Below are 144,179 nucleotides of genomic sequence, written 5' to 3'. Positions count from 1 at the left end.
GGATTAGTTAAAGATTCCGGTTTACTAGGAACTTTTCCTTTCCCTCCAATCAACGCAGACCCTTCATTCGCAACCATTCATATGATTACTTCAGACACTATTATCTATGGTGATCCTTGGATTGTCCCATCTGAATCTGAAATAGACTCATTCGGCAATGCAATGCCTTTGAGTCCATATGAAATTGCTTATGAGGCCGTGCAGTCTTTTTCCGACTCAAGTTCAACACAATCCGACCAAATGAATGTGGTCCGTGAGGAATCACTTTTCACATCGACCTCAGAATGGATAACGTTTCCTGAAGTTGTGTCATCTGACGAACAACTTCGCGAAATCCTAAGTGTAGACGATCTACCATGGGAAGATCTTCATCATAGATCTTCGTTTTTACCTGAGGGTCATGACTTTGAAAATGATTTTTCATCAATTTTTACAGCTGAATATGTCAAGGACGCTCAGAATCCCATCAAACATCCTGATTCAGAGTTGAATTAGGGAAACATTTCCCAAACTATTGCCATTGACATTTCAGTCAAAACCGGAATTATTGAGAACATTCATATAGGTGCCTCGTGTACAGATGACGAAATTCAAACATACAAGGTCCTATTTCAAGAATTCTGCGACGTGTTTGCCTGGTCCTATGAGGAAATGCCAGGAATTGATCCCTCCATTGTTGTTCATGAAATCAAGACCTACCCGGACGCTAAACCCGTTCGGCAACGTCTGCGTCAGATACACCCTAGGAAAGCGGCTGCGATTAAAGCAGAAGTCGAGAAGCTGTTGAAAGCAGGTTTCATTTATCCGATCCCGTTAACGGATTGGGTATCGAATATTGTTCTGGTTAACAAGAAACAAGGAACAATAAGAATATGCATCGACTATAGGGATATAAATCGTGCTTGTCCAAAAGACAACTATCTTACGCCCTATATCGATCAAATAATTGATGATTGTGCCGGCAGTGAAATATTTTCCTTTATGGACGGTTTTTCCGGTTACAACCAAATCAATATTCTACCTGCCGATCAACCAAAAACGGCTTTCATTTGTCCCTGGGGGACATTTTCTTACTGCAAATTACCTTTTGGACTTAAGAACGCCGAAGCCACTTTCCAATGGGCAATGTCTTACGCGTTTCACGACATCAAGCACATTATGCAACCGTATCTCGATGATTTGCCTACTCATTCTTTACATCGAGCTGATCACCTTGTTCACTTACGCGCTATTTTTATGAGATGTCGGCATTATCGAATTCGGTTGAACCCACACAAATGTGTCTTTTGCATAGAAGTGGGACGATTGCTAGGATTTGTCGTTTCAAAAGCCGGTATCCACGTCGATCCCTCGAAGGTCGAAGTTATCATCAAATTGCCTCCTCCTTCGAGTTTGCGCCAACTCCAAAGTTTGCAAGGGAAAGAAAACTTTTTACGTCGATTCACTCCTAACTACGCCGAGGTTACAAAGGGTTTCACCCAGTTGTTGAAACAAAATGCACAATTCTCTTGGGATGAGATAGCTCAGAAATCTTTTGATGCACTTAAGCACGCGTTGACCCATGCACCGTTGCTGCATCCTCCCAACTACAACCAGGACTACTTTTTGTATCTCGCCGCCTCCCACTCCACCATTGGAATGGTCTTAGTTCAGGAAGATGAATTCAGAACGGAACATGTGATATATTATCTTAGTCGGACGTTAAATCCCACTGAGCTAAAATATTCGCATGTGGAGAAATTGGCCCTGGCAGCTGTTCAGGCTGTCCAGCGTTTTCGTCATTACATTCTTCTCCGTAAAACTACAGTAATTTCGGATTGCAACCCTATGATCTATATTTTGACTAAACAATTGCTAGGGGGAAAGTAATCCAAATGGATTGTTATCCTGCAGGAGTTCGACTTGGAGTTTGAAAAATCTAAGTCTAAGAAATCCTTAGTTTTTAAGGAATTGATGTGTGACTTCCCGCGTGCTGACACGGAAACTCTGGCAGAGGAACCCATTGCGGACGAATCTCTGTTTCTTATCAGCACTTTAGATCCGTGGTATGGGGATATAATCGTCTATCTCCAAACCCAATCCTTTCGGCCCGAAGCTTCAAAGTCGGAATGTCGGAAAATTCGATTCCAGTCCCAACAGTACAAAATTATTGGAGATACTCTTTATCGTTGTGGGGCGGACTTGGTTTTTCGTCGTTGCTTAACTCATGAAGAGGCAGAAAGGGTTTTGAATGACTGTCATTCTGGAGCATGTGGCGGTCATATGTCTGGGTATGCCACAGCTCAGAAGGTGTTGCGTGCTGGCTACTTCTGGCCGTCCATGTTTAAAGATTGTATCATTGCGGTCCGAAAATGCCACAACTGTCAAGTGTTTGATCGCAAGATGCGCACACAACCTGCTCCTCTCCACCCTATAATTACTGTTGGTCCTTTTGCTAAATGGGGTATCGATTTTATTACATGTAACCCTCACTCGGCCGGGGGGCATGCGTATATCATCCTTGCGGTTGATTATTTTACTAAGTGGGCCGAGGCGATGCCTACATTCGAGGCAGATGGCAAGACAGCTGCGATTTTCGTATTCAATCATATTATTGCTAGGTTTGGTGTCCCACAAGCGATAATCACTGACCATGGGCGCCATTTTCGAAACATTATGATGACAGAACTTACAAGCCAGCTTGGTTTACGCCATGATAGTTCTACTCCTTATTATCCCCAAGCAAACGGTTTGGTTGAATCCATCAACAAAGTTCTAGTTATCATGATCCGACGAATCATTGGTATTCATCAGTCAAATTGGCATAACATGTTATTTTCAGCGCTTTGGGCGTACCGAACCTCAGTGAAAACATCAACAGGGTTCACTCCTTTCCAACTAGTTTATGGTTTGGAAGCAGTGTTGCCCATTGAATGCGAAATCCCATCACTTCAAATGGCTATCGAATTACTCCCAGCTACTTCCGAAGAGGAGAAGCGTCTGTTATACTTAGCTAAATTAGATGAGACTCGACGTGATGCTGCTTTGGCAATCGAGACTCACGCAAAAAGAATGAAAGCGCAGTATGATCGTAACGTGACCCCTCGTAATTTTTCGGAAGGAGACCTAGTGCTATTATATGATCAAGCTAACGATAAGTTAGGTGCTGGAAAATTCGTTCCCATGTGGCATGGGCCCTACATTGTCAAGCGAAAGCTAGTAAAAGGGGCCTATGAGCTGGTAGATTTTGATGGGGACTCTTTGGGTAAGCCCAGAAACGGACTTTACCTAAAGAGGTATTATGCTTAAATGGTGGGTATGGAGATTCAGTTAGTTTAGTTAGGTTAATTTTTCTTTCTAGCTGGTGTGTTTTGTTAGTTTAGACAGTGTGCTTCGCTTAGAGAGTGTGTTTTTCGTCGTTATTCTGGCTTATCTTGGTTTTACTCTTGATATTGCAGATGTCGACGCCTCTCCAAACGTACATTGGATTTGCTGATGGTGCTTGTCATAGTACACGGAATATCTCTTCCGCAGCTTGGGTTATCTATTCGCCCTCTGACGAGTTAGTTTCTATGCATGGGGTGAGCCTCGGTCAAACAACAAACAACATTGCAGAATACAGTGCAGTGATTGAATTATTATCTGAATCTATTTCATTTGGGATTCGGAGTTTGATAGTGAGGTTAGATTCTGAACTCGTTGTATTACAGCTTAATAGATTCTATGCCATTAGAAATCCAGTGTTATTAAGATTGTTTTTGAGGGTGCGTCTCTTGGAACGTGAATTTGATTACATTGAATATCAGCATATTCCAAGGTCTTTAAATACATTAGCAGATGCAATGGCGTCTCGAATGTTAAATAGACATTTGTAACAATCATAAATGTAAATTTATAAACATTTCATCACACATGTTTAACAAAATAAGCCAGTAATAATGATATATATAAATAGGAGTGTGTCAAAAAATATACATCGTCTTCGATCATAGGTTGAAAAACACCTTATGATCAACAAAAATGATAAGTACAAAAAACCAAAAATGTCACATGTGTCTACAAAAGTGACTAGCCAATCACTGGTGGTGCTCTCTATATGAGACCACTGCCCGCGCTACCCTACACAGGAACCTCCTGAAAGGTCCTGGGACTGCGACCACATAGCGCTGAAGTCGGATAGGAATATCGTCTATAGTCGTCTCTGGTATGCCAGCCGTGAGACGCTCTAGGTCCTGTTCCAGCTCGGCTAAGGTCTCTGCGGCCGCATCCTGTGGGGCTGGTGCTGGTGCAACTGGTACTCTTCGCTCAAAAGCCCAGAGATTGGCCGGACGCCGTGGGCCTACATCTGCATTTTGAAAAAAAAATTGCTGTCAGTTTTGAGACGATATATAAAAAACAAAAAAAGTAGATAATTTAAAAAATTGTGAAAAATGAAGTACCTCTGTCGTCCCATTGTTCTCCCTGTGGAAGAACCATGTCTGGATCATTGCGAAAATCTACTCCGGCATAAGGAAAATCCTGAATCGCAAAGACCTGGCTCTCCAACCAGTGAAAGTAACCCGCAGGAAATCGGACAACTCCCGCTCCCTCATCAGGATGCCGGGCCATTACCGAAACCCATCGCGTCAACTTAGGCTCCCGAGGAAACCCAACTGGAACAGTAAGATGCTGGGGGATCAGCATTGGAACTCTCTCTAGGGCAAAGCTCACAACTAAAGGCCCATATCCAAAGGTCTTCAATTGTCCGTTCTTTGCCCTAGTCAGTTGGCCCTTCATATTGGCCAACACAGCATCGCACCAGTTGAAAATGGTGCCTTGGAAGCAATCTATAGCCATCCGCATTTGGGAACCAGTGGCTATGTACAAAGCGGCAGCACCGCAAAGTCTGGTAATTGTAAAGGCAATTACCATAAGTTCAGGTCGGGATATGTATTTGATTTCTATCCCCTTCTCCTGGTTTTGATTGTTGCACCACTCTAGCCGGAGACTAGCAAGGGATTGGCCACCCGGCCTAGTCCCGAATAGAGAGAGTTGCTCGCCCCTGTTAGGCAAGCGAGTGAGAAAATATATGTCGGAAGGCTCTATCTCGAGCTGGTGTTCTCCGATGTAGAAACATTGATCTTGAATGTTCCACCTTTCAACCAGCCACTCTAAGAATGGCACCTGGGCCCTCATGCCAGGTATGGCCCAATACTTGAACAGACCGCATGCCTTTAAAGCATCAATGGAAGGTTGATGACCTATTGCGGCCAAATCGACATCTTCGTGTTCTCTTTCATGCCAATCTAGCATGGTGGGCAATCTACACACCAAAAAACATTGATTAGAATTCATTAAATCAAATTTTGATGGTTAGGTTTTGAGTTTGGGTTTTGAAAATCCGCTTTGTGCGGAGTACGCACCCCGCGTTCAGAAAACAGACGTGGGTACGCAGCTGTTCTGAAGGTGGGCTGCGTACTCCGACCATTTTCCCATATACGAAAATGTCGGGGTACGCGGGTCACCCATGGGGCACCTGCGTCCCCCGAAAAGCAGACTCTAAAACCCCAAACCCTCCAAAAAATCAAACTAGAACTTAAAATGGAATTCTAAACAGATGAAATTGAAGATGAGGATGTTGTGAAATACCTGAAAGAGACGGCGCTTGATTCTGACAGTCGGATTCTCCGCAAAGTCCACGGGAAGTTTCTTGTCAAAAGCCCTTTTCTCACCCTCAACAGTAAAATGGTAAAAATGACATGGTAAAAAGTCTTTTTATAGGTTTTTTGGATAAATGAATGCTAAGTTTGTTTATTTTTCACCATGAAGGGATGTTTTTCAATGTATTTTTGCCCATCTTAAACAGGTATGAGTAATGTGTTGTTTTTGTGCAGGACAAAAGGACTTTAGGGTAAAATCATCATTTTTCACGAACCAAGACATCAGAGTCATCTTTTAAGCCCTTTTCTGACTCCTAAAACATGAAAAGATTGCCGAGCGTTTCTTTTACACTCGTTAAAACGGAATTAAAAGACGGTCCTCTTACAGCCCTTTTCTGACCGTAAAAACAAGAAAATATTGCCGGATTTTTGTCGTTTCAAATTCGATACTGGAAATAAAACGACATGCCTCTGATCGCTTTTTACTTTTCAGGTCAAAGGCATTAATCATGAAAGTACTCCTTGGTCGCAAGATCAAGCGGTTCTCTCAGGTATTATTTTATACTTTTTCGGGCTTGGGAGACACAAATTTACGAAAAAGTTCACCTTGGAGTCTTCTTTAGTTTTTTCAGACTCTCTAAAATTGAAAAACGCCGAGTTTCTCCTATACTGGACTCGTTAAAATTTCACAGTAAAGGACCTGTTCGATTACAAACAGGAACGGACCACTCCTTCTTAGGGTCCGAATCTAAACTAAGTTGGACTCATTCGAAGGATGAGCTTATAATCAAGCATATGTTATCCTCCTCAAGCTTGTAAAAAATAAAGAGGTACTTGCCAGAAATGGTGGGGGAAAAGAGAGAAGAATGAACCTATTTGTTATCCTTTGTTACAGAAGAACCGTATCACCACTCTTGAACACGACACTTTTCATTCACCTGGGTTGGGAAATCCTTTGCCTTAAAGCTGATAAAACCACTTTGAAAGTCTTCAACCGTTTTTGGGTATTAACTTTGGGTCAATCGTCACCAAGCCATCTGTCGTGTCGTTATGTGTTCAAGAGGTCTCTACAAATAAACCATTCATATGCAAAATACTTGTCATCCATTTGACCATCCCTGAGTGAGTCCTTACAGCAACATTTCTTCAACTTGAACAATGATTTCGTGTTGTGGGCTTGCCTGCAACGGGTCGCTTTCTATCGACATCAGCACATTATCTAGAAAGATGACTTAGAAATCGTCAGTACCTTGAAGTCTGCGTGCATCAATGGCAGGTTTCTCGCCTTTGACGACAGTTTACATCATTGACTTTCGATCAAAGGATTCCGTGACGTGTTCGACATCAACCCATTCATTCACATTTCATGGATTGTACTGGGTACTTTGAGAACCATTGACATCACTGGTGGTCTCTCTCACACTTGTTAACAGTTTACATCATCGACTGGTAATCAAGTGGTTTCTACCATGTTCGACATCAACTCATTTATTCGCATGGATAGAATCGTACCAATTCAGGAAGTAGAGATGAAGACCCTGGATCTAGTTTCCACCATCCAGGCTGCGAGGAGTTTTGTATTCATTATATAGTAGACTAACCATAAACAGATGGTTGCGTCCATACTGTGTCTACAAAAGTCTACGATTGTGATGTACTGCAAAATCATTCTTGTATCAGAGCAGTAGTTAAATTGTTAGTTAAAGTTTTCAATCTGAGTATGGGAATGCCTACCTCAGCGATGATATCATATTATATATGTATTTTGTGTTGAATATTTGCAGGTTCTGACCGGGCTCTCCGCAAGATACTCTTTGAAATGATAAAGTACTTCACCCTTCCTAGATCATATAAAACCCTAATCTACTACAGGCTTCGCACTTTAGGGGGCAATCTGTTACACTAAAAAATGTCACCATGACTATTTGCAGTTAGTATGGCTCCATCCACTGTCATACTATCCTCCTTGGCAAGTCTCATGCCTCTGCTCTTCATGTCAAACTTCAAGAAAGAGAGAAAAGTCATTTAAAGTCAATTATCTCTGGTACACAGTTTCTCTTAGCCTTACCTGCGTGTACGCAACCCAAGTTCACAATACCTGCGTACTTGTACGCTCTGTATGTAAAGGGGTGGGTGCGTACCCCTGTAAAGGTAAAAAGGTGCGAGTTTCATCTTAAAAAAGTTACTTGTGGTCATTTCTAGAGTTTTCTAGAAGCTTGTTTGACGTGTATGAAGCACCTCCAGATGGTTCATGTATCCCTACCAAAGAGGAACTTATCCCATCAAGAGGGGAGCTATCCCATCCAAAGAGGGGCTTATCCCATTGATGGTGGACCTGAATAACTTCCTCTAGAGCACTATAAATACAGGCATTGGGCCAAAGGGAGGGGAGGTTGAAAACTTAACATTCCTAAGGGTAGATGCTGCTGGAATTAGGACTTCCTTGTAGAAGCTTGTGAGGAGAGATTACCATCTTTTCTTGTTTCATTTGGAAGTGGGTGAGCTGATCAGAGTAAAGGAGAACTCTTGTGGACCCTGGCTAAAAGGAAGCAAACCATGAGGCTAACATGGAAGCAAAAAAGGAAGCAACAATGGAATCCAAACTAGAAGCACACCAAAATCAATCTTGGAAGCAAAACTTGGCATTACCTAAGAAGCAAAAAAAAAAATTAGGTAGCAAACCAAGAAGTAATAATGGAAGAAATTCTAGTTGCAAAACTTGGTGTTACCTGAGAAGCAAAAACAAAAGCAATTTGGGTAGCAAACAAAGAATTAGTTATGGAAGCAATATTGGAAGTCAAACTCGGTGTTACGTAAGAAGCAAAAACAAAAGCAATTCGAGTAGCAAACAAAGAAGTAATTATGGAAGCATTATTGGAAGCCAAACTTGGCGTTGCCTAAGAAGAAAAAATATAAGCAATTCAGGTAGAAAACAAAGAAGTAATAATGGAAGCAATATTAGAAGCCAAACTTGACGTTCCCGAAGAAGCAAACAAAGAAGCTATTTTGGTAGCAAACCAAGAAGCAATAATGGAAAAACTATTAGAAGCAACAAAATACACTGTAATGGAATTCATATTAGAAGCTAAAGAAGATGCCATAATGGAAGTAAAGCTAGACACAACAAGCGGTGCCATATAGGAAGCAAAACTTGATGTTACAAAGGACGTTCTGATGGAAGTAGAACTTGGCATTAATTAGGAAGCTAAAGAAAATCTAATTTCGATGACATACTAGAATCCAAACATGAAGCACAACTGGGAGAAAAGCTAGAAGTACAGATGAACGCAACAATGGAAGCAAGAATGGAAGAAACAATTTCAGGCGCTATTCCTCACACGATTCCAAGTGTTGTTCCCGACGCAAATCAAGGTGCCCATGTGAACATGCCATTTTTCGTCATATTTTATGATGCCTCTCGAAACCAATTCACACACTCGGAAACATTGGTTTCCAATGCTAATTGCTTGTTTTGTTGTAGTGGTTCTAGAGAGTATACAACTAAACCAAATGAATAAGGATCTAATTGGGACCTTGATCGGGCCAATACTCAATCGTTATAGGTAGGAACTTTTTCCTCTTGTCAAAAGGACCCTCTAGATTTTTTTTGGCTTGAACAAGTGGCTTTAGGATCCTCCTTTTTATTGAAACACTTTGGTGATTCACTAAGGATTCTCTTTTTTAACATGTAGCCATGTGATTGCCTCTCAATCCACAAAATATATATGGATTATGTAGTGTCACCAATTTTTGGATTGCCTTGCAGTGAGATCAAGAGAGATTTTGGAGCTTATGTTAACAAGGTCACAAGAGCAGGTTTATAATATTGGTGGACCCCGAAGGGTTTTGGGGAAGTTTTATGGGGACTAAATAGGATCAATTTCCATATTTCATCATTAGGATCGGTTTCGCACAATTCTATATTAGTTTCACAACATTCCAAAGATTTCCATAAAATAGAGTTATTAACAAGCATAATTTAATTAATTATGCATAAAGTGTTGTTTTAGGTTGATTACTTAGAGAAAGATCTTAGTGTAATAGCTCGTTGTAACTGGGACAAAAAGATCTACAAGACAAGATGATGAGAAGAGGCTTTGGGAGACCCATGCGATCATGGTGGTAGTTTAAGCATTTTATGGAGATATCAAAGACTTTAATTAGCAATAAAAAGTCACTTATTAAATAAAAGGATTTATCTAATGGGTAAATAAAAAGGGGAAAAGTCACTTGCGAAAAAGGGAGGAATATGCACTAAGTGACTTATCAATAATATAATAAAAAGAGATTTCTAGAAGATTGGAGAAGATATGGAAAAATCTTATAAAGGGGAGAGAAGGTCATTTATTAATTTTGGTTTATAATTTTTTTCCATGAAATTTGATTGGGACACAAGCGAAAGCTAGATCGAGGGTTTCAGATGAAGATCTCTAACTGGTTTTGGTGGACATCAATTTCCACCCCAGTTGGTTCTCTACAGATTTCAGTTGACTTCAAGTTCCACCCTAGTTGGCTTGTGGTAAAATCATACAGTTTTTCCATTTTTGCTTCAATTGCAAGTTATTGGGAGACATTTTTCAGTGGGACAAACTGGTTATTATTTCTAGAGTTGGAGATTGGATAGTTTCCCTAGTCATTTGCCGGAGCTGAAGAATTTCGGTAGATATCGAGTTTAGTTCTTTGATAGGCCAAACTTGTCTATTTTAGAGGTCGAGTTCCTATTGCATCTGCTGGAGATTATTTCCTTGTGTGACGAGTTGCTTCAAATTTAAGATTTATCTTAGGAGTGAATTAATATTGCAGTTACTAGAGTATTGTTGTGGCCAAATTTGTCAGTGTGAAGAGGTTGAATTTATTTGTTGGGAATGAGTTTAATTATTAGGATAAGTTTATTTGTTGGAGCCCAGTTTATTTACTGGGGCCAAATTTATCTGTTGGGTTCGAGTTTATTTATTTGGATGAGTTTATTTGTCGGAGACTAGTTTATTTTCTAGGGTCGAATCCATGTTTACTTGTTGGAGCCAATTTTATTGTTGAGGCTAAGTTTACTAGAGCCAAGTTATCTTGGCAGAGAAGCTGAATTGCATTTTCACGTGGAGGCCAAATTCATGATTCTAGGAGGACCGAGTTGCTGACTAAAGGAGTGTTGAATTTATCGAGTTATTTGCTGGAGTTTTATTACAGGTTCTTAGATTGATATTCTCTATGTAAATATCTTGATTAGATTAATACATGTTTGGTTATGCGTTTAATTTTTCTTCGGTAAGTGTTTATTTGTTTTGCATACAAAGTGTTCAAAGAAAAACTTGCACAGATAGTGTTTTTCAAAATTCCTAAAAGAAAATATTGAATATTTTTGCAAGTTGTACTAGCATATTTCAAATAAGGGATATTGTAGATTATAATACATACATTCCTCAACTTTATGGCCATTCTTACAACATGGAAATTTTTTTCCTTGCACACAACTCTTTGGTTTTCCATTGTGATTATAAGTTTACTTCCTTGTGTTGCACATTGTGTTGTCATTGATGTCAAAGTGGTTGCCTAAGCAAGCGGTAGTATCATTCATGAATCAAAAGAAGCATTATGGAAACTAAATCTCTTGCATACCCTCTTCAAGTGAAGTCAAAAGAGGTGTAAGTTTATTGAGGAAGCGACATGGTAGTTAGATCTCTTGCATACTCTCATTAGGTAAAGTCAAAAGAGGTGTAAATTTTATTGATTTTTTCACAAGGTTATGATTCTCTAATGAGTTTATGGATAACATGATTGGATAATCCTTGTTGAGAACTTTCCAATGGTATATCACACTCTGAAAAGATCCTCTTGGATGAGAAGTTACAACCATTTTAAAATCAACATTGGTTTAGGGCCTAAACTATACGGCAAAACCCATTGGCACCAAATTTGTAAAACAATGTGCATCTTTTGGGAAGATTCATAGTTCAATGGTTAAGTCAACGACAGATCACGTCAAACTTGTATGAAGTTTAACATGTGAAAGGTTGAGCATCTTTCTTAGATCCAATGGATATTATGCATGGTTGAAGAGTTTGAAGGGTAGATGGAATCAAAACTTAAATGAAGTTTAATCGAAGTCCTTGGCCTATCCCATAGTGACACGTGGTAGCTAGTAGTTGGATGACATGGTAGTGACATGTCCCCCTACACAATCAATGATGATGTGGCAACAAATTTGACTTGTCATAGTTTGGTTGGATGAGGTGATGTCGACAGGATGATGTGGCACCTCTAGGGACCTCCACGTGGGAGGTCCAAATGGTGGCTTTTGGTCGTACAAAAAATCAAAAATGGGTGACACATGGAACCTCTCATGGGTTGTTATATGGCAAGATTATGTCATGCTAACATCATCATGCAAGCAACCATGGAACCCTAGAATAGGGTCACATGGCATGATCACTTTTCCCAAGGAAATGGGTTGAGCACTAATTTCAACGTCACATGGTCATGGTCTCATGGTAAGCTAAGCCCCATATTTTAGGTTAACATCATGTTTGAATGAAGGCCGCGTTGAACGTTGGTCATCCCCGTGGTCAACTCTAAGGTCAACTATCGAAGGCTTGGGACCACAATAATGTGTGTATATATATCTATATCTATATATATATATATATATAGATATATATATATATATATATAGATATATATATATATATATATATATATATATATATATATATATATATATATATATATATCTATATATATATATATATATATATATATATATATATATATATATATATAGATATATATATATATATCTATATATATATATATATATATATCTATATATATATCTAGATATAGATATATATACACACATTATTGTGGTCCCAAGCCTTCGATAGTTGACCTTAGAGTTGACCACGGGGATAGATATATATATATATATATATATATATATATATTGGTGTTGAGACTCCAACTAAAAACACACATTCACATCAACGAGAGTTCTATGATCGAGAAATAGGTGAGGGTCTATAGTGGTGGCATGGTTGATCTGTTATGCGACTAATGTAGGGTTCGACCCTCTAGATGTTTGTATACACTATGTTGGTGAATGATTCTACAAAGGGGTCAATGCCCGTTTTTGTCTTGGGCGCAGCGACTCAAATATGGAAAATAAGTCTCCCCCACAAGTCATGACTCAATGTGCAGGTTGGTTGGTTATGTGGTATAGTTTGTTTAGTGCTAGTAGTGTGTTTATCTGACCAGACTTGGTCAATTTATTTATTTATTTTTACTAGGCGTTATTGGTATGTTTGTATACACTATGTTGGTGAATGATTCTACGAAGGGGTCGATGCCCGTTTTTGTCTTGGGCGCAGCGACTCAAATATGGAAAATAAGTCTCCCCCACAAGTCATGACTCAATGTGCAGGTTGGTTGGTTATGTGGTATAGTTTGTTTAGTGATAGTAGTGTGTTTATCTGACCAGACTTGGTCAATTTATTTATTTATTTTTACTAGGCGTTATTGGTATGCCAAATTTATCCATTCTATTAAAAAATTCATCATTTTGTAGAGCTCGTAAAGTGTTATTTTGTATAATGCACCCTGATTGTCATTCTGTAGAATGATAAGTTTTTATATAGTTTTATATAGTTCTATAGGTTTTTTGGAGGTTTCTGGGGTCATTTTAAGGCCAAATTGAATTATGGAAGAAGCATGTTAATCGAGGTTCATTGGTGAATAGTCCTGGAGGCAAGAAAAGTGTTGATGATGTATTTTTGATGTTCAGAATTGTTAGACAATTGGCATTGTCTGGATGGATTGTGGCATTTGGTATGTTGGCATTGATGCCAAACGAACTAGCATTAAGGCAGAGAGTTTGTAGCCATTTCTCAGGTAGCAGATGGGCTCAAAGTCTAAGTTGGACCCTTTCCACTAGAAAGTGATTTGAAAGAGATTTCCAATGGCGTGTTGAAGCCTACAAATGGCCTCGTGGATCATAAGTTATAGACTTTCGAAGTTAGTCCTAAGCAAGTTGTAATATCAAAGCAAGCTGGCAGATTAGGACTTCGTGAGGATAGAATATTGGAGGTCGAAATCCCTTATAATTCTTTTGATAAAAAGTTCTGATCCGATATTGGAAGTTGGAGCACATCGGGACCCGATATCGAAAGCTCAGAGAAGAGGACATATCGGAATATCAGAAGCTAGAGGCCATTGGAACTTCAGAGATTGGAGCACATTAGGTCCTAATATCAGAACCTCGGAAGGTCAAGGCCATCGCAACATCGAAGGTTGGAGCACATTAGGACCCAATATCAGAACCTCAGAAGGTTGAGGCCATCGAAATCTCACAAGTCCTTATAAATTATAATTCTTTGAAAGTTCTGAGGTTTGTGAAGCAGAAGAAATACAAAGGAAATTGTTAAAAAACCAAGAACCGATGGACCCTTTCTCTCTCCTCTAATTAGACGCATGGCAGTAGGTGATTGGACCTGAGGAGATGATGTAGTAGATGACGTCAGCATGACATGGCTATACAGTGGACACGTGGCAGTTTGATTTGGAATTTTCGGTGGCCTAATGGGGAAAATTAGGGTGACACATCTCACCACTAAGGAGGCACCACGTGGAGTGATGATGATGGCATGTCGTCATCTCAGAGGTCAACATATTAGAGGTTGGAGTTTTCGTAACTCCTGTCTATTGTTTTATAGAAAAATTTTGATTTGATAAAGGGGCTCGAATGTGTAATGACACTCGATCATGAGGACCCAAAGAACCAAAGGCGTAGAGGAGACCGAGCACCCAAGTTTTGTGTGATGCCATGTGGGAAATATTTTGAAGGTTGAAACTTTGAAACTCCTCTGTAAATTGTTTTGGAGAAAAGTTACGATGAAAGGGACTTCGATGCGTTGGCGCATGGTAAAGGGGACTAATTTATTGATTTAATTATTATTTGTTCCATTAATTAATGTTATAAATTAGATAATATTATTAATAAACTAGTCGTTTATTATAGTCGTTATAATATCTCTACATCGATCCCTATTTAAGCTATTTTCATGATTTGCATCTTCATCTTGTCCTGACAATGAACCACACTGGATGGTTCGAAACGTGTCGACAAAAAATTATCCTATGGGATTTCTACTGAAATTTGTTGTTCTTAAATAAACATGGATCACATAAGCTTGATTTCAGAAAGAACCAAGGGTGTAGAGCGAGGCTAACACCTAAGTGTTATGGAGAAGGTCAAAGGTGTAGAATTTCAAAACTCCAATTTAAATGAACTTTGAAGAAAGTTACGATGTAGGGAGCTCCAATGTATGTTGGCGTCTGGACATAAAAATCCCAAAAGAACCAAAGGTGAGCGCTATATAGAGGGAGATAGTCCCCCAACAGGAGCATAAAGGCCCTAGCACCTAAGCACTAAGCTGGTGGTCTCAGACAACGATCATATGAGAAAGAAAACGATAATGGGGCTATGAACTAAGGGGATAAAGGGATCAAAATTGTGTGATTTCATAACATTCTTTTAATATATTACGATGAGTTATGGCTCTGATACAACAGTGCAAAGTGTTAAAGGATGAATGGGTCGACATCTAGAGAGTAAATGAAAACCAAAGGAGTTGGTTTATGGAGTGAATGGCCATTGTCAAATATCATTGGGTCAAGGCAGCGAGGACCACGACATGCAAGAGTAGATAATGGAGTCTGTCTCAAGTAGAAGTAAGGGATCTCTGATCTTGTTTGCACGCTTCAATGAATTAAGGGAAGAACAGAGCCATGCTAGAGTACATTCTGAGCTCTGTGATCAATTTAAGAAGCATTGGGAGCCTTTCCAGAGTGCGTACGTGGAATGAGATTAAATTCTCAGCATGGAGGATCACATGGAGAGTTGGTGAAGTGCTCGGGATCCCATCCTCATGTTTAATACAACAACAGAACTCAAGCAGCAGACACAATAACAATATGGAGGTGTCATATAGAGGTACACTCAGGTAGTGTGGAAACAGGTAATAAAGACAACATTGAGTAGAGTGCAGGAGAGGAACAAAACCAGTGATTTCCATTGAGAAACTGTGGGGAAGACAACATTGTTGTATGTTCCTAATAGAGTAGAGAAAAGTGCATGAGATTTGTACAACTTGACCAAGTTGTTGGACTGAAGTAAAGCGTTGCAAATAGACCGTGGAATAAAAGGTCGAGAGCAAAGTATATGCAATAGTGAGAAGAGGATAGGGTGTTGCTATGTGAGGTCGAGAGGGCCTGTGGAACAGTAGAGGACCAAGAGCAGAAGTATATTTCTGCAATGAACTAGATTGGTATTTATCTATATATGTATTTGCCTCTGTTTTCAATTTGAAAATTGTATGAAAGGTAGAATAGTGGCTAGAGCAAGTGGTGGCCTGCATTCATAAGAGGTTAGTGCCTCTTGGTAAGTAGGTGCTTTCTATCTTAAGGGGGTTGATGCCTCTTGTGAGCGGGTGTTCACAATTAAACTGATGTAATTAAGTAGGTGCTTAATTTACATCACAACAACAAACAAATTGGTGATTTTCTCCCTTTGGTTTTCCACGTAAACATGTCGGTGTCAATATGTGTATGTTGTTCATGTGATGGATTGTATGTACATGTGAATGTCTTATCTTGTTGTTCATTTGTATTATGTATGAATCCTTTCATAAGTAACATACACTAGAGGAAAGAACTAAATACATATCCATAAAAAGTTTTAAGAACCTCACTATTACTGATTCAACCCCCCCTCTCAGTAATTCCTTATTTCAACACTTGGTATTAGAGCCAGGTTCCTTCAGGAACAATTTAACCACTAGAAGGTAGATCCATAAGGAATTATGTCTAGGCAAGAGAGTCAATATGATTACTCAAGCATGATACTAGCCTTTGATGGGACAAACTATGCCTTTTGGAAAGTTAGGATGGAAGCTTGTCTCATGTCCCTAGGAGTTGATGTTTAGAGAGTTGTACTAATAGATTATGATGTACCTGATGTCCCTCCCACTGATGCATATGGTAAAAAATTGTATGGAAATAATACTAAAGCTAAGTATTCCATTATCTTTGGCCTTAGTCAATCTGAACTCGTAAAGGTTATCCACTGTAAGTTTGCCAAGGAAGTGTGGGTGAAGCTCAATCAAAGTCATGAAGGAGATGACAAATTCTAGCAGGCCAAACTTCAAACTTTCAGAATGAGGTTTCCAAGTTTAAAAATGAGTGAAGAAGAAAGCATAGTAGAATGCTTCCTCAGAGTTTATTGAGTAACTAGTATGATTAGAGGACTTGGTGAAGAAGTCAAGGAAGATATGATTGTTCAAAAAGTATGAAGATCCTTACCCATGAGATTTAATGCCAAAGTCTCAACTATTGAAGAAATGGCTAATTTAAAGGATCTCAAGATGGACCAATTGCTTGGTATTCTCACAGCCTATGAGACGAGAGTAGGAAGATAGAATTATGAACCTAAGGAGGTAGCGTTAAAAGTATCCAAGAAGGTCAAGAAGAACAAAGATCATTAAGATTTCTCCAACTGTGAATCTGATTAGGAGTTGGCTCAATTTGCCAGGAAACTGAAGCGTGGCTCAGGAAAATATAAAGGGAAGTATCCCTTTAAATTCTTTGGTTGTTGGAGAGTTGGGCATTTCTCATCCAAGTGCCCTTACAAAGAAAGGATTGAAAAGGAAGATGATCATAAATTTAGGAACAAATCTCAGAAACATCAGAACAAGAAGTTCTATAAGAAAAAGGGGTTCTACTCCAAAGACGATAGTTCAACACCAGAGTCAGACAATGAAAACTCTTCATAAGATGATTCAGATAAGTACTTACTTATGACATTTGGAGCAGACTCTAAGAAACAAAATATAACTCATTTTGAAGAGGAAGAAGAAGAAGTAGGAATAGTGGACTTTGAAGGGGAACTCATTAGTGCTCTTGATGCGTAAATAAGGCCAGGAAAAAGAATAATGAGGTAGAAGAACAACTGCAATATGTTGAAGAAGGTATGCACAACTGAGACAATGAAGAACTTCTTTATAAAAAAGAAAAACTTGAAGAAGCCATTAAAAGAAAAGACAGTTTAGCCATTATACTAGAAGAAAAACAGGGAACATGTGAGAGACTAGAAGAAGAGAACACACATTTAAAACAAGAGTTGTTCAAGGTGCACAAGGAAACAATCACAAAAATATGCAAAGATTAAATTTTGTCCTTGAAAGTCAAATTAGAAGAGGCTAAGCAAAATGAAGAATTTCTTCATGATTTGATCCATGAATGGGAAGAAAATTGTCAGAGTCTCGAGGCTAAGGTCGTCTCCCTGAGAATAGATCTAGAGAGAGTGGATACTGAGAAAGGTCGAAATGAAAAATTTATAGAAGGCACAATAAAGCTAGATCAGATTCTAAACAATCAAAGGTATTCAGGGAACAAAACAAGTCTAGGATACTTAAGAACACAAGAATCTTCTATGGGAAAGATAAACTTCAGGTCCATAGGATTTGAGGAACCACAAATCTATGCAAAGAAGCTTCAAGAAAGAACCAATGAAGAAAAAAGGGCAACAAGGCAAAGAGGATATCATCACTAGAATAATAACTCCATCCACCCCAAGGAGCCACACCAACGAAGAATGAATGAATCAACGAAACAACAAAGGTACCTACATGCACAAACTCATAAGCCTTCCAACAATAGCTACACTTGTTTATTTTATGGTTATTTTTATAAGTGTCACATCTTTGGACATAAGACTGTTGATTGTAGAAGGATCAAATTTGAAAGAGGTGAAAATCCTAGATATAGTAACCATCATAATTTTAGATCTCAAAACTCTCTTCTTAAATATTGAAATGCCTTCACTCCCCTGTTAAGTGATGTTGAGTGTTTCAAATTTAATAATTTCGGGCACAGGGAAAGTGAGTGTAGAAGCAGGTTTAAGTACCTATCTATGTCCTAGAATATTCGACAACCAACTTCTCAAAAGGATAAGGATGATTGGAAACGAAAAACTGAAAATATCATGCAATGTGGACTTTCTATATTTGAACATAACCAAGAGAACAAATGGTATGTGGATAGTGGTTGTTCCAAGCATATGACTTGGGATAAGAACAAATTTCTATCGCTAAAAGAAAAAGATAGAGGGAACAATGTCACTTTCGGCAACAATGCCCCAATAAGATTTAAGGGTAAAGGCATAGTCAGTATGGATCAAAAGACGAAAGCTCAAAATGTATTGTACATGGAAGGTCTCAAGCACAACTTGCTCAGTGTAATCCAGATGTGTGATAATGGCTATGATGTGATATTTCGATCCAAGGACTGTGAGATCTGAAATGAGAAAGATGGAAGGCTAGTGGGAAAAGCAATCATAACTCACAACAATGTATATGTGTTTGATGACTCCAGAGTAATCTGTTATTTAAGAAAAATGAACGAAGCACGGTTGTGGCATAAGAGTCTTGGTCACATGAATTTTGACAATTTGATTATATTCAACAAGCTAGGAGCAGTGAGAGGTTTCCAAGACTATCAAGGCCTGATAATTCAATCTGCAAGTCATGTCAATTTGGTAAGAAAACTAGGAATCATTTAAAGTCAAAGGAGTTCTATGCATCTAGACCACTGGAGCTAATTCACAAAGATATTTGCGGCGCAACTAGAGCAAAAAGCCTAAGAGGAGAATGGTATTTTATGTTCCTCATTGATGATTTTACCAGGGCCACTTGGATCATGCTCTTAAAAGAAAAATCATAAGCATTTTAAAAAATTTAAAGCTCAAGTAGAAAATGAGAAAGATTTAAATATCAATTGCTTAAGATCAAACAAAGGAGGAAAATACATTTAAAGAGAGTTGGAAGAATTATATGAAGAGCACGGCATTAGGAGGCAATATTCTGTGGCTAGAACTCCACAACAAAATGGAGTAGTTGAGAGAAAGAATAGAACAATCTAGGAAATGGCAGGAGCTATGATGGATGAAGCAGATGTATTCCACATATTCTGGGAAGAAGCAACACAAGCAATAATGTACCTATCAAACATAACACAACTAAGGCCTAATAGCGATAAAACTCCTTATGAGTTATGGAAGGGAAGACTTGCATCAGTTAAACACTTCAAGGTGTTTGGAAGAAAATGTTTTATCAAAAGGAATGTTAAAATTCCCAGAAAGTTTGATTCACGTGCTGATGAGGGTATATTACTCAGGCACTCTGCTCGAAGTAAAGGTTACAAGTGTTACAACAAATGGACAAAGAGGGTTGAGGATTGAATTGATGTAGTATTAGATGAAATAGCTTCACAACTTGAATCCTCCAAAGGAAACATGAATTCAAATGGAGAAGAAAGTTCATACATTAGGCCCTCATATCAAGATGAATCAGATCCAGATAATGAAGACAAGGAAACGGGCACAACTCCAAGGCCCAAAACACCCTCCAAGTATGTACAAAAACAACATCTTGAGAGTCAAATTCTTGGAGAGCAGAGACTTGGTGTTCAAACCAGTAGGAAACTTGTTGGCAGTTCAAGTTGTGAAAACCTTGCTCTACTCTCTCAGATTGAGCCTAAAAATCTCAGCCAAGAAAGCGAGGACAAGTTTCGGGTGAGAGTTATGAATGAAGAACTTGATCAAATTAAGAAGAATGACACTTGGGATCTTATTCCAAAACCCAAAGAGAAAAATGTCATTGGAACAAACTGCGTTTTCAAAAACAAGCTAAAGGACTAGAGTCAAGTAATTAGGAACAAGGCTCCTTTGGTCTACAAAGGATATGCCCAAATAGAGGGGGTAGATTTCGAGGAAACCTTTGCATCAGTAGCGAGACTAGGAGTTATCATAATGTTTCTTTCCTTTTGCAGTCATAAAAATATCAAGGTATATCAAATGGATGTGAAGTCTACCTTTCTCAATGGAGATCTGGAAGAAGAGGTTTATATTGAGCAGCCAGAAGGATTCACGCTCACTGAAGATAAAGAGTTTGTGTGCAAACTGAAAAAGGCCTTATATGGACTCAAACAGGCTCCGAGAGCTTGGTATGCAAGACTGGATTGATACCTTCAGCAATAAGGCTTTAAGAAAGGTATTGTAGACAACAATTTATACATAAAGTCTGAAGGTGATCATCTATTAATTGTAGTAGTATATGTGGATGACATAATCTTTGGCAGCGACATGGAACAATTGGGACATCAATTCGTAAACTATATGCAAGTAGAGTTTGAGATGTCCATGATCAGAGAGTTGTCTTTCTTCTTGGGACTAAAAAATTTCTCAATCTCAAAATGGAGTGTTTATCTCCCAATCCAAGTGAGAAACTTTGAAGAAGTTTGGGCTAGAAGATCGCAAGCCAATTAGCACACCTATGGTTACAGGCTGCAAATTGTGCAAAGAAGATGAGACACCGTTGGTAAATCATAATGAATACATATCCATGATAGGAAGCTTGTTGTATCTCACAACTTTGCGACTAGACATCATGCAAGCGGTGGGTCTTCTGGCCAGATTTCAAGCTTTCCCTCATGAAAGTCATTTCATCGATGTCAAAAGGATTTTCAAATATCTTCAAGGGACAACGGATTATGGACTGGTATGCTAAAAGTAGAGAGTTTAAGTTGAAGGCCTACACTAATGTTGATTGGGCAGGCAGTATTGATGACAGGAAGAGCACCTCAGGTGCAACATTCTTTTTGGGAAATTGCTTAGTGTCATGGGTTAGCAAGAAACAAGCCTCCATTTCTTTATCATCTACTGAAGTAGAATATATTGCAGTTGCCACTTGTTTCTCGCAAATTCTATGGATGAAGCATACCTTAAGGATATTAAGGTAGATTTGACTGATCCTATTCCAACCATGTGTGATAATACAAGTGCTATCAATATATCTAAGAATCATGTATGCATTCTAAGACCAAGCACATCAATACCAAGTTCCATTTCTTAAGAGAAAAGGTTGCAACCAATGTTGTTAGACATGAATATGTGGCCACTAAAGACCAACTTGTGGATACATTTACTAAGCCACTAGTAAGAGATCCCTTTGAATATCTTAGGAAACAGATGGGAGTTGTAACTCCTCCTCCCAAATGACTCAACTATAATGTGTGTTGGAAACTACTCAACATATGAGATCAATTGAAGAGTAGGTTGCAGTGGTTTAGGGGGAGTATTCAAGGGCATCCTTTGCCATTGATGCCAAAGGGGGAGAAGATTACCATGGAGAAGAACAACAATGAAGAAGACCATTCTTGGTTTCAGGGGGAGCTTATGTTGTTGCCATCAATGCCAAAGGGGGAGATTGTTCAACATTTGGTATTGTTTGGATGGCTTGTGGCATTTGGTATGTTAGCACTGATGTCAACCAGACTAGCATTGAGGCAAAGAGTTTGCAGCCATTTATCAGGTAACAGATGGGTTCAACGCCTACATCAGACCCTCTCCATTAGAAAGTGCTCTGAAAGAGATTTCCAACGATGTGTTGAAGTCTCCAATGATGTGTTGAAGTCTACAAATGGCTTCGTGGATCAAACATTATTCACTGTTGAAGTTAGTCCTAAGCAAGTCATAATATCAGAGCAAGCTGGAAGATCATGACCTCGGGAGGATAAAATATCAGAGGTTAGAGTCCCTTATAATTCTTTTAAAAAAAGTTATGATCTGATATCGAAGTTCGAAGCACATCAGGACTCGATATTGGAACCTCAAAGTAGAGGGCATATTGGAATATTGGAAGCTGGAGGCCATCAGAACATCAAAGGTCAGAGCACATCGAGACCCTATATCGGAATCTTGGAAGGTCGAGGCCATGAGAACCTCAGAAACTCATAAATCCTTATAAATTGAAACCATTTGAAAGTGTCGAGGTTTACAAAGGAGAAGAAATACAAAGGAAACCATTGAAAAACCAAGAATCGATGGACCCTTTCTCTCTCCTCCAATTGGACACATGTGGCAACAGGTGATTGGCCCTGAGGAGTTGACATAATAGATGGCGTCAACATGACGTGGCTATATGGTGGACACGTGGTGGTTTGATTTGCCATTTTTGGTAGCCTAATGGGGCAAATCCGAGTGACACATGTCACCGCTAAGAAGGCGCCATGTGGAGTGATGACGACAGCATGACGTCATATTAGAGGTCGGCATATCTGAGGTTGGATTTTTCATAACTCCTATCTAATTGTTTTATAGAAAAGTTTTGATCCGATAAAGGGGCTCCAATGTGGAATGACACACGGTCGTGAGGACCCAAAGAACCAAGGGTGTAGAGAAGACCGAGCACCCAAGTGTTGTGTGATGCCATGTGGGAAGTATTTCAGAGGTTGAAACTTCAGAACTCCTCCGTAAATTATTTTGGAGAAAAGTTATGATGAAAGGGGCTCTGATGCATTAATGCATGGTCAAGGGGACTATAGAACGAAGGGTGTAGAGTGAGGCTAGCACCTAAGTGCTATGGAGAAGATCATAGGTAGAGGATTTCAGAACTCCGCTTTAAATGAAATTTCAAGAAATTTACGATGTAGGGAGCTCTGATGTATGTTGGTGCATGGATGTAGAAACCCAAAAATAACCAAGGTTGAGAGTTATACACAGGGAATAGTCCCCTGATAGGAGCAGAAAGGCCCTAAAACCTAAGCACTAAGCTGACGGTCTCAGGAAGATGTCATATGAGAAAGAAAACGATAAGGGGACTAAGCACTGAGGGGTTGAAAGCATCAGAATTGTGTGATTTCGTAATGTTCTTTTAATATAAATTACAATGAGTGATGGATATGATACAACTAGTACATAGTGTTAAAGGATGAATGGGTCGAAAACTAGAGAGTGAATGCAAATCAAAGGAGTTGGTTGATGCATGGAGTGAATGGCCACTGTCAAATATCGCTGGGTCAAGGCAATGAGGACCACGACATGCAGGAGTAGATAATGGAGTTTGTCTCAAGAAGAGGGGATCTCTGATCTTATTTGCACGCTTCAACAAATTAAGGGAAGAAAAAAAGCCATGCTGGAGTATATTCTGATCTCTATGATCAATTTAATAAGCATGGGGAACCTTTCCAGAGTGTGCAGGTGGACTCAGATTAAACTCTTAGCATGGAAGGCCACACAAAGATTTGGTGAAGTACTCAGGAGCCCATCCTCACGTTTAACACAACAACAAAACTCAAGCAACAAACACAAGAACAACATGGAGGTGTCATAAATAGGTACGCTCGGGTAGTGTGAAAACATGCAACAAAGACAAAAATTGAGTAGAGTGCAGCAGAGGAACAAAACTAGTGATTGCCATTGAGCAACTATGGGGAAGACAACAATGTTGTATGTGCTGAAGAGAGCATAACAGAGTGCATCAGAGTTGTGCAATTGGACCAAGTTATTGGATTGAAGTAGAGTGTTGCAGAGAGACTGTGGAATAGAAGACCGAGAGCAGAGTATATGCAGTAGTGAGAAGAGGATAGGGTGTTGCTATGTGAGGCCAAGAGAGTCTGTGGAATAGTAGAGGACCAAGAGCATAAGTATGTTTCTATAGTGAACCAAATTGGTATTTCTCTGTATATGTATTTGCCTCTGTTTTAGGTTTGAAAATTGTATGAAAGGTAGAGCAGTGGCTAGAGCAGGTGGTGGCCTGCATTCATAAGAGGTTGGTGCCTCTTGATAAGTAGGTGCTTGCTATATTAAGGGGGTCAATGCCTCCTTTGAGTGCGTGCTCATAATTAAATTGATGTAATTAAGTAGGTGCTTAATTTACATCGTAAAAACAAATAGATTGGTGGTTTTATCCCTTTGGGTTTCCACGTAAAAATATCGGTGTCAATATGTGTATACTGCTCATGGTGATGGATTATATGTACATGTGAATGTATTATCTTGTTGTTCATTTGTATTATGTATGAATGCTCTCATAAGTAATTGACAATAGAGTAAAGAACTAAAAACATATTCATAAAAAGTTTTAAGAACCTGGCAGTTTCATCAGCTTCTCTATTTTGGTGCCTTTTGACATGGAAGAACCTAACTTCATTTAACTGGAGAAGAAGTTGCTTAATTCTTTGAATGATCCCATCAATTTGTGAGGAGGTCAATTGATTTTTTGTTTTCAAAGTGCAAAGAGGGTTATTTGAGAGTCTCCTAGAATCATAATACATTACGAGTTTAAATTGCTTACGAGTTAAAAGTTGTGGTAGACTGCACCTTAACTAGAGGATTATGTTAGTTTTGCTTTGGGTCATATATAACCCCTCGACCTTGTCGCCCCTTCAATTAGTTTTTTAGATAAAGATTTTTTTTGGATGAGATCACATCAAATTTTTGGGGCCGATGTTTCGAACCCTCCATTGTGGTTCATCATCAGGGCAAAAGTGGAGTACCTGGTATAACATTAACAGTATATAGGCGGAGATGCTTAAGAAAAATCAAGGAAAAACAAATTGATCCATTAGAAAGTCAAAGAATAAAATAAGATAAAAAAAATCAGAGAAAAAAAAAAAAAAAATTAATACGTTATAAAGTCAAAGTAAAATAAATAAATAACTAAATTGATAATTTAAACGTTAAAAAAATCCTAATAAATCAAAATAAAATTAGAAAGTAAAAAATAGATATGAAAGGATAATACTACGGATTAAATATTAGAAAAAAGGAATAAACAAACATAAAAAGAAGTCAAGAAAAAATAAAATCAATAAATAATTCAAATTTAACTATATATATTAAAACAATCAAAATATAAATAAATCAAATAAATGAACTTCAACTATCGAAAAGAAAATATAATATAATATTAAACAAAGGAATCAAATTATTATAATGAAAAATCAAATAAAATAATAATCAAAGGAATTCTAATATAAAAATGGAAAATACCTTTATATATAAATAGAGATGGAAAAAGAAAAATACATAAATCAAATGAAAATCATAACAAAATCTAGGAAGGAAGAGCACGGATCGAGTTGCTGCTTATTTTCCAACCCTCATCCCTATTCATATTGTTACCATGCTTCTCAATTTCTATAGCCTCCCTAAACTTCCTATGATGGAAGTGATCAATCGTGGCAATAACCTGGGACTCCTCAATACATATGTGGTGTTTAGTGTTAAACAGATGCTCTGATAAGGCAGAAGAGCGAGATCTATTATGCCTAATGTTTGCCGCATGCTCTTGGATTCTTTGCTTTGATAGAACGACCTGTTTCTCCAATATAAGGCGTTCCACACGAGCAAGGAACTAAGTAAACACCTTTCATATCTTTAGGGTCAACATGGTCTTTGAATGACCTTAGGGAGCTTCAGATAGTGTTGAGAGGCTTAAAGGTAGCATGCACCTTATTCTTACTAAGAATGTGTGCGATCTTGTCAGTGGTTCCAAGAATGAAAGGAAGATGCACACAATTAGCAAAATCAGGGGGATCCTTTTTTGGCTTAGGTCCATGCTAGATTTTTGAAAATATCTGAGACCTAGGTGCCTACTATAGCCATTATTTTCAAAAACTTCAAGCAGATGGGATATTTCACTTTCAAAGTGACTCTCATTAGAAATCCTCAGAGCTCTGGTTGCTAGAGTGTTGAGAACACCAAATTTTTGAGGAGGATAGTGATGAGAACTTGCATGAAGGTATTGCTCAGTATGAGTTCTTTTATGATAAACTTGGTGAGCAAAGGAACCATCCCCTTTTTTAGAGATAAGCACATCAAGGAAGGGAAGACTACCATTGACCTCAGTCTCCATTGTAAACTTAATTAACTCAGATTGATTATTAAGATGAGAAAGGAAAGAATCGAGTAAGTCATGCCCATGAGGCCAATTGATGAAGGTATCATCAACAAATCTCTTCCAAATCTTTGGGCGAAGGGGGGCAGAGGCAAGGGCTTTAGTTTCAAAGTCTTCCATGAACAAGTTCGCGACAACAAGAGAGAGTGGAGAACCCATAACTACTCCACATGTTTGCTCATAGAATTCACCTTGGAAACTAAAGAAAGTAGAGGTAAGGCATAGACCGACCAACTTGGCAGTATTAGGATCAGTGACATGAATTATAACCTCCATAGCCTTATTAATGGGTATATTAGTATAGAGAGAGATGACGTCAAAGCTCACAAGAAAATCATCAGGGTCAATTTTACTACCCTTAAGTTCCTTAACAAAAGAAGCTGAGTCCTTAATGAAGGATTCAGTAAGGCCAACAAGGGGCCTAAGCTTTTGCGCTAAGAACTTAGCAAGAAGATAAGTGGGCCCTCCTATTGTATTGACAATAGGCCTGAGGGGAACCCCATTTTTGTGGATTTTGGGAAGCCCATAGATCCTGGGGTGATGGGGTTGCTAACGATAAGCTTATTTTTTAAGGGCCAAGGGATGTTATCAGATAATTGGAAACCAATAATTAATGTTATGAAATAAATTGTATTGATTTAATAACTTAATCTTATAAATAAGCATAATAGTCCTAATTATCACTTGAGACTTACATTTAGTATCATCCACACCCACTTAAATTTTTAATATGAATCTCCATATCAATAGATATTTCATCACATTACAACTTCCCACTAACCTAATCACACATAAAACTTAGAATGAAATATAATTATTAGACAAAATAATAATTAATCATTGCTCAAACATAACTATTAAGTAAAAATCTTAATATAATAGCATTTAAATTTAAAATGAATATTCAAAATATATATATATATATATATATATGATGTTATAAAAGAACATAAAACCCATGACACCACATGGAATTAATGTTAAAGAATTGCAAAATTAAATTTAACATAATGCTTCAAACATTATGACATTTTTTCTTTTATTTATTTATTTATTTTTTTACCGTGTGGTTCACGGGCCACCAGAGGTGGGCCGCTACGTCCACGTAGACAATCAGGGCAGCTCCACCCGAAGGGAACTGCCGGTCGGCCACATTCGGCCTAACCCCGAGTGCGTCGAGGAGATTTGACCCCATGACCTCCCAAATCCGGAGGACTATCAACGGGAACTCGACCATTTGAGCTATCCCTCGGGGCTTCTTCAAACATTATGACATAAATATACACAAAATAATATTTTTTATATGTAACAATTATAAATAACCAAATCTGTTTTAACTTTAGATTTACTAGATTTATATTTTAAGAAAAAGATTTGATCTTTCTAGGCATTTTGTAAATCCAGAATTAAAATAAATGTAGACTAATTTAACTTTTAAATAAGCCACGTTATAAAAAAATACCATAACATAACCAATATTATTATTATTATTATTTTAAAATAAAAAATTAAACATTACCACATCTCTACCATTCTTAACAATAATTTTAAAATTAAATAAATATGAAAAAAAATACAATACTTTATTAACATCTACTTAAACCACCCCTTACCTATGTAACAACCATAAATAATAATTAGAATAAATAAATAATAATAATGCTCAAACTCCTGCTTAAAATAATGATTAGAAAATAAAATGGTCCTATTAACATCAAACCATATAAATATTATTTTTGGAACCATAAAACAATTTAACCAAACATAGCATTACTCATCTAAAAGTTGATGTATTTTTTTTGAACCATAAAACAGTTCTATAAATCATACCATTAGTCATATAAAAGTTCATGTAAAATCCTGAAAAAACCTCGTACAGTATAACCAGGAAGAAACAAGAAACAAGGCTAAACTCCTCGGCCTTCAGGTTCAACAAGACAATGGGGCTTAGGGGTTTTAGGGTTCTCAGAAATTCTTCGCAGCTCGGTTATTCAAAATTGTTTCGATCGAGCCGTGGTGTTTCCTGTGTGGAGTCTTCACTGTTACCTTCAACTTCTTTCGAGCATGGAGAAACGTCCATTTACGGACCCCTTGGATTGTGCTCTGCGAAATACACTACAACAACAACGGTAAGCTGCATTGTAGCTCTTTCAAGTTTCAACACCTTCTGATAAGGGGGGTTCACCCTAACTGCAAAAAAAAAAAGTGTTTAGAGAAAGAAGAGGTATTGCTTTTCTTTTCTGTAGAGATTATGATTAAGAAGATAGAATCAACCAATGCAGTTTTGGAAGAAACTGAAAAAATTCTAGTGTGCTGTAGAAATCAATCATGATTTTCTCCTGCATTTCAGTCATTCAAAATCTTTTCTAGTGTGCTGTAGAAACCAATCAAGGCTTCCTCCGGCCTTTCAGTCATGCAAAACCATTCATATGACTCATGATTGGTGTGTTCTAGAAAATTTTTCCTTACAATTCCATCTCCCTGCATCTATTTTAGTTTTGGCCCTTCCAGATTTTCACAAAGAGGTCGAGTGTGATATCTCAGCTTTGTCTCTTAGCTGTATACTAAGTCAAGCAGGACATCTGGTAGCTCGTCAAAGTTACAAATTTAACAAAGCAAGAAAGAATATTGCTCTTAAACAATTCTATAATCTTCAGATCATTGGAAGCATTATCCAGTGCCTAGCGAGTGCATATTGAGTGTGATATCTCAGGTTTGTCTCTTAGCGTCATGCTAAGTCAAGCAGGACATCTGGTAGCTTATCAAAGCTATAAATTTAACAAAGCAAGAAAGAATATTGCTCTTATACAATTCTATAATCTTCAGATCATTGGAGGCATTATCCAGTGCCTAGAGAGTGCATATTGTACACAGATAGTCAAGCTCTGAAGTATATGCGGAGCTGCAAAGAAAAGACAAGTTAACTGCGGATTGTGCCAAACAGTGAATTTGCTAGCGAAACCTCACCTTTTTATTTATCAAGCACAAGACGGGAAAGGTTAATGTTTTGAAAGATGCATTGAGTGGATGAAGGATGCTACTGGATTTAATAACTTACGATGTATACCAGGATGATCCAAGCTTCGGGGATTGTTCGAACTTCGAAGGCAGCAAAAACCTACTTAGACGGTATGGCACATAACGATAACATTTGTTTGAATACAAGAAATGCATACCTTTGATTATATGGCTCATGAAAGATTTTTATTTCGTGGGAAGCAATATTGTGTTCTTAAGGGTTCCATCGGGGATAACTATAATACCCAACTTTTGGAGGAGAATTGTTAATACCAAGCATGGCTAAAGAGGTTGCCAAATATGTGGATAGCAGTCATTTAGCTAGTTGTCAAGTGGGAACAATGATTATACTGATCCTTGTCAGTCGCAGCTAACTAATGGCAAATTGCAACACATAAGAATAGATTTTGTGTTGGCACCACCTAGATCTCAAAGAGGTAATGACACTAGTGATTATACCTATTTTGGATAGTTTCTCCAAGGTGGTGCAATTTACTGTGAGTAACAAACGTAGAGATGCATCCGATATTGCAATAATTTTCTTCAAAGAAGTGGCTTAGTAGCAAATTGCAACACATAAGAATAGATTTTGTGTTGGCACCACCTAGATCTCAAAGAGGTAATGACACTAGTGATTATACCTATTTTGGATAGTTTCTCCAAGGTGGTGCAATTTACTGTGAGTAACAAACGTAGAGATGCATCCGATATTGCAATAATTTTCTTCAAAGAAGTGGCTCAGTAGCAGGGATCATTCCTCTCTATCATCTCTAGCAAAGACACAAAACTCTTGGCTTGTTTTTGGTGGATGTCGTGGAATATTAGGAGGTTTAATGAGATGTCGAGTCCAAGCTAGACCAAAACAATGGGACTTGATGCTTCCTTGGATGGAGTTTGTTCTTGATAATTTTCCAACTATAGCACACGATACTCACCATTCAATGTAATATATGGACAGCCTTTGAGAGGCGTAATAAAGTTGCAAACTATGTCTTTAGATGTTTTGAAACTCTTCATGCAGGTCAAAGACATTGAACTTTGAAGAGCATAATGAATCCTACAAGGATAGGGCTGATAGTTAGAGGAGACGAGCATTTTCAAATTGGAGATATGACAGTGGTTTATTTATGAAAAGATGAATCTAAAGACTGATAGCATAATTGAAAGACAAAGTAATCATACTTTGAAGGTGAAGAAAATCTCACCGTTGTTAAATCAGGAGGAAATTGGGCAACACTGCTTATGCGACAAATTTGGTAAAGGAGTTGATATCTCTCATATTTTCAATATTCTTGATGTTTATGATTACCGATATGAAAACATGCAATAGAGTAATGATATAGAGGTGGAACAAGAATTGATGTTGCTTAATTGCTTGCCCAAAAATACAACAATTAGTAACGTTGCACAAGTTTTCAGATTGCGGGAATGTTTCGAACATAAGTTTCTTGAATGACTAGAAGTTTTGCCCAAATTTGCAGGAAATGACAGGTTGTGAGTGACAATAATGTATATGTAAACAATTAAGAGAAGAAAAAAGTAAACTTAAAATTGCTTGAGGCTGGCATAAATGATAAACTAACTCTTTTAGCTTCTGATTTCATGCATTAAATTCATAAAAATATCCAATTCATTCTCATTTATAAAAATAAGGCCAAGTCAAAATGCATTTACACTTTCAAATTGAAATGTTTCCCACTTACACTTTGGACTTTAGAAGTGATGAAATAGAAAGTATAATGAAGTTATCCCTGACTCCTGTCTTTGGTACTATCAGGGTGACTGTAGTGAGCCAGTAATTTTTTTTGCCCTAATTGACCTTTCAATAAAAAATCCTGTATCGTATGCAACCAGATAATGACAGACTAAACAGATGCAATTAATAGTATTGTGATTATTGGCTCACAGTATAACTCTACAGTCTGTTAAATATCTTCGCAATGCCATAAATGCAACAACAACGCTAAAGAAATTGTCACTGTGTAATTAACCATTCACTATTAATAGTCCAAATCTAATCACAGATTACAACCAAGATATCTGTATTCCAACAAAGAACAAACAGTACATCAACGTATGGACTAGTGCCCATCGACAGATCACAATAGTTCAACAGAAAGAAAAAACTGAATTTGACCAGTGAATAACCTAATTTTAATAACCAACGCAATTATGTGAAAATCGACTCTGTGAGATGAATTCAGTATTCTTCAGAACACAGGCTTTAGGAGGTGATTCTAACCACAGAGATGCTTTCGCCTTTTCACAAGGAGGTATTCCTTTCATGGAGGGAACCGGTTCCCTGCCACAGTTAGACTTGTATTCTAATCAGCTCACATCAGCAACATGGAATCACTTCAAAATTTCGTTTTGTCACCGAACCTAAATATGGATCCCTGCTTGGCCACTGGGTCTGCGATCTAGAAGTGCCAGCCGCTTCAGAAATTTCGTAAGACCACAAGATTCACGAATTATGCTGGGATTGACCCTTGTTGGGCCTCAAAATCTTTTGATCTGGCTCAGGATAATACAATTCACCTCGGAACCTTCGTAAAACCTCAGAATTCGCCCGTACAAAATATTTCGCTCTGTCTCAGGAAGATAATTACAAATTTTCCTCCAACATTAGCTTAGTGAAGATCCATGCTTCTGTTCATGCTCAGTGAGATATTCGTCCATAATGTGGCATCCGACAATTATAAAAAGGTTGACGTCAACTACCAGAATTTACTCCCGACCTATTCTAGTTGAACTTCGCTCCGCTACAGGAAAACTATGCAAGGGCTTTCGATCTGAACCAGGTGATTAACCTCAGCCAAAACTTCGCTCTGTCCTAAATCAACTCAGAGAAAATTCGTCAGCCTTGGCCCCTAATGTGCTTCGAATGTCCTTATCTTAGATTCCTCTACAATTATCATTCATTGCTCCTTGTATAGAGAAAATCCCTGTGCCAGAACAAAATAAAAGGATGAAGATAAAAAGAGAATTTTATCAACTAGGGTTGAATCTTTCACCACCGAAATTGATAGGAGAAAAGGGGTCTTAAAACCTTCAAAGCCTTAGGCTAAAAAAACAGAGATAAATGATCCAATCCAATGATGATCCAAAATGAATATATCCCTCTCATATTTATAGATTTCCTAGAGGGGTCTTTCCTGTTGAGAAATCTAGGGGCAACAAGTGGAGGTGATTTCTCTTCCCTTAATAACTGCTTGTGATGCATATTTACTTTACTTGATTAACTTCTTCTTCCTTTATTATTATTAGTGTTTTCTATCATCAAACAACTACCAAATCATAAAGAACAATGAGACAATAGGACACGATATAGGTGACCAGCCAGGACCAAAACCTCTCGAACCGAGAGGAAAACCCACCAGAATCCTTCTCTTCTTATAGAACTTTCAATTGACGAATTCCAAGACCTATAACCCTTGACCAAGACCCTCCGAAACCAAGTCATCCTTCCTTCTTGACGAGGTTTCCTTACACAACTTCCAACAACAAACTTCGACCTTCCAGCAACTTCGACCTAGCAGCTTCACAGCGACGACCTTGATGCAGCTTTAGCAGTTTCGACCTAGCAACTTCACAACTTCGATCTAGAGGTAGCTTCACAACTTTGATCTTGTAGCTTCACAATTTTGACCTTGTAGTTTCACAACTTTGATCTTGCAACTTCACAATTTTGACCTTGTAGCTTCACAACTTTGATCTTGCAAGTTCATAATTTCGACCTTGCAGCTTCACAACTTTGATGCAGCTTCAGAATTTCGTCTAGCCCAGAAATAGTAGAAAGCCTAACGAAAGAGAGGCCCAAAAACTTTGATCTTGATATTCTTCTTTTTCTTCGCCCTTTTCCAGCTTCTATCTTGAGGAGATCGAACTTGCTTGAGTGAGTGTGCAAATGAGGTCGAATTCCTTCTTATTTATAGGCTTGTGAAGGGTACGAATTGCTATCTGTTGATTTGGGGTAGCATCGGATGTGCTCTAGCCATTAAAATTGGTGGAGAGGCTAAAGCACATGAGATCTCCAAGACCCAGAAATGGTTTGGGCAAATTCTAACCGGTTTGGGAGATATTAAAATAATTAATATTTTTAATGGAGTTCTTAAGTCTAAACTTAGGAAAAATAAAATATTAATGGGTATTAATATAAAACTGGGTTAGAAGGTTCCAAAAGTCATGGATCAAGCCAAATCTAATCTTAGCTGTTGATTAGAGATTTAATCTCGACCATTGAAGGACCAACGAGAAAAGTATAAGAGGAGGCTTGAGGGTTAGTTGGAGAATACACCAGAGTGATCAGTCATTCATTTTGCTAGAGCGGGGTTGCTAAGCAAAGTTGAATCAGTGATCAGCAACGAGGGGCAGTGAGTATAAGGCAAAGAGGTAGGGATAATACTGAGAGACCAACATAGAAGCGGAGAGAGCGAGAGCAATAGTTAGTCCAGGCTACGCAGAGCCCAGCAAAGGCAACGCAAAGCCTAGAGAGACTGCGTCATCCACGCAGAGGGCAGAGGGAGTGACGCAGAGGCTCCCGGAGGCTGCGCAATGCCTCAGAAGGTTGACGCAGAGGGTCTTGGGGTTGACGTAGGTCAGCAGGAGGCTGACGCAGTGGCCAGAAGGGCCAGCTTTGAGCTTCAGTTGTGTTGGAGAGGGTTTCGTGGGACAAGTTTTTTGAATACCTGTTTCCAGATATAGAGTTATTGCTGTCATATATTTTTCTCTGTCGGGTAAGTTGGTTTAGTCATCCAGGTGTACTCAGATAAGCTGCATAATAATATAACCCTTTGAATACCTGCGTCGATTTTCCCACATTGGGTTTTTCCGGGGACATTGGTCCAAAACAACGGTGTCACTCGTGTGCTTGTTTTCTTTCAGTTGATGATCTATAGATGTTGATGCTGTACTTGTGTTTATTTTCAGTATTTACATGGTAAATAACTTGTTAAGTAATTAAACAAGTAGGTGAAATAAACCAGATAGTACAGGAAGAATTTCCAACGGGTTAGACTTAAAAATTCTAACATGGTATTAGAGCGTGGTTGCAGATCACAGGAAAACTGAAGGCATTAGCTGAGTAGAGCATTTGCAGCAGATTCAGCTGTCCCGAGTGATAGAGCTGATCCTTGCAGAAGGCGGCAGAGGAAGGAGTGACGCAGAGGGACTGCGTCATCAGTCTGGGCCATAGAAAGGCCAGTGCAGAGGCTGAGGGAGGCAGAATCAGGCTCATGCAGAGGCCAGAAGGGCTGACGCAGTTGGCTGAGGGAGCTGATTTGCCGTGCCGGGATTGCATAGAGCCAAGTGGCTCAATCCTTCGGTTGCTGGGGCTTAGGAGGCTGTGGGTAGTTTGCGGAGCAAAGTTGGTGGGGCACTGTGGTCAGAATAGTACCTAACAAGGAAAGACCAAGGTGGAGGGAGTTGCTGTTGAGGCGGATTTCTAGCCAAGGAATCCGGATCAGTGTTGCAGTTGCACAGACGATCGGAGTGGGGCAACTTGATGTTGGCAGAAGGATTTCCAGAAGGGAAATCGAGACTCAGAGGGAGTCGAACCAAGAACTTCCAGACGGGAAGTAGAGAGACTCAGAGGAGTCGAAAGAAGAGCAGCGAGATGGCCGTGAATGGGCTGAGAGATCAGGATAGGCTGGATGGAGCGTCTAACTTTGTGGTCTGGAAGGCCAGGATCTTGTCCATTCTAGACAGACATTGCCTCAAGGGCTTCATCTCGAGAGTGATAGCTATCCCAGTTGACCCGGTAGCTAATGAAAGGTACGAGGAGGCAATGGCTAAGGCTAAGTGCATCATCCTTGATGGGGTCAAGGATCATGTGGTACCACATATTGTCAAGAAGGAAATGACAAAGGAGATGTGGGACGCCTTGAAGACATTGTACCAACATACTTCTGTGCAAAGGAAGATGCTCCTGGAGAATCAGCTAAGGGCATACTAGATGCATAAGGGAGAGTAGATAAATGTCTTCCTTTGTCGGTTGAAGGAGATTCGTGACCAACTAACTTCCATAGGGGCCACGCCGGATGAGGAATTGATGGTGAGGACTGCACTGAACGCAGCTTTCGAGGATTGGCAGGTATTTGTTCAAAGCATACTGGGCAGGACGAGTCTTCCAGATTGGGAAGAACTGTGGGCGGCTCTTCGTCAAGAAGAGATCAGATGGCTGACCAAGGCGGGGAGTAGCGACAAAGGGGTCAGAATCAAGGAGGAAGAAGAGGATGCGGCTCTAGCATTTGTGGGAAAGCAGGAGAAGAGGAAGAAGAAGGACCTCTCCAAGGTCAAGTGCTTCCATTGTGGGGAACTGGGTCATTTTGCGAACCAGTGTCCTAGGAAGAAGATTAAGGGAGAGGCTTTTGACTCGAAGGCAGTGCCAGCAAAAGCGGAGAAAGAAGTTGAGGAGGATGACAATTGTGCCATGAGTGTTCATGTGCCACTTGAGAAGATGTGGGGAGACATCGAGCTGTAGTCAGGAAGACTACAGGTGATGAGGAGCATGATCCTTGAGGTACCCAACCTCTTGGATTATACCTTAATACGGGAGCTCCGAAGAGGAGTAGTAGGACTGGTGGATGTCGGTAGAGAACGGGTCCCTGGACAGCGCGAGGCTAGTAGGTTGCAACAATGCGAGAGACACGGGAGTGTTGCACCAGTGCAGGATGGCACAGAGAGGTGTGCAACGGTGCGAGATGTAGGGAGTTGTTGCAATAGTGCAGAGGTTAGTAGAGGGGGCACTTGTTAGCGGTAGAGGGAGCTTCAGCATTGGGAGTGTTTCTAGCCTGACAGGGATGTCAGAAGGTGGGTGGATCAATTACTTACTTCTCAGTAACTGAGTTGCAGTGCAATAGCAGTATGCAGTAGCACGATGCAACATGATGAGAGGGGATGCAGTGCTGGGAGGATGGACCAACAACAACACAGATGCAGAAGGAGTTGTTGTACGGATGCAGCAGTGGTAGTGGCAGGGCCATGGGCAGCAGTACAAGATGCAACAGTGCAGAGGATGTTGGGCAGGGAGGCCTAGCATCAGCACAGGGATCGGTGCCGGATAATCAGGGTGATGCTCAGTGTGGAGTATTACTAGAGCACAGTCTTCGCTAAGAGGGAGTGTTGATTTGGGGTAGCATCAGATGTGCTCTAGCCATGAAAATTGGTGGAGAGGCTAAAGCACATGAGATCTCCAAGACCTAGAAATGGTTTGGGCAGATTCTAACCGGTTTGGTAGATATTAAATTTTTAAAATAATTAATATTTTTAATGGAGTTCCTAAGTCTAAACTTAGGAAAAATGAAATTTTAATGGGTATTAATATAAAACTGGGTTAGAAGGTTGCAAAAGTCTTGGATCAAACCAAATTTAATCTTAGCCGTTGATTAGAGATTTAATCTTGGCCGTTGATGGACCAACGAGAAAAGTGTAAGAGGAGGCTTGAGGGTCAGTTGGAGAATACATCCGAGTGATTAGTCATTCATTTTGCTAGAGTGGGGTTGCTAAGCAAAGTTGAATCAGTGATCAGTATCGAGGGGCAGTGAGTACGAGGCAGAGAGGTAGGGACAATACTGGGAGACCAGCACAGAAGCAAAGAGAGAGAGAGCAACAGTCAGTCTAGGCTACGTAGAGCCCAACAGAGGTAGCGTAGAGCCTAGAGAGACTGCGTCATCCACACAGAGGGTAGAGGGAGTGACGCAAAGGCTCCTAGAGGTTGCACAATGCCTTAGAAGGCTGACAGAGAGGGTCCTGGGGCTGACGTAGGTTAGCAGGAGGCTGACGCAATGGCCAGAAGGGCCAGCGCTGAGCTTCAGTTGTGCCGAAGAGGGTTTCGTGGTACAGGTTTTCTGAATACCTGTTTCTGGATATAGAGGTATTGCTGTCGTATATTTTTCTTTGTCGGGTGAGTCGGTTTAGGCACCCAAGTGTACTCAGATAAACTGCATAATAATATACCCCTCTGAATAGCTACATCGATTTTCCCACATTGGGTTTTTCCGGGGACATTGGTCCAAAATAACGGTGTCACTTGTGTGCTTGTTTTCTTTCAGTTGATGATCTGTAGATGTTGATACCGTACTTGTGTTTATTTTTAGTATTTACATGGTAAATAACTTGTTAAGTAATTAAACAAGTAGGTGAAATAAACTAGATAGTACAGGAAGAATTTCTAACGGGTTAGACTTAGAAATTCCAACACTATCTTGAGGCTGACTTGTTCCTTCATGTAGGCTGACTTGATCTTTGTGCCATGACAAGGTCTTGGAGGGTATTTTGACTCTATTTCATTCAATAAATTTTTCTTTACAATATGTAACATGCCCAAATGGGTCTTCAATACATGACAATGACTCAATTGATTTTATGACAAACCTAGAAGCACTCAATGGGTTCTTGACCTAAAAATAAATTTCCCTTGTGCATGAAACCCATGCCTGAAGTACACAAATAATAAATTTATTTTTCTCTTTTCATTAAATACATAAAATCATGATTACATATGCCATTATGAAGACCGAACCTAGTTACATATTTCAACACTCCCTCTTAACTAGGGAGATATTCATAATCCATACAAGGTACTTGGACATTCTCAATCTGAAGAATTCTCATAAGAAGAGTCGGATTGGTAACCCATATGTATAGCATCATATCATCTAGCATTGTCACATAGCAAGGCCTTGACTAACAACTCTATCTCTCCACAAGATCAGAGCACAATGCTAGCGAGACCATTGATTTATAGACATTCTCATCATTATCTCTCTTGGAACATACCCCACTCGGGTTCTCTCAAAGTATGTTCCACCAGGACTATTCTTATCTTGGATTCCTAGTCCTCAAAGAATATCGATCCTCTATGACTACTCTTATCTTGGATGCCCTACCACATCCTCAAAGATTATCGGATGTTGGATGCTTACCCAATCTTCCATTCTATCTTCCCAAGTGAAGACAAGAATGACATGTATATTTCTCCCTCTCATTTAGGGAGGATATGCCCATTCCAGTGAAGGAATGTACTCAAGCTCCATCTTAATCAGGGACTTGACCAAGCTCCCTCTTGACTAGGGACTTGCTTCCAAGTTCTTGTAGCTCCTTAGGTGGAGATCATGGGACAATCGACTGCTTGAAGAGCACCTCCTCTCGATGTCATGAACTTCTTTTTCTTTATTCAAGAGTCTTCATCCCTTTGGGACTTCTTCATAGGGCATCGACCATCCATCACTTTCATTCATGAATCATGTCAGTCATGTCATCCTTTCTTTCATTGGAAAGTCATCCATTACTCCATATCTGCCTTTTCTTCATACCTGGCTACCTTCTTCGCATCATGTTTCCTTCAGGATCCTTCATCCTACCACGTGAGTGTTAGTTGTAGATGACATCTACAACTCTTCCTTTGGTAGCCCTGCATTAGCCCATCCGATATTGTTCAAAAATAGAAAATGAACATTAAATCAAAAATACATTTGCGATGGTCTTTCATCATGACATCTCCTTGTTTGCATCAACATCCGACATATATATTGACACATCTCCAAAAAGATATACAATGTCAAGGGTCTCTTTATTTTTTAGACTTTTTCACGATCTTCATATCTTTCCGATGGAGATATCATAGTCAAATCTTCTAGTCCTTGGATGTTGATTGCCTTCTCCATAGTTGGATTTTTCGTGATCTCTTCCTTTCTTTATTCACACATTTCCTCCTAGGAACTTCCAATCATAGTTCCTTCAACTTTGTCAATGACCTCATATTTCATATGAGGACATATTATGTGATTTAATCTAGTCAATGTGTGAACCATGCCTTCATGCATCCTTTCATAGGAGGAGATCCTTTCCTTTGATCATGCTCTTGAGGTAGAGCACCCATTCTTGATATCTGCAACCATATGACATGATCAATTTTATCAAGTACAAGCATACATACCTCATCTCTTTCTTTTGGTCATCTAGACTTCCTTCGACAGCTTCCTTGATTGAAAGAACTTCAATCCCTTGACCCGTTTCACATATTTTGACATCATACTATCATCCCATGAATCCCATACAAGTTGCAATTCCCAATGAGACACTTGCTTCTTCTAGTAGGTGAACCTTCCAATGAAGATTCCTGTGAAAATTTGGATGCTCAGATTTCTACTGCAGCAACTAATTACATTTCTTCTATTTGCTAATTACAAAACAAAATTATTTACTGTTTACTACAGTAAACACCGAAACTAATACACTGTAGCCTTCAACATTTAAATAAAATGCAGAAACAAGAAATTGAACAAGAAAGAAATACACAACACATCTACACAGTTATTTTTGGACAAATGTCCCTAGAGAAACCCAGTGTGGGAAAACTAGTGCAGCAACTGAGGGTTTTATTATTATGCAGTAGTAATTTCTGAATACAATCTCTGGATGCCCTCCTGGCTATCCAGTACAGAGAATATCACTGACAGAGAGATAATTGAGATTACCTCACACTATCACTGGAGATCTGGTTGATCCAGGCACTGAATGAACAACCCTTGGCTGCCTCTGCACAGCCTTTGCACAGTCACTGCATTAGCCCAACGTCACAGTCTCTAGGGATTGCGTCACTCCTTATGCTGATCGATTTGCTACCCAGGAACTTCGATTTTCACCTCCTGGTCTCACACCTCGACTTCTGGCCTTTGAAATTGATTCCTCTAGCAAATTTTCGGAGCTTTGTGCTGCCTCTGCGTCAACCTCTTCTGGCTCTGTGCTGCCTCTCCCAGATCTCTCTTTGCCTCCTCTGTTAAGTATTCTTGGATCAGGGGAAATCTCCAACCAGAACTATCCCTGCCCCTCACTGCAAAATCTCACTTCAAATTTCTCACCGGCAGCTGCTATGCTCCAGAAATTCGATCTTCTGAACTTTACTCGATGTGTTCTACAAGTGCCCCTCAAACCTCTTCTTATATCTTTCTGTTGGACAACCAACGACCCAGATTAACTTCTAATCAATGGCTTAGATAATTTTGGCTTGATCTCCATTTTCTTCTAGAAGTTTCACCCACAATTTAAATTAATACCCATTATTTATTTTAATTTCCTAAGTTTAGACTTAGGGATCCATTAAAAATAATTAATTATTTTAATAAAATTGTCTCTGGGTGGAATTTCCCAAAACGAGTTATGGGTATTGGAGAATGCATGTGTATAAGTCTCCTTGCAAATTTTAAGACTTAGAACACATCCGATGCTACTAGAAATCAACACTCCCTCTTAGCAAGGAATGTGCTCTAGCAATGCATCCCGCTGAAGCATCACTCTGTTCTGTAACATCTCTTTCTGCGCTGTTGATGTCTGACATCCTGTCCACCAACTACTGTGCAAATGCTGCATCTGTACTGCTGCTGACGCCACTGTCAACATTGCATCCATACTACAACTCCCTTTCAATTCTGCATCTGTGCTGCTGCTGGCACTGCCACTGCTAGTACTGCATCTACACTGCAAGCTCTTCCAACTGTTGCTGCTGCTGCAGCAACAACGGAAAAGCATCCCAAATTACTGAACTTGTGTTCATTATGATGCATCTCGTTGCTGGAGTCTCGACTGCTGCTAGTCTCTATGTTGACCCTCAAAAGCCTCTGCGCTACTGTTCACTCTGCTCTGTGCCAACAGCACTGCTGTCAACTCTAGCTCTGCTTGCTCAGTCTTTGTTGCTCCTAGCCATTGCAACTGTCACTCCGGCACTCCTCTGCACCAACTGACACTGGTCCATCTTACTACTTCTGATTTGGGCTCCCATAGCAAGGAATTGATCCGGGAGGTGGACTCCTCAAGGATCTTGCCCAACTGCAGTTCTTTCGAACTACAATTCTAAATCAGCTCACTTCCCTCCTGGAGGAATCTCGATTGTCATGGCAAACTCCTCCTCGATCTTCGCGGGTGCAGCCTTCAGATCATGCTTCTCATCTTTTTCCTTCTTCTTGAGAGGACATTGTGTTGCGTAGTGACCAAATTCACCACACCTGAAGCATTTGATCTTTGAAAAATCTTTCTTCTTCTTCTGCTCCTCCTGTTGCCCCTTGGATGCAAGGGCTGCATTCTCTTCCTCCTCCTTGGGCTTTGACCCACTGCTGCTGCTTCCGTCAAGTTTACACTTGACCAAGTCTCTCTTCAGCTACTCTTGCTTAAGAGCTGCCCACATTCCATCCTAGTTTGGCAAAGTCGCCCTGCCTAGGATGCTCTGGACAAAAACTTGCCACTCCTCAGAAACTGAATTTAGGGCAAGTCTTACCATCTCGGAACCTTGAGGTGTTGACTCCACAGTTGCTAGCTCGTCTCGGGCCTCCTGAAGCTTAGTAAGGAACGGATTAATGCGTTCCCCCTTTAGCATTTGCATAGATCTCATCTTCGGCTCCAAGTACATCTTCCGCTGCTCAGAAGATCCCTGATATAGCGTCGACAAAGCATCCGACATCTCCTTGGCAATGTCTTTGCCAACGATGTGACAAACTATATGATCCTTCACTCCGTCGAGGATCATTCTCTTGGTCTTCGCCATTTCTCCCTTGTACTTCTTGAGCGGATCTGGATCCGTGGGCTCAGCTACCACGCTGTCGACGTAGATCTTGAGAAAATGCTCATCCAAAAGGCACAACATCCTTGCCTTCTAGATCACATAGTTGGATGCACCATCCAACCTATCCTGATCTCTCAATCCACTGGTTGCCATCTCTGCCAGCTGAAAAAGTCGAATGACCTCCTCTTTCTTGTTGTTGCTCAGCAAACGAGAATTCGAATTCCCTGGCTAGGAATTCTTTGAGGAAGGAATTCCCTCAAGTTTCTGTCTTCCTTCTGATGTCTTTCTGCCCAGCAACTGCCTACAGAAAACTGCGTCCCACCAAAAACCCCTCTTCACTGAAGCTAATGCAGCGTTGCTCCCTCTGCTGCTGACAGATTTCGATATGGAAATCATACCTCTTTGTCGACTCACTCAGAGAGAGATTTACCACGAAAATCTTGCCCTCCCGTCCTGAACTGCGCAATCCCTCTAGGGATTTGATTTGTTGCCTCTGCAGGAATTTCGAACTCCCTTCCTCCTTCAGTGCTGCGCTCTTCCAACGTTGCTCTCTTGTTTCACCTGCAGCTCTGATACCATGTGAAAATTTGAATGCCCTAATTTCTACTTCAACAATTGATTATGTTTCTTCTATTTGTTAATTACAAAACAAAATTATTTACTGTTTCCTACAGTAAACACCAAAACTAATACACTGTAGCCTTCACCATTTAAATAAAATGCGGAAACAAGAAACTGAACAAGAAAGAAATACACAACACATCTACACAGTTATTTTTGGACAAATGTCCCCGGAAAAACCCAGTGTGGGAAAACCGGTGCAACAGCTGAGGGTTTTATTATTATGCAGTAGTAATTTCTGAATACAATCTCTGGATGCCCTCCTGGCTATCCAGTACAGAGAATATCATTGACAGAGAGATAAGTGAGATTACCTCACACTATCATTGGAGATCTGATTGATCCAACCATTGAATGAACAACCCTTGGCTGCCTCTGCGTAGTCACTGCGTCAGCCCAACGTCATAGCCTTTAGGGACTGCGTCACCCCTTTTGCTGATCGATTTGCTGCCTAGGAACATTGATTTTCACCTCCCGGTCTCACACCCTGACTTCTATCCTGAAATCGATTCCTCTAGCAAATTTTTGGATCTCCTCAAGGCTTTGCGTTGCCTCTGCGTGGCCCTGTGCCAGCCTCTTCTGGCTCTGCACTGCCTCTCCCAGATCTCTCCCTGCCTCCTCTGCTGAGTATTCCTGGATCAGGAAAAATCTCCAACCGGAACTATCCTTGCCCCTCACTGCAAAAGCTCACTTCGAATTTCTCACTGGTAGCTGCTCTGCTTCAAAAATTTGATCTTCTAAACTTTACTCGATGTGTTCTCCAAGTGCCCCTCAAGCCTCTTCTTATATCTTTTTGTTGGACAACTAGCGGCCCAGATTAACTTCTAATCAATGGCTTAGATAATCTTTCCTTGATCTACGTCTTCTTCTAGAAGTTTCACCCACAATTTAGATTAATATCCATTAATTATTTTAATTTCCTAAGTTTAGACTTAGGGACCCATTAAAAAGTATTTAATTATTTTAATAGAACTGTCTCCGGGTGCAATTTCCCAAAACAATTTCTGGGTATTGGAGAATGCATGTGTCTATGCCTCCCTGCAATTTTGAGACTTAGAGCACATCTCATGCTATCAGAAATCAACAATTCCAATGGAGGAACTTGATCATCCTCATCTTGCAAATGCTCCTTTTGAATGATGTATGATGAGCTGTATACTAGATGACTTTCTTTTTCCCATAAGTACTACTTATGCTTCTAATGAGGTTACCAAGAGCTACATCCTTCTATAGGTGACTGCCATAGACTTCTATTTCAACTACCTTTCATGCTTCTTTTTAATGATGTTGCGAGCTCTTGCTTTCAATCGTATGCTTCTATGGTGCCATCTCCTACCATGATCCATCTTATCATGCTTCTAATGAGTCCTACCATGATAGTTATACTTAACAATAAAAAACTTGAAACAAAAACTTGAAAATAACTAGTTGAGGAAGACTAGCTCAATCATAGTAGAGATCTTTTACTTCCTCCTTCTTGAATTTCTTCTTTTCAGCTTCTTCCACTTCTTCAATGATATGGGCTTCTTCCCTTCCTCTTTTGTTGTTGTCCTTCTTGAGCTTTGGATAATCTCTCTTGTAGTGCCCATATTCATGACAACCATAACATTGAACTTTTGACATGTTCTTCTTCTTTTTCTGAGGACCAAGGTTCCCAAACTTCCCTTCTCTTCTAGCTATGACAGGAAATGCTTGAGCTTGCTCGCCTGATCCTACATCGATTTTTGCCGTCAGCCTGATTTCTTCGACTTTGCAGAATGACCATAGTTCATTGAATGGAGTAGCTTCTTTCTTCCTATAGTTGCTTGATGTGAAGTTCCCCCATTCCTCTGGTAGTGCATTGAGCACTATTGTAATCATTTCCTTGTCAGACATTATTTCTCCAAACCTTTGGAGTTGGTCTCTTATTTTTGACACCCTCATAAAGTATGAGGCTATTCCTTCTTCTTTTCATATCTTCATCTTGTAGAGCTTGTGATTTTTCTTTCGGCGGTTCCACAATTAAACCCTTCACATGACCAACGACTTCATTTTCTATGAGGATTAAATCTATCCTCTTCTTCCATGCAAGAAAGTTTGACGACCCAACCAATTTGTTGCTCACCTTGCAATATGAAGTCATTTTGACATATTCAAATATAGATATAAAAATACTTACTTGTCAAGTGAAGATACTCCTATATGATGAAGTCTTCAACTTGATGCCTTCTTGATTTTGATGATGATGTAGATAATAGAAGATGTCTTCTTGGTGAAGATGACTTTCCTTAAAAGTGATCCTTGGCTCAAAGGGAGATCACATTGATTCCTTGATGACGATGACAACGTTTTTCTTTGCTTTTCTTCTTTCAAGGCAACGCTAGTTAAACTTGTTTCACAACCTCAAATTTCGGCCCTTCTTCAGAATTTCGGTTTGTTGTATGTAATGTCCCCTCTCAATAATTTCTGCTAGAAGAGATCTACCATTTTTGCCATTTTGGAGCTAACACATTTTTGGATACCAACTTAGGGAAAGTGGGTCAAATATTAAAGTTGGTGGAATGTGGGGGGCACCCCTAAAGGAATACACACTTCTTGGGAGAAAAAATGCTTTTGTGAAGGGAGGTCAAAATATTTGGACGGACCCACAAGGAAAGGTAAGGCAACAATTATAAATAGAAGGTTGAGGGCAACAATTGACACCTTTGATAATTTGACATTTACACATTGTTGCTCAAGCTGTTCAGCTGAGTCACAAGTGCTGTTTAGCACCAAAGGCTTCCAAGGGGAAATCTCACCCTTCTTTCGATGGACTTCGAGTGCCACCTTAGGGAGGCAAATTTGCCACTACATTTGAAGGGAGACTTGTGGAATTTTGGGAGCACCTTTCATCCATTCCCCTTAGCTAATTCATGCTCCAGGGAGGATGTAGTGGAGGATCTCGTGCCACTTGTTTCAACTATTTCCCAGGGGTGTTTGCGGGGAGAAATTTAGTGTAGCTGCTCTAGGGGAAGACTAGGCCTTGTGGATAATTTGGGGGCTTGAGATTGTTGCCTTTGGGTAGGACATATTTCTCTTTTCAGGGTCTGCAGCGGAGGGATGCTGGATAAATTCGTGGGGTGTCGAGCTCAGCTCTTGAGTGCCAGAATTTGTGGTAGAATGCCTCTCCAACTATAGGGGAAATTTCTTAAAGCCCTTCATTAGTAGATTGAGGATGATTAAGGAGGATTTCAATAGATTTTATCACTGGGCGACGTAGTCTTCGTTTAGGAGGGTGTAGTGCCAAAATAGGGCAATTCCGTGAGGTTGGAATTAGCCAAATTCCTTTCTCGGTTTTTTCTGGGTTTTTGGTGGGGAGCTCAAGATTAATTTGGCGGAATTTTCTGAGCAATTTTGGAGGCTCAAATAGGGGTCTCTTTCCAGCTAGCAGTTGTTGGTAATTGGCACCATTTTGTGGGTTTTCCAGGTGGTTGGTCTGGGTCAGATTCCTTCCTGGGTTTGGTTGAGTATTTTTGGGAGAAGCTACAACTCCAGTTTCAGGCGATTCCAGGCATCATAGAGGGCCTTTCTCAGCATTTCTAGTGCAACAACAACTACCAATCTCTGGGACTACGCAAAAGGATATTGGGTCGAAGTTTCTACTCATTGGGGCATCTTTCTCACCTTGGGTTTGCTTCAACTTGCTTATGCAAAGCCCAGGTGCACTTGTTCCTTGCTATATGTACTCCTTGTAGTTCATAATTTAATAAAATGGCTGAGCTTATTTGCCAGTTTCTTGGTGTTTTGATGGGGTAGCCGATTTCTCTTACTTTGATAACTGCTTGTGATGTATATTTACTTTACTTGATTAACTTCTTCTTCCATTACTATTATTAGTGTTCTCTATCATCAAACAAATACCAAATCATAAAGAACAATGAGACAATGGGACACACGATATAGGCGATCAACCAGGGCCAAAACCTTTCCAACTGAGAGGAAAACCCACCAGAATATTTCTCTTCTTATAGAACTTTCAATTGACGAATTCCAAGACCTATGACACTTGACTAAGACCCTCAAAGACCAAGTCACCCTTCCTTCTTGATGAGGTTTCCTTACACAGCCTCGAGCAACAAACTTCGACCTTCCAGTAACTTCTCCAGCAACTTCGACCCCAGCAACAATTTCTGCAACTTCGACCTAGCAGCTTCGGCAACTTCAACCTAGCAGCTTCACAGCTTCGACCTTGATGCAACTTCAGCAGTTTCGACCTAGCAGCTTCACAGCGTTGATCTAGAGGCAGCTTCACAACTTCAATCTTGCAGCTTCACAATTTCGACCTTGCAGCTTCACAACTTGTCCTCCTATGGTGCTAAGAGCTCCTATCTTATCCAATTGTCCCCTACTTATACACTAATATCTCATACATATCCATGAGTCTCCTGTTTTCAATATCACATACACTGAGGAGAAAATAGTTTAGACAATTAATCTGCAAGATTGTGCTTTATCAGAAGTTGATTTATATTAGATGTTTTCTTGTAACTATAAACAAATGCATTTTGATACATCATACAATTATCTTGTAAAGCACATTCTTTTGTTCACTGTAACCTGGCTGTTGCAAGCTTGAATTGTTAATGCAGTGCAATTCCAAAAAACATTTTTTGTTTCAGCTATATGGCTCATTGTTTTGTGTCATTTGAATGTAGAATGGTATGTGGTCCTTGATTTCTGCTCGAGGACTTTGCTCATTTGCCCCAACACCGCAGACAGACCTTGTAATATCACCATCAGAGTTATTGGCAGCACAGGCATCATATGCTGCACAAAGGGTTCAAGGTAAAGTAATTATATCTTTGAATCTCTTTCCAGGCAAATCTTTATTTCAAAAATGTGGTCATATGTAGGATATTCAACTTTGGATCTATTTGCTAACTTTATAGTTGCTTTTCATGTGTATTATTTATTTATTAGTTTCCTTTAGCATTGGATACAATATAGTTGTATTATGACTTATTAACTCTAGGTTGCCTTTGGGGAGTTAACCATAGTTACACAGAAACTAGGCTAGGGTTAGGAGTCTTCGGACTATGGAGGAGCACTGTGTACTCAAACAACATCTGAATTGAATTAGAGAGTGATATTGTGGTGCTCTGATTTGGTGTGTAGTTGGAGCTAGTCCCATTCTTGAACATATTTTGAGTTGGCTTTCTCAATGTCATAACTGAAAAAGGGGTTTCTAGAGTTGACTTTGAAGTTTGTTTGGACATTATTTGTTTATTAGATGGTGTATGCTGTAGCTCAGCTTTGGTAGTACTGACAATCCTTCACCTAAATGGATTGAGAAGATGTGGAATTGAGATTTACAAATGAATTTCAAAATGCATGTTTTAAGGTCATTTCTAAAAGAAAACTGTACAGGAGGATCTAACCCGTGTCTTTGCTTTAACTTTTCTGACACCTGTTGCCAATGTTACTGAATGTGCCATTTTTATAAAAAAATGAAAAAAAAAATGAAAATGAAATTTTCATTTATTGTAATTGGCAAGATGCCTTCTTTTCTAAACATATCTTTGGTGTTTCTACTTTTAGATGTTTTATTTGTGTATTTTCTTCATAACTCTGGAATTTTTTGGAATTTGTTGCTTGTCTGCCTGTTGTTTCATTTGCGGTGTCCTAATGTGAGGGAATAGCAGGGCAATCATAACATGCCAAAGAGACTCCACAAGTCATCCCGGCATAACATGTGTTTTATTTTCTACTCACTCATTATTGAAAGCTTTTGGTGATAGCTATTCCTTTGTACCTGTTTTTCTGATTTTGGTCAGCAGTATGGTTTGAAGAATTAAACCTCATATGACATCACATGGTTACAGGATTAAAGGCTGCTAAATTGAGCCCATTTTAAAATTCTGATTATAGTAATCTCCCTCTACATTTTCAAACTTTAAGATGGTTAATGTAATTCAATGGCTACTGCTAAGAAATTCCGTTGAAACCAGTGACTCCTGCTCTTGAGCTGGCTTAATTTGACTACGTTCTATGATTACCTGGTAAGATCTTTTGAGGGTTGCTACCTTCTTGGGAAACAACTGTACAAAGTTACAAACATTATAATTATTATATAGCTAAGCTTTCTTAGAGAATATGTTAGTCTACGTTGTCTGACAGACTGAATATTTTCTTTTCAGCTGAAACATTCTATCTATCAATGATCAAGGATAGCACAAGAGTGAAAAACTGTCATGCATGGAAACATTAGGAGATACCAGCTTGAGAATTAAGACAATCTTGGAAATGGCATGACAAGATGTATATTTATACTGCACTAGCTTCTTTTAAATTGTGTGGAACAACTGTGGAAAACTTGAACTGATGAATGGATAAGTTCCAGTATTTTATTCTTAAATTACAAGGAAAACTCCTTCGAAAACAAAATCTCGTTGTAATATAAAAGCTGGGCCTGAGGCAACCAAACTAGACAGCCTGACGTACTTCTTTAATATTTTATCAATTAATATAAGATCAGATAATTTGTAGGCCAGTGGGACTAAGATAGTATATTCACCGCAAGTACAAAATGGAGTGCAAAAGCATCTCCTAGATCAATGCTAAAAACAGAAAAATATGTTATCTCAGAACACGCTAGAAACTAGAGGCTGAAAGTCTAGCTAGGGAGAATAAAATCAGGTGCAGGTACACTAAAAATGCTATATACTGGAAATCTCATTGCTGAAATGGCCAGGGCTAAGGGGGCTTGACCCAGTGATCCAAGGGGGAGCACAAGATTGAGGTAGCCTAGCTTTGCTAACATTTGAGGTCATGGGATAGAATCTTTTATAGAGGCCTGTTTACTCAGCTGAACTTAGGGAGTAGTGTGCTGGGTGGAGGGAGCTCAACTCTTGAACTGTGTAGAATTGGTTCATTTGGTGGTCTGCTGGTGTACATCTTGTAATTTGATACAATGTCCCCTCAAAGGTCATGAATGTAATTTTTTCAAGCCTAGGTGATTGCTGTCTTAATGTTCTATCATTAAATAACTCAAAAACAGAATTTATTTAACAGCAGAAAACTAAACTCTGAACATTCCATCAATCACAAAATAGCTGAAAAATGAACAGCAGAAGAAATAAAACATATAAACAGGGACTTTTCCTTCTAATCAGCTTTTTTTACTTTGATTTGATCAAAGCTTACAAGTTGAACTTTTCAGCCTGCTTTAAATCAGCAGCTGTATGGGCAATTAAATGACCCCAAACAGTACTGTATGGCTAGATCTGAGGGTGTATAGTCTGTGCATGAAGAAAGGACTGCTACAGCAGTGGTACTGCCTATATGACCTGCTGTACTTGATGGTCACTTCAGCAATTTGCTTTTTCTTATCCCTTTTCTCCTTTCCTTCTCTCTTTTCTCCTTTCCTTATTTCCTATTTCCTTCTATTTTCGCCCTTCTTCTTCTTCTTGAACGCACTCTGCACTCTGCACTCTGCCCTCTTCCAGCTTTCTTGCTGTCTTCTCATGTATGTGTTGACATCTCCTAACTTGTCCTATTATTTTTGGGAGAAGATAACCGATCTCCTCAATCCTAACCATTAATCTCCTCAATTCTAGCTGCCACTTGTTAACGCTCATATTTACTCCTTGCGAACTGGAGGGTTAAGAGACAGCTAATTTCATCAAGATAGTGTTCAGAGTCAGCTCTTGGAGTTTGCTTCCAGAGTCAGCTGTTAGTTTTCCTTCAAACCCAGGTCATATTTTAATGTCCAATAAAATACACCCAGAACAGAAATAAATAATTCCTTCAGATCTGAATTTTATGACATGAAAGACACTGGGTTCCTAACTTAGTATGCGCAGCAGAAATAAAACAATCACAAAAATGAGCACATAAAATTATTTGACACAGTTTTACTCTGGACACCCCAATGTGGGGAAAATCAGCAAAGTTTGGGCTTCTAGTCAGCTTGGAAATTTCAATTACAGTAAGTGTACACTTCAAAAAATTACAGTAGCAAAAATACTCCACAATTTCCCTGTCATGGCCTGCCTTGTGTGGCCTTTTCGAACCAGAAAATACTGCTGTACGACTTCAGGAAATACGGCCTGTACGGCCCAGCTATTTCAGCCTGTGCGGACCTGGTAATTTCAGCCTGTACAGACCTGAGAATTTTGGCCTGTATGGCCCAGATAAAGTTAGTCTGCTTGCTGTCCAAACTTGGCCTGTTTTCTTCCCTTCAAACTTGACCTTTTCGCTGTCTTCTCTTGCTGTCAGTTCAACCTCCTGTTTCTTAGCAAAAGCCCAGTCACTTGTGCCAAATCGATCTCTCTCCAACAATCTATTTCCTTCTTTATAATTTTCTGACCTAATCTCCAAAGTGATGGAGGGATGAGATTGCATCTCCATACTTGAGATCTATGGGCATGATATAATCTTCTGTTGACCTTTTTAATTTTATAAAAAAATTGCCAATAAAGTCAAAAAATTAAATGACTTTATGCCTAAGGTCCAGACTTACGAAATAATTAAAAAATTTCTGTGAGAGAACTGTTTGGTGATAACTGCATGTCATGGCACTTGATCAATGCAGAATCCCCTTCCAAGCTATAGTTTCAACACTCCCTCTTAGAGAGGAGGGTGTTCTGCACCAACCCCATCTTGTCTCTGAAGAATACAAAATTTCCCTTAATCAAAGCCTTGGTCAGGATGTTTGATACTGCAGCTTTTTTGTTCCTTTCTGCACACAATCTTGAATGAGCCTCGGCTGATCATGAAACACTGGGTTCTCTGAGCTTGATACAGCTCTGATTGTCACAGTGAATCAAAGTTGATTCCATCTCCTAATTAAATAATTACACAAGAAGCTTCCGAAGCCAAATTGCCTCACAAGATGACAAGTGGTAGCAGGGGGATGTGCCATGTGGAATTGACATGGAAGTGATGGATCATGGGGCAGTGATGTGGCACATGTGTCATCTCATCTCGGGGTGCCTTGGTGGATTGGAGTTGACTCAACCTCACTCCAGTTTAGTTTTGTGTGCATGACCTTGCATGAGGTTGCCTTGTTTAGCTATTATTAGTTAAGTGGAGAAAGTGCATGGCTCATGTCCACTTCACTCCACCATACTCTAAGTGCATGAGTAGTTGAACTTGAATGCATGGACCTTTCTCTCCACTTCACTCAAGGTGCATGGGAGAGTTTGACTTGGACTTGTTTGAGTTCATTCCACTCCTCATCGCTTTTAACATGGCACATGGGTTAGGTAGATGAGAACTTCTCCACTTCCACTTACTTCACCACAGGTTATTCCAGGCATATTGTGTGAGACTTGTGCCCTATTTTGGAGGAGGGGAATACCATAAAGAGAGGTTGAATGGCCATTTTTTGGCAGAGTTTTAGTGAGAGTAGTCAACAGAGTTTTTTTTCCACCATTTCTTTCTTTCTTCCTTGTTCTCTGTCTATACTCCGTGCTGGGCATTTTTTGTGATCTATCTTGTATCTTGTCTTTATGATGTAGCTAGTCTTTCGGCGAATACAAAGACAGAGTTTGACCATGTTTTTCTTTTAGCTTCTTGGCTCATGGACACAATATTTCATGTTCTTTTTTCTTTCATATTTTGTTGATTATTGATTAAAATTCTCATATTTATTTCTAATTAATCAACCATTTTTGTCCTTAGATTTTTGGGTGCATGCCACGGTCCCATATTATGCTATGATTTCTTGTGCTAATTTGTATATTTTTAGTTGATTTTCAGTGCATGATAAACTAGGGACACCACCTTGAGGTTGGAAAAGCACCAGTCCAATCGTGGAGGACTTTTGCTGGTGACAAGTTGGGCAAAATCTCCTGTGTTAACATTGGTTTCTCACCATAGGTTTTTGGAGTCATTTATCCTATAGTACAGATTTTTATGATAACAAATTGGTGTCGTTCCCAGGATTGTTGGCAATCCTTGGTTATTCTAATGATATCGGTGAGTTTTTGTTCAATTGCTGTATTTTATGTGTATTCACATGGCAACTCTATCTGATGTAGGATCAAAATCATTTTGGCTAACAAGAGGAAATCTCGACCATACACAAGGCATTGTTCTGGGTCTCATCAAACTTGAAAATGTATTCTAGAACACAAGGGTGGATCCCCACTTATTGACGTACATTGGAAATTCCACTGCAGAAAGATCATGATTGATCATAGATGTTAAATACATATAGTGGGTGCAGGACAAAGTTTTGGAGTTTCCTCATATTGAGAAGTGAGAAGATAAACTTGTTTCAGATTCATCAATACATATGATGAGATTCCTACTGCATTTCGACCAAGAAACGTTATGGTGGATTATGCTTTTGCTTTTGATCCAAAGTTTTGTACCCTATTTTGGAGTAAAAAACCAGCAAATTTAGAGTAGGCTTTCTTGTTTGCCCAACGAGAACAGGAATTCCTTGCGGCTGCCCAAAGATTGGATGGACTTCTTTCTGTTGTAGAAGAACATGATCACAAAAACCTTGCATCTTATCAAGTTTTCAGAGATAAAGAGGATGAAAATGACTCATGCTTGGATGATCATGAACCTAGAAGCAGAGTTTCATGAAGATGAAGTTGAAGAGCCAAGATTAGTAATGGTTTCCTTGGATTCTTCCATCAATGATGATAAAATACAACAAGAATAACAACAAATCAGCTATATAGAAATGGATCAACAAGAGACCTTGTCAGTGCCTATCCCCATAGTGGTTCGAGAACTGTCCAATCAGATAACTTTACAAAGAGACCAATCTTTAGTTGAACCAGAAGCTGATATTTCTCACAACCTGCCATTCATCTTGCATCAGATTTTATTTTTCAAGAAGATCCTTTGCTGGATCATTGCTTGGATATTAGGGTTAATCATGATCGAGTTGAACCAAGGATGATGGATGCATTTCAGCAGATAGGTTTGAAGAGTTTTGGTTCTTATATTTTCATGTTCAGTACCTTTGAAGTACCATGTTCCAAGTTTTGACTGACAAGCCTCCATCCATTTTTCTCGCAACAAGTACATCAAGACATCTTTTTGGCCTATGAGGTTTCATGATTTGTTGCACTGGAGGGTTGATTATGTTGATCATTCCCGTCTATTTGATCACTTGGTTGGATGGTTACATTGGTGATTCGAGTATGTTGATTGATCATCCTAGCTTTGGTAAATCTTCAATAAACAAGGGATAAACATACAAATGGGGTGAAATTTTCTAGGTTTTTATGGGTAGTTGTTATCCTTATGTCTGTTGTTATTTTGCATCATCCTTTTCAAATTCAGTATAGCTGTTTTTTATGTTTTAGGATAGCAAGTAATATGTTTTACTTCACATATTTCCATTCCCTTTTAGTTGACTTCACATTGTAGTTTTTGCAGTGTCAGTGTTTTTCCTTGCTATATATCAGCATATACTCTTGTTTCCCTGCATAATAAAGCAAAATAAAAGCTTCTTACGGGGCTTGTTTGTTATTTCCTTGCATGCACACATTATTAGTTTGCTGTCCATCATTAGTTTGATGAGTCAAACTCTGATTATTATGTCACCAAATTGTTTGATACTTTCTTGTGCTTATGTTTAGGTCAACCCTGAATGAGAATGTCGTATTTTCCATCTTGTGATAACTGATAATTGTGTCTGATAGGTGCATAGTGTTGAAGAGACAATAGGATGAGTGTTTAGTCAAATTATTGTTTTGTCTCTTAAGTTTGCATAGAGTCATTATCCTTAGTTAGTGAGCCTCTCATCCGACCTGGGGGATATGGCACCATTTCTTTTGCTTCTTGATTTCTGCTTTGTGTTGAGGGAAAGGCTTTTATCATTTTCTTCCTTTTTGAAGATCATCCCTCGTCAACTCCAACACATTATGTGAGGACTGATTTGGAAGCTCGAGCATGTTGATGGTTATTAGCCTCATTGGTTGTCGTCTTGCATTCACCAAGGTTGATCATGTTTGGGTCTTGGTTGAATGGGCTTTGTCAGTATTCGACTTCAGCACAAGCATTCACATTGGCAGGTTGTGCCTCTACCTTAGTGTGCATCAGCCTCATTGGTGGGTTCCTTTGCTTGGCAGGTGTTTTTCTCATTGACATTTGACTAGGTGCCCCTCTTCCATGTGTCAACGTTAGCACATTTTCCAATTGGAGAAGCATACATGATGGATGGATTGCAGGTAATAGCTGTATATGGGCATGTATGAGGTGTGCAGCTGGTCATTGATGTCAAAACAAGAGCAAGAGCATGTGTCAGGTAGATGAGAAGTTGCAGGTTAGAAACCCTAGCCCTAGGATTTGTTTTGGACGATGGACATACCTCGCTTTTGTTGGTGGTTTTGGAGCAGCAGATCAATCTGCTTGCCTCGGAGACCCTAACCATCAGATTCTACTCGTTGAGCTGATTCCGGTGGTATGTGGAGCGTCTCGTGGACCCTCTTGGTTTGTGAAATATCTTTGATCAAAGTCAAGTCCCCATTGTTGGGTCCAAAACCCCAAGGGTTGACAATGTTGTAACTAATGTGATGACGTGGGATCAAACGATGATGTGGCAACTTCATTGATGATATTTCAATATTGCATTCGTTAAATAGGGATGATCTTCATCAAACTTGGCAGACTGACTCAGAATAGTCACTGTCAGGTAGATGTGTCTTCCTGCCAGTGGAGGCGAGGCAAAAAGATCTAGAAAAAATTAACAAAGTAAAGAAAATAACCTACCTAAACCTTAAATCTGTTTTCCTAAAAGAATCCATTATATTTCTTATCTCATTTGACTTCCTTAAACTTACATTGGAATGTTTGGAATCTGGATTTTGGAGCTGAAGAAAACCTTGCCCAGCAACCTGCTGCTGGACCTGACTTTGAGATGATTTGGCATTGACTAAGAAAAATTCAGAGGGGAATCCCTTTGTTTATTGGAGTAGAGAAGTAAGGGTTCTACTTGCCTAGGTGCTAAGGCTAGAAGAGGAATCCACAAGACAGCTTCTCCTAGGGGCTAAGTTAACTTATGATTTAATCTCAACCCTTCGTCAAGATCTAATCTCAGCCATTGAAAGAGGAGGGGCTTGGATTGAAATTATAAGAGGAGATATAGTGAGTAAGTGGCCAGTCAGTGGAGCACAAGCAGTGTGTCAGATCAGCGAAGGAAGAGATTAGGGTTTCAGCAGATCACAGCGAACAAGAAGGAGATCGAGTTAGAGATGAGCTGCTCTTACAGCCTTAGCGCAGTGATTCCACTCGCAAGTGTGCACAGGAAGGGAGATATGCACATCCTATGGCTTGTACGTGTGCGCAGGAAGGGAGATCTGCACATCCTACGGCTTGTATGTGTGCGCAGGTAGGCAGATCTGTGCAGCTATTTGGCAGATCGAGTGTGCAGTAGGGACATCTATTTATATTTGAAGCAGATTAGTTGTTTCCTGTGGTGAAAGGGAAGTGTTTCCTTGCTGCAAATTTTCTGAAGATTACCCTTTTGTTGAAGATAATAAAAGACAGAAAGTTGCAGGTTTTCCCCGTAGTTTGGGTTTCCTGGGTATATCTTGTGTTCGATGTGTTGAATGTGTTTGTGTTCTGATTTATTTATTTCCGCTGTGCATTCTAAGTTAGAAAACTCAGTGTCTTTGCAATTTAAGTTTCCCAAACAGCTGTTGTTGGTAGTTTTGGTTTTTATGCTTAGGAAATTGCGAATCAGTTACCGGGTTTTAAAGAAATCTAACACCCTCTGTGATTCTTTCTACCCAATGTGTTTAGAACCTTGTGTAGTATGTCCTAGTATATCAATTACTTTTTTGGAACTATAGTTTTATGTATCTCAGAACTTACATTTGTATATCTTGATATGACTTTTCCTATATGCACCCTTACATGCTATGTAAATCAACAAACTCTGCTTATTTGGTGTCTAATTGTTCGTATCTAATTGTTGTGCATGTACATTTTTTTGGATTAATTTTGAATATTTTTGATGTATTTTTTAATCTTGTTGAGTTGAAGGCTGGCTGAATCCTAGCCTGACTACTTTGTTAGAAACACAAAAAATAGTTGTCCTCAGAGAGTATGGGAAAAAGTCAAGGAATATTGCCATATTGGGTATATACTGTATACATTATTGCCATATCGTAACCAGCATCTAAAAATGTTTGCTCTTTTAAATGAAATGGTAAAATTTGCCATAATGAGCAAGTATGATATTGTCATGTCAAGCACAAAGAACGTTGTCTCAATGTGAAATTTGAATGCCTGTCAGCATTTTTTTGTTTGCAGGCAAGCTTCAGGACTTAGCACTAAGAGTGACAAATATGTGTAATGAGGATAAAGGCATGATAGTGCTGGCTGGGGATGTGTTTGATGTACCAATTCGGAAGGATATTATTCACCGTGTTGTCCGTTGGCAGCTAGCAAAAAGACGACAGGTATTATATGCTATAAATGCATTTCATGCATTATAGATTTTGTCAAATAGATTGGGTGCTCAAGGTAAGTTTGCCAGTCTTAAGGAAATAGATTATAAGTGCTTTTAATGAGAAACGATCATCTATGACTTCATCATTGATAATTGATTTTATGATTATAGAAATCAAAATTGATGTGTGAAGGTTGATTCTGTTAAATTTGATCAATCGATTCCTTCTCTGTTTAAAGAGGTTGTTATAGAAGATATGAGTTGGATCCCTAGGGTTTGATTCCTTTTGCATTCTAACTGTTGTTCAAAGAATGGGATGATATGAGTTGATTTGTTGTATTGAATTTTATCTTTCTTGCATATTGATCTTGCATTGCAAATGCCACACTTTTTTTGCTTGTTCAAGTTAATACATTGGTATAATGATTGTTGATGCATCTTCCCCTTTTTGAGCCAAAATTTGATCAGAGCCCCAGAGGTTCATTATATCTGAGTTTAAGTGAGTTCTACTATTAATGAGATTGTGGTAGCTTGACATCTTTGAACTTATTGTAGTTCCCAATTTCATCTATTAATTTAATTTCCCATTGGCAACAAGTTTCTATGCACATGTATTTTCTCTGTTGTTAGAATTTATCTACTTGGTATTTGATTGAAGTATCAATACTGCCCTACCCTTAGGGATTTGTCTAAAGCAGGATACCCAATGGATGACTTCATTACCATTTCAAACCCCTACTCATTCTTTATTTGACTCCATGGTCCAGATAGTAGGTATCAACCATGTCAAAATTCAACCATTGTATTTAATTCTATTCTTATAGTTTAATGGAACTTGTTAGATATTTGAGACTCAAGCCTCACTGAAGTTGATTTAGGGAATCCCCCTTGCTGGAAAATAATCATCCAAAGACAAAAGGAGGGCTCTTAAATGTGTTTGGGACTTGACATTTGGAGGAGGTATTTTTGAGAGGTAACTAACGGAGTTATTGGTGGTCTTCAGAGGCTTCTCAATGCTCCAGACAATGTTCACTTTCGTCAAGAGTTAGGATTCAATCATCGTATCTAATTCTGTTTAATATATGAAGATTGAAGCATCATTGAAGTTGATATGGATAATCTCCCCTTGAGGTACAAAAGGATCATCCAAAAGTGAGAGGAAGGCTGTCAAATTTGTTTGGGACTTGACATTTGAAGGAGGTGGTTTTAAGAGGTAGTTGACAGTCATTGTTGGCTTTCAGAGGCGTATTAATTGCTTCACTCAGTGGCCATTGTTCCTGATTGACTTCCCCCATTTAGCTACTACTTGGATGCCCTAGGTCACATTCACTGGTAGCAACAAATGACAAGCCACAATTCATATCAACTCAGATTCTAGATTAGTGCGTCTTTGGACTTCTCTTTGACCCCCCTCCAAACAAGCTTCATGAAACTTTTATGGAGCTCCCATCCTAGATCCTAGTACAACTTCCACTACAACTCCCACTAGACCATGAAATAACCCAACTCTCTTCGGTCTTAGGGCCTGATTCTTTCTAAGCATGTTATTGTTTTGTATATCCTCTAGAATAACCAATATTTCATTCACAATCTCTTCCCCTTGACCTTGGATGGTAGGAGTGATGGACTCATCAATCTCAGGCACCTCCCAGTATTTCACAATGAAGCCCTCTCAGCCTCTGATATTTGTCAAACGGCATCATCAAGCAATGTATTGGTTCCCTCACAGTGGTTGTTGACCCAAATTGGGAGGCATCTTCTTCGTCTCCCCATTCTACTTCACTCCCCAACACTTCTTGACCACAACCTTGTATGCTTGACATGTTTTTGGTCTTTTTGATCTTATAGTTTTTGTATCTGCTTTACATTTTACATTTCAATTGTCTTACTAGTTAGCCTTCCTTTCCTTTTATTAAATTATTAATGGATTTGCTTCCACACTTTTCTTCTTGATGTCCTCACTCGATAGATTACGGAGACAAATCAATGCCCCAGCCAGCATTCATGATCTTTGTCAATTGTTGTTTAACCTTATTAATACTAAAGTTATGATCTTCAACGTATCTTAGTGAGGCTTCTGTTGTGACACTTTTACCTTCAAGAGAATGGGATTACTACAATCTACACACACTTGGGGGTTTCATTCTCAATGTCTCGATTCAATTCCAGACATCCTTTCCAATCTCAACTTAAAAGGGAATATGTCTCACTTACCCAGCTTGATAGATAGTGCTTCCAGCATCAATTCAAAGATATTTCGTCCAAGATGCACCTCTTGGACATGAACATCAAACTTGCTTCCTTATATGGTTTCAATGTCTGGGCCTAGCTTTCTTTAGCCTGATTGCACCAAGACACAAATGCTATGCCCTTTTGTTACAACACATCATCCATTACAACTGGACAGTTGCTTGGTCTACTATCTAGGTGGAGTTTGGAGCTCATCCTTTGCATCTTGATACCATCTTCAGATTTGTCTTCTTCCTTCACAGAGTTTGGACTTTGGGCTACTTGGTGTCCAGTAGAGATCGGTAACCCTACCTACCTTCTACACTTCTTAGAGGATATTGCATTTGCAGACCCCATGGATCAAGTTGTTTTTGGTTTTTGAAAGCTTCCTGGTTGTTTCAGTGATGGCCATTTCTCTTATTGACTTCCCCCTTCAGATACACCTTGGATGCTCCATGTTACCTACTACCTTATAAATAGGATCTGAACTAGGTGATTATGGAGGATCTCTACTAGGAGTAACTCTAATGCATTTGGAATGCCTCCTCGAGAGCCTTCTCCCTAATATGACATTTTATGTCAAGCACTTCATGCAGTTGAAGGATAATCTTATTGTCAGACCTGAGCATACATGCACACATTGGATGCAGACCTTTAAAATTCCCTTTGTCTAGTTTATAGTGGGATCCCATGAACTTTAGGTTGATGAGATAGATCACCACATTCCCCTTTGAGAGGACTTTCTAGCTCTGCCACCTCGATGAGACTGAGTCAAAGGAGGATCTCATTTTTAGATGTGCAATATACAACAAGACCAAAGGGTGGTTTCATTGTCTATGTTGAGAGTGTAGAGGTTCTTTCTCCACCTTCTTCTGCTACCAGACTAGAGTTGCCCAGCTCTTTTAATGAGGGAGGTTTTAGAGTTTATATATCGAGGATCTTGCTAAGTACTCCCCAACCTGATCTGATTAGGAGGAAAACTTTTTCCTAGTAGTCACACACACAAACTATAGGTGATGGACCATACCACTTCAAATTTGAGACTCATTCTTCCCCTTGACTTGGACGCTAGGAGTGATGGACCTCTTCAATTCCAAGTACTTCCTGGGGTTTCAAAAGCAACCTCCCCTTAACCTTGGATATTTACCAGACAGCATCATCAAACAATATATTGGTCCCTTCATTGTGATTGATGATTTGTACTGGAGCCATCACCTCTCTCTCCCCACTCTGATTTGTGCATCATGATAGCAACACTGTTTTCTTGACATGGTTTTGATCTCTTTAATCTTGTAGCTTTGGTATCTGCACTACATTTTGTATTTCTATCATTTAAATACTGAGCTCTTCCTTCTGCTTTTATTAAAGTAGTGATAGGAGTTGCTTTCATATGCTCAGTGTTTATTCACATTTGCTGTGCTTTTGAGTCCCATTGACAAACATTGTGGTCACTTTTTGGACATTAATAAAATTATCTGGAGGTCCCATGCCATAGCCTGGAATTTTTTAAAAATGGGCCTGAACACCCTAGCATAATTGCCACTCCAAAATCTTGAACCCAATTGCCAGAGAATCTTTATTATTACTCTGGGGTCTGAACTGTTTCCACTGTATTGTCTCTCATGGTATCCACAATGGAATACCAGAATTTCCATTTGATATGATTGGGAATTTTAAGCCATAAAATGAAACTCAGAAAACTGGACTTTTCCTTGACAAAAACTACTTTGAAAACTTGCTGCTAAATCCTTATCCTTTCAAAAGGATCCTTGTGTGCTGCTTTTTAAATCTTCCTCTTAGAAAGCTGTGTTAAAATTGGCAACTAGGGCCAAATTCCATCTCGGGACAGCTCATTTGATGGAGATGACGATTGCATTAAATTCCTCTTCTCGAGAGGACCAAAATTGATATAAAGATCATCTCATTTGGACAAGTAGAAGTGTGATTTTGAATTTATGCCTACACGTGCAAATTGTTCAGGGCGGCCACATCAACATGTAGGCTCAAGAAGCTCAATGGACGTGTCTATTCACCCACAAAGAATTGTATAAATACAAGTGACCTCACACCTCATTTGGCATCATTATCACTCACACATTCTTCTCTCTCCTTCTCTCATTGGTTTGTACAGCTATTGGGCAGCTCCTCTCTCTCACAGGCAACAGATCAAGATTGACCAGCATTGACCAAGGGTTTGTTGACCAGCTTTGACTGTGAATTTTAGAGGATCTTTTGTTTCTTTAGGCTGCATTTTTGGGCACAGAAATCAAAGGAATATGGGCAATTTGACCAGCGTTGACTGCAGTTTGGCCGCAGAAAATTACAGCAGTTTTTCTCTCTCCTTTGACCAAGTTTGACCGAGTTGTTTTGGGCTGACTCTGACCTCCTGATCAGGTCGAGTTTGACTGGAGAAGACCGAGCTGTTTTGAGGATGATTTATTACTGATTTGACCAGCATTGACTTTCTGGTTAGGGCTGAAGTTTGACTACAGTTGACTGCAGAAATTGACAGGACTGTTTTGAGTTTGAATTGGGCAAGTCAATTTGACTTTTGTACTCCCTTTCTCTGCTGAACTTTTGATATAATAATAAGAAGAATTGATCAAAGGGTTTTCCCCACATTGTGGTTTTTCCTTGGCCTTCGCGAAATTTGGTGTCCTCTTGTCTTGGCTTGTCTTCTGCATTTTGTTTCATGTTCTATCTACTTTTACTGTTAATGTGATTGCTACTGGAAATCTAAATTGGAAGTTACGTTTGGGTTGCTTAAGGAATATTGAAGTAATTGTGCTAAGCATAGAACATACCATTGTTAACTAAATTTAACATGGTATCAGAGCTCAGGTGAAGACAAAGCCCGAGCAAGAGAGAGAAAAGCAATAACTAAGAAAAAATTTGTTGGACAAGAATATTGGTCTAGCTTCAATGGCGACTACATCATACTTCAAATTTGAGGATAAGCTCAAGGACAAATCTGACTATCATGCATGGAAGATGACTTTGGATTTGACTTTGGAAGCGAATGATGCTATGGACTTTGTAAAGGGAAGAGTGGTGGAACCTCCTTCAAATGCACCTGTGGTTGCAAAGATGAAATACAAAAAAGGTGGGGTCAAAGTTAAAATAATTATCATTGATTCCATTCAAAATAATTTGGTTGCCTATATTTCTGATTTGGAAACATCTAAGGAGATGTATGATAAGCTGGTTGGGATGTTCAAAGTAAACAATGCAAATCAAATTCTCTTTCTCAAGAACAAGTTGAAGGACATCAAAATGGATAGAGGGGAGTCTATCCAATCCTACTTCATGACGATTACAGAAATCAAGAATGATCTTCTATCTATTGGAGAAGTTGTTGCTGACAGCGAGCTCACTATCATTACTCTTGGAGGTCTCAGAAGAGCATGGGATGTGTTTAACACCACTATTCTTAACAATGACAGGATTCCTAGTTTCGATAGATTATTGGCTAGATGCACACAAGAAGAGACGAGGATGATTGAAAGAGACAAGCCTTCAAATGGAAATAAACCTATTGCTTTTTTCGCTCATGTAAAGAGGAAGAACAATGTTGGTCCAAAGAGACAAGGTCAAGGATTCAAGCAGGGATTCAAAGAAGGAAGAAAAGGAAGGTACTACAATTGTAACAATTTTGGCCACTATGCTAGAGAGTGTCCTCACAAGAAGGATACTCCACGAGATGATGACAACAACATCAATCACAACAATTTCAAAGGCAATGACAATCAAAGGAACAACATGTTCAACAACAAAGGAAAGAGGAATGCTCTCGCTGCTCGATATGGTAATGGTCGACCTCCCAAAAGGACAAGAAATTCCAGGTATGAGGAAACTAATGTTGTAGAAAAACAAAAAGAATTTTATCTTATTTCTGCCCTCACTACTGCCTCTCCTCCGGACACTTTGGATCATTGGTTGATTGATAGTGGTGCCTCAAGGCACTTCACTGGGTACAAGGAGGCCCTCTCAATTGTGATTGGAAAGAAGACTAATTTGGAGATCATTATTGGAGACAATGCCACCTACCCCGTGAAAGGGATAGGGATTGCCACTCTTCATTTAAATTAAGGTCAAACTCTTCATCTACAAGAAGTATTGTATGTACCTGATTTGAAGGAGAACTTGGTGTCTATTTCTATGATGGAAGATAAAGGCTTCAAGGTAGCATTCATTGATGGAAAGGTACATATTTGGCAAAGAAACCATAAAGATGCATTTACACTTGGATTTAGGGTTGAAGGTCTCTATCAAGTTGGAGGAAGTCCTTTGGGAGCTATGACTTATGATACTTTTCTTCAATCCGAATTATGGCACCAAATATTTGCTCACCTTCACTACAAATTCTTACCTGGGGTAAGGAAGATGGTCACAGGTATGCTCGAATTCAACATAGATCATGAAGGTGTTTGTCAGGGTTGTGTAACTGGAAAGCTTACAAGGTGACCATTCCCTTCAAGTGAAAGTCAAACTACTGACATTCTTCAATTGATCCATTCTGATCTATCTAGTATGTTGACCGTAACATCACTAGGAGGATACTTATACTATGCAATTTTTGTGGATGACTTCTCTCGCAAAATGTGGATCTATTTCTTGAAGAAGAAGGATGAACTGTTCAAATGGTTGGGTTCTTTCAAAGCCTTGGTTGAAAATCAAACAAGGAAGAAGATGAAAATATTGAGGACCGACAATGGAACCGAATATGAATCAAATGAATTCAATGACTATTGTATTGAGGTTGGCATTAAGAGGGAGACCACCACTCCATATACTCTTGAGCAAAATGGTGTCGTTGAAAGGAAGAATCAAACAATCATAGAAGCCACCCGTGCCATGCTTGATGACCAAGGCCTACCGAAGTTCTTATGGGGAGAAGTTTCCAACATTGCTGTATATGTTCAAAATAGGAGTTCGCATCAAGCATTTGATTTCAAGACACCTGAAGAAGTTTTCGCTGGTAAGAAACCTGATGTTTCTCATTTTAGATTATTTGGATGCCCCGTGTATTTTCATGTGCCTAAAGAGAAAAGAAACACGTTAGAAGCATCTGGGAAGAAAGGAACATTTGTGGGCTACAGTAAAACTTTGAAGGCGTATAGAATCCATGTGCCTGGTCAAAGAGAAGTGGAAATAAACCATGATGTCACTTTGATGAAGATTCTGCCCTTGGAAAAGCTAAAGATCTACCTATCCCAAGGAAGGACACTGATGATGTTGCAGAAAAGTAGGATGAATCTCTGACAGATGAACCGATGCCCGATGTTAAAGGCCCGATGGATCCCATTGATCCATCTCTTGGTGATCCCTCTACCTCAAGGAGAAGACCTTTGTGGCTCAAAGGTACTCTTGAAGATGCTGAAAGACATATTGCTCCAAGAGGGACATTTCGTGAAAGTAAGAAGCCGAACAGGTACCAAGGGTACTTAGTGTTTATTTCTGGTAGCATCAGATGTGCTCTAAGTCTCAAAATTTGCAGGGAGGCTTAGACACTTGCATTCTCCAATACTCAGAAATCGTTCTTGGAAATTCCACCTGGAGGCAGTTTTATTAAAATAATTAATTAATTTTAATGGGACCCTAAGTCTAAACTTAGGAAATTAAAATAATTAATGGGTATTAATCTAAACTGTGGGTGTAACTTCTAGAAGAAGATGAGGATCGAGCCAAAATTATCTAAGCCATTGATTAGAAGTTAATCTGGGCCTTTGGTTGTCCAATAGAAAGATATTAGAAGAGGCTTGAGGGGCACTTGGAAAACATATCAAAGGCAGATCAGAAGATCGAATTTCTGAAGTAGAGTAGCTGTCGGAGAGAAATTCAAAGTGATCTTTTGTAGTGAGGGGCAGGGATAGTATCTGAAGGGACATATTTCCCTGTCGGAGAATACTCAGCAGAGAGGAGAGAGAGATCCAACAGAGACAACACAAAGACAGAGAGATTCATGCAGAGGCAACGCAAAGCCTTGAGGAAGTCTGAAAATTTGCTAAGGAGATCGATTTCTATAGCTAGAAGCCGGGGTGTGAGACAGGGAGAGCAGAAGTCAGAATCTCAAAGGCAAATCAATCAGCTGGGAGGAGTGACGTAGTCCCCAGAGGGTGTGACGCTAGGCTGATGCAGTGACTGCGCAGAGGCAGCTAGGGGCAGTTCATTCAATGGCTGGATCAACCAGGATTTCCAGTGATAGTGTGAGGTAACCTCACTTATCTCTCTGTCAGTGATATTCTCTGTAACTTTATTTCCGGGAAGGCATCCAGAAATTGTATTTAGAAATTACAACTGCATAATAATAAAACCCTTAGAGCTGCTGCATCGGTTTTCCCACACTGGCTTTTTCTGGGGTCATTTTTCTAAAAATAACTTTGTAGATGTGTTGTATTTCTTTCTTGCTCAGTTTCTTGTTTCCACATATATTTTTAATTGGTGAAGGCTGCAATGTATTGTTTTCGATATTTACGGTAGAACAAAGTAAATAATTTGTTCAGTAATTTAACAAATAAAAGAAGCTTAATCAGTTGCTACATTAGAAATTTGGGCATCCAAATTCTCACATGGTATTAGAGCTGTAGGTGGAACAAGAGAGTAGTGCCGAAAGAGCCCAACGCTGAAGGAGGAATGGAGTTCGAAATTCCTACAAAAGTAGCAATTCGAATCCCTAGAGGGTTTTTGCAGTCAGGATAGGAGGGCAAGATTTTCGTGGTAAATCTCTCTCTGAGTGAGTTGATAGAGAGGTAGGATTTCCAGATCGAAATTTGTTAGCGACAGAGGGAGTAGCGCAGTAGAAGCTTCAGCGAAGAGGGGTTCCTGGTGTGACACAGTTTTCTGCAGGTAGTTGCTTGGCAGAAAGACGTTAGAAGGAAGAAGAGACACTTGAGGGAATTTCTTCCTTAGAGAATTCCTAGCCAGGGAATTCAAATTCTCATTTGCTGAGCAACAACAGGAGAGAGGAGGTCATTTGACTTTTTCGATTAGCAGAAATGACAACAGTGGGTTGAGAGATCAGGATCGGTTGGATGGTGCATCCAACCATGTGATCTGAAAGGCAAGGATGTCATGCCTTCTGGATGAGCATTTTCTCAAAAACTACGTCGACAACATGGTAGCTGAGCCCATGGATCCAGATCCACTCAAGAAGTATAAGGGAGACAAAGAGAATGATCCTCAATGGAGTAAAGGATCATATAGTGTGTCACATCATTGGCAGAAACACTGCCAAGGAGATGTGGGATACATTGTCGACGTTGTATCAAGGACCTTTCGAGCATCGGGAGATGTATTTGGAGTAGAAGATGAGATCTATGCAGATGCAGAAGGGGGAACACATTGATGCATTCCTTGCAAAGCTTTAGGGGACCCGAGACGAGCTGGCAGCAGTGGGGTCAACATATCAAGGTCCCAAGATGGTAAGACTGGCGCTAGATTCAGTATCTGAGGAGTGGCAAGTCTTTATCCAGAGCATCCTGGGCAGGGCGACTTTGCCAAACTGGGATGAAATGTGGGCAGCTCTTAAGCAAGAGGAGATGAGGAGAGACTTGGTCAAGTGTAAAGTTGACGGAAGCAGCAGCAGTGGGTCGAAGCCCAAGGAGGAGGAAGAGAATGTAGCCTTCGCATCCAAGGGGCAGCAGGAGCAGCGAAAGAAGAAGAAGGACGTTTCGAAGATTAAATGCTTTAGGTGTGATGAATTCGGTCACTACACAAAACAGTGTCCTCTCAGAAAGGACATAGATGAGAAGCATGATCCGAAGGTTGCAGCAATGAAGATCGAGGAGGAGTTTTCCATGACAACCCAGGCATCTCCAGGAGGGAGGTGGGGTGATATAGAACAGTAGTTCAAAAGAACTGCAGATGGGCAGGATCCTAGAGGAGTCCACCTCTCAGATCAATTCCTTGCTACGGGAGCCTAGATTAGTAGTAGCAGGATGGATCAGTGTCAGTTGGTGCAGAGGAGTGCCGAAGTGACAGTTGCAATGGCTAGGAGCAACAAAGACTGAGTAGCACAGAGCTAGAGTTGACAACAGTGCAGTTGGCATAGAGCAGAGTCAGTAGCAGCGCAAAGGCTTCTGAGGGTCTACATAGAGACTAGCAACAATTAGAACTCTAGCAACGAGATGCATGATATTGAACACTAGTTCAGTAATTTGGGATGCTTTTCCGTTGTTGATGCAGCAACAACAACAATTGGAAGAGGTTGCAGTATTGGCAGTGGCAACGCCAGCAGCAACACAAATGTAGAATTAAGAGGGAGTTGCAGTACAGATACAGTGTTGAAAGTAGCAGGGTCAGCGGCAGTATAGATGCAACATTTGTGCAGTAGTTGGTGGACAAGATGTCAGACATCAACAATGCAGAAGGAGATGTTACAGAACAGAGTGATGCTTCAGCAGGATGCATTGCTGGAGCACATTCCTTGCTAAGCGGGAGTGTTGATTTCTGGTAGCATCGGATGTGCTCTAAGTCTGAAAATTTGCAGGGAGGTTTAGATACATGCATTCTCCAATACCTAGAAATCGTTTTGGGAAATTCCACCCCAAGGCAATTTTATTAAAATAATTAATTATTTTGAATGGGTTCCTAAGTCTAAACTTAGGAAATTAAAATAATTAATGGGTATTAATCTAAATTGTGGGTGAAACTTCTAGAAGAAGATGGAGATCAAGCCAAAATAGTCTAAGCCATTGATTAGAATTTAATCTGGGCCATTGGTTGTCCAACAGAAAGATATAAGAAGAGGCTTGAGGGGCACTTGGAGAACATATTGAAGGGAGATAATAAGATCGAATTTCTGAAGCAGAGCAGCTGCTAGAGAGAAATTCAAAGTGATCTTTTGCAATGAGGGGCAGTGATAGTATCCGAAGGGAAATCTTTCTTGGTTGGAGAATACTCAGCAGAGAAGAGAGAGAGAGAGATCCAGTAGAGGCAGTGCAAAGCTAGAGAGGCTGATGGAGAGCCACGCAGAGGTAGCGTTGGATGACGCAGGGCTTGACGAAGTTCAAAAATTTGTTGAGGTGATCGATTTCTGTAGTTGGAAGCCGGGGTGTGAGAGCGGGAGAGCAGAAGTTAAAATCTAAGAGGGAAATCAATTAGTTGGGAGGAGTGATGCAGTCCCCAGAGGGTGTGATGCTGGGCTGACGCAGTGACTGCGCAGAGGTAGCCAGGGGCAGTTCATTCAGTGGCTGGATCAACTAGGATTTCCAGAGATTGTATATAGAAATTACTACTGCATAATAATAAAACCCTCAGAGCTGCTGCACCGGTTTTCCCACACTGGGTTTTTCCGGGGGCATTTATCCAAAAATAACCATGTAGATGTGTTGCATTTCTTTCTTGCTCAGTTTCTTGTTCTCGCATATATTTTTAATTGAAGGCTGCAGTGTATTGGTTTCGATATTTACCGTAGAACACAGTAAATAATTTGTTCAGTAATTTAACAAATAAAAGAAGCTTAATCAATTGCTGCAGTAGAAATTTGGGCATCCAAATTTTAACACTTAGCTGCTATGAGTACTATTGTTCAATCTGAGCCATGTACGATCGAAGAAGCCGTGAAACACCAAGTATGGAAGGATGCAATGAATGAGAAGTACAAATCAATCATGAAGAATGATGTATCAGATGTGGTTCCTGGATGTAAGGACAAGTTTGTGGTCACCTTGAAATGGCTTTACAAAATCAAACATGCAGCTGATGGGAGTGTTGAAAAATACAAGGCTAGGTTTGTTGCTCGAGGCTTCTCTCAAAACGAAGGAGGAATATCACGAGATATATGCACCGGTTGCCCGATACACCACTATCCGATCTATTATTGCTCTTGTTGCGTCTTAAGGATGGAGCCTACACCAAATGGATGTTAACACTGCTTTCTTGCATGGCTCGCTTAAGGAGGAAGCCTACGTAGAACAACGTGAGGGGTTCGAAGTACAAGATCGAAGGACACACTTGTGCAAGTTAAAGAAAGCCCTCTATGGGTTGAAACAAGCCCCTAGGGCTTGGTATAAGAGGGTTGATAGCTATCTTATGAAGCTGAGATTTACAAGGAGCGATGCTGATCCTAACCTATACCTCAAGGTTGAAAAGGAAATGCCTCTCATTTTGGTTCTTTATGTGGATGATCTCTTTTTGACAAGTGTAGACCCTCTCATTTATCAATGCAAGAGGGAGTTAGCTTCCGAGTTCGAGATGAAGGACTTAGGTTTCATGCACTACTTCCTAGCCCTAGAGGCCTGGCAAAAGCCAGGTGAGACTTTCCTTTCTCAAGGAAAATATATTGTGAAGCTTCTCGAGAGATGTGGGATGGTGGATTGCGAGTATGTGTTTGCTCCGATGGAACTCAACTTCAAGAAGCTATGTGGAAGTGCTGCTTGGCTTGAATTGTCAAATCCTTCCGAATATAGACAACATGTGGGGCCCCTGATGTTCTTGGTAAACTTCCGTCCTGACATATGCTTCACTATGAATATGTTGAGTCAATTTATGGTTGAGCTTCATCACATACATTGGATTGCTGCTAAGAATCTCTTGAGATATCTCCATGGCACAATGAACTATGGACTAAGATACGTTGCCGGGAATTTGAGGCTACATGGATATACTAATGCTGACTGGGTTTGCAGTGTGGTGGATCATAAGGGCACGTCTGGATGTTGCTTCTCATTGGGGTTTGCTTGAGTTTCTTGGATGAGCAAGAAGCATAAATATGTTGCTTTAAGCACCGCCGAGGCAGAATACATTGCAACTAGTATGTCTTGTTGTGACGCTGTTTGGTTGAGGAAGCTCTTTAGTGAGCTATTTGACAACCAAAGTGGGATTCACATTTCAGAGAATCCCGTGTTCCACGACCGCTCCAAGCACATTGATATTAGGTACCACTTTATCTAGGATATGGTAGAGCGGGGAGCAATAAGGCTCCAACACATTAGGACTAATAAGCAGGTTGTAGACATCCTCACGAAGTCCTTAGGGAAGGTTAAATGCTTAGCCTTTCGAGAGAGACTTGGAGTCGTGGAAAGATCCTCCTATGAGGGTCCCGCTTGAGTTGGACACTGAGTTCTGGGAGCTCTTGGGAGCTTGGGGTACTTCTTGGAGCTATGAGCGACCATAGGTTGAGTGGTTCACCTTCTCCTATTGGTGCGCTGTGTACAGGGTGAGTGGTTCACCTTCCCTTATTGGTGCGCTGTGTATGTAGGGTTAGTGGTTCACCTTCCCCTACGATTGACATATGCATAGGATGAGTGGTTCACCTTCTCCTATGGCATATGAGCAGGATGACTGGTTCACCTTCTCCTGCTGATGCCCCAACATACATCCTACCCATGAAGTCCGAGACTCATGGGAAGTCCCTCTCATTTGGCCAATGAGTTAGGAAAGGTAGATAGGGACCATAGCACTACTGATGGATGCATTGTGTACAGTCGTATTCCCTATGTCTAGGATGCATGATGTTCAACAACTTGATCTGGGATCAATTGAGGTTCTACCTTTAGATTGACTTTTGTTAGTAGAGAGTGGTAAGGTCTTGTGATTCATTCTCGATCAATTCTTCTTCATTACTACATCATGGTTCTTTTGTCAGTAGAGAGTGGTAAGGTCTTGTGACTCATTCTCGATCAATTCTTCTTCATTATTACATCATGGTTCAACGGAGCAGAGATGAGATGACAAAGATGGTACATGATGACAAGATGACATGATGGTTGACGATGATGATGGATGGATTCGTAGGTGGAATTCTCCTTAGTTGAGAGGGAGTGTTAAAATTGGCAACTAGGGCCAAATTCCACCTTGGGACAACTCATTTGATGGAGATGATGATTGCATTAAATTCCTCTTTTCAAGAGGACCAAAATTGATATAAAGATCATCTCATTTGGACAAGCGGAAGTGTGATTTTGAATTTATGCCCACACGTGCAAATTGTTCTGGTAGGCCACATCAACATGTAGGCTCAAGAAGCCCAATGGACGTGTCTCTTCACCCACAACGAATTGTATAAATACAAGTGACCTCACACCTCATTTGGCATCATCATCACTCACACATTCTTCTCTCTCCTTCTCATTGGTTCGTACAACTATTGGGCAAATCCTCTCTCTCACATGTGTGGAAAGAAGGACGAGTTTTCTGGGCTGAGTCGCAGGACCGAAAATTACATGTAGCAGGTCAAGTTTAACTAGCATTGACCAAGGGTTTGTTGACCAGCTTTGACTGCGATTTTTGGAGGATATTTTCTATCTCTTTAGGCTGCATTTTTGGGCACTGAAATCAAGGGAATCTGGGCAGTTTGACTAGCGCTGACTTTAGGGTTTGTTGCAAATTGACCGCATAAAATTACAACAAATTTTCTCTCCTTTGATCGAGTTTGACCGAGCTGTTTTGGCTTGACTTGACCTCCTGATTAGGTTGAGTTTGATTGGGGAAGACCGAGCTATTTTGAGGATGGTTTATTGTTTGATTTGACCAACGTTGACTTTTTGGTTAGGGCTGAAGTTTGATTGCAGAAATTGACATGACTATTTTGACTTTGAATTGGGCAAGTCAATTTGACTATTGTACTCTCTCTTTGTTGAACTTTTGATATAATAATAAGAAGAATTGATCAAAGGGTTTTCCCCACATTGGGGTTTTTCCCTGGCCTCTACCAAATCTGGCATCCTTTTATCTTGGCTTGTCTTCTACATTTTGTTTCATGTTCTATCTACTTTTACTGTCAATGTGATTGTTACAGGAAATCTAAATTGGAAATTGCTATTGGGCTGCTTAAGGAATATTGAAGTAATTGTGTTAAGCATAGAACATACCATTGCTAACTAAATTTAACAAGCTGCCTCCTTTATTGTTGTTAAAGCTGAATATTATTGGTGAAATTTATGTTGTGCCAACCAGTAAACTCTCTTTCCTATTACAAGAAAGTGAGAAACTACCATTATATTAAATCGACAGTGGAATGATATTGGATTTTACAAATATAATGAAATAATAATTAGCATATTAAAACAATGTATGAATAATATTGGATCATATCAATTTTTTTGTTAATACTAATGATAAATGCCTTAGGATTGTGTGATTGTCGTAGTGATTACCACAGGTTGAAACTCATTCTATATATATAATGGATGATAGATGGAAGAGGGAGAGGGATTTAAAAATAGTTCTCAATGTCTAACTATAGCGTGTGTATATGAATGCACACTCAATTCTGAATTATTGAATTTGTTTTGGTCCATTGAGTAATCTTGTAATTTGGAACTAGTAAATGTAGATGTCTTGTCTCTTCTATTGGTTGTAGTTATTTGACACAGGTATGCACACCATCGGATGGTTGTATATCCCGTGGCTTTTGTTGGGTGAAAAAATAAGGTCGCTTATAAATAATCAAAGTAAATTCTCACAGTAGACAGATGTTAATCTAATACAATCTGTGTTGGAAATGTAACTAGTGTCAATCTTCATAATGAAATTCAAATGTACTATTGATGTAATTATTATATTCATTTAGTCTGATCATTATTATTATTTTTATTTCTAGTCAAAGCATGTTATTCATGCTTATAGGGTTTATTGAGTCAAAAGAAAAAATTATTATGAGTCAAAGAAATGTAATTGAGTCAAAGCCCCATTTGGACTTCTTGTAAGAAAAATAAAATTATTTTTCTTGAGTCAAAAGAGAGTGAAAATGTCTTTCACAGACCAAGTCGGCCCTCTTGGACAAGTCAGCTTAGAAGAGGCAGCTATTCGACCTCCTGGACATGTATAAATACAAGAGAGTTCGACCTCATTTGAACACACAATCAATCACATCGATTTTTGTTCAAGAAGAAGAAGAATTTTAGCGAAAGTCCAAGGAGAGAGAAAGTTCTGTTTGCTTCCCTAATTCGTCCGCATGGGCGAGTTTTTCTGCGATTTTTCAAAGTTGTCTGTTGTTGCTCAAATTGTACATGTGACAACACTCAGGGCAGGGGTTGTCACTCTGATCCCTATCCTCTCTGTTTAAGTTGTATCCTAATTGCAAACTAAGGGGGGTAGTCGTTATGGATGAAGAGATGAATCACTTGTTGTGAATTGACGAGTGAAGGAGACACAACTGAATGGCCTAGCAACTTGGTGAAAATTAAAGGCAAGTATAATTTTTTTTTAGCACCACTTGACTAGATTTATTGAGATTATCAATTAGAGACTAGTGCCTTAGGAGTCAATATACTTGCACAATATGAATTAAAATTCCAAGTTACCGGATGAGCAGTTGTTGCAATATGCAAATCTATCCTATATGAAGTGCAAGTCCTAGATTCTAAGTGAAATGCAAGATCTTGGTAGATTTTAATTAAATGCCCTATCTAGGTGAATCCTTACTCTCAACTGTTTTAAAGTTAGTCTAGAATGTAGGTTGTAGAGAGAAGTCCAAAGGAAGGAGGCTAAGGCCTCATTAACGATACCTCCCGTGGAGTTCTAACCACCCAAGTGCCTCCATTCCTACAAGGGATTGTAAGAGAACTGCAAGGTCATTTGTGTTAACTGCAAATGAGGGTCTAAACTTCGCAAGTTGGATGAGAAAGGTTATCCTATCTCCTTACAACCAAACTTATGCTTGGAGGTATATTTTAAAGGTGCACTTTTAGTCCTAGAATGAGATGCAAGATGTGAGTGAACACTTCAATGAGATTATTAATTAGATTAAGCACTTCAAATTATTTTGAGTCACACACTTATAACGATATTCAATATGAGAGCAATTAGATGGAGCACTTTAAAAAGTAAATAACTTTCTCATGTGAAGCAAGATAAACAATTCAAGTGAAACATAGGAGAGAGAGAGAGGTACAATTAACAAAAAATATTAGGACTTGCTATTATGCCAGTGATTTCACTTATGAGACAAGATGAAAAATAACAACTCCAAGAGGTTATCTTATGATTAACAATTACAACAATTATCCAATTAGCAAGAGGAACTCGAAATCACAATGCTTTAAGATATGATGCCCAATTTGCAATATCAAAGTGAAAAGATCTTTCAAAGGAAAACACTTTGAATCATTCCAATAATTCAATGCTTGTCAATGATACTTGATGACCATAAACAATATCATTATTAAATCTCATGAATGAACCAATTTCTCCCAATTGACAAATAGCAAGAATTATTAATGGCAAGATCTCTTTAAAACTTGATATGTTGATTAGAGACAAGAGATACAACAGTGATGTTCACCACAATGATTTATTACTTATGCCAATTAGGTTAACCAATGCTTATTATAAGAGCCAATACTTATCCTTAAAATTGAGATTGCTAACAATGATTTCCCAATCTATGATTAGATGCAACAAGATCAAAGCATTCAAGGATTCTTTTACCACTTCAAAGATAAACAAGATTTCGCAAGAACGATCACTTGACACTTTGAAATGATTTCTAATTGATGTTAAGCCTTAGCAAGATGATTACTTCCCACTGAAACAAATATATATCAGACTGAAATGAGCATATATCAGACTTCTTTTCACTTATATCAGATTTCCAAAATCACCTAGAACATTACCAATTAAGTGCATATAGGTTGATTAGCCTTTTATGTTAAGTGGGTGTAACACCCTCCTCCCACATTTACCCAAGCTAACCGGTCCACTGGGGTAAACATGTGACGAGAGGCTACTATGATGTGATTCAACTCCCCAAGTACAATTAAGGAAGTGGAACCGACAAACACAACCAAACTGACCTTTCCCAGGAGCTAAAGACTCTTCAGGAGGTAACCAACCCTTTTAGGTGCTTAACCCCTGAGACAACTTAGCTTTTCACTATCCTAGAGCCTCAGTCGCTCCCATGACAATGTATGTGTTAATTTTAGGTATGTTCTATGCTAGGGCAATTTATTTAAATTTTCACAGTTAACAATCACATCAGTATTAAGATAAACTGCAGATAGAACACAAATATAAATCGCATAAGACAAGCCAAGACAAGAGGACACAAGATGTGGCGCGAGCTAGGGACAAACCCCACAATGTGTGGGGAAACCCTTCATCAATTCTTCTTTTATGTTCTTCAAAGTTCAGCAGAGAAAGAGAGAGAGAGATAGTACATTTACAACAGAAGTCAATACTTTGACTTGTCTAGATCTAAGCATAGATCATCTCCTATGACGATGAGATCAGTTGAAGACATTCTGCTTCAACTGATACCTATCATCATACGACATCTGGGCCTCTTGCTGCACCTTGCATACTGCACCATGCTACACTAATCATGATTATTATCATGCTGCCCATGTCTATGATCTTATCATGCTGCCCTTCATGTCCATGATCTCATCCATCATCATCATCAAGCTGCCCATGCTCATGATTACATTCATCATGATGCTGTCCATGCTCCATGCATCATTGTGCTTCCCATGCACATTATACATCATGCATTATGCTGTTTATATATCATGCTGCCCAGATGCTGCCCATATACTTCATGCATCCATATGCTGCTTATATATTATGTTGCTCAGATGCTGCCCATATACTTCATGCATCCATATGCTGCTTATATATCATGTTGCCCAGATGCTGCCCATATACATCATGCATTAAGCTGTTTATATATCATGCTGCCCAGATGCTACCCATATACATCATGCATTATGCTGCCCATATACATCATGCATCCATATGCTGCCCATATACATCATGCATCCATATGCTGCTTATATATCATGCTGCCTAGATGCTGCCCATATACATCATGCATCCATATGCTGCTTATATATCATGCTGCCCATATACATCATGCATTATGCTGTTTATGACAATTTATATGCATTCTGGACTAGCGTATATATTACTACCCAGCATCCAGCGTTTATGTTACAGCCCAATGACCAGCGTTTACATTCATCATAAATATGACTACGTTCATAATGACTATGACCCGTATATCTCTGCGTTCCATATAATTGCGTCCATAATGAATATGACCCGTTTCTCTGCATTCTATTCATCATAAATATAATATTGCGTATTTTATATATCAGCGGGTTCTATGACTGGGTTCCTAACTGCGGCTCTTGACAGCGGTTACATGTCGAGATAACACATGAACAACGTGCATATCAGGCTGTAGTTTCAAGCTTTGACTGTGGCTCTTGACTGTGGTTATAGCGTGTCAAGATATCTCATGAAACCATGACTGCGTGTGCAATCAGCTACCTTTTATGACTGCGTTCCTTGACTGTGTGGATTAGGGCCTACGTATAAGGGTTTCTTGCACAGCGTAATAGAGTCTTCTTAGGGCCTTTCCTTTGGCTACGTATGAGGCCTCCTTTACTGCGGCCAGATCTCTGCGTACAATAGCTAGGGCATCACTTTCTTTAGTATCTCTCTTTCTCCAAAAAACGAAGACGTGGAGAGGAGATTACCTCAAGAACGTGTTGTGCTAATGACTCCAAATCCTCTCTTATTTATACTAAAAGCGGACGATTGAATAGACATGACGTTGGGCTTCCAGAGCCTACATAAGAGCTGGTTGGCTTGATAATAATTACATAAACAAAATAAATTCATATCTCCATAAATACTTATCGGAATCGGATGATCTTTGGATCAATCCTACACCTCTCGACGAGAGGGATCCAATAAAAATATCAGCGGCCATAAATAAGCTGACCCACATGGACTTTGGCCCTAGTTGCCAATTTAACAGTATGCATGCGACCAAAGCCTTCCAGTGCTCCCACAACAAGGGCATGCTAGCGAGTGTTGACTTTTCTAGATAGTTCTGAGTCAGTGACCTCGGATTTTGTGCAACTTTTTCAGGGGCAGGACTCAGGCCGTTGCCCAAAACTTCATGAAACCTTCAGAAATGATAAATGACACTTAAAACAAAGGTACTAATGCAAACACTTGATCAATGACTTGACTGGACCCCTACTAGCCATGACTGGCATTTCGTTAAACATATCATAATTATGCAATCTACAGGTTATAACAACAGATTTGAGCATAGGGGCCTCATACTTATTTGAAATGTTGAAGTTTCTAAGTCTACCAGTTAGAAACCCTCCATGCACTTTACTGATTTATTCCTACCTACTTGTTTTGTTAATTAGCAAGTTATTTACCATGTAAATACTGAAAATAAATACAAGTGCATGCTCAACATATTACAGATCATCAACTAAAGGAAACAGTATCAAGCACACAAATGACACCGTTAGTTTTGGACTAATGTCCCCGGAAAAACCTAATGCGGGAAAACTGGTGCAGCTATCTGAGGGTTTTATTATTAAGCAACTCTTTTTTTGAGTACACTGGGTGCCAAACTGGCTAACCTAACAGAGATAAAAATCTGGTAGCAATACCTCTCTTCAAAAATAGGTATTCGGAAAGCCTGCTCCACGAAATCCCTCTCCAACACAATCTGAAGCTCAGCGTTAGCCCTGTTGGCCTCTGTGTCAGCCTGAAACCCTCTGCGTCAGCCTATTTAGGCTCTGCGCAACCTCTCCTATCCCTGCCTCTCTGCCTCGTACTCACTGCCCCTCGCTACAACTGATCATTGATTCTATATCTCTTAGCAAACCCTGCTCTAGAGAATAGAATCACTGATCACTCTGGTGTATTCTCCAAGTGACCCTCAAGCCTCCCCTTATACTTTTCTCGTTGACATATCAACGACCGAGATTAAGTCTCTAATCAACGACTAAGATTTTATTTTCCCTAAGTTTAGACTTAGGGACTCCATTAAAAATATTAATTATTTTAATATCTCCCAAACTGTTTAGAATTTGCCCAAACCCTTTCTGGGTGTTGGAGATCTCATGTGCCCTAACCTCTCCACCAAATTTCGTGGCTAGAGCACATCTGATGCTACCCAAAATCAACACTCCCTCTTATACTTTTCTCGTTGACATATCAATGGCTGAGATTAAGTTCCTAATCAACGGCTAAGATTAGATCTGACTTCATTCATGACTTTTGGACCATTCTAACACAATTTTGTATTAATTCACGTTAATATTTTATTTTCCCTAAGTTTAGAGTTAGGGACTCCATTAAAAATATTAATTATTTTAATATCTCCCAAACTGTTTAAAATCTGTCCAAACCCTTTCTGGGTATTGGAGATCTCATGTGCCCTAACCTCTCCACCAAATTTCGTGGCTAGAGCACATCTGATGCTACCCCAAATCAACACTCCCTCTTATACTTTTCTTGCTGACATATCAATGGCCGAGATTAAGTCCCTAATCAACGGCTAAGATTAGATCTGACTTCATTCATGACTGTTGGACCATTCTAACACAGTTTTGTATTAATTCACGTTAATATTTTATTTTCCCTAAGTTTAGTCTTAGGGACTCCATTAAAAATATTAATTATAATATCTCCCAAACTGTTTAGAATCTGCCCAAACCCTTTCTGGGTATTGGAGATCTCATGTGCCCTAACCTCTCCACCAAATTTCGTGGCTAGAGCACATCCGATGCTACCCCAAATCAACACTCCCTCTTAGCGAGGACTGTGCTCTAGCAATACTCCTCACTGAGTATTCATCCGGCATCGGTCCCTGTGTTGATGCTAGGCCTGTTGCCCATCATCCTTTGCACTGCTGCATCTTGTACTGCTGCCCATCGTTTCGCCACTGCCATTGTTGCATCTATATGACAACTCCCTCTACATCCGTGTTGCTGGCCATGGCCTTGCCACTGCCACTGCTGCATATGCACTGCATCTCCTCTCATCATGCTGCATCGTGCTGCCCATAACACTACCACTGCTAACTGCTGCACTGCAACTCAGTTATTGAGAAGTAAGTAATTGATCTCCCAACTCTGACATCTCTGTTAGGCTAGAGTACTCCTGATGCTGAAGCTCCCTCTGCCGCTGACAAGTGCTCCCTCTCTGACCTCTGCGCTGCTGCAACAACTCCCTGCATCTCACACCATTGCACACCTCTTTGTGCCATCCTGCACTGGTGCAACACTCCTGTGCCTCTCGCACTGTTGCAGCCTGCTAGCCTCGCACTGTCCTGGGAATTCTGCATTGTAGCTCTTTCTGCTGCTTCATCCGCATCCTTCTCTACCCACATCTGCCAGTCCTGCTACTCCTCTTCGGGGCTCCCGTAGCATGGTCTAATCCAAGAGGATGGGTACCTCAAGCATCCTGCCCCTCATCGCCTATAGTCTGTCTGACTACAGCTCGATGTCTCCCCACTCCCGCTCAAGTGGCGTGTGTGCACTCATGGCACAATCATCGTCTGTCTCCACTTCCTTCTCTGCCCTTGCTAGTGCTACCTTGGTCTCGGAGGCCTCTCCCTTACTCTTCTTCCTTGGACACTAGGTCGCATAATGACCTAGCTCCCCACAATGGAAGCATTTGAACTTGGAGGTCCTTCTTCTGTTTCTCTTTCTTTCCCTTAGATGCTAGGGTAACATCCTCCTCCTCCTGCTTGACTCTGATCCCCTTGTCGATGCTTCCCGTCTTGCTTAGCCTTCTGATCTCTTCTTGGCGAAGAGCCGCCGACATCTCCTCCCAATGTGGAAGGGTCGCTCTGCCCAGTATACTCTGGACAAATACCTCCCAGTCTTCTAAGACTGCATTCAGGGCTGTTCTCACCATCAATTCTTGATCCGGCGTGGCCCCTATGGAAGTTAGCTGATCTCGGATTTCATTCAGTCGACCGAGGAAGGTGTCGGTTGGTTCTCCATTCTTCAGTTGGTATGACTGCAACTGATTTCCTAGTGACATTCTTCTCTGCACAGAAGTATGTTGGTACAATTTCTTTAGGGCCTCCCACATCTCATTTGCCGTTTCCTTCTCGGCAACGTGTTGTACTACATGGTCCTTGACCCCGTCAAGGATGATATTCTTGGCCCTCGCCATTGCCTCCTCATACTTGTCGTTATCGGTTGGGTCAACTAGGATCTCTATTGCCCTTAAGGCGAAGTGCTTGACATGATTTCTGTCAAGTACAGATAAGATTCAGTCCTTCCAGACTGCGAAGTTTGAGGCTCCGTCTATTGTGTCCTAGTCTCTTACTCCGTGTAGTGCCATGCTACTCTTCTACTTCCCTCCTGGAAGTTCTCGATGTGACTCCCTCTGAGCCTTGATTTCCCTCCTTGAAACCCTTCTGCTGATGTCGAGATGCCCCCTACTCTGATCGTTTGTGCAACTGCACCACTGATCTGAATTTCTCAGCTGGAAACCCTCGGTAGCAACTCCCTCCTCCTTGGCCTTGCCCTGTTAGATACTGTTCTGACTACAGTACTCCACCAGCTCCACTTTGCAACTTACCCACAGCCTCCTAAACCCCAGCAACCTCAAGGTGAGAGCTCATAGGCTTTGCGCAGTCCCGACACCAACAAACTAGCTCCCTTAGCCAACTGCGTCAACCCTCCTGGCCTCTGCGTGGCTCTACGTGAGCTTGTCTTTGCCTCCTTCAGCGTCTGCACAATGTCTTCTTGGCTCGAACTTGATGACGCAGGCACTGCATCACCCCTTGTTGCTTTGCTGCTAGGAACAACTTCTGTCACTCAGGACAACTGTTTTCTACTGCTGCTGCTCTGCTCTGCTGATGTCCTTAGTTCTCCTGTGATCTGCAACCAGGCTCTGATACCATGTTGAAGTTTTTAAGTCTACCAGTTAGAAACCCTCCATGCACTTTACTGATTTATTCCTACTTACTTGTGTTGTTAATTAACAAGTTATTTACCATGTAAATACTGAAAATAAATAGAAGTGCATGCTCAACATACTATAGATCATCAACTGAAGGAAACAGTATCAAGCACACAAATGACACTGTTATTTTTGGACTAATGTCCCCGGAAAAACCTAATGCGGGAAAACCAATGCAACTATTTGAGGGTTTTATTATTAAGCGGCTCTTTTCTGAGTATACTGGGTGCCAAACTGGCTAACCCGACAGAGATAAAAATCTGGCAGCAATACCTCTTTTCGAAAACAGGTATTCGGAAAGTCTGCCCCATGAAATCCCTCTCCAACACAATTTGAAGCTTAGCGTCAACCCTGCTAGCCTTTGCGTCAGCCTGAAATCCTCTGCGTCAGCCTACTGAGGCTCTACGTAGCCTCTCCTGTCCCTGCCTCTCTGCGTCGTACTCACTGCCCCTCGCTGCAACTGATCACTGATTCTATTTCTCTTAGCAAACCCCGCTCTAGAGAATAGAATGAATGATCACTCTGATGTATTCTCCAAGTGACCCTCAAGCTTCCTCTTATACTTTTCCTGTTGACATATCAACGGCCGAGATTAATTCCCTAATCAATGACTAAGATTAGATTTGGCTTCATCCATGACTTTTGGACCATTCTAACACAGTGTTATATTAATTCACATTAATATTTTATTTTCCCTAAGTTTAGATTTAGGGACTCCTTTAAAATATTAATTATTTTAATATCTCCCAAACTGTTTAGAATCCGCCCAAACCCTTTATGGGTATTGGAGATCTCATGTGCCCTAACCTTTCCACCAAATTTCGTGGCTAGAGCACATCTGATGCTACCCCAAATCAACATGAAATTCATAAAGAAGCATTGTTGCCTTATCACAATAGCTGCATTATCATCTATTAGGTCATATATTCATTGTACTTTCAACCACTAATCAAAACATGATGGAAACCATACATCAAGTCTATCATAAAACATACTCATAACCAACATATAACCAACAAAAATACAAGGATATAACAACCATAAAATCCACATATAAGTCAATACATTTACACATGATATACCAAGGATAAAGAACTCTTATTAATGAATGCAAAAGCCAACCAGGTATGAGACTTCCACGAACCACCCGACCATAGATTGGCTGAACCAAATATTTCTTTCAGCCAATCACCCCTGTGCCATATTCCAGCATGAATGTGAGACTCAAAACCAAACAAAAACAGGTTTCCACAGGCTTTACCGCAATCCCCACCGGATCACTACGCCCTAAACAAACATGGATGCCACTGGATTTATCCACCTACACCATGAGGAATTTGCCTGTCTCCTAGTCTCTAGGCTTTACCGTATATCCAGCCATACAATGGTCAAGGATTCCTAGGTCTAATAAAGACTCCACCCTCTGAGCTTTACCGTATATGTCGCCATTCACTGGTCAAGGATTCTTAGGCCTGATCGAGAGCACACACCTCTAGGCTTTATCGTATATACTGCCATTCACCGGTCGAGGATTCCTAGGCCCACCGAGGCACACAAAATCCGGCTTTACTGCAATCCTAGTCTGGTCCAGGGATTCCTAGGCCATGTGTTGTTTCTTTCAGAGACCACCTCACTTAGTTTTGAAACCCTCCGACAATTCAGCTCAACCAAATACAAGAGAAACCATCACACCATGGCTATCTGGAAATGGCAAGGCAAGGCTGAAGAACACTGTCACACTTGGCAAAACTCATGCCAATGACAACAAGAGAACCAAATACACACATGCATGTACCATGCATGCCAAAAATAGCAAGGAAATCACACATGCAATTTGATACCTGCAAAAAATCCCGCTATAACTGCTAGATGCTGCTCTTCCTTGCTTGATCTTTGCCTTCTTGGTCCTTCCTTTGCTTTCTTGATCCAATGTTAGAGTGCTCCAAGAAAAATCTAAGTGTCCAAGAGTGTGAGAGAGAAAGAAATGTGATTGCTATGATTATGTTTATGTCCTATGTGATTGCTAATGGAAATGAAATGAATTAAAATTGGGCTAATATGGATCTTAGAAGTAACTGTCCTAAGCAAAGAACATGTTGTCCTAAAATTAACATGGTATCAGAGCTCAGGCGAGGACAAGCCCAAGTAAGAATGCAATCACTAAGAAGTTTGTAAGGCAAAGTATTGTTATCCAGACTATGGAGGATGTAGATCAGAGGACCATAATGAAGTAAGAATATTCTACAGATCTTTTTGTTGCTACAGTCTTAGGATGCAGATTCATTGACAGACATTCGAGGTTGCTAGACCAACATTTAATGTTGTTATTCGATGTTACATGGACATATATGATATTGGATATACAATATTGCTTAACCCCGGAAGTTACTTGCTCGATCCTGTGATGCCAATCTTATATGAATATGTGATGCTGATACAATCTTAATGGCAATGATATCCTTGTTTCATATGACAGATTTGTTTTACATACTCTGCAGTGTGGACGGACCCTGTATACAAAATATTGTTCAGACCTTGTGTGAAGTTGAATACCATTTAGATCAAATTGGTTCAGATACTGCATTCAATCCCATTTTGCATTAGCTCTGAGATTTTCGAATAAGCCCAAGGCATCTCCGCAAGAAAGAAAAGAATCTCTCTCACTTGCATATCTAAGGCACTACAACAATCTTACTGGCTACAAGTCACGCATTATAACACAGGAATCTCGCTTGGGCTGAATCTATCACTATTTGATGACATGTCTCCACATTGACTAGAGAAATCTCTCATCTGTCTCTCATTCTGTTACAAATCTATGCTTGCTACAGGACATCAATGATGACCATGCTGTGCTTCAGGATTATGCTCTCAGAACTGTTCTTCTCTTGCTTTAAGATTTCACTACTGATAAAATTGGTATATCACTGTTCTCTTTGCCTCAGGTCTATTATGTCATGTCCCAATGACCTCGGGTTTTTCTATAATGGCATCTGCTCTTTATGATCCCTCAGTATGGGCATCAATTCTTTCACCTTGTCCCCCTACATCCTGCACGGTTCTTCTACAACACAACACATAAAGTATTTCTATGATTTGGTCGGTATAAAACAAGTATAAAGTAAGTATGGTTCTCTATGATTGTTATCTATACTCAGCTATAGAAGGAATCGATTCACATAATTCTCTGCAATTGTACATATGGCAATGTCACAGATATGTAGGGCATCAATACTTATTCATCTAATAGCTTCTCCGAGATCATCTTACTGTTCCATGCATTTGGCATTGACATACAGTTCATCTATGAATAATAGTGGTATGGTAGATCAATATTGGAATGGGCATTTTGATATGGCACTGTAGAAAAGTATGTTTCTCTTTGTGAGATCCAAGACTTGCACATTTTACAACTTGAATTTCTTATGTCAGTTGAGCCATTCTGTGAAGATTTTCATTTTTGAAAGAAGGATAGCAACAGGCATAAAGTGATGGAAGCACGAAATCAATCCTCCTTCAGCTTTAAGAATCTTCTATACTATAATAGGAAGCTTTAAGTAGCGGAGCTGAGATTCTGCTGAAGTCATGATCCTCCTGGAAGTTGCTATCATAAACCTCACAAGTTATTTGTGACATCAGGCCTGCTATGTGACTCAACATTTTTTGTTTTGTTTTTAGCATTGTGTAAACCCTATAATAGTCTTGTTCATAATTGAAGTTGTGAACAAGACAAATGTAAATCGTGGATATCTGATCTTTTGAAGCGGCTACAGTGGATGTTGGCATTAGTAAGCTAGAGTTTATAATGATTTGTTGTGAAGTGTTTAACTCTTGTAGATACATCAAGTTGTCACCCTGAGCAAGAATCTCAATATACAGTCCTGATTTGCAAGAGGAGGTTTCAATAGTAACAGTTACATCATGGCTTGACAGCGGTATAAAGTTTGGCTGGCAGTAAGAATGTTTATTTTGAATAATTATCAGTTTCATAGGCATCTTCTTTATAATCATTGCCCGGACGACAAAAGTACAGTGACACTCCTTTCAGCAAGGAAGATTGCAGTTGTTGTATTAAATGGTATCAAAGGTATTGGCTCAGAACTAACTCTAGCATCCCATTGTCATTATTCTGGCAGACTGCAGTAGGTATCTATACAACAGTTGTCAGTAAGGGAGGTTTTACAGTTTCACCTTCAGAAAAACTTCTTGTCACATCACCTTCTTGCAACACGATAAAATCTCATCTCAAAGATGAAGTGCATATTGTCAAAAGCTTGATGATCACCTAAAGTAAGGATTCAGACGGAGCTTCAATGTTTTAACTTTTGATGATGTCTGTACATCAGATGATGACCCTCTCATTTACCACTGAATGAGGGAGTTGATTTGTTTTTTTTTTAAATGTAAGATCTAGCTTTGTTCCTAAGCTTTAAAAGGTCTGGCAATATGGAGCAGCTGCTAATCCAGATATAGACTATGTTTGGGGGCATTGGTGTATACCTTGATACAAAGACTCTTAAGTTGATTTATGATTAAGCCTCATATATTGGATAACTGTTCATTAAGAGCACATCTTAGTGCCATATATTTTGCGAACCACCTTTATTTCATGAATACAACAAAGACTGAAGTCTGTTGCACTGGGACACCATTGAAGCACAATAAAGCCAGCCAACATGGCTCAATTATGAAGCCATTTGAGTTAGCTCTTCAATGAGCCATTTGAGCACACCTTCGTTGTATATTGCAGAATAGGATTCTAAGAATCCAATGTTTCACATCTTGACATCAAATACCACTTTATATGGTACGACATAGGACATTCCTGTTTTATGGCATGTTTGAGTGGATAGATCTCATGATGAGCAGGTTGCCTGATGGACACTTTGCACTCTGGAAAGACAAGTTTAGGCTTGTGGTCTCCCTGAGTAAGAGGGAGTAAGATCAGTTAAATATTTTCTTCATCAAGAAATGCAAGAAGCAGAAGATTGCTAAGTGTTGATCTCTACTGTAAATCAAAATGTTTGCTATATTCTGCTGAATGGAGCAATGAGGCTACCATTGATCTAGCCTTGATTTTCAAAAAGCAGCTTGGCACTATTCCCTACATGAAGGGATGTTTGGTTAAGACTGAACATTGAGCTCTGGGAGCTCTTGGGGGCTTGGGGTACTTCTTGAGCTATCAGCGACCATAGGGTGAGTGGTTCACCTTCCCCTGTGACGAATGACATGTGTGTAGGGTGAGTGGTTCACTTTCCCCTACGATTGATAACATGTGTGTAGGGTGAGTGGTTCACCTTCCCATACTATTGATGAGTCATGACATATGCATAGGATGAATGGTTCACCTTCTCTTATGGCATATGAGTAGGATGAGTGGTTCACCTTCTCCTACGAGTACCTCAGTGAGAGATGCATATAGGCATTTGCTGACATGTTGGTGGGACATGGTTCATCCTTTCCCCACATGTAGGATGCTCATTCCCTATGATTGTTGGTTGACATGTCGGTGGGACATGGTTCATTCTTTCCCCACATGTAGGATCCTTCCTACGATTGATGGTTAGCATGCATGTAGGATGTGGTTCATCCTTTCCCTACGATGGTTGTGATATGTGACTGTAGGATGTGGTTCATTCTTTCCCTACGATGGTTGTGATATGTGACTATAGGATGTGGTTCATCCTGGTTGTGAGCAGGATGTGATATATTGTTTCTGTACTGATGCTTCAACATCATCCTACCCATGTAGTCTGGGACACATGGGAAGTACCTTTGTTCTCTCCAATGAGTTGGGAAAAGTGGATAGGGACTGTAGCACTACTGATGGATGCATCGTGTATTGTTATACTCCCTATGTCTTGTATGCATGATGTTCAAACAACTTGATCACTTTGGATCGAGTCCAATTGGGGTTCGACCCTTGGTTATGTGGACTGACTTTTGTTAGTGGAGAGTGGCAAGGTCTTGTGACCCACTCTCGATCAATTCTTCTTCATTATCTATATCAGTGTTCAACAGGGTTGAGACAAGATGCAAAGATGGTATATGATGACAGGATGGCATGATAATGGATGCATTGGCAGGTGGAATTCTCCTTAGTTGAGAGGGAGTGTTAAAATTGGGAACTAGGGCGAAATTCCACTTTGGACAACTCATTTGATGAAGATAATTATTGCATTAAATTCCTCTTTTTGAGAGGATCAAAATCGATATAAATATCGTCTCATTTGGACAAGCAGAAGTGTGATTTTGAATTTTTGTTTTCTCACATGCAAATTATCAAGATCGACCTCACCTCTATGTCAGCTTATCAAGCCCAACTGACATGTCTCTTCACCCTCTCCATCTTATATAAATAGAGGCAATCTCCTACCTCATTTAGACCATCCAATGCTTGGAGAAATGTTTGAGGCAACCGAGTACTTAGAAGAGGAGGACAAAGGGTGGCTTGTCTTTCGGTTCACTTCTGCATGAGGGTTGAGATGCTTTTTTACAGCTGTAGGTCTTGAGGGAAACTTTGGACAATTTAGAGAATATATTGGGACTGTTTTGTGTGGAAACTTTTCACTTTATATAAGCCGTTGCACTTGAAGGCTACTCCAGTTAGGCTGCAGGCCTGTATTCTCTTATTTGATGAGCCGTGTTCCATACGAAGGGTGGTTGAGGCTGTTGAAGCAAGTCTGGGCATATTTTATGGGCTTTTGAGGATAGTTCTGAGCACCGTGTTCCATTGGAAGGGTGGTCGAGGCTATTGAAGCAAGTCTGGGTGTATTTCAAGGGCATTTGAGGTCAGTCTTAGTAGTGTTTTTCTTCACGTGCAAACCGCATATGTTCTATGGAGATTACAAGGTTTGGACCAATGTTTGATGGAGATTGTAAAGCCCAAATATTGGCCCATTCTAAGCCGCAATCTCTACAAGGAAGTGCGAGCTCTTTTGGGGTTAATCACATAACTTTGCTGCTATATGTTAGGTCTGATGTATGCCCTAACCAGACCTGCAATCTTCTCCAGAATTGTACTATTTTGGGTTCATGATTGTCAGCAAGAATTTTGCATTAGTTGATCCAGTATTAAGCTTCTTCAGCAGATTGACTTGTAGCCACTTCGTTTATCGTTGACCTCTGTATAGGACAAAGTATATCTATTATTGTCTGAAGGCTGAATGGAAGACTTGTCTGGGCTGTTTCTTGGTCATTTGGACAAAGGTATCGATCATCATGTTGGCAAGTCATGCTTGAATTTAATTGTACTCTCATTCTCTGTTGAACATTTGATATTTGAAAATAAGATGAATTAATCAAGGCTTTTCCCCATCTTGGGGTTTTTCCTTGGCTTGAGCCATATCCTTGTGTCCTCTTGTCTTGGCTTGTCTTCTACTCTTATCGTTTATGTTCTTTCATTAGTTACTCTCAATATGATTGTCCTATGTGATTTCTAATGGAAATGAAATGAATTAAAATTGGGCTAATATGGATCTTAGAAGTAACTATCCTAAGCAAAGAACATGCTATCCTAAAATTAGCAATTATTTGTGTTTACAAACACACATAATTTGGGGAGGTTAAAAAACTCCCTAGGATGAAACACTTTGAGAAGAATCATAGGCTTTCCTAGGTGTTATTACATGGCTTAATAGTCATACTAGAATCATTTACAATAAACTTGCAAAATTTGGGATTACAATGATGAAATTTGAAGCTGAATGATGACATTGATCTTGAAAAAAAATTGTCCATTGCTTTGTTCTTTGCTTCTCGAACTATTGACATTTACATGGTCAACACTGTCATCGATAGGGCCACAATTCGGCTATCATTGTAGGTCTAGAATTTTCAGATGTTTGACCAAAATTGTAGAAGTTTGAACTTTGACCAACGTTTACTTTGTTGACTTTGACTTGGTTGGAAAAGGTTTTTGAAGGAGGGATGAATTAGGTCTTGTGGAAGTCTTGGTCTTGGTTTTTGGGTCTTAAATATCTCACTTTCATCTGATTCTATAAGAATAGGATTTCTTGGGTTTTCCCCCTTGTGGGGTTTTGCCCTGGCTTGGAGCCTAAATCTCTTGTGATCTTCATGTTTTGTACATTTTGGTAATTGGTTGATGAAGAGAATATAAATTTAATAAGGAGCCAACAAACATTCACAAGTAATTATCAAGTTAAGAGAAATCTACTCTAATCTACAAACATATTGATTTCTCAACATGGTATTAGAGCTAAGGTGAAGGAAGGGAAGCTTGAAGATGACTTTTTGTTGGCACATTTGAAGATACTTCTACAACAATCATCTCACTCTTTGGAGGACACCATTTGCAACAACTATACTTGAAGGCAAAAAGGAGACACAAGGATCATCATCTCTCTCTCTTGAAGGTATCATTGAAGACTCTTGTAAACATTGACAAGCTCTTGCTCATTCATCATTCATCATTGAAGAAGACATCATAGCGGCTTGAAGACATCTCTATAGAAGCCAGTAGTCAAGAACATCTTTGAAGATCCTTGGAAGCATCATCAACATTCTCGGAGCATCTTATAACAGGCCTTCTCTTTGTTGACGAGTAAGTACTTTACTATACTCCATGTCTCAACCTTCCAATCAAATGAAATCTTTTTGTAAGGAAGGCAACCAACTTGATGGAGCCTCTCGCTTCAGGGCTTGGAAGAAGAGAATTGATTTGGTTCTCATAGAAATAGAAAATGAAGTCATGGATCATGTTCTAGGCAAAGTTCCAAAACCAGACAAGGACAAGGCTCAAGAAGTGACCAAGTACAATAAGGGAGAAGTTAAGGCTCAAAGGATCCTCTTTGAGTCTATAAAAAATCATCTTATCTCCTTTTTCTCAAATCTATCCACATCCAAAGAAGACTATGACAAATTTGTCAAACTATATTCTGTCAATACTACTGGTTAGAAAATTTCACTAAGGAATCAACTTTATAGAACAACGATATCAAAATATGAAGATGTGGCCACATATCTTATTAAGATCTCAAAATTAAAGGACCAACTTCAAGGGCTTGGAGAAATCATATCTAATTCTGAATTAATCACTTCTCTACTCAATGCCCTAGCTCCAAATTGGAATGGTTTTGCAGGCAACATCTACGCAAGAAAGGAAACTCCAACATTTAAAGAACTTTGGGCAGAATGTGTTTTAGAAGAAGCAAGATTAAAAGCCAACTAAGGCACTGGACATAATAATGAAAATGCTCAAGCTTTTGTTGCTAGATCAAGGAAGAAGTTTGGAAGATTTGAACCTTGTCACAGATATAATAACTACAACAACTATCAACTACGTGGAAATCAAGACATGTTTAAAGTACAATGCTTTGGTTGCAATGAATTTGGACATTATAAAAGAGATTGTCCCAAAGATCCTAAGAACAAGAAGATAAACAAAAGGAAAGAGAGAAGTGAAGCTCACGTTGCAAAAGATGAAGAAGCCGAGGAGAAACCAAAGATTGAAGATAACAAGGATCTCTACTATTGAAGGATTTGACTAATACCAGGTTTGCAAGCAATTTGTTTTTCATTTTAAATGATGGTAGTTCGCATAGCAATCATAGTTACATTTGTGTAGAAGAGTCTTGGGATTCACAAATTATAGTATCATGGAAAAAAGCATATAGCATTGGAAGAAATAGAGTCTACTTGGTGTTCTAGAAGGGACAATTAGCTGCATATCTTGACAAAGAGTTGTAAGTAGTCATCACATCATCCGGCTAGCCAGAATAAAAGAGTTTGGATCATCAAAAGGTTGTCTACACATCATTTCATAGTCATAAGTATTCTACAATCACCTGAGCAGTTAGTTTCATCATAAAGATTATGAAGCAGTCATTTAGCAAGTAAGAACTACAAGATTCTCAATAGAATCAAAACTATAGCAGAGTTAGGATCATTAGGCAACATCATAGACGTCTCTTCAACATGATATGTTGTTTCAAGCATCAATTCAACAGAGCATAACATTTGAATGGAAGAACCAAAGAAACATAGTAGGAGTCTATTCTATAAGAAGAGTAGGCAACCTATTGATATGCATTGAAGAAAAATCTAGAAGTAGCATGAAAGCATAAATGAGGTTACTCTTAAAGGAAGGAACCTTATCATTCTACATCTCATGGATCTCATCTTCTAGGAAGATCAAAGAAGCAGTTCGATGACAATTTGGAAGGAAGAAGTACACTTATCTTGATGTAAGTTTTCATAAACATCTTGTAAACAACTATCTCTGAAAATGACTCATATCTTCAGAGGGACTTTAAGGAAGAACTATTGGAAAATGTAACTAGTTTCGGTCTTCATAATTATCAATGTACTCAAGTCATTATGCATATCTTATGGTACAAGAAAAAAAGGAAAGAAAAACATTATTTAAAGAAAGGGTTTCATGCTCCATTTTGATGGTCATCTAGGTCAAGCATGTTCTTCATGCTTCTAGGGTTTGTCATGTCAAAAGAATATTTTTTTCTGGAGTCAAGAAAGTCCTTGTCAATTGTATAAGACCCTATTGGGCAAATTGTAACATGTAGAAGATATTAATTATGAGTCTATAAAGTCTTTTGAGCCTCCAAGCACAAGTCGGCCCTGCTAGTCACAAGTCGGCCTAGAAGAGGCTATTCGACCTCATGGAAAGGCTATAGATACAAGCAACTTCGACTTCATTTGACACAAATTCGATCATCTCAAGAAAGAAGTTCAATTTGAGGCAAGGAATAAGGAAGAAGCTAGAGCAAATATCAAGGAAGCAAGGAGTCAAGAGAGTCTAGTTTTGGGCCTTATTCTGTCATTCGTGCGAAGGTTAGGGTTTCTGTAGCGTCTGGGAGGCCGAGAATTGCAGGTCCGAATTGCAGATCTAAGTTGCAAGAGTTCTGAATACTCTGACTTGACCTAGTATGACTCTCATTGACCTTGGAGACATTGACTTGCTTAAAGGAAGAACTCTTGAAGGATAGAAACGTGCTAGAAATTAGGGTTTTTGCAGCTACTACAGGGCTAAAGATTGCATGTTGAAGTTCCAGGATCAAAGCTTGGGGCCGAAGTTGAAGCTGGAAGCTAGTTGTGGAAGGAGTGACCTTTGTTGACTAGGTGGACATTTGACCTAATTGGAAAGGTCTCTTGGAGGGTTGACTTGGTGCTTCGAGGACTTGGTCTAGGGTTTTGGGTCTTGGTATTCTCATTTGAAGCTAATTTTATAAGAAGAGAAGAGATTCGTTTTGGGTTTTTCCCCTTGGAGGGCAAGCAAATTTTAAAAGAAGAGAAGAGATTCGTTTTTGGTTTTTCCCCTTGGAGGGGTTTTGCCCTGGTTTGGAGCCTAATACTTGTGTCCATTTTTTAATTGTTATTTCTCTTGATAGTTGTTTGATGAAAAGATCTAATAAAGAAACACAAGAAGATAAATAAAGTTCACAAGCAATTATTAATAAGGAGAAATTGAATTAATAGTTGCTCTATTGCTTTCTCCAACATGGTATCAAAGCTAAGGTGAACAAAGAGATGGCAACTAGAAGATCATCTTATTGACATAAGAAGGGATTGCTTGTCAAGGGGATTCATTTGGAGACAAGGAAAGAAGAAGAAAACCTATTGACCTAGAATGAAGGTTACTACATCTCGGATTTCATTATCTCAAGAAGGATCAAGCCCTCATTAAAGGAAGGAAGGATAAGTTCTTGTCAAAGGCTCTCCAATCTTAAAGAAAATGAATCATAAAAAATCTTGGGATCATCATTTACTCCTTGAAGCTATTTGAAGACATTATTGAAGGCATCCTAGAAGTCATCAGTCTAGGGCATCGTTGAAGTCTCCTTGAAGGGGTCTTGAAAGCATCAAAATAGCCGGAGACACCATCAAGAAAAAGGACTTTTGGTTGATAAGTAAGTATCATATTGTTCTCTGTCTCAATTTGTAGATCATATGGCTACTTTTTGCAAGGAAATCAACAAGCTTGTTGAATCAACAAACTTCCTTGCATGGAAGAAGAGGATTGACTTGACACTCACAGAAAATGAAGTCATGGAATATGTCCTTGGTGAAGTAGTTGTACCAGACAAAGAGAAGACTCAAGAGTTAGCAAAATACAAGAAGGGAGAAGTAAGGGCACAAAGAATCATTGTTGAATCTATAAAAGATCATCTTGTTCCCTTTGTTGTTGATTTGAAGACATCCAAGGCTATGTATGATAAGTTGGTAAAGTTGTACTCTATAAGTACGTCAGATTAAAATATTTCATTGAGGAATCAACTAAATAGAATAAGTAAGTTTCATTGATGAAAACCATGCCACTTATCTCATGAAGATCTCACAAATAAGGGATCAATTGCAAGGGCTTGGGCAAACTTTTTCCAACTCTGAAATGACCATTTGTGTATTAAATGCTTTGCCATCTAATTGGAGCAGTTTTGCAATTAGTATCTACTCTAAGAAGGATACTACACCTTTTGATGAGTTATGGGCTCAATGTATCTTGGAAGAATCCAAGATCAAGGCAAAGGATGACACCAAATCAAATGAAAAGTCTCAAGCCTTTATTGCAAGGTCCAAGAAATTGAAGAAAGGGAAGTTCGGAAAGTCCAAAAGAAAGACAAATATGTCCAAGATTCAATGTTTTGGATGCAATGATGATGTAGGTGCATAGGTTGAGCAAAAAAAATGACGAAATCTGGACGAGAGCTTACCAATGTGATGGGATGGCCACATGGTAATGCTGGGAGGAATTTTTAAATGTTTTGTAAGAAATTGTAAATATTTACATTAGGACGTGACTTTTGATTTTAGAAAAGTTGGAGAAGGTATTTTCTGTTGTAAATTTTAGTTTTCGGTTTCCCTTATTTTGTGGAGAAGGGGAAACGATTCACCCTTTGTGACTTTTGGTTGTCATGATCTGTTTCTTTTGGGAAACAATAAGAAAAGAGTGTTTGAGAAGAATAGGTGAGAAGAGAAGCTCCCAAGTGAGGAGAAGAGAGAGGGAGAGAAGAGAGGAACTCGTTGCTTCTTTGTGCAACTACAGTCCTAAGTTTGCAAACCTGCCTGTACTTTCCAATCTGTGTGAACCAGAAGGTATTTCTCTGTGTGAGTGGTGCAAATGAACAAAAATTTTGGACTATAAGTTGTGTGCTTGCTAAATGGTTTAGATTGAATCAAATTCTTGTGATTAACCAATTCGATTTTTGCTTGTGAACTCATGGTTTCTTTTCTCGTGCATTTGTTGATTTGAACACTGGTCATTTTGAGAACTTGTAGCTTGCTGGACCTATTTACATTAAAAAAATTTAAACCCTGTGGCTTCAATCGTTGTGATAATCTATTTGTCTTTTGGGATTCCTGTTGTGTCGGTCTTAAAGTTTGTAGAAGGACTGTGTTGCTGTGTTCCGAAATAGTGGTTCCCTGGTATTTACAACGATTTGAGTGTTGTTACAGAGACATAGTACTCTGTTTGGAGTTCTGAAAAAATACCCTCTTTGATTGATTTTTTTGATTGGCAAATTTGTTATGGTGTTGCAAATCCTGGTGAAGAAAGGCAATGTAAATCACATATTATGTTGAGGAGCAAGCCAGGGGCCATGGAGAGTTGGTTGGAAAGAGAGTTGAGTCATTTCATCTTCCCCGAAACTGCAATACACAATTTTAACGGGCGCTATGAAATAATCTCGTAGTGACGGCATAGTAAATTGGAAAATAGGCGCTACAAAATTATTTCGTAGCGATTGATAAACAAATTTAAATTTTGAAAGATTGCGTGTTCGGTTTGAAATCCATTTTGGCCTGCTTCCATATTGTCCAATTGTGTGGGTATTTTGTATTGTTGGGCATACAAAGGGCCGAATCCATTGTTATATGGTTATAAACATGAAGGATTATATCATTGGGACAAACGCTTAAATGAGTGTGTCAAAGTGTTATTATGTTGCATACATTATGTGTTAAGTTGGAGCGTATGTAATTGGATTTCATGAAATGAGGTGAGATTTCTGAGGGAGGGTGAGAGAAAAGTCTCTCGTGGAATTCATCAAAACAAATTCATTTCTTATATTGACTACATATGTTAAATGTTTCATGAAATATTGTTGAATTGGATGTAAATACAGAGTTGTGTGTGGAGTAGATTGGGAATATTGGTGCCTGGGTGACTTGGCTGCCATCAAATGAGGTTGGACACTTTAAGAGGGATTGTCCAAACAAAAAAGATAACAAAATAAAGGAAAGAACTGAAGCCCATATAGCTGAAGAAAAAGGAGAACCTGAGAAGAAGCCGAAAGGAGAAGATCCCAAGGATATTTACTATTGAAGGAAGCTCCATCTACATTAGGTTCTTTATGAAATTTGTCTTTCTTTTATTAAGTAGAAGGTAGAGTAGCATGCATTGTTGCATTCTCTAAAAGAAGTCTTGATTTTTGTAAAAGCATGACATCATAGATAGAAGCATATGATAGTAGAGAAATTAGAATCTACTTGATTAATTGCTTTGGGAAAGATCATCTAGTTTAAAAAGAATGAGAAGATTGGAACCATATTGCATATTATTGTTCATCCAAGCATTTTCTAACATCATGTTAGAGGTAGTCATTTTATAAAGAGGGATCATCAAGATCCTATAAGAACCATCATTTTTGAAGGTTCTTGGAAAGAGCATTATGACATGACTGGTATATATTCCATCTAGTATGGAAACAATACTTCTGAAGGATGAAGGAATGTAGATGGTCAAGTTGTAGTGTGAAGGGCATAATGAAAGTCTTTCTACTCCTGGGAAAAGGAACCTATCTTCGACAGGTACAAAAAACAACTCATTCAAGAAAGGATGGCTAGATGGTTTTATGGAAGCTAAGAAGAAGTTTGGTGTTCTTTGAATAGCTAAAGATCAAGATTTTCTCACAAAGGAGCATGGCATAAACATGATGGTCTCTGAAAGAAAGAAAAGGAGTTAATAATGACAACTCCAAGAAAGATATTATAGCTTGGTAATCAAGTTCAATCCATGGGCACCCTGATTAAGATGAATTCATGGAGGAAGATTCCTATGGAGATGACTCAAACGAAAGGATGTTGATCCCAAAGGATTCAAATACTTCAATTAAAAGGCCATCATGATAAGGTAAGTCTAATATTGATATTTTGATATTGGTTATTTGAATGACATATTGTTTTTCTACTTGGGAGGTTGTTGCAGAAATGCATAATAACAATTGAGGAAAATTCAACTGTTGGTTTTGTACTAGATTCAAAGAACATGTGGTTTGAGTAAATGGTCTTGAAAATCCTTGAAAGGTTATGTAGTCAATGTGTTCGCAACATCACCTTGGGATTGAAAGGTAGCAGTATAAGAGGATAACCTAATGTTGATGAAGATCACTTTCATGTTTAGAGGGAGATATGATAAGGCTCAATATAATGCCTTTACTGATGACGATAACTAAAGGAAAGTGATACAAAAGGTTGATGGCCTGAACCCTGTCACAAGATTGAAGGAAGAAGATGGTTCCATAACATCCAAGAAGAAAGAAGCTCAATGCGATGAGATACAAAAGAAATAAGGAGCCATACAACTACTATCTCCATGAAGAATTGGTAGCTGATACACTTATAAAGATAAGCTAGAGAGCTTGTGGTTAGGACTTCCCAATTGAAAGGAAGTGAAAGAATCTCCTCTACGTTTCAGAGGGAGTAAGAAGTCTCCTTAAAGAGGAGCAAGGATCTATTCCCTGATCAAGTGGGAATGAGGACATCCTCCCTGGTTGAGAGGGAGTGATGATGGACATTGTTTTCTCTTCTATCATCTGTCATGCACTACTCCAGGACTAACATCCGTACATCTAAGTGAGGGCCATGGTAGGGAGAATGGAGGATTGCATAAGCATCTGTGATCTCCTTGAGGATGGAGAATCCAAGATAGGAAGTATTCTTGTTGACCGACACTCTTTGAGGATTGGATAGGTATCCAAGATAAGAGTGGTTGAAGAGGATTGATATTCTTTGAGTATTGGGAATCCAAGATAAGAATAGTCCTAAAAGGACATACCTAGTGAACATTCGAATGGGGTATGTACCTTGAAGAGGTAGTGTGGTATCTCACGCAGTGTTGAAAATATCAGTATCGACAAAATATCGGCGATGGTCTAAAAAACATCTTATTGGCAATATCGGCAAATGTCGGCAAGCATAAAAACAATTTTTTTCAAAGTTTTAAACATAGCCGATATTTTCAAAATATCGCGATATTTTGAAAATATCGCAATATTTTCAAAACAGAAAATATCACGATATTTTCTCGGTGATATCTCGTTTTCCCGAAAATATCGCGATATTTTCGAATATCGCCGATATTATCAACAATGATCTCACGTAAAGCCTCCCAACATTATGCTCTGATATAAGAAGAGCTTGTCAAGTTAAGACCTTACAATGTTGACAATGCTGGTCATAATGTTGATGTTTATAAATGACTTACCAATCCAACTCTTCTTATGAGAACTCTTCTTATGAGAACTCTTCAGTTTGAGAATATCCTTGTACTAGGTGTACAATTATGAATACCTCCCTAGTTAAGAGGGAGTGTTGGAAAATGTAACTAGTTTCGGTCTTCATAATTGTCAATGTACTCAAGTCATTATGTATATCTTATGTTACAAGAAAAAGAAGAAAGAAAAATATTATTTTAAACATGGGTTTCATGCTCCATTTTGATGGTCATCTAGGTCAAGCATGTTCTTCATGCTTCTAGGGTTTGTCATGTCAAAAGAATATTTTTCTTGAGTCAAGAAAGTCATTGTCAATTGTATAAGACCCTATTGGGCAAGTTGTAACATGTAAAAGATATTAATTATGAGTCTAGAAAGTCCTTTGAGCCTCCAAGCACAAGTCGGCCCTGCCAGTGACAAGTCGGCCTAGAAGAGGCTATTCAACCTCATGGAAAGGCTAAAAATACGAGCAATTTCAACCTCATTTGACACAAATTCGATCATGTCAAGAAAGAAGTTCGATTTGAGGCAAGGAAGAAGGAAGAAGCTAGAGCGAAGATCAAGCAAGCAAGGAGTCAAGGAAGTCTGTTTTTGGGCCTTATTCTCTCACACGTGCGAAGGTTAGGGTTTCTACAAATTTTGGGAGGCCAAAAATTGTAGGTCCGAATTGTAGACCTAAGTTGCGAGAAGGACGGTTACTCTGACTTGACGTAGTATGACTCTTGTTGACGTTGGAGACATTGACTTGCTAAAAGGAAGAACTCTTGAAGGATAGACACATGCCAAAAATTAGGGTTTTTGCAACTACTACAAGGCCAAAGATTGTAGGATCGAAGCTAGGGGCCGAAGTTGAAGGTGGAAGTTGGTTGAGGAAGGAGTGACCTTTGTTGACTCAGTGGACATTTGACCTAATTGGAAAGGTTTCTTGGAGGGTTGACTTGGTGCTTGGAGGACTTGGTCTAGGGTTTTGGGTCATGGTTTTCTCATTTGAAGTAGATTATATAAGAAGAGAAGAGATTCTTTCTGGGTTTTTCCCCTTGGAGGGGTTTTTCCCTGGCTTGGAGTCTAGTACTTGTGTCCATTGTTTTTATTGTTTTTTCTCTTGATAATTGTTTGATGAAAAGATCTAATAAAGAAACACAAGAAGATAAATAAAGTTCTGAAGCAACTATTAAGGTTAAGGAGAAATTGAATTAATAGTTGCCTTAGTGCATTCTCCAACAAGAACATACTTGGGCAAAAAATTAATGGTAAAAGGCATGGTCTATCTTGGTCAAATAGTTGAAAAGGAAAGTCAAGTCTCTTTTAGTTGGTTGTTTGACATATGGTAGCAAAACAAATTATTGACAGAACTTATGATTGGTTAATACTTAATGTGAAGCTAAGAAGACTTTAGAGGGAGCCAACAAGAAGGATTGACATATAGAATCCTACAACTTGATTCAAGGATATATAACGATTGCTTTTGACATCTCCGATAATGAGGAATGACATCAATAATGTTTGGGATATGGTATGGCTTCCAGAAAGAATATATAGCAGAAATGTGTACACTATAAACGCAAAAAAGGCATCAAGAAGTCATGAGATAATTTGTTGATCACTTGATGATATGTTGAATTCAATATTGATATAGAAAATGTTACCCACCTCAAGCGGAAAGAGGGGCCTATAATTGGTTGATTTGACAAGTATTGTTGTTGATAAAAGTACTACTGATGATTGTGAATTGATATGATTTCTTGGAAAAATGTGAAACAAAATTCTATATGAAGAAAGAAGATGTGAAGGCTTGTAAAATCAGCTGTGATGAAGTTTGGCTCCATGAGGTTGTTGAGTATGTTGTCATTGATGTCAAAGCAGGTGCAAGATATCAAAGTAGGTGCAGGTTATCGTCATTGATGTCCTCAGTATGCTGGCATGCATGGGTGAGATGATGCATTAATGAAACCCTAGCTGTAGGGTTTGGATTCCTTGGACAATGAGTACACCCCACATTTGTTGAGGATTTTGAAGATGCAGGATAATGAATTTGCCTTGGAGACCCTTGCCATTGGATTCTCCTTGTCATGTCGATTCTATTGATATGTGGAGCACTTCGTGGGCCCTCACAGTTTGAGAGATATCCTTGTTTGAAGATCGAGTCCCCAACTTGTGGGCAAAAATCCCAAAGGTTGATGACGTGGCAATTTAATATTGGCTAGTCTTTAACTAATTCTATAATGAAGAAAATTTAATTAATAAATCGAAGTTGGATGGAAATCCAAAATTCAAATAAAAGATTTGGTTGAAAATAAAATTACAATGAACGTTGGAGGGGTTTTGGCTCTAAGAAATTTGAATTTCAAATTCAGATTTCCCTCCTAAAACACAAATTTGGCTGCCCTATTTGATGCCATCCAAAAACTATATAAAGGGATCTCATTTCATCTCTAAGGTATCAATCCAACGCACATCTCTACCATGATTTGAAGTGATCTTGCTCTGTGATTGTTTGGCCCTGTGGAGTCATGTCTAACGAGAGGCAGATTGGAAGGTTTTTTCCTGGTTTTGGATTTGGGATTCATTGGATTTCTTTGCAAGTCTTGATATTCTTAAGGCTATACTTTTGTGCATAAAGGTCTAGTCATCTATCCCCATGGTTCGTCAGAACAATGATGAAGCAAGGGCATTCAGAAGTAGGATTATGTGCCTAATGGCATTAAATTTGCGACCTTATTGTCCAATCTCTGCGATAGTTTTCTTGGCATTCAGATTGGTGTTTTTTGTGGTATGGTTCAGCCCTAATTAGGGCATAATACTGCAGAAAATTTGAAGTAGTCCGAGCTTACGGTCTTGAAGTTTTGTTACCAAGATAGCTTTGAGATAGCAAGAAGAACCTAACACATTTGGTGCTGCTCTGAGGCATCTGGTCTAGGGCCAAAAGAAGCAAAGGTCCAAGCCTACTATTTCGTTGATAGCAATGGTTTCTTTACAGTTTCTTAGAATTGAATTTTCTCAAACAAACTAAATGCTTATTAGCCATGATTGTATGTTGAAGTTGTGATACTAAACGGTTCTTTCTGTTGGTACTTTTTCGACGTTATAGCTATTGGAAAGATAAGACATATACAACGTGAAAAGCACTTCACTTATTGAGACTATTGTTCTGAAGTTTTTGGCCTAGTGGCATGTTTCTTCTTCCGCTGCCTTGAAGGATGAGGTTTCATTGACAACAGTTCAAAATTCGTTTCGTTGTATATTTATACTTGTGCCTGTGACTCCTAATAAAAAAGATCAAGCCGACCTAATTGTGAGATCAATCAAGGGTTCTTAAAACATCTACTTCTACAGTTTCAACAACTCATGGAGGTATGTTTCATCATTGACTACAATGGTCGTGTTCTGAACCTTCAAAGGCTTTTCTAGTTTTAATAACAAGCCAAACAAACATCTCTGTGCTCTAGTTCTGAGCAAAATTTTCTCATGTATATGTTCTGAGGAATCTGGAGAGGAGCACAGTGAAATAACATTTTTTATCCAGTGAAGGCAACATTGATTCATGGTCATTTGTTAGCTGTAAGGGCTCACACTGTATTGCAGCAGAATTGTCACTGTCATCTTTAACAGTGAATTTTTTTTGGATTGAATGTATGCATTTATGCATGTGAGCTAAGCATGCAACAATGCAATTGGACAGTGATCTCTATAGGCATGTTTGTATGATAGTTATTTGTTTGCATAACAGTGATCTACTTGACGATAGCGGTAACCATGTATGGCAGTATGACAGTGACCTTGAGGAATATTGATATGACAGTGACCATTATGTATTGATGTATGGATGTGTCTCTATTTGACTGTGTGATGAGAGACTGCCTGTAGTAGTAGTGTGCAGAAACTAGCTTGTTTGTACAATGGAGTAGCACTTATGGATTGCCTTGTAATTCATGTTGCCGAGGGTTGTCAAAATCTTATGCTAGGGTTTGGAAAAGTGCAGTGACCTTGATGTTAGTAGTAATCTTGATGACAATTTGCAGTGACCTTGATGTCAATAATAACCGTGATGACAGTCTCTTGATGAATGCAGTGACCTTGATGACAATAGTAATCTTGATGACAGTGATGACATTCTCTTGATGGCAGTAACCTTTGATGTGTGGCTGTGTTCTTGATCTTGATATAACAGTAACCTTGATATTTGACAGTGACATGGATATATAGTAATGATGCTGATATGACAACATCTTTGATATTTGACAGTGACCTTGACATATAACAATGATCTTGACATTTGACAGTGACCTTGTTAACAGTGACTTTGACATGATGACAGTGATATAGATGCATGGCATGGATGTACAACTGAGATGTTCCTATATGACAATGATATTGTATGACAAAATCTTATGACAGTGCCCTTGATCTACATGACAATGCCTTTAATCTTCATAACAATGCTCTTGGTATATGACAGAGAACCTTGATATGGAAGAAACCTTCTATGAGAGTGATGATGACAGTGATGTTGTGATAATGTCTTTTTGACAATGATGTTGTGACAGTTCCATATGATGACATTGCTAAAGTTTGAACAGTGAGAGTATTGAGGAGCAGCTATAGATTGCAGGCCCATGGTAGCAGCACTAGTAAAGTGAGAGTGGACAGTGTTAGCAACAGCAATGGCAGTGAGAGTGGACAGTGGTAGCAGTAGCAACAGTAGGAGTGGCAGTGAACAATGGTAGGAATGAAGTGTAGCAGCAGGAGTGATAGTGGACAACAACAACAGTTGAAGTGGCGGATTGTAGTTGGGCCATTGTCTCTGGTACAGGAGCCCAAACTCATTCAAGGAGCATTTGCTTCCTTTCAGCCTTGCTGGTAAAACCCTTGGGGAGTCTTGTACTTCCTTCCAATTCAATTGGTAAATTTGTATGTAAACCATACATAACAAAGCTTGTTGAGCAAAATCTCCTGTGTACTGATTCTATGTGATGTGATCCTGTTTAGTTGCACTGAATGTTTGAAAGAAACTAACCAATTGTAAAAATTAAGGAAATACTAATTCACCCCCCTCTTAGTATTTCCAACAGAGGTGTTTGACTACATGACGACATATTGAAGCTACATGTAGATTGTCAATAACTAGGAAAGGTTGAGGTGCTTTATGGTCTAAATGTATGATGTAGACAAGAGCTGAGAAGCTACAACAAATCTCCATGGAAGAACAGGTAACCGATGCATTGTCGAGTACTTTTGAGACAAGCTTAGTCTTGTGGTTATTCCTCCCTGTTTGGGAGGAAGTGAGCATCCCCTCCTTGGTTGAGAGGGAGTGAAGGTGGACAACATATTCTCCGTGTGTTATGCACTATGGCAAGGACTAACAGTCGTAAGCCTAGTGAAGGCACTGGTAGGGAGAATGGTGGATTGGATAAGCATTTGGGACTGATATTCTTTGAGGATTTGGATCCAAGATACCGATATTCTTTGAGGATAGGGTATCCAAGATAAGAATAGTCTTGTGAGGACATACCTGGTGAACATCCGGATGGGGTATGCGCCTAGAGAGGCAGTGGTGTCCAAATTGATGCCTACTAGCATTTTGCTCTGATCTAGTGGAGAGATAGAGCTTATTAGTCAAGGCCTTGCTATTTTTGACAATGTTGGTTATGATGATGCTTATCAATCTGAATCCCTTCTTATGAAAATATTTCAATTTGAGAGTATCATGTTGTGTCATTATGAATACTTTCCTAGTTAAGAGGGAGTGTTGGAAATGTAACTAGGGTCGGTCTTCATAATGAAATTCAAATGTACTATTGATGTAATTATTATATTCATTTATTATGATCATTATTATTATTATTATTTCTAGTGAAAGCTCGTTCTTCATGCTTATAGGGTTTATTGAGTCGAAAGATAAATTTATTATGAGTCAAAAAAAAATGTAGTTGCGTCAAAGTCCCATTTGGACTCTTGTAAGAAAAAAATTATTTTTCTTGAGTCAAAAGAGAGTCAAAATTTCCTCTAGAGACCAAGTCGGCCCTCCTAGACACGTCGGCCTAGAAGAGGCAGCTATTCAAGCTCCTGGACATGTATAAATACAAGACAGTTCGACCTCATTTAAACACACAATCAATCATCGATTTCTGTGCAAGAAGAAGAAGAATTTCAGCGAAAGTCAAAGGAGAGAGAGCGAAGTCAAAGGAGAGAGAAAGTTCTGTTTTCTGCCCTAATTCGTCCACATGTGAGGGTTTCTCTGTGATTTTTCAGAGCCATCACAGGGCCAAAATTCGGCTATCATTGCTGGTCCGAAGTTTTCAGAGGTTTGACCAGCGTTGACTTTGACTTGGTTGGAAAAGGTTTTTGAAGGAGGGCTGACTTGGGTCTTGTGGCAGTCTTGGTCTTGGTTTTTGGGTCTTGGATATCTCACTTTGTTCTGATTCTACAAGAAGAGGATTTCTTGGTTTTTCCCCCTTGTGGGGTTTTGCCTTGGCTTGGAGCCTAAATCTCTTGTGTTCTTTGTCTATTGTGATTTTCATGTTTTGTACAGTTTGGTAATTGCTTGAGGAAGAGAATATAAATTTAATAAGAAGACAACAAACATTCACAAGTAATATCAAGTTAAGAGAAATCTACTCTAATCTACAAACATATTGATTTCTCAACAATCTGGAGCTTCTTCAGGTAATGTATGTTGGTTTATCTAGATTTGTGTGCAAGCAAAATCTTGCTTAGCTTGCATGTCTGATGTCCTTCATATATTTTCTGTATGGAACATGAGGGTGCCAAATTTGTTAACCATTAATCACATAATTTCAATATAAAAGTTGCCAATATTTATTGAGTTGCAGATGGGTGCCTGAAATTTTTTCTACCGAGACTCATTTATGGTTTAATCTAGTCAATTGGCAGAAGTTATTGTTTTGACCCACTTACCCAAATTTTTGTATCTGTTCAAATTCATTAACTTCTAGTTAATTGGCAGAAGTTATTGTTTTGCCCTGCTTACTCAAAGGATAGTATCTGCTCAGATTCTTTAACTTCTGATATGCATTTTTATCTGTTGTCCCGCATGTTATCTTCTTATTGATATTTGATTTCAATCCATCCACTACAGATTCTCATGGAAACTGTTTTTGATGGCCCGCTTCAATGCCCGAATTCTGTTAGTTTCAACTTGCTGATTATCTTGCATCCTTTGTAGCATTATCCCATCTCTATGGTCTCTTCCTTTTAGCTCCTGTAATGACTGATATGGGCCAGACATATCCATCAAAATCTGTTCAGGATGCATTGTTGCATTTCCCTTTGTTTCTCTTTAGCATTTGCTTACTTTCATATTTCCTACCTCAACCATTTACCTGTTTTATGTTTCATGCTTTTTGTTCATGGGCTGTTTGCAAGGTTTTTATACATTGATGTCTGCTCGTTCTAATCTTCACGAACTTGGTATATCAGAGAATATACTTTATTCTGATATTCAATGCTTTGGCTTCATTCATGGGCATTTCTTTTCCCTTATCTTTCTTGTAGGCATTTGTATTTTTCATTCTTTTTCTCAGAAGTGATTTATCCTTTCAAATGCTACCCTTGTGTTTGACAGCCTTTTATTTTCCATGCTTTTCAAGCCATGGCTGGATTTTAAATCTTATTACATACATCTGTATTGGATATATATCAGCATTTAGTAGTCTTTATTTTTAATTTTTTAATTTTTTAATTTTTATTTTTTAACCTTTTGAAAGTGCTTCATTGAAATTCAAACAGCTTCAAAACTGGCCATAAGAGATTGAGTGCCACAAGCAGCCCATATACACAGGCAAACTGGCCATTGAGTGGTAAACCAATGATCACAAGCTGTGGGATACTATTCTGTTAAATTCACCCAAGACTTTTCACTTGGCCCCAACTGCTTATTGTGTCTCTGGGGAAATTGAACCATTGTGTGGGGTCTGATGTGCCACTGTCTTCACTGCTGAACCATGACTCCATTGACAGTGTTTACTAGTATCAAGACTTCAGTATCTACATTCAAAAACTTATGCATCTTGACAGCAGTTCCTTCACTTTGTTTTGATGGCACAAATTCACACCTTATATATTCATAAACAATTGGATTAAAAAGTAGTGAACATTACTTGTCTCCAAATGTCGTAGCTTTTACTGGCATTGCCTGTTTTGTACTAGGTACATCACTCCATATTTGCTTCCTTTCTTCATCATTAAAGATAAATTTTAAGCATTTGTTTCATTTTTATGGCCTGCCAGGGAACACATTCAACAAAGACAATTAGTGAAGTCAGTGGGACTGGAAGAAAACCATGGCCACAAAAGGGTACAGGGAAAGCACGTCATGGAACCTTACGAGGACCCCAGGTAAGCTAATAACTAATGGAGGTTAGGAATCAGTAGCTATGCCTTTATTTCTACTGCTTGGTTGTTTGTAGTTTTATCTGGGGTATTTTCATATTTCTATATGTTTTGTTCCTTTTGGATTATTTGAACATCATGGGAGATTCTACCTTCAGGTCTTAGAATTTCATTTATATCCTTTCAATGGAAATTCAACAGAGATTGTTGCAGAAAAGTTGATAAATGAGATTTAAATGCTACAGTTCAGACATGGAGCAACAATGCATGGCCCTAAGCCTCGAAGTCATGCAATCAAGCTACAAAAGAAAGTCCGACGATTGGGTCTCAAAATAGCATTGTCAGCTCGTGCAGCTGAGGGGAAGGTTAGTTTCAACTTTCATTACTTTCTACTACCCTGAAATGTGGAATACTAAATGGAAGTACATTTCTTATTGTATATTTTGTTTTATTGAAGCCTTTTTTAATATTTTGCTTATGATTTAAGCTCATATAGTAAAGCAGAGAATATATAGGACAAGTTTGAGCAGTTCTTCCATGCATTCGTAAAAGGATATGCTGATAATATGTTGTTTGCATATGTTTCTTTAAAAAATAATTTATTTTTGATCTTAGACTATATGATAAGTGAAATAAATAGAAGTATTGTTCTGTGTAGTTCTTCACAGACTCGTGGGTAGGCCTTTTCTTCGCTATATAACCCTTCCCGAATCCTAATTTTTGTTGTTTCACCATGCTAGTTTGAGTATATTGAAATGAACAAAGTTCATTTTCTGAATATAATATGAAATATATATTTATGAATAATGTTTATTTTTGTATACATAAAATTGCCTTCCCTTTTAGAAATGCATTGTCCTCAAATTATATTAATGGAAAAGCTTTATCTCTTGTTTTGACTTGTAATGGCTTCTCATGATTCTCTGTTCTTTGAAGCTGTGATGGTTGACGATACAAGATGATATGACTTCTAAGCATTGAGCAGAATTGTTGAATGGTGAAAGGGTTTAAGGACTAGGCATTTATATTGTTCTTGGAAATGACCTATTGTATTGTGATTCTCAAGATGACTTCTACTTTGAGCTTGAATTGTGCGGGTTTTGTGCTTGATTGGGACTCTGTAAGTAGCTAGCTGGCTTACGAATACACCATAGTAACTGGTCAACTATGGATGTAATTTACGGGGCTCTATGGGTATAGCTTGATAGCATTTATTACATTATTGTATTGGTGATCAGGCGGGCTTATACAGAATGGCTGGGTAATGTATTGGAGCCTAGGCAATTCTTCGGGGAGTGAATAGGGGTAAGCTTATGGTGGAATTAATATTCTTTGAATTATAGATTGGATAATGTCTTTGTTTTGAATAATGTCGATATATTGATTGGTTAAAGTATCAACCCTTTTGATTAGAATGCAGATAAGGTGTCTTTGTAACTTGATCTTTCCTTCTCTTGTAGTGTTTCCTTGATTAAGTTTTGGTATCATGTCTTTTTCATATACTTAAGTCGCTTTGTTGTTTGCTGAATTTTTATTAGCATGTATACTTTGAATTTTCATTTTTCGTACTTTAACATCTAACGACTTCTTTATCTCAATGGGGTCAGTCATTGTTTTTTAATCAATCAGTGATTCCTTGCTGGTAAGTTGCTTTAGTGTTTCTTGTTGCAACTTCTTTTAACTTTTTAACTTTTTACTTCGTGCAATCAAGTTTTGACTATGATTCACAAGGAGATAAATCTCATCTTTATTGATGATAACCAATGTTGCACTGGTTGTGGGGACGGGGGGATGATTTTTTGGGACGGCTAGAGCGCACCCCCAAATTTTCAGGGGACGGCAGGTTGGGGACGGCAAGTGTGGCAACTAATTTTTATATTTATTAAAAAATAAAAATTAAAATAAAATTTAGTAATTCAGCATAAACATGAATGATAAATTAAAATATAAAAATTAGAACTATTACTAATTTTGAAATTCAAATTACAAAATAAAATACTGAAGTCTAATACTATCTAATCATCATTGTGCATCACAAAAACAAATCTCCTCATCAATGCCCATTGTCAAGAATTTAAGAAGTACTGTTAGTCTGCTACAACCTACAATCTACTATTGTCTACATAATCATTCTATCATGCATGATGAAACATTTCAAAATTTAAGTAGCAACTAAACTTTAAAGACTAAAAGTAAAATTTAATAAAACTGTAAACATGAACAAGTCATCAAAATTTAGTTATAAATCCCAAATGAAGAGTCTAGAAATTAAGATCCTTGCAGGACTTGTCATCAGTGTAATATATATCATAATCATTTAGAATCACTATTATTTACAGAGCACAAAAAGTATTACCATCTCATCTATTTACCTTGTAACGTTAAGCATTAAAGATGAGTTAGCCATTGTAATGTTAATTTCAGGAGTAACAAATGTTATGTACAAAAGTAATAATGTCATAAAGTGAAATAAATTATATATAATAAATGATGTTTATGTTAATGTATCCAGGGAATTAGTTGATTGGTTCCTAAAACGAATAATGGAACTTGCTATGCATAGAGACAACACCACTAGTAATTTAGTAGCACATTGATATATCATATAGTCCCTCCTGCTTGTCTCTTGCATATATTTAACATGGTATTAGGTCATGGTGATTGTGGCATAGGGAAATTTCAAAGATTCATGCTAAGAAAAGGTTTGTCACAAACATGGAGAAAGAGACAAGTTCAAATTGAAGGCAAATTAATTCATGGTGTGTAGTGACTGTAAACTGTAAACATGAATAAGTCAGTAAAATTTAATTATAAATCCCAAATTAAGAGTCTCAAACTTTACCCTGTCACTTGACTCTTACCTCACCTACGACCTTCGCTCGAGTTCTCTCAACTCTGTTTACCTTTGTTGTTGTGAATGGTGTTCTCTATTCAATGTTTACCTTTTCCCGCCGTCTCAGACTTCGCTCAACTCTTACCTGCAACCCTTGCAAACTGTGTTTACCTGCAACCTTCATTCAAAATCGGTGTTTACTTGCAACCTTCGCAACCTATGTTTACCTTTGCTGTCGTGTCTTTGTAACAGTGTTTACCTTCGCCGCCGCTATGTAGTGTTTTTTGTAGTATGTGATAGGTTTAGTTTAGTCGATAGCTTTAGGTTGCAATAGTGTTTAGGTTTCAAAAATTTGTTTTTCAATTTTTTGACTTTAAAGTTCAGGACTTAGGTCTCAAACTTTTTATTTTTATTTTTTTAAAGTTTAATGTGCTTGATATTGGGTGACATCCTAAAGTACCCTGAAAAGTCCCCAACTATTCGAGGGACAACTTGGAAGTCCTCAAGTCCTTGATGGAGTCCCCGACCAATTGGGGAAGTTTTCGACGAGTTCCAAAGTACCCGAATCGTTAGGACATAGGAAACACCATGAATTTTGGCGTGGACGGGTCCTCATGCAACATAGATGATAACCTTTTCAACTCCTTTTTTGCATCTTTTGTACTAGCTTATGATTATCTTGAAGGATGAGCTTTGAGATATCTTTATTGTCTTCTGATGAGGGCACTTCTGAGCATCTCTTCATTGTAATGGCCCGCAATGTTATCTTCTTCTTCTTATACTAGAACGCCAAACACTTTTTGTTAATTCTTTTATACTAATCTGATTTACTTTAACAATGTATTAAAAACCCAAAAAATATTTATCTCAAATATTTCTGAAATTCCTAATAAAATAAACACATGGGTATATCAACTCAGAAAATAAAATGCAATGGAAATAAGAAAACTAGGAAATCAATCACACTACAACAAAAAATTTGTGCCCAACTCAAACTTCATATTAATTTTTTTAAGAGAATTTGGGTCTAGACCCACGAAGAATACACAGAAAAATACAACTGTTGGGAACCTGGAACTCGGCCCCACTGGGAAAAATCGGCCTCAAGGAAATCAACCCCTAGAAATCGGAACTACTGAAGCAACTCGACCTCTAGAAAATTTGGCCTCCCTCACCAGCGCTTTGACCCCTCTCTTTTCTCTTGTACAACCCTTGCGCACTTGAGAAATTTGGCCTTCGGATATTTTGGCTCTCCTTCAGCCATTCGATCTCTTCTTCCGCTGACTCAACGTCTCTCTCTCTCTCGGCTTCAATTTCCTTGAAATTTCTATCAAAAGTCCACGCTGCCATTCTTCTGACTTCTCTTTGGTCTAATGAAGCCTCTTTCTCTTGAGAAAATCGCTTCCTCAACAATTGTGTGTCTTCACCTCTCCCTTAGGCTTATTTTATAATTTCATTAAGCCAAAATCCCTAACCCTAATCTCCTAAGTGATCAATGGCTAGGATAAATTCTAAGCCCCACTTGAGATCAACAATTTGGATTATATCTAAGTCACTTCAATAATTTTATTATTTATCCTTAGAACTTTGGCCTAACAATCCACAATAATTAATTAAATTAAGCATTGTACTTTTCGTAAGTTAAACTTAGGAAAGAAATCATAAAATCACTTACTCCACCAAGTAAGCACCTAAAGATGCAATCAAATATGTTCTACATGTTGAGACAACAAGCAAATGTAGAAGACCTTCTGAGGCTACAAAATCAACACTTCCTCCTAGCAAGGAAGGGATTCTTGACCACCCCTAGCTTGTCTGTGTAAAACACTAACTTCCTCTTCACCAGAGGCTTGGTGAGAATATTTGCTACCTGTTCCTTTGTACCCTGTCTCCGATGAAGTGGTATATGATATCTATATGATTGGACTTATAATGAAACACTAGATTCTCATAGAGCTTATTGTAAATGTGATTGTCACAGTGAAGCATAATGGGTCCCATCTCAACACTAAATAATCCTTTGAGCATCTTGTGAAGCCATATGGCCTCACAACTCGCCAGATTCGCTGCCATGTACTCGACCTCTGCTGAGCTAAGTGCCATTGAGTGCTGCTTCTTGCCATACCGCGAGATCATAGCTGATCCCAACTTGAAACAACAACCTTAAGTACTCTTCCTATCCATTGCACTCCCTGCCCAATTTGAATATGTTTTTTCCCTGCAACTCGACTCCTCCAACTCTGACATACCTCTGCACATGCTCCATTGCACCACGAAGATACCTGAGCACATGCTCTGCTGCCACCCAATGAACCTTACTCGACTCCACAATGAATTGGCTGAGTGTGTTCATAACAAAACAAATATCCATCCTAGTGTTGACTATACATCAAGGACCCCGTCAACTATTTGAATAAGGTGGGATCCTCCACCCTGAATCTCCTTAGAATTTCTATTGCATACTTGCCCTACACAAGGAAGATTCCTCTTGGCTACTTCCACACCTTTTATCCTAGGAAGTAACGCATCGAACCAATGTCCTTCATCTTGAACTCCAAAACAAGGTCCTACTTGCATATCCCTATGAGATTCTCTGATCTTGTCAGAAAGAGATTGTCAATATATAATACCAAGATACGCATCTTGTTGCTGCCTGGCTTGCACACCTAGTTAGTGCGGGAAAAATTCTCAACCCCACAAGGTGTGAATTGGTGGCAAACTAAGAGATGGGGCTGTCACCTATTCCCAAGTCTCTCCGTTAAAACTCTCTCCTAGTTAAAGCTGAGGGGGGTGGTCTCTAATGAAGGTTAGATGATGATATGTGAGTTTCTAGGAGATTAGTTTAAATGGAATGCTTATCAACAATAGTAAATTGATTCCACAATATGAACATGTAAAGAGATACATGACAACTTTTAATAATTGCCATCATAGACCATTGCTTAAACAATTTATTGCTCAAATTAAATAATGTATATTTGCTCAAAAGAAAATGGTGACAAACAATCCTGCAAAAAGACAATGTTAGATCAATAATGAAATATCACTTGCAAGATGGAAATAATGTACTTATAAAGAAATGTTCAAGTAAAAGATAATATCATTCCATGATCACGAGCCCAAAAAGATACATGGGATAACAACTTAGCAAGTAAAATAAAGATTGTCAATATAGAGATCCACATTACTTGCAAAATGTTATTTTGAAAGAAAGAAAACTTGCAAATAAGATTAAAAAGATCCAATAAAAATATTACTTGCACAATGTAAATAGATGTCCAACTTGTTAGAGGAAATGCTTAAATGACGAGATAATAACATGAAGTCAACATCTCATCATAACAAGTACATGAAACAAGTAATGTTGTAAGTAAATCTAAATGTATTCTAAGATGATTTAATTAGTATGAAATGCAATTCTATCTAGTGTGAAGTGCAACTATCTTGGTAAGTTTTAAGCTAAATGCCTATCTAGATTTACCCTTACTCTCAACTATTTTGAAACAAGTCTCTAATGTGAGTTGTGGAGGGATACCCAAGAAAAGACAACTCAGATTGTATTATCGATACCTTCCCTAGAATATCCAACCAACCACTGCCTCTTGCACTGCAGAGACTGGCTCTGATGACTGCAAGGTCATCGTGTTAACCACAAGAGAGAGTCTTTGTTCCTCAAGTTTGGGTGAGAGAGAGGGGATCCTAAAAAGTCTTTCAACCAAGCTTATGCTTGGAGGTAAATTAATTAGAGATGCAAATTAACACTAAAGATGCCAAAATGAGATGCATGTGAATATTGGTGTCTCCAAGAAAGTGTAACGAGAGAATAACATTCAAATGAAAATGAAATGAGAACAATTAGCTTGATGTAAAGATGTAAAATCACAAGTTCTAGATGTGTTACTTTCAATGAAGTAAATTTGCTCAAAACGGAATAGCACAAAAAAATATTTCAAGAAATATTAATGACCAAAGTGCCATATGAACATGAATTAATAAGATATTGAAGCAATACTCATGAGCTTGTAAATCAAAGTGAAATAGTTTAAATTGTCACAATAAAATATTTGTTTGCTAAAAAAAAAACTTGCATGTATTGTGAGCGAGTTGCACAAGTAAATGGAAATGACAAAATGTAAACTAATATCAAGCATGTGCTAGAAATGGAAGAATGTAAATGTTATGTTAATCATGCATGCAATGACATTAGTAAGTGCAGAAAATTAGAACAACTATCTAAAAGATTAGTCAATTCACAAACCAAGTTTCTTCCTCTAAATGGAGAGTAGGGATACCATGGGAAAAATTACCAAGCTCTCACAAAAGAAATCAACCTTTTTTATTAGATTAGTTACAAGGAGATGAGGGCCTATAAAGGCCTCAAATAAGATCAAGGAAGTCTTTACAATGAGAGCCTTTGACCATAGACTTTCCTTGATGACAATTGATACAAATGAGACCCAAGAAAGACGTTTGAAATCTGAAAATCAAAAGGTTTGCTTACATACAAAATTCAGATTTTTAAAAGAGGAGAAATTTGCACGAGGCAAGAGAGGCTAAGCCTCCCTAAAGCCCATGACTTAGAGAAAAAATTGTAGCCCTCAAAAGGAGCTCAACCTAGCCAAATCTGAGGTCTCAAAGAGCCCACAAGCTTGTGGAAAAGCTGCCCAAAGGGTGTGAGAGGCCCTGCACAAGATATGTTAATAGTTTTAGAGGGATCTTTTCTCAAACTTGTTGCCCAAAATGATTTGTATTTCTGCTCAACAAATCTGAAAATTAGTGGAGAGAGCATGCAAAAAGAGAAATAATAATTCACAACCATTGTACAAGAGCTAGATCAAGTCACGGGAGTAGAACTCCATATTTCTCTAGTCTAAAACAGTGTTGCACGAAGCGCCCCCCCCAGTTCCAAGCCCCGAAACGCGTCTCGTACGGAAGCGCCTAGGAAGCTTCGTCGAAAGCGGCGCTTCCGAATTCGGAAGCGCCGCTTCCTGGAATTTCCGAAGCGCTGGACAGAAGCGCCGCTTCGGCTTTTTTAGCCGCTTCCTGGAATTTCCGAAGCACTGGACAGAAGCGCCGCTTCCATGCCTCCGACGCGCGCTTCGTATGGCGCTTCGGGCCTCAGAAGCGCGGCGCTTCGGAGGAGGAAGCGCACGCTTCACGCACGCTTCCATACCCTTCGGGCAAGCAGGCCGCGCGCAAGGGAAAAAGACGTTTTTTTTTTTTTAAAGTTATGTTAACTTAGCATTAAGGGGGTGGGTTAGGGTGAGGTTAGAGTGAGGTTAAGGTGAGGAATGAAAAGAATAAAGCCCCCATTCATTCCTCATTTTCTCACTTTGAGTTTATGAGAGTTGGAGAAGAGAAGAGAGGAAAGGAGAGGAGAAGAGAGGAGATCTTGGAGGAGTGAAGAAGGAGGAGCTAGGAGAAGGAGGAGGAGCTTGGAGCAAGAGCTTGGAGGACTTCATCTACAAGAGCTAAAGAGGTAAGTTCAAACCCCAAACTCCCTTATTTTTTTGACAATTTTTTTGGATTTTTCTCCTCCCTCTCCTACTCTTTCCCATTGTTTCTACTTGCTCCTTTATTTACAGGTTGTCCACCACCTATATCCATATTCCAAGATGGTGTTCTTTTGGCTTCTATGTATCATCCAACTCTTGGTTTTAATGATGGCAAAGGTGAATAGGAATAGAAGGGAAGAAACAGAAGAGGACAATGGTGATGGTCCCAATATGAGTGACCTAATGTATGATGAGGAGGAAGGGTTTGAAGAGGAAGGGGATGAACCTGAAGGGGACACTGAAACACAAGATGGGAAAGCTACATCAACACCCTTGTGGAATTATGTGACCAAACTTGATGGGGGAAAGGGTGGTGGATTTTACAAATTTGTGTGCCCTAATGGTTGTCATGGAGGAAAACCATATTGTGGTTCATATACCCGTCTGAGGAGGCATCTTTGTGGGGTGCTGGACAGTGATGAAAAAAAGGGTCCTGTGGGGGTACAAATTTGCCCAAACATTTCAACTGAAGAAAGAAGAAAATACATCCAAATAGAGATGGCTGCACAACAAAAAAACAAGAAACAAAAAACTCATTCTGAATCAAGTGCAACCTCTAAATTTGGTAGTTTATCATCTCCTCATGGTACTTCTGCAAGCTCTGGAGGTAGAAGAACAATAGGGGATTTCCTTAATGTTGTTGGGAGGGATGATGTGGATGGAAAGATAGTCCGTTTTCTTTGTGCTTGCGGTGTACCATTCAATGTGCTTCGCTCTCCCTATTGGCATGAAATGGTAAAGGCCATCAATGAAGCCCCAAAAGGATACAAGGCCCCCAACTATGAGAAAGCTAGAACAATGTTATTAGAAAGAGAAAAAGCTAAGGTTCAAAGAGCTTTGACACGTTTTACAAATGAGTGGGTAGATTCTGGGGTATCCATTGTATCAGATGGGTGGACAAATATTAGAAACCAACATTTGATAAATGTTCTTGGTGTTTCTTCTAGTGGTGCAGTATTTATTGCATGTCATGACTCCTCCTCCATCACTGCATCTGCACAAAACATTGCAGATCTCCTATTGAAATCAATCAAAGATGTTGGTCCGAATAATGTGGTTCAAGTGATCACAGCTGCAAATTGTAAGGCAGCAGGAAAAATTATTGAGCGTACTCATCCACACATCTTTTGGTCTGGGTGCCTGGTTCACACATTGAACCTTTTGATGCATGATATTGTGAAACACAAAGAATGTGGGTGGATTGCTGAGGTTTACAGGAGAGGGAAGCAGCTCATTAAATTCATCACAGGGCATACAAGGGTAAACTACTTCTATGGCACTTCCTCCAAGTTGCAGTTGCTTAAAATTGCAAAGACAAGATTTGCTAGTTATTACCTCACCTTTAGGCGGCTCGTGAAGGTGAGACAAGCTTTAACTAATCTGGTGTGTGCTGATTCATGGGATGAAATTAACACTGACATAGATGGTGCTAATGCAGTCAAGGACAGTGTTCTTGACAGTTACTTTTGGGGACAAGTTAAATATGTTTTTCAATTCACCAAACCAATTTATTACATGATCAAGTTTGCAGATTCAGATCGACCAGTAATTGGGGAGGTGTATGAGCAAATGGATAGCATGTTGGGGTAGATTAAAGACATTGTTGAGCCTAGAGATACCACCTTGTACAATTATATTCGTGTAGAGGTGGAAAACCGATGGGAAATGCTAAATGTTCCATTGCATGCATTAGCATATGTTTTGACACCTAAATACTATCGTCCATCATGGCTTTCAACACCAGCACCTGGGGGGGGGAGCAGGAGAAAACCACACCAAGATCAAGAGGTTCACAAAAAATATATGGCTGCATTGAGTAAATTAATCCTTGATGAGGAGGTTGCGTTGGTACGGAGGCAGGTGAGCAACTATACGCTCAACACTGGTCCATTTGGGAGCATGCATGCAATTAAAGATCGAGAGACTTTTTTTGCTCTTGAGTGGTGGAACATGCATGGAGGGGGTACTCCACTTCTACAGAGTTTGGCATTGCGGGTGCTATCACAGGTGGTAAACACTTCTTCTGCAGAGAGGTGTTGGAGCTCTTATTCTTTCATCCACAGTGTTAAAAGGAACAGGTTGAATTTAGACCGGGCAAAGAGCTTTGTTTATGTTCATTACAACTTGCGATTGTTGTCCCATTATTGTGAAGATGCAAAATCTAATAAAGACTTGTTGATTTGGGACAAGAATCCAGAGGAGCCCAATTTGGAGGATGGAGTGTTGCGATTAGAGCAATTAGAGGATGCTCTTATCCAGGTATGTCCATTGTGGTATGAATTTTCCAATTTTCCCTTATAAAGCATTTCTCTAATTCATGTTTTTAATTTTTTTGTTAACTAGTGTTTTTTTTTTGCATGAATTTTTTGAGCGATTCTAGGATGATGATGACCGTGTTGATATGCCACCCCCACCCCCATCTGGTCCCTTGGTTCCTAGGTTCCATGGTTCAACACCAACAGCAGGGGATTCTTCTTCATCAGTTTCAGTGCCATGACTTCCACAGGCACCATCTTCTTCATTGCCACCACGTGGAGGCCCACCACCACGTTCTATTCATGGTGGAAGGAGGAGAGATTAGTAGATATATTCACAATCTACTACTTTTTGTCATAGATTACTCATTAGACTTGTAGACTTGTGAATTTGAATTTTGAACCTTTTTGGCTTGGCGGTGACCAAGTGACATATTTTGTAAACATTATTATTTGAATTTTGGACATGACAAATGTTGACAATTGCTCACTTGCTAGATAAATCATAATATGCTTTATGTTTTATGTTTTATAATATGCTTAAATGTTTTATGTTTTATAATATGCTTAAAAATTTGATGTATGTTTGTAATAGCTAGAATATAGATGATTGTTGTACATAATAGTAACTACAATGGAATCATGGATGCCATATCTATCTTGATTTATGCAAAAATATGCATGCTTTCATGTCTTCTACAATTAATTTGGTATTTGGGATGCTTGTTTTGAGTATAAATGCAAAAAAATATATATATATATATATATATATATATATATAGTAGACGCTTCCGTGGACGCTTCGCTTCCTAGATTTTTGGAAAATGACGCTTCGGTGTCCCCGCTTCCAAAAAACGCTTCTGCTTCGCTCCCGCTTCGTGCAACATTGGTACATACTAGTAACTACAATGGAATCATGGATGCCATATCTATCTTGATTTATGCAAAAATATGCATGTTTTCATGTCTTCTACAATTAATTTGGTATTTGGGATGTTTGTTTTGAGTATAAATGCAAAAAAATATAAAAAAATATATATATATAGCAGACGCTTCCGCGGACGCTTCGCTTCCTAGATTTTTGGAAAATGACGCTTCCGCGCTCCCGCTTCCGCTTCCGCGCTTCTGCTTTGCTCCCGCTTCGTGCAACATTGGTCCAGTCACACCCTCTCCACGCAACTCTCTTACTTGCTGTTGTATCTTCACGCTGGTCTTCACTTCTTCCCTTCAATTTCATTCGTTGCCAGCATACCTGTGGCTCCCTTCAAATCTCACTCAACGCTTTCCTCGCTGCATATCCATCTTGTCAACCCGTCGCCTGATCTGCAGCTCCAACCTCAGTTTGCTATCCTTCAGTTCCAACCTATCCGCAACGTAACGTTCCACGCAGCTTCTCCCGCAGCCTCCTTGCCCTCCGTCACTTGCACATAGAACAAAAAAAAAAAAAACCTTCGAAGTTTCTTTTTGTGCGTAGTTTTTTTTTTTTGGCAACGTTTCAATTTATTTCGTATTAGGTACATGATTTAAATTAGGTTTGTATATTGTTAGACTTAGGGTTAGAATTCGATTTCTTTTTTTTGTTATTTAGCTTATAATGTTAGTGCATGTATATATTTCTTTACTCTAGATTTAGTTTCGATTTTCTTTTTATTTTGGTTAAGTTTTAGTTTTGATAAACAATTTTTTTTTTTTTTTGAGTTTAGTTTTTGTTTTTATTTTAAAGTAAATCAATAATCATAAAAATATATATAAAATAAAATAATAATAATAATAAAGGCAATAAAAATTTCTTTTAGTTTAGATTTGATTTTAGTTTTATTTAGGTTTTAATTTTTTTTAGCTTATAGTCTTCAAATTTGTTATAGTTTAGTTTTGTTTAAGTTTGACTTTAAAAATAATATCAAAAAATTCATAAAATTTAAAATTAAAAAAGGGCATAAAGAATTTGTTTTGTTTTACTTAGTTTTAGAATTAAATTTTGGATTTTAGATTAGACTTTAATTTAGATTAGATTTTATTTTTATTTAGGAGTTTGGTTTTGTTTTATTTTGACTTAGAATTTTATAAATATATATAATTTTTTTTTTGAAAAAATTAACAAAAAATTGAAAAATCATTTTTGTTGTCATTCGTGGTATCTGCACTTAAAAGTTTATTTAAAGTTAACTATGTGAAAGTGGTAATTGATTAGCATTTAAATTGTATGGTTGTTTAAAGTATTCAATCTTTAGAAATTTAATTGCTGGATCATTATCAAAGCGTTGAGTTTATTGAACATCTTGCATCGCTTAGGTTATTTGATGATAAATGATTGTTTTGCAAGGTTCATATTTCTGCAACATTTAATAAATAGTCATTTAATCATTAACTCCATAAGGCACTGGTACATTAATTTCTAAATCAATCAGGTGCTAAATCGCCTTGCTGTGTCTCCCAACCCAACTGGTCCACAGTTGGTCTTCCTTTGTCCCATAAGGTCTACCCCCCTTAGCCTCGGGAGACGGCTTAAACGGAGAGATCGGGGATCAGGGTGATAGCCCCCGGTCTAAGCGTTGTTGTGACAATCTGCGCGACAACAGAAGCTTCAGGTAAGAAAGATACATTTGTTGGTTATTGTGATAGTTCAAAAGCTTATAGAATTTATTTACTTGGTCAACGAACTATAGAGTTTAGCAGAGGCATAACATTTGATGAAGATGTAGCCCTTAGAAAAGCAAGAGGCACTCCTCCTCCTACCATTGTTGAAAGACAAACTGTTAATGAAAAAGACGCTGCATTCGAGCCTAAACTAGAACCTGAGAATGAGCTTGCTGATAATCCAAGGTTCCATGGATCCTCTAGATCCTCCACCACATGATCCTCCTACCAAAAAGAGACCACTATGGCTACGAGATACCTTGCAAGATACTGAACAACAAGCTACCCCAAGAGGAATGTTCAGAGAAAGTAAGAAGCCAAGTTTGTTTCAAGGGTATCTTGTTGCTATGAACAACATCATTCAAGAAAAACCATGAACCTTTGAAGAAGCTATAAAAGATCAAGTCTGGAAAGATGCCATGACTGAAGAATACGAGTCCATCATCCACAATGATGTCTGGGAAGTGGTTCCTAGACCTTGAGGTAAATCTGTTGTCACTTCAAAATGGTTGTTTAAGATTAAACATGGTGCACATGGTAGCATTGAAAAATATAAGGTTAGATATGTAGTTAGAGGTTTCTCTCAGAAAGAGGGAATAGAATATGATGAGATTTTTGCATCTGTAGCTTGATATTCTACTATTCAATCTGTTGTTGCCTTAGCTGCTAGCCAGGGATGGACTTTTCACCGAATGGATGTGAAAATTGTTTTCTTGCATGGCTTCCTCAAGGAAGAGGTATTTGTAGAACAACCACAAGGCTTTGAAAAACATGATAGGAAAATTTGTGTATGCAGACTGAAGAAAGCCTTATATGCGCTGAAGCAAGCTCCAAGAGCTTGGTATGCTCGCATTGATAACTACCTGATAAAGCTTGGTTTCACAAGAAGCAATGCAGACCCAAACCTCTACTTCAAGATAGTCCAAGGTATACCTTTGATTTTGGTATTGTATGTTGATGATTTATTCTTGACAGGAGGAGAACCTCTTATCCTCCAGTGTAAGAGGGGGTTAGCTTTTGAATTTGAAATGAAAGACCTTGGTTTGATGCATTACTTTCTGGGTCTAGAGGTCTGGCAAAGACTTGGTGAAATTTGTTTTTCTCAAGGAAAATATGTTGTTAAACTTCTTGAAAGATTTGCTATGGTAGAATGTAAGTCCATGCATACTCCTATGGAAATGAACTTTAAGAAACTATGTGGCAAAACTTCAGGACTTTGTCTAGCAAATCCCACAGAATATAGACAACTCATTGGTGCTTCGATGGTTTTGGTAAACACTAGGCCTAGCATATGCTTTGCTGCAAACACTTTACGTCAGCATATGATTGATCCCTTTCATGCCCACTAGATTGCTGCAAAACAAGTACTCAGATACTTACATGGAACTATAAATCTAGGATTGAAATATATTGCTAAAAATTGTAGACTTCATGGATATACTAATGCTGATTGGGCAGGTAACTCTGCTGATAGAGAGAGCACTTCACGGTGATGCTTTAGCTTGGGATCTGCCATGATCTCTTGGATGAGTAGAAAGAAGAAGTTTATTGCATTGAGTACAACTGAAGCTGAGTACATTGCTGTCGACATGGCTAGCTGTGAGGTAGTTTGGCTGAGAAAGCTTTTTGGGGAACTATTTGAGCAAGTTCCAGACACAACAGTTATATATTGTGACAATAAGAGCAAGATTTGTCTTGCAGAAAATCCTGTGTTTCATGACAAGTCCAAGCATATTGAGATCAAGTATCACTATATCCGGGATATGGTGCAGAGAGGAGCAGTGAGGCTCCATCACATCTCCACTAATGATCAGATAGCTGACATTCTTACCAAGCCTTTATTGAAAGGAAAGTTCTTGGTTTTTAGAGAGCAACTTGGACTTATGGACATGACCCTTTCGAGAAGAAGTCACAATTGATTGAGAACACTAAGCTGCCTTTCCCCCTTGTCAGAGCTCACAAGATTAGGGAATGATGTCGGAAAGCTCCCAAGGATGAGGGATCTCTTGTGTAGTGTGTGCCACAAGAGTAGGCCTCAGTATGCATCCGACCCACAGTTTGGGACGTGGGAAGAGCCACCTATCTGGCCAATAGGTGTAGTGAGACTTGTATATGTGACTTGTCTAGGATGCAGGTGTTCCACCACTTGACACTTGGTTGTGTTTGATTCTTGTTTGTGTGACTTGTTTAAGTCTTGTCTATGTGATCCCTGTGTTCTATCGCTTAATTTTTTGAGATGAAAATTAGTTGAGTGTAATCCTTGTTTATGTGACATATGATGATCCTTTCCTTTCCAAATTTGTGTCAAGTGGATGATTCTTGTTTAGAATGTGACTTCATTGTTACAAATGTTACAGAGCAAAGTTGAACTGAGATGAATGAAAGAGATCAGAGGAAGCTGAGATCTTTGATGCAAAAAGAAATTTCTCCGTGGCTGAGAGGGAGTGTTAAAATTTGATAGCTCAGGGATGAATTTCATCTAGAAGAAATCATATTTTTTAGTTCTGTTTGAACCACCTATAACAAAATTTCATTTCTAACAATTCTAATATGAATTTCCAAAAATAGTAAGTCACATCTCAATTTAGAAGTGACTTTCCAGAAATAGAAAGTTATGTCTAAATGATCAAGGATGATCTCGACGTATGGAATCCATTTTATAATCAAATCAATCATGATTATAAAAGTCAAGAATTAATATTTTTATCCTTACTAGTATTATTATTATTATTATCATGCTATTATTTATAAAATAATCTAAAGTCATTCACCTTTAATGGATTAATAAAATCGAGTTCTCTCATGAAATAAGTAAATTAAATTGAGAATCTCTTACTTGACAAATTGAACCTCTCTATTGGAATCAATGTTACTTGGGAGCGGGAGCGGGAGCGACCATTTTCAGAAGCTCCCGGTTTGGGAGCGAATCGGGGAGCGATTTTTTAAAAAAATATATAGTTTTTATATTTTTTAATTTTTGATACATATATGTCAACAAAAACATGTAGAATGATGAAATAGACATAAAAAACATAAAAAAACATAAATTGATCATTGAACCATATATCACATCAATCATCTAGAAATTATAATCGTCATCAACCATGTCCACAAGTTAGTAAAATACATATTACAACTGCAACATAACATGAAGTTGATACATTGAAGTTGAAAGCTAATAACATTTATCATCATTGATCACCAAAGTAACAAGTTGTACTTGTAAGCCAAGTTTAACCATTACAAGAAGTAATATCGAAGATATTTCTAAGTCCTAACTTTAACTGTTAACATGATATGAAATGTTAAAAATTTATAAAATGAAACATGAATAATGAGATGAAATGAAACAACTTTAGTCTTTCACAAAGCATCATATTCATAATTCACAATCATTACCAATGAGTTATAATTGCCAAGGCCCAACTTCAAACTTCAAATTTTCATTGTCACAGTGATATAATGTTTACAAAAAATATCATAATGTCATAATGATATGAAAGAGTCAAGAGTCAAGAGTCAAGGACTCAAAACTCAACAGTTATGAAAACTAAAGTCTAATAGAAACTAAAAAAGACAAGTAAATTGTAAATCTACAAGTGGCCCTTGCCATGAGAGTCCCCAGGAGTATAAGTAGGTCGTGGTGGTCTTCTAGGAGTCTCCCGCACAGACTGACGACCAGAACTAGAGCCTCCACGCGAGGGTGTCGATGGAGGTGGCGACAGCAATGGAACAAGACTCGGGCCCCGAGAACTGCTACTGGGTGGTGGAGGTGGAGGTGGCATGGCTGCTGCAGCTGCTTCATGTTCATCCCGTACAAGCTCCTCTTCTAGTTCTTCCATATGTACAATGCCATCCTCCAAATTGTCGTCCTCAGGGTGATTGTCCCAAATTTTATATGTGGGAGATTCATTAGCCCGATCACAGTAATGGCTCAACAACCTCAAATTGTAGTGCACATAAACCAAGCTTTCTGCTCGGTTTTCGTTGAGCCTGTTTCTTTTCACATTATGTATATAATTGTAGGTGCTCCAACACCTCTCTGCAGAAGAAGAATTTACAACCTGTGAAAGAACTTTTTTTGCCAATTTTGGCAAAAGTCCGTGGCCGCCATATGTTTCCCACCATGTGAGAGAATCAAATTTATCTTTGTCGTCCATTGCATGGAAGTTACCATACAAACCACTGCCACTGAAGTATCTGCCTATTTCAAGGCGCACAACTGCACATTCCTCCCTGTCAGGCACCAACTTTTCTAATGCTTCCAGATATCCTCTAGTTACCTCTTGATCTAAATGGGGTTTGGTCCTAACACCACCCCCTGCTGCAGGTTTGCCCAACCAAGATTCTGAGTAGTATTTTGGCGTAAGGATATACGCCAAGCAATGTAGTGGAAGGTTAAGCCTATTCCACTGTTCACACACACAATCATGAATCAGTTTGTACAAGTTGGGATCTTTATTATGAACAATGTCTTTTATTTCCCCCAACATGGTATCCATTTGCTCATACACCTCGCCAATCACTGGTTTGTCTGTATCTGCAAACCGAATCATGTTATAAATTGGCTTGGTGAAATCCAATACCTGTCTCACAGTTGTCCAAAACTGCCCATCAAGAGCGGCCTCCTCCACCGTTTCAAAACCTGCCATGTCAGCTACATTTGTAGCCCTTTCCTTTAACACCTGCCAATGTGGACTTGATACCATGCTAGCTAATGCCTCTCTTACCTTCAAAAGGCGCCTGAAGGTGAGGTAATAGCTACCAAATCTAGTCCTCGCAATCTTCAGCGACTCCAATCTCGAGTGACTGCGGAAAAGGCCATGGGTATTGCTATGATTTGTAATAAATTTTATCATTTTTTTTCCTTTCTTGTACAAATCACCAATCCATTGGTATTGTTCATTTTTGTTTTTGACAATATCATGCAACAGAAGGTTCAATGTGTGAACCAAACATCCAGACCAAAATACGTTCGGGTATTTATCCTCAATAATTGCTCCCGCTGCCTTACAATTAGGAGCATTATCAGTGATGACTTGGATGACATTGTATGGGCCAATACGCTCAATTGTTTCAAGCAATGCTTCTGCAATGTTGATAGCGGTCTTGAACTTGTCTGAGTAATCATGTGCAGCTAGAAAGATGGGACCACTTCGGGACACAGCAAGAACACTTATCAATGGCTTGCCTTTTACATTTGTCCATCCATCAGATACAATGGACACCCCATTGTCAGTCCAAGAACTTGTCATTTTATTCAAAGACTGATATTTTTGCTTTTTCATGATCAAGGCCAACAGTTCTTGCCTTGTCATACCCAGGGCTCTTGTATCCTTTAGGGGCATCATTTATGGCAGAAACCATTTCGTGCCAATAAGGTGAGCGTAGAACATTGAATGGTATCCCACATGCATAGAGGAACCTGTAAACTTTTGAATCCACATCATTCCTACACCCCTCATCAAGGAAATCTGATATGGTTCTATGCCTTAAAGATGATGACCCTGTGCCTCCATGTCCATATCCACTGCCTTGGGAGGATGCTGAAGGAGTTCTTTGTGATGGTGAGATTGCTTCAAAGAAACCCCTTGATCTTTTTGTTCTGTATTGGGCGTCCTCCTCTTCCTTTATGTATTTGGCTCTATCTGCTGTTGACACCTTGTCACAAGTTTTGATTCCTATTTGTTTCTCTCCATCCCATGGCCTTTTCCCACAGAGGTGTCTTCTAGCACGGGTGTATGAGCCTGTGTAGTCAGTGTTGCAATGGGGGCAATGAAATTTAGTGGTTCCACCCCCTCTCCCTGTTTCAGCCCTGTGAACATATTTCCACAATGGAGTTTGGTCTTGTTTAGTTTTTTGACCCTCGTGTTCACCCTCCTCCACCTCCTCCTCACTGGGGTTTTCACCCATTTGACTTCCTCCGGCTTCTTCATCCACCTCTTCAGTTTGAGGCCCCCTCCGTTTCCTACTCTCCACCACCATAATAACCATAAAAGGGACCAGGAAGAGGAAAATGCCAATAAATATCCCCAGGTCCATGGTGTTTGATGTTTGTAGGGTTTGAGTCTTGAATCTGCAAATTAATTTAGTTTATTGGGATTAATTCATTTAATTTATTAATTTAATTTAAATTAATGAGCCTTAAACTCAAACAGGTAAATTAAACTAACCAAATTAACTACCTAACCAGCTAAACTAACTAAATGATTAAGTTACTTACCTCTGCAGGCTTGCTCCTTGCTCCTTGGCACTTGCTCCTCGCTCCTCAGCTCTGGCTCCTTGCTCCTCAGCTCTTGCTCCTTGCTCCTTTGCTCTTGTTCAGCTCTCAATCTCAAGCTCAATGAAGTTGAAATGATTTTTTTTTGGCCCATTGGGCTTATAAACAAAAATTTTTTTTCTAAATTTTTTTTAATTTTCGGGTCCGGCGGATTTTTTTTTCCGCCGGACCACTCCCGGTCCGTTAAAAATCGCTCCCGGAGCGTCTTTTAATGCCCGGGAGCGATCAGGGAGCGATCGCTCCTGGGCATTAAAAGACGCTCCGGGAGCGCGGGAGCGATCGCTCCCTCACAGACCAGGGAGCACAAATTTTTTTACGGGAGCGCGCTCCCGAAAATCGCTCCCGCCCGGGAGCGATTTTGGGAGCGCGCTCCCGACCCGCTCCCGCCCGGAGCGCGCTTCGGGAGCGGGTTCGAGGGGGGGGGGGGGCGCTCCCCCGCAACACTGATTGGAATAAAATAGTAACTCCACACTTAAGAGAATGTAACTCTCCCTCACTAATTCAATGTATTGCAAAAGTGTAACTCTTCCTCATTAAATGCACTTGTAACTCTCTCATTCAATTCGATTTGTAACTCTCACCAAATATTCTCTTATGTCTAAGTGTAACTCTCTCTCTCCTTAATTCGAATTGTAACTCCTCAAGACATGTGTACCTATCTCTCTATTCTTGGGATGAATTACACTTCTCCTCAAGTAACTCCTCCCTCATGGAATTCGATTCTCCTATTATTGGTTGAAGGCATGAATTCATTTTGTTTCTCCTCTCCTTTCTTATATATTTAAGCAAGAGCAAGTGAGAGTTGATGTAGCATGTTCACTGTGAAGAAGGAGAACTAGTGTTAAGAGTGTGCAAGAGAAGTGTGAGAGCAAGTGAAGAGTAAGAGCAAGGGAAGAGCTGAAACAAGTGTGAAGGACAATATCTGATCAAGATGAGGAGATTTCAAGCAAAGAGCAAGAGCTGATCCGGATTTAAATAGGAATGCAACAGATTACAGAGATAACCATAAATACAAATATGCAACGGAAATAATACTTCATTTCATTAATGTAAAACACTGAAATATGCTTACAAACAGAAATGGAAATAAACTAGCTAGGGCGATGGTAGCTTATCTCTGAGAAGATATGTGGCGGTTATATGCCTCTGAATTGTGTTACAATGAGGCTCGAAGGCCTATTTATTGTTGAGAAACAATAGAAAACCCTTAACCTCCCAAAACCTAACCCTAGAAAATGAAACGCCAAATTGTGGGCCCCGTTTGGGTAAATTGGTACATCAATTTCCCAGGGTCGTAACTTTGGCACCCGATCTCTGTTTGAAGCGTACAATAGCTCGTTAGAAAGATCTATCTGAGAACTATAACTTTGGGAAAAACAACATTGGTCCATGGATACATGTCGCTCCCAGATTCCCAAAAAACGTCGTTTAGGGCTTCAAAACGACACCGAAAGTTCAAGACCCGAAAAACTGTTAAAAATAGTAAATTGTACTACAATTACAGAAACTGAAAAACTAAAAGAGACATTTTTGGGGGTCCAAATGGGATAGGTGGGTGGCCACCAACATTCACCTGGATCAAGAGCACTTCAGCTGCAAGTTGATCAGACATTGGTGACTTTATTCATTCTTACTCTCTCTCTCTCTGTACTCTGCTGAACAATTGAAGAAATCTAATAGAACAAGAATCATTTGGGTTTTACCCTTGTGGGTTTTTCCACGGTTATTGGACCTAACTCTCAGTGTCTCATATTTATGCTTGGCTGTCTTCATATGATCCTTAAGTTTATGTTCTATCTATAATTGCTTATCTGAAAAGTTGTGAACATTCAATTTTTTGCAAAGTACATTTAGTTTTATACAAAGTAGATTTAGTTTTCTGCAAACTATATGCAACTTTCTGCAAAGTAGATTCAGTTTTCTGCAAAGTACATTCAATTTTCTGCTAAGTACATTAAGTTCCATTCAATTTTCTGCTAAGTACATTGAATTTTATGTATAGAACTTTCATGTTTCTGCAAAGAATTTTTAAATTTCTACATAGAGCTTTCAAATTTTCACAGAGATTTCTCCTAAAATCTCTTAGTACTTTTCACTCCTAGAATATTTCTTCAAATAAAAAATACATACAAGTTAGCTTGCACATATTAATCCACAATGAATGGAAAAATCATGTTGATATAACCCAAATTTGCATAGATATTGAAGCATATAAACTAGAAAGATATCACCTCAAGAAGAAGGAGAACACCATCAAAGATACCCGAAAGTCTTTTGTATTATTATTGAGAAAGCAAGTACAAATTTAGCAAAGTCTCCAATAACTCATATCAAGAATACATAATGAGAGCACAAAACTCATATAAATAAGAGTGTGAGAGACAATCCCACGGCAAAGTGGTGAGAATCCCAAGGAAAATGGGTGATAACCCCAATGCCTATCCATGCAATTCAAATTTCTCCAATAGGATGCACGCAAATCCTTGAGGAAAACTCGTTGGGATGAGAGAGGGACACGTGGGTGAGTAAGTGGAGTGGTAGGAGACCACTCTCCACTTCATTTCAAGTAAACTCATCCAAATCCTCAATCAAATACTCAACTCGACTTGGAACTCGAGCTATCCTCCACAATTCATGGGATTTGTCCTTGAGAACTCGTGGTCCTTCTCCAAGAAATTCAGTTTCCCTTTTTGTCACGTGTTTCTCGTTGATTCTTGGTCCATGGCGGGTTCTACATCACTCTTAAGTCCTTGATGATTTTCCACCTCATTTCCACATCATTTAGCATGTGTGGATATTTATTTTTTCCAATTTACTTAATTGTTGGGCTAATTTATTATCACATTTTCCACTAAACTTAGGAAACGTGGGTTTTGAAGGTCTAGAAATTATTTTTCACCCCTCATTGTGTGTCTTAGCAAAAATTTGAGGGTTAGAGGTGTAATTTTTAGCACACATACTCCATACAACTTCTCCAGACATCACCATCAAAGGTACCCCAAAGTCTTTTGTATTATTATTAAGAAAGCAAGTACAAATTTAGCAAAGTCTCCTCAAGCCCAGTAACTCATATCAAGAATACATAATGAGAGCACAAAACTCATATATATAAGAGTGTGGGAGACAATCCCAAGGCAAAGTGGTGAGAATTCCAAGGAAAATGGGTGATAACCCCAATGCCTAGCCATGCAATTCAAATTTCTCCAATAGGCTTCACGCAAATCCTTGAGGAGAACTCGTTGGGATGAGAGAGGGACATGTGGGTGAGAAAAGTGGAGTGGTAGGAGACCACTCTCCACTTCATCTCAAGTAAACTCATCCAAATCCTCAATCAAATACTCAACTTGACTTGGAACTCGAGCTATCCTCCATAATTTGTGGGATTTGTCCTTGAGAACTCGTGGTCCCTCTCCAAGAAATTTAGTTTCCCTTTTTGCCACATGTTTCTCCTTGATTCTTGGTCCATGGTGGATTCCACAACACTCTTTAACTCCTTGATGATTTTCCACCTCATTTCCATATCATTTAGCGTGTGTGGATATTTATTTTTTCCAATTAATTTAATTGTTGGGCTAATTTATTATCACATTTTCCACTAAACTTAGGAAAAGTGGGTTTTGGGGGTCTAGAACTTATTTTTCAACCCTAAATGTGTGTCTTAGAAGAAAGTTGAGGGTTAGAGGTGTAATTTTGAGCACATATACTCCATACAACTTCTCTAGACATCACTTATTACATTTTACAATCAGAATTTATTAAAATTTCTATCCAGCCAGAAATTTTAATAATTAAAAAACTAACCCCTAAACCTAATCAAATTCCGCAAAATTTTAGGAATGATCTAGTATGGTAATATACAATGACTCTAGACACTAGGAGTCACCCAAGGCCTTGCTATCAAACCGCATTCCGACTTTGGGGTTATGCTTGGAGGAAAAAAGTCAATTAATTATTAAGTGCTCGAAAGTACCTAATAATTAACCAAGTAAAAAAAGCCTCCTAGAGTAAACTCACTTGATGACAATGTCCTAAGTTACCTAGGCCTATTACATGACTCAATTCATTACACTGACATCACTTTATGTCATCCCCAGAGGGCCTGCGGAATCTGAGTACAATATAGAAGAAGATGAGAAGAAGCAGATAGAGTTAAAAAACTTTGATGAAAAGTGAACTCTTACGATACATGAAGCCTCTGACATATCCTCGGGCATGGAGTCTTAAAAAATTTTAGGTGCAACTTTAGTGGTCAACATTTGGCTCCACATGGGGATGCGTGCTAGATAGGAAGTCATAGCATGCAAGGACCTGGAATCTGCATCCACCAACAAAAAGCATATATCAGCAACGTTTGTTCAAAATATCGTCATATAAAATCAAACTCCAGTGTGCAGAAAGTAAAGAACTACTATAAATGAAAATTTATTCTAAGAGCATAAAATAAAACTACTAATAGAAAAAATGACAAAGATCAAAGTTAGAAATAAAATACAGAGATGCCCCATGGCATCAGATATTTTATTTGTAGAACGGTTTGAGCATTTGGTCGTTGACAGGTAGTTCAAGTGATTCTCCATCCAAGGTGTTCAAATGGTAGGAATTCTGTCCCGTTGCTTCTCTGATGATATATGACCCAAGCCATAAACTATCAAACCTACCATGATTGCTCGACTTTTCATTCTTGCGGTCCCACAATAAAACCATATCACCATTAGAAAAATTTCTACTTTTAGATGATTTGTCGAAACTTCTTTTAACCTTCGATTCGTTTTTGTAACTATGTTCAAAGACTCCTCTTGGTTTCATCCAATTCTACAATTTGGTTAATCTTTGTAGCAGTTGGTAAGCTGGGAGCCTTAAGTGCATATAAAGGGTGACATCCAAACCATAAACTAACTCAAAGGGACTTTTGCCAGTTGAACTCTTCTTTGTGATCCTATCAACCCACAACGCATACTTGATCTTGCTATCCCAAGCCCTTTTTTATCCCCTACTATCTTCTTGATGACAATGATCAAATTTTTGTTGCTAGATTCGGCTAGATCATTATCTTGAGGATAGTAGTTTGATGAATGGGATAAGACAATACCGTACTTAAAGCAAAAATATGAGAATTTAGAAGAGTTGAAAGCTTTGGCATTGTCAGTTGTGATCTTGGCTGGAACACCAAAACAAGTGATAATTTTGTCTTCAAGAAAATCCATCACTACTTTGTCAGTGGTGTGTTTTGTAGGGATGGCTTCTACCCATTTGGTAAAATAATCGGTGGCAGTTATAATCCATGAGTAGCCAGTACTTGAATTTTCATTAAGTTTCCTGTAAAATCAAGCCCCCAATGTTGAAAGGAAGTTTCCACGACCACTGAGCATAGGGGAAAAGAAGTTAACTTTTTCTTCCCAGTGAATCACTGACATGCTTGGCACCCTCTCACATACTTGTGCAGCTCAGAAAAAATGGAAGGCCAGTAATAACCAACTCTCAGGATTTTATGGGTAGTAGTCTCTGCATCGTAATGCCCTCCAAAAAATCCCGAGTGAAACTTAGTAAGAAGCTTTTTGGACTCAACTTCGTCAACGCATCTAAGTATTGCCCACTTTGGATTTCTCCAACCCAAACCATCCTTCATTATGCAATAGTTAGTTTCCTTTAGCCTCAATGCTCTTCTTTTATGGCCAACTAGATGGCTAAGACATGTCAAATTTTGTAAATAGTAAATAATGTCACTATACCATTCTAGTTGACTTAACTTTTGAAGTTCTGATGAATTTGAGTTCAAATCATTTTGAAAAGTCAATCCTAACACCCTCTCATTTCCCTTTGTTAGATTTGGGCCAATCCTTGGTCCTTCACCAACTTGGTGGGTCTAATGTCTAAATCATATTCTTGAATCTTAGAGACCCACCTAGCCTTGGTTCCTATGTAATCAGTTTGGGTTAGAATTTTTTTTACAACAGAGTGGGGGACAAATGCAATCACTCTAGAACACCCCACGTATGTTTTTAATTGCTTAAGGGACTTGACCAAAGCATAAGATTGCTTCTCCATGGTGCTATAGTTTAGCTCAGACCCTTGAAAGGATCTACTCATAAAAGCAATAGGCTACTCATATCACTCTTTATTCTTCTGAAGCAACACCCCCGCAATAGTATCCTCAGATGCAAAAGAGAAAATAAAAAACTCTTTAGAATAATAGGGGCTAACAAGAACAAGTGCTTTAGCAATGGAGTCTTTAATTTCCTGAAAAGCCTTTCTTCCTTCTTTTCCACAAACAAGCTTAGTATCCTTCTTTAAAAGGGATTGAATAGGTTTAGCTATCTTCACATAATTTGAATGAACTTTCTAAGAAAGTTGATCTTTCCTAGAAAGGATTGAAGGGTCTTAATGCTGTGAGGCAAAGGGATCTTTAGAATTGCCTCAACTCTCTAAGGGTCAATCTTGATCCCATCCTTGGGGATGATGTGACCAAGCAACTTCCCTTCAGTCACTCCAAAAGTAGACCTAACAGGATTTAAAGAGATTCCATATTCTCTGCACCTATCAAAAATCTGCATTAGATGACCCCCATGAGAAACTCCATCTTTAGAAAAAACTGTTAGGTCATCTTGATAAATCTCAATGAATTTCCCAATTAGACCCTTGAAAGCACAGTCCATAACGCTTTGAAAAGTTGCTCCAGCATTAGATAGTCCAAAAGGCATCCTTAAATATTCAAAAGTACCCCATGGTGTGGTGAATGTGGTTTTATGTCTATCCTCCTTCTTCACCATGACTTGGTTGTATCTTGAAAATCCATCAAACAAGGACGTCATTCTCGATCCTGTAACCCTTTGTAATAAACTTTCCATGTTAGGCAAAGGGTAATTGTCCTTTTTGCAGGCTAAATTGAGATTTTGAAAGTTTACACATAGCCTGATTGATCCATTCTTTTTTCTCTCAATAACCAAGTTTGAGCACCACATGGAATGCCTAGTGTGAGCTATAATTCCAATCTGGAGCATCTTTTGTAACTCCTTTTGCATCAAGGGGGCTAACTTAGGATTTATTTGCTTAAGTTTCTGCCTAAAGGGCTTGGAATTCTCATCCTTTAGAGGGATAGTATGTTCCATAACATCTTCCCTATTTCCTCTCAACTCATCATAGGGGAAGGCTAAAACATCCCTATATTCTGAAGTAAATTTTCCAATTTCTTCCTTTCTTCCTTAGTGGTACCTTTTTCTATCTTAATAATCTTTGGGTCTTGAGAGGTACCAATGTTTACTTCAATGAATTCCCCTGGGTCAATTTTCTTTTCCTCTTTTCTCTTCATAGCATCATGCCTATCAAACATCTGCTCCATGGCTACACGATCCCTAGGAGTGGGATTTGATACTTCGTTACAGTCCATATAGTTGCAACCTTCCTCTTTATAGCCAACCTTGAAATCCGAGAATTCCTCCATATTATTCAAAAATCGAATCACTTGGCTCTCATCATTAAAAATTTGCTAATGCTCAATATTGTCAGGAATTGATGATCTAAAAATTTCTTTTATCTTCATCTTATCATCCATCAAGTTCTCCACAAGTTGTAAAGTAGATGCAACAACTGCTAGCTCATCATCTTGTTTATTTTCTTCCATTAGAATTGCTTAAAGACCCAATGCATCAAAATACTACATATTGTCCCAAACAACATTGCGATACTTCTTTAATCTATCTTTTTTACAATCAAATTGATCCTTTACTTGAAGAACGACAAAATCAGAGTCCTTGATACTAAGCAATTTAATTTTTAATTCCTTTGCCAACTCAAGTCCTAACAACAAAGCTTCATATTCTGCCACATTGTTAGTTGCATCAAAGTCCAGTCTATAGGCAAACTTGAATATGTTATCAATAGGTTAAGCAAGGACAACTCCGGCACTCTTACCAAAGTTAGAATGGGCACCATCAAAATTCATGTGCCAAATCCAATCCTTCTTACTTTCCACTTCCTTCTCCAAAGGAGCAATAGAATTAACCAAGATAGCATAATTTCCAATCATCAGATTCACACACAATTTCATTATAAGGCTTCTTGGGATTCTCCACATGATACTTTCTCTCCAGCTCTCTATCCAATCTAATCACGATGCCCTCACTATTAGGGATGGTAGCATAACTTAGATCCATTTGCAAACTACCCCCTATATCAGCTCCCTACTTTCTAGACAACAACATACCCCAAGCACCGGGCACATCAATCACCACAATATCAATGGTGATCATAATATCAGGGTGCACTGCCAAGTGAACTTGAAGATCCTTTATCAAATCACAAACTTCAATAATTTTAGAATCCATAGCACAAATGTTGTGGTAAGGTCTAGAAATCCTCGGGTTTAATTGATGCATAACCTTCTTGGTCACGACACAAGATGATGCCCCAGAATCAAACATACAATTATGCAAAAGTAACCCATTGACCAAATGTAATAAAGAAAGGTTGATGGTCCTTGTCACCTCTATACATATCACTACTTTGCAAAATGATAGGGGCATCCTCAAATCCATCCTTAGAAAAATTTGACATCTCCTTCCCATGAGGGGCATCAATGGCTTTCAACAACTTGACTTTTGGGAGGGAATCTTTAGTATTTCAATCATAGGTATTAAAATCCTTGCATTATTTATCCAACCTCCCAAGTCAATATTTAACCTAGATGTAGGTGGAGTGAATGTCTAAGGGGCATTTTTTATTTTTCTTTTGTTCCTTGCCCTTTCTTTGGTAGGTCAAACCTCTATCCTTGGCTATCTCTAAGATCTGATTTGATGAAGGCTTCTCTCCACATAATTCCGCGATCCTATCCATTTCACCAAAGTTATTCACACTATTGGAAGATGAAGATTTCTTATTTACCTTTTGGCTACTCTCCACAACTTCCATCCAATTCTCCATGGACAAATGATGCTCCTTGCCAACCAAATTTATTTGCTCACTTGTCCCAACCATTCCTCCTTCTATAATCCTTCTCACATAAGGACAAGTAGCCTCATCATGCATCTCTTCACAAGGTCTACAATAAGGAATTGAATCATCAACTAAGTTTGTAGACTCAAGTGGATTTGGTGGCCTATGTTCATTGGGAGGTCCTCTCTTTTTCCATTTCTCATTTCCTCTATTTTGAAATCTCCCAGCTTGATTCCTTTCCATGGCCACCAACCTATTTTGGATGGCATTCATTTGATTAGTGTGATTAATTTCCATGGTTTTGATGAGTTGGGTTAACTCTTTTATAGGATCATGGGCACTTTCTTCCTTGGCCTTCCCTTTGGAGTCATGAGACTTTGATGGCCCTCTACTAAAGCCATAAATTTTTGAATTTCCTGATTCATTTCTAGCCTTGTCCATGTCGCAGGCTTAAGCTTGAGCTGCATTTAGATTTCCAAGCTTCTTTCTTCTCAGCTCATAGGATGTGTCAACACCAAAAGCATACAAATAAGAACATAATAAAAGATTTTCAAGAGGTTTAACATCATGAGGCATATTTTTCACCAAGTCATTAAATCTCTTGTTAAACTCCTCCATAGTTTCATTCTCGTTCTTCTTGATAAAACTAATGGCATTGATCAAGTGCCTATCTTCTTTCTTCTCTCCAAACTTATCCATAAAGGCACTTATGATGGCTTGTAATGAGTTATAAGAGTTAGGAGGATACTCAGTGAACCAATCAAGAGCATCCTCTTCTAAGGAGAGGACAAAGCGTCTCATCTTTACATCCACATAGTTAGTATTGTTAGACCACTTAGTAATGCGAACATTGAAGTTCTTAACATGTGATGCAACACTAATGACATTGTTACCTTGAAAAGAAGACAACTTTTCAATAGCCTTGTCAGGGATATTGTGTGGATGACCATTAATGTTAGTAAAGTCACAAGGAGCAATCATTCATGATGTTTGGCTCTAGTTGTTCTTGAAAGAGCAAATGGATACTAGAAATAACCTCTTGCCCAATATTAGCAAGAAGTCTACTATGAGAGAGTCTATTTAACCTCACTCTAAAAACCCTTTCAGGCTCAAGAATGGGGCTAACTAGACCACTTTGATTCCTCCTAGTAGAAACTCTTGTAGAATTTGAGCCAAGTGGAGTCACCACTTGAGCAAGAATCTATCTCTAAAAATCCAATATGCAAAAATCCAAAGTTAGTCGATTTCCAGGTATAAGAGGACTTGTCCCCAACAACGATGCCAAAAAATGTTTCCACCTTGCTTGCACACTTGGTTAGTGTGGGAAAAATCCTCAACCCCACAAGGTGTGACTTGGTGGTAAACTAAGAGATGGGGTGTCACCTATTCCCAACTCTTTATTAAAGCTCTCTCTTAGTTAAACCTAAGGGGGTGGTCCCTAATGAAGGTTAGATGATGAAATGTGAGTTTTTAGGAGATTAGTTTAAATGGAAGGCTTATGAACAATAGTAAATTGATCCCACAATATGAACAAGTAAAGAGATACATGAACAACTTTTAATAATTCGTTCAAGAAAGATATGCCATCATAGAACAATGCTTAAACAATTTATTGCTCAAAGTAAATAACATATACTTGCTCAAAAGAAAATGATGACAAACAATCCTGCAAAAAGACAATGTTAGATCAATAATGAAATATCACTTGCAAGATGTAAATAATGTACTTATAAATAAATGCTCAAGTAAAAGATAATATCATTCCATGATCATGAGCCCAAATAAAATAAGCAACTCAGCAAGTAAAATAAATATTGCCAATATACAGATCCACACTACTTGCAAATTGCTATTTTGAAAGAAAGATAACTTGAAAATGAGATTAAAAAGATCCAATAAAAGTATTACTTGCACAATATAAATAGATGTTGCACTTGTTAGAGGAAACGCTCAAATAACAAGAGATAATAACATCAAGTAAACATGAGACCATTCATCATAACAAGTACATGAAACAAGTAATGTTGCAAGTAAATATAAGTGTATTCCAACATGATTTAATTAACATGAAATGCAAATCTATTTAGTGTGAAGTGCAATTATCTTGGTAAATTTTAAGCTAAATGCATATCTAGATGTAGCCTCTCTTTCAACTGTTTTGAAACAAGTCTCTAATGTGAGTTGTGGAGGGATACCTAGGAAAAAACCACTAAGGCTGTATTAACGATACTTCCCCTGGAATATCCAACCACCCGATGCCGCCGGTGCTGCAGAGACTGGCTCTAACGACTGCAAGTCACCATGTTAACCATAAGAGAGGGTCTATGTTCCTCAAGTTTGGGCGAGAGAGAGGGGATCCTAAAAAGTATTTCAACCAAGCTTATGCTTGGAGGAAAATTAATTAGAGATACACATTAACACTAAGGGTGCCTAAATTAGATGCATGTGAACATTAGTGTCTCCAAGAAAGTGTAATCAGAGAATAACTTTCAAATGAAAATGAAATGAGAACAATTAGCTTGATGTAAAGATGTAAAATCACAAGTCCTAGATGTGTTGCTTGCAAGAAGTAAATTTGCTAAAAATGGAATAGCACAAGAAAATGTTTCAAGAAATATTAATAACCAAAGTGCCATATGAACATGAATGATAAAAATATTGAAGCAATACTCATGAACTTGTAAATCAAAGTGAAATAGTTTAAATTTACCACAATAAAATATTTGCTTGTTCAAACAAAACTTGCATATATTGTGAGTGAGTTGCACAAGTAAATGGAAATGGCTAAATGTAAACTAATATCAAGTATGCGCTAGAAATGGAAGAATGTAAATGCTATGTTAATCATGCATGAAATGAAATTAGTAAGTGCAAACAATTAGAGCGACTATCTAAAAGATTAGTCAATCCACAAGCCAAGTTTCTCCCTCTAAATGGAGAGTAGGGATACCATGGGAAAAAATTCTCAAGCCCCCACAAAAGAAATCAGCCTTTTTTATTAGATTATTTACAAGGAGATGATGGCCTATAAAGGCCTCAAATAAGATCAAGAAAGTTTTTTCAATGAGAGATTTTGACCATAGAATTTGTTTGATGACAATTGATACAAATGAGGCCCAAGAAAGGCCTTTGGAATATGAAAATCAAGAGGTTTGCTTACATACAAAATTCAGATTTTAAAAAAAGGATAAATTTGCACAAGGCAAGAGAGGTTAAGCCCCTCCTTAAAGCCCATAGCGTAGAGGAAAAATTGCAGCCCTAAAAAGGAACTCGACCTAGCAAAAAATGAGGTCTCAAAGAGCCCATGACCTTGTTGAAAAGCTGCCCAAAGGGTGTTAGAGGTCCTACACAAGATATGTGAGTAGTTTTAGAGGGATCTTCCCTCAGACTTGTTGCCCAAAAAGATTTGTATTTTTGCTCAAAAGACCGTAAAACAAATCTGAAAATTAGTGGAAATTTTAAAAATTGAAAAATTGACCCATAGACCAAATCAAATTTCGTGAAATTTTATGAGTGATCTAGGATGGTAATATACAATGACTTTAAACACTAGGACTCACCCAAGGCCTTGCCATCATCAAACCACACTTTGATTTTGGGGTTATGCTTGGAGGAAAAAACTCAATTAATTATTAATTGCTCGAAAGTACTTAATAATTAACCAAGTAAAAAAACCTCCCAGAGTAAACTCACTTGATGACAATGTCGCAAGTTACCTAGGCTTGTTACATGAGTTAATTCATCAGTAGCATCACTTTACATCATCCCCTTAGGGCTTGCGGAATTCAAGTACAAAGTAGAAGAAAATGGGAAGAAGATGATAGAGTTAAAAAACTCTGATGGTACATGAAGCCTCTGACATATCCTCGGGCATGGAGTCTTCAAAATATTTTAGGTGCAACTTTAGTGGTCAACACAACTCACCATCAACAAGTACATAGTACAAGTTGGAGTCCTCCTTACTCTTAGTGAAGCCCAATCCAAGTAGTTGCCCATCGATCCTGGAGTGCCATTCATAAGGTGCTTGCTTAAGTCCATATAGGGCCTTCTTCAATCTGCATACATGGGATCCCCTCCCATGCACATCAAATCCTTGAGGTTGCTCAATATACACCTCTTCTTAGATCACCCCTTTGAGGAAGGCTTCATATTCATTTGAGAAATCCTCCACCCCATCTTTGAGGCAATAGATATAATTACCTCGATAGATGCATATCTGGGAACAGGTGCAAATGTCCCGTCATAATCTCTTCTCTCCTTCTTGGAAAACTCTTTCGCCACGAACCTCACTTTGTATTTCTTGATATTGCCATCTGCTACATTCCTGATCTTGACCACTGACTTCCCCTCAAGCCTTGGTATTATCTCTCACACATCATTCCTCATGATGGAACTGTATTCTTCCATCATGGCATCCCTCCAAACCTGTTGGTTTGTTGCTTCCTCAAACGTAGAAGGCTCAAACTCACTAATGCTACTCATCAAGGTAAAATATCTGGAAAATTTGGCACGTGGTCTACTCTCACTGAAAGTGCTACTAGGAGCCTCCCATGCACATCAGTATCTCTTAGTGTTTTCTTGACCCGTCTTGGCCTCCTCATAATTTGAAGATTATGTCCCTGTTGCTGGTGCTACTGGTCCCTGCTCAACCTTCAGTGCCTCTTGCTCCCAATCTTATGCCACTGTTGGATCTATCCCATTTGACCTCCTAAAGGTCCTACCTTCCGCAAATTTGACATCCCTCTTGACCACCATCTTCCTTTGCCTTGGAATGTAGACATTGTAGGCCTTTGAAGTCTCATTGTATCCAACAAAATGCCCCTCTTTGATGAGGGCTCCAATTCAGTTCTCTTACTTTAAAAGCATCCTCATGAATCATGTCCTCCACTGCCTTGTGAGGACTCCCATTTTGCAAGTATAGAGCCATATTACATACCTCTGCCCACAAGAACATAGGTAGATCCTGATCATGAAACATGGCCTTGGCTGCTCTGACTATACTGCTGTTCTTCCTCTCCATTACATTATTTACATTATTCTATTGCGGATTGTAGGCCACTGTCAGCGCTTTCTTAATTCTTGTTTCCCTGCAGAAATCCTGAAACTCGTTGGAGGTATACTCACCCCCCTTGTTTAATCTCAAGGTCTTGATCTTCTTTCTATTCTGGTTCTCCACAATAGCTTTGAACTCTTGAAACCGACTTAAGATCTCATCCTTGGCCTTCAGGAAGTGAATCCATGTTCTGGAATAGTCATCTGTGAATGTCACAAAATAATTGCACCTTGAGATAGACTCCACTAACATAGGACCACATTTGTTGAAATGCACCAAATCCAATAGACCCTTGGATCTGGACTCACTGCTAAGAATAGCTTGCTTGTTAAGCATACATCCCTTATACACACAATCACGCTTTATAGTGAACTCTGAAAAACTAGTGACTTTCTCCTGTAATTATGTTAGAGCCTATTGAAGAATGTAACTAGGTTCAGCCTTGATAAATTGTACTTGAGTCAAAATGTAATATACTTGTCAAAAGAAAAGCAAAAAGAAATTTTGTTATTATTAAATTTGATATGTTAAAGCATGCGTTTCATGGTTGGGTCAATTGTCATAGGTCAAGCCTACATTGTAGGCTTTAGGATTGAGTCAAAGTCTTTACTGTCATGTTGAAATCCTCCAACAACTCTCCTTCAAGATGGCTTCAAAGGAATCTCCATCAAGTTGGCTTCCATAAGGTGATCACATGTCGGCATATACAGACACAACTGTTCGAATGCTCATGTCGGCTCAATTATATTGGACAATCACTATATATACAAGCACAGGGTCTTCGCTTTAACTTCACCACAGGGAAGTTTGGATAAGGATTTCAGAGACATATGCTTCGATGACGTTACAGTGAAAAGTTCGGATGTCACAGTGTGCACAGTTCGGATAACTTCGGGAAAAGGTTTCGGTGCTATTACAGAAGGTGAGGTTCATTGTCATTACAAAGATGTACTCACATTACAGTGACCTCAATTCGGTGTTCTCACATGACCACAGTAACCTCATCTCGGTGCTATCACAGTGGTCCTTTCACAGTGTCTTGGTGATATCACAGTGGATGAAGGAGCTCGGATTGGTTGCAGAGTTGATCTCTTGAAAGACACAATTGTGAAGAAGACTGACTGTTACAGGAGCAATAGAACTGAAGCATGCCAAGGTTGACTTGATGGATGGAGGTAGTCTCGAGTCTAAGTTGTAAGGGTCTTGGTCGTCTCATCTTGAATCTACTGAAAGAAGAGTCCCATAGAGTGGGGTTTTCCCTGGCAGCGTGCCTACATCTTGTGTTCTATTCTATTTGTTGTTTTGGCATTAGTCTTGATGATAAGAAAAGATATCTCAAAAATAATGAAAAACATCACAAGATAATGTCATAATAAGAGAAATCATGTAACTGCCACTCCTTGGATTTCTCAACATGGAATCAGAGCTATGGTCAAGGTCAAAAGGCAGTTTAAAGACCAATTATACTGTTCTGTTGCATAATATTTAATTGGGAATTTAAAATACCAGTGTGTTTATTTCCAGCAATTTCAGAATTATCTGAGCATAAACAATTTTTTGGTTAATAAACAATTGCGAAGGAAAAATAAATCAGACCTGGTATTTAAACTTTAAATTTTAACACACATGGCATGTCGTTAATGGAGATGGTGCACCTTTGTATATTTTTCACTTCCTCTATGAAGGCTATATATTACCCTAGGTTCTATTATGAGTGCTTCCCATGTGCGGGCAATAAGAATTCTGGCGACCTGTGCTTTGTCCATTGATCGTATTGGTTATGCTTGAGGTTTGAACTTTGTAGTTGTAAGGTATTAAGGCAAGCCTGGTGGTTCCTGCTTTATGAAGCAGAGGGGTCATATGGGTGTTGCATGGGCTGGTTTTGACTTACAGTGATAGGCTGTGATTATATAGCACTTGGCACTGAAACGTCTCTATGGCAGGTTTGGTTGGTCATATAATGTGTGCTTGAAGGCCGGACTGTTAAGTGATACAAACAATGTTGGACTTGATCACTACAAACTTTGAGTTTTACCAGGCTAGGATTTGATGCTAATAACTCTCTCTCCCCTTCTCTCTTTGTGCATCCATTTCAGGTGTACACAGGCAGTTCCTAAATGCAAAGACTGCAGATATATATATGTCTTGACACAATATTGTAAACGATTAACTACATATGTTTTTTTGCCGATGTTTGTACACTTGTTTTTCATCCAGTATAAAGTTTGAGGTTTATAGATTTCAGTCCCAAGTTTATTTCTCTGGAGTATGAACTTTTATGGCAGGATTAATGAAATGCAACAATTTAGACATTAGTCAACATCCACTGATGTTTAGTATTTTTTCAAGTTCAGTTGAGTGACGTAATGAGTGTTAATTGGTGCAGCTAATGGTTTTTGACACCTTAGACTTGACTACACACAAAACAAAGCAAGTAGCGAATTATGTTTCCAAGTTGGAGAACTGCAAGAAGATTTTATTAGTTGAAGGCGGTCCTGTGAATAGGAAACTTGCCTTAGCTACACAGAATCTGCATTATGCAAATGTTCTTCCTTCAATAGTAAGTACCCGATGTCATGATCTTCAAATCGTTAAACTTGTTTCATAAGGCAAATTCTGAGCTCATTGTGGAAGGATGGGCATGCAAGTACACAAATTGGCAGGGGATATATACTAAATGATTTGCGTGCCTGTAAATTGTGAAATACATGCTTTTCCTATGCTGTTGAGTGCATGTTTAGAAACGTAGTAGTTGATTTATGCATTACTACCAATGTGCAGGGTCTCAATGTTTACAGTATTTTACAACATGATACACTAGTGATGACAGTAGATGCAGTGAATCGAATTGTGGAGCGGATGCACACTCCAATTAATCGCTGAGAGAAATAATGTCAGTTGTGGATACAATTTTTTTTTATGTAATTCTGACTTGAATCAGTGGTCGGCTGGTTTTTACCCATGCAGAATGCTGGGTTCGACTGTTTGATCCATGACACAAGGAAACTGAATTTTTTTCTACTTTGAACGTGTATCATTTTGTCACTAGCCAAGTATATTCACAATCGAGGCTAGTTAAATGACTTTCCTGCGTTAGGATGAGTCGGTGTTCTTATACAAGGACCTCAAGTTCCTACAATTTTTGATTATATTGAATTCATTGTAGTGAATGTTGCTAACATGGGCTGTTCGGACATTAGCTTTACATAATATTTTGAGTTGTTTATCTTTATAAAAGGAACCGGAGATGCAAGAAATTAATGTGGTTGATGATAAACTACTAAGCAAGTATTCTGGTTGCTAACATCATGGACAAGTAGAAATCATTATATCATTTGACGTCTATTAGTAAATCAGGTAGATAAAAGTTGGACATTGAAAGATTCAAAATGAGGCAGATCTTTCTGGACAGAATCCTGAAGATTCCTTCTGGTGTTTTCTTCCGCAATGAAAATAACATTTTGAAAAAAGGCACTGTGAAGTTCAAACTGAAAAGTGGAGATACCCATAGCATTGGTTGGGTGTGATCAATACTTCAATACGGATTATCATTTCTGATCCATGCCTTGGTTCATTTATATGTTATATTAGTTGTTACATGGTATTTTAGTTCATATTTAAAATTGTGACGCCAGGGACATATAGATGTAGTTGTCTGGTGGTATGTCTCAAGATCTGGGTGAATGAAGCAGTTATTTATGGCACTTATTACACATTTCAACATTATGTGGAACATGTACCAATTCTAAATGCATGATTTGCTGCCAGCTACCAATTCTATATTTTGCTGGTAACAATACAGAAAATTTGCTCTGTAGTTAGAATGATACAGGGTACAATGCCTTGTTGCTAGTTTTAAGCTTAAAGCTAAATTCTTTTGTTTTCCAGTTAGAATTCTTGAGCATGTCTGTAAAAGTACAAGGTCTAATCAGATCATGGGAAAAAATGGGAAAAAATGATTAAGCCTCATCAACTCTGTATTTATATTTTGATATTGCTCAATAAAGTTTTCAGCTATGAATATGACAAAGGAAGGCATCTTTTTGCAAGTGCACATTGGGCATCATGTCTTTGCATTTTCAGGGTGATTATAATTGTGAAATAAATAAATATCGAAATGCTGTACAATATCATAGGAGCTTGGAATGCATGACGAATTTATTTGATTGCGTAGAAAAACGAAGTCATTGAGAAAGATAGCAGAGGTATAGTTTCTGCGAACTTTAGCTGAATTCAAATAATAACATCAATGGTATAATAGCATTTTCCTTTATATTATTCATGTTTGCATTTCTCCATGCTAGGATTTTGTGTTCTCTGAACTGTCTGACTCAAACAAAAGACTTCTATTTCTAAATTCTCTGAGCTGTTTGATTCGGAGTCCAGACAAAGGACTATTACTTAAAAAGAATACAAAATGTGATAAGTTTTCAGTATGGCATCCTTTTGATAAATGTTCCAACTGGGACAGTGCATGGATGACCGTGCTGTACCCTATCCCTTCAATGATTATGCAGAATGTATGGTTCCAGGGGCCACTCTTCTTAAATTGATCGTTGAAGGTCAGTTTTCATATGTGATCAATGCCATAGGGAAATATTTGTTACCCTCTTTGGAATTCCAAAAGGTACAATCAATGAAAGGTTTGTTACAGAATCAGTAGAAAATGGATATTGTAAGGAGATGATTAAATATATCTTGCAAAATAGTTAACCTGCATTGTTGTAGGTTCCTACTGGCTTTTTTACTAACAGGAACTCTGCAGCACAATAACCAAATCTGGTTACAGAAGCTGTAGCTTTAGTGAAGAATCATACATGTAAATTTGTGTGATGAGAGCATTACTTGGTCGGATAAATGTAAATTTGTGTGATGAGAGCATTACTTGGTCGGGACTATAGCTTCAGAAGATCATATGCCTTGTGCATAGCTTATTC

The 144,179-nt window shown here is 38.9% G+C and overlaps 1 protein-coding gene across 1 annotated transcript; it reads left to right on the top strand.

Annotated features, from left to right (window-relative positions):
* Positions 1-28,215: 28,215 nt before the first annotated feature.
* On the top strand, positions 28,216-142,479 carry LOC149255797 (Ribosomal protein L4/L1 family). The gene is made up of 7 exons (XM_089460570.1): positions 28,216-28,530; positions 47,270-47,399; positions 56,838-56,986; positions 105,600-105,707; positions 105,947-106,066; positions 141,629-141,802; positions 142,024-142,479. Exons 1-7 carry the CDS (start codon positions 28,342-28,344, stop codon positions 142,123-142,125), a joined length of 972 nt encoding a protein of 323 aa, XP_089316696.1. The 5' UTR covers positions 28,216-28,341; the 3' UTR covers positions 142,126-142,479.
* Positions 142,480-144,179: the final 1,700 nt, after the last annotated feature.

Source organism: Pinus tabuliformis, chromosome 7, assembly GCF_031772625.1.
Source record: "Pinus tabuliformis cultivar Carrire ecotype Pingquan chromosome 7, CPIR1, whole genome shotgun sequence".
Taxonomy (NCBI): Eukaryota; Viridiplantae; Streptophyta; class Pinopsida; order Pinales; family Pinaceae; genus Pinus; species Pinus tabuliformis.
This window is presented reverse-complemented; position numbering and strand designations above follow the sequence as displayed.

Excerpts from the sequence above, each read along its gene's own strand:
- LOC149255797 (XM_089460570.1), top strand. The coding sequence starts at position 28,342 with ATGGGGCTTAGGGGTTTTAGGGTTCTCAGAAATTCTTCGCAGCTCGGT. Across the intron at positions 105,708-105,946 it reads GAACCTTACGAGGACCCCAG|TTCAGACATGGAGCAACAAT; the intron begins GTAAGCTAATAA and ends TAAATGCTACAG. Across the intron at positions 106,067-141,628 it reads CTCGTGCAGCTGAGGGGAAG|CTAATGGTTTTTGACACCTT; the intron begins GTTAGTTTCAAC and ends TAATTGGTGCAG.